This window comes from Pagrus major, chromosome 14 (genome assembly GCF_040436345.1).
Source record: "Pagrus major chromosome 14, Pma_NU_1.0".
NCBI lineage: Eukaryota > Metazoa > Chordata > Actinopteri > Spariformes > Sparidae > Pagrus > Pagrus major.
In genome coordinates, this window is record NC_133228.1 from 25,224,060 (window position 1) to 25,368,238 (window position 144,179).

Genomic DNA, 144,179 nt, shown 5'->3' on the forward strand with positions numbered 1-144,179 from the left:
AGATACAGAACTTCAGGACTGGACCGGCAGAAGTTCTACAAACTGACTCACAAGATTCAACCGTGACGTAAAAGGCAGAACTGTAAATGTGTTTTTGTTATTAAGGTAGAAGTAAGTAAAATGTCACCAGGATAACTTTTTAGCAGATATATTTTCTTGTCATGTTAATTAACTGACCTTCATGTCAGGAGACGGCAGGTGTTTCTGAGGAGGAACTGTGAAGGTTCAACATTTATGTAAAAGTGACACCGATGGACATTTTTAAAGGCGAGCTGGAGTCATCTGCAGCCGTGTTTGTGGAGACTAAACCTGGTGTTATTAAAGACACCTCGTGGACGTTCATGGCGACTAAAACAGGAAGCTTTGTTTTTTCCAAAACAGTGTTTCTAACTCAAACCAAACATTCTGTGAGAGAAGAAAATCATCTTTTGCTTTAAGTTAACTTTTATAAAGAAGCTACTTACTTTAGTCAGCCGGCAGCAGCACACACCTCCACACACTCCACTGAGTGTTACCTGTGTCCAGGTGCAGGTTGATTGGCAGTGGACCAAACCACTGTGAGGCATATGGAGGGGGGAGGGGCACCTTTAACTTAGGAACACATTGTTTTGTGTCTTTAATTTGCAATTTAATTAGAATATAATTTAAAACTGAACTGATATAGTTTATCAAGACTGATCTGTGTGTTTCACAGGAAGAGGACTCCCAGACCCCCCTGACCCCACGAAGGCTGGATTTGGCCCATCAGATGTTTCTATCTAAGAAGAAAATGTAAAAAAAATAACTTTAAAATAATAATATAAATCTTTGTTTACGCTGTTTTATTTCTTTATGAGCTATTTGCCCTTTAAAAATGCACAACCCTTAATTATTAATAACATACGTAATCTGCACTAGAGATGAAAATTATTAGCGATTTCTTTGTCTGACAGGCGGCTGTTGGTGATCTCTTCTCTCCTGCAGACTGTGATCACAGCAGACGAGCCTGATTTTATATCATCAGGAGGAGATGATGACTGAGCCTGACTTTATATCATCAGGAGGAGATGATGACTGAGCCTGACTTTATATCATCAGGAGGAGATGATGACTGAGCCTGACTTTATATCATCAGGAGGAGATGATGGCTGAGCCTGACTTTATATCATCAGGAGGAGATGATGGCTGAGCCTGACTTTATATCATCAGGAGGAGATGATGACTGAGCCTGACTTTATATCATCAGGAGGAGATGATGGCTGAGCCTGACTTTATATCATCAGGAGGAGATGATGGCTGAGCCTGACTTTATATCATCAGGAGGAGATGATGACTGAGTTCATATTTTTGGATAAACCTTTCAACAGAACCTCTGAGAAGTCGTGAACTACACACATAAAGTAACAAAATGAAACTACTCAAAGCACAAATATCTCACAAGTGTTATTAAGTCGAGCACTTGAGTAGATGCACTTCCTCTCACTGTTTGTGTCGCAGCTACATTAGCGCTGTGTGATGATGAATAGAGGTTGGAAGAGTAAACATGTTTATTTTGAACTGACATGAATGGAAACCAGAGAGAGCCTGACAGGAAGAAAACACATTAAATCCATCTGAAACACTCCAGAACGCTCTCAGGACGTGAAGTACTGCTGCTCTGGTGACAGCGTAGTATTACAGTGAGTATTAAAGTAGTATTATGTGACATGTCGTTCAGCCTGATGACGGAGGCAGCACAGTCGACTCTTTCCAAACAACACCAACCTCTCTGAGATAATTGTTGCTCTGCTGAGGCTGTGACCCAGTTCTCTCACTCAGAGCTTCTTTCTCCTCACCAACAAAATAAACACAAGTTTTTCCAGCGAGCGGTCTCGGCTCGGCTCTGGCTACCAGCCGAGCGCATAACTGAGCAATTCTGCAGCAGCCGGCACAAAGAAACAGCTATTGAACGAGCCGTATCTGAACAGAAATAAGGCGTCTGCAGCCCTATTCTGCCCCTGTGAATGGGAGAAAAACGTATTGTTCAGCTGGAAATTGTCATGCGGAGATAATGTGCTGACATAATAATGATTCACTGTGTTTTTGTGTGTCAGAAACATGCAGCGTAGCAGGGAGGAGGCAGCCGGTACTGAAGGATATCTCATGTTTGTGCACTCTTTGTTTCTTTGAAGGAGTTGTACAGAAGTCTCACATCAGGCAGCATGTGATTAGATTCATACAAGCTGCAAAGCAATAATTATCAGCTCGTTAGCCGGCCTGACGAGCTCCACAAGCTAACATTTAACAATTAGCTTTGGATATCTCTGTATCATTACCAACATGACGGGAAATATTCTGCTCACAAGCTCTTCAGCAACAAACGGGAGGAGGGGTTGGTTTGACACGGTTGTAAACATTTAAATGAACAAGATCATGAGAAGTGTTCATTTAATATAGAAATCAGTGCATGAGGAAGATCAAGCTGCTGCATGGACTATTTTATGGTAAACAGGTCAGTTTAGTTTGGGGTTCAAACAGTAACTCAACTCATCGACCCGGCAGGAATGCTGTTATGTTCAGTTACATTGGGCCTATGTTACCTTACATCAGGATTATGTTACCTTACATCAGAGCTACCTCAGGCCTACGTTACACTACATTATGCTCCGTTATGCTGTGTTACATTAGGCCCAGGTTACATTATGCTACACTATGCCCACTCTACGTTACATTATATTGGTCTTTCATTACGTTACATAACTCAATCTGAGCTTCTCTTTTTGGTCTGTAAGTGTATAGAAGTGTATGTGAGACTATCCATCAGCACGTTTCACAGTCTGATCTGAGCTGTGTGAGCAGTGTGTGTTCAGTGTAGTAAAGGATTGGAGTGAATGTTGTATATGTCACCTAAAAGATCGGCTAATGTCGGTTTTAATCAAAACAGCTGAATATGTGCTGTGAAATGAAATAATAAAGTTACTGTTCAGCAGGTACTCTGTTGTGTTACATGGTGTTAGTAGTATTATAATGACACGCTGACAGATATAATTCCCTCAGACTGCAACAAAACACCTCTTTTCTAATCCTGCGGTGACGCAGCTCTTTGGCAACCGCCGCTCACTTGTTCTAAGTTTGAGGATTTAAGAGGAATGAATTATTAATCAGTATAATTCAGTCATTCTCAGTCTGATTGTTCTAAACTCCCCTTAGTGTTTGCAAAGCCACTTCATATTAAACCAAACAGACAGTTTGTAATCAGGCAGCTTTAAAGAGTCTGACGGGCAAATTCATTTATCAGATGGATATTTCCCCAGGTGGAGGATCAGCTTCACAGGCTGTTATGAGCTGTGATCCAGAGCAGCGGGAGGAAGAACTCCCCAAAAACATCAGACAGCGAGCTGCTAATGCTGCATCCAGCAGTGAACATCAAAGCCTCGCATCATATAGCTGCTGCATCACAATCGCACAGGCCTGGAGAAAAGTACAGGCCGCTGTTCTTAAACACGTATTCATCCATTCATCCATTAACCTGGGTTTGTCTCTCCCGGGTCAGCAGATATCCCAGCATGCACCGAGACATTAGTGGCAACAAAGCAGCACAGAGGCCATTTTAACCTGCTGAGATGTCCACCTCTCCCTCCCGTCTGCTCTCACATGTTTATGGATGAGCTTCACTCATAACAAACAGAAAAACACTCAGAGCCCGAGGCCGAGACACCGTCTGTGGAGTATGAGTCAAAACTAGGTTGTTTTTTTGTGTAAAATCTCTCGCCTCAGAATGAAAATCAAACTTTTATAGCTGTGAGATGTTTGTATTTATTTATTTTAAACTTGGCAGAAGCTGTCGAACGTGTTCTGACTTCTGAAGCGACGCTTTCAAAGCAGCAGCAGATTTGTCCACAATGAAAGACGGAAAGACTACGAGGGCCAGATACAGAAGGAACAGAGGGAAAAGTCAAATTATGAGATGAAAATTCACACTCAACAGACAAAAAGTAAAATGTCTATTTAACAAGTCACAATTATGAAATAAAGTCAGAATTATTAGATACAAAAGTCATAAATATGAGATAAAAAGTTATAATTATGAGGCAGTCATAGTCAAAGCCCCAACCCAAATTTACATTATTTCAACTTTTCTATCTCAGAAGTCTTTCTTTCTTATAATTATGACCATGGGCTGTTTTTTTAAATCAAGGCTACATTTTTAATAAATGTGTCTTCTCTCTAACAGGCAGAAATAAGCCTCCATGTGTTTCTAAGGGAAATGACAAATGTTAAAAGTGATAGAAGCCGTGATGTCTGTCACAAATCACAAACATGACCTCTGACATGGTGTTTAAATACTTTGGCAAATGTGAAAGTCTCTCATGTGAAAAGTACTCGAGTAAAGCAAATTAAATGATGTTTAAGTGTGAAATATTGTTGCTGACAGAAGAATGAGTGTGAATTTAAACACATTGTGTGAAGACTTGTCCTCTGTCTCTCCCTGTAGTTCCTCTCTCAGCCACTAGGAGGCATCAGGCTGTTTCACACAGAGGAGAAACACCAGAGAATCTCAAGTTTGTGCTTAAAAACAGATTATTGTGATTTCTCTCACCTTTTTTTAATGGAAACAACATTTGGGATGATTATCAGCATCAGTTCTGCTTCCTTTTAATTTGTCACTGCACTAATTGCTGTCCACACAGCCAGTCAATTAATTCAACCTAATTATAGCTCCATTTGCAAAAGACTAATTGACACGTAGATCTGTCTGTTGAACGGGCAATTAGAGATGAGATGCATGAAATATTGCATGTATGAAATAAAATGATGGCAGGATCTTAACGATTTAATCAAATATAATAATTAATTGGAGGCAGGAATCTAAAAGCAGGTCGACAACGACGAGACGAGGTCGTTAAGAGAGGAGCTCGTTTTTATTCGCTTCAACTAAATACATTTTCCAACTGAACAGACCAAACTCCATTCAAAAAACAACACGTTTTATTTTTACTTGTATGAACTAGATTTTGCTTAAATTGTATAAATTAGTTTTTTTAATTAACTTGTAACTTAAAAAGCTGATGTGATAGAAATGAGTTGAAAAGATGAATAAATGATTAATTCATTCATTGATTCAATCAATCTTGTTCGTTTGAATAATTGAGTGAGATCATTAATCAATTAATTAATTACTGGAAGAATTAATGAATAAACTGAATGAATGAATAAACAGATTTACTGATTAATGAGCCAATAAGTGAATAAGAGAGGGAATTAATGACTTAATTAATTTCAAATAATGATTAATGTAACCATTCTCATTATGAGTGAATGAATGAATGAATTAGTGACTGACTGAATGAATGAGTGAACAAATTAATGAATGAATCAATTAGTGAATAAATAAATAAGTGAATGAGTGAATAGATGAGTGAATGAATGAATTAGTGAATGAATGAATTAATGAATTAGTGAAGGAGTGAGTGAATGAATGAATTCATGAGTGAGTGAATAAATGAGTGAGTGAGTGAGTGAGTGAGTGAATGAATGAGTAAGTGAGTGAATGAATGAATGAGCGAATTAATGAATTCACAAGTGAGTGAATGAGTGAATGAATGAGTGAATGAATGAGTGAATGAGTGAGTGAGTGAGTGAATGAATGAGTGAGTGAGTGAGTGAATGAGTGAATGAATGAATGAGTGAATGAATGAGTGAATGAGTGAGTGAGTGAATGAATGAATGAGTGAGTGAGTGAGTGAGTGAATGAGTGAGTGAGTGAGTGAGTGAATGAATGAGTAAGTGAGCGAATTAATGAATTCACAAGTGAGTGAATGAGTGAATGAGTGAGTGAGTGAGTGAGTGAGTGAGTGAGTGAGTGAGTGAAGATTCATTGAGGATCTATTGTAACCGTGTCACACTGAGCTCTGTGCAGAACTCCATTGTGTTTTGTGCTGTTTTTAGACTCGTCCCCTCTGCTCAGTTTAAGAGAACCTGCCCCGTGTGTCGTGTGTTGTGTGTCGTGTGTTGTGTGTTGTGTGTCGTGTGTTGTGTGTCGTGTGTTGTGTGTCGTGTGTTGTGTGTCATGTGTTGTGTGTTGTGTGTCGTGTGTTGTGTGCTGTGTGTTGTGTGTCGTGTGTTGTGTGTTGTGTGTCGTGTGTCGTGTGTCGTGTGTCGTGTGTTGTGTGTCGTGTGTGCGTTCCCTTGTCTCACCTCTTCCTCAGTCATCGCTGATGTTCAACATCCCTTCACGGCCGTTGATCAATAGCTTATCAGCTCTCTCGGGGGAGACGCCGGCTTTGATTCTGCTCACAGCTCTGAAGTTTGGTCCCACACAGACCGGCCCTGCTGAGCTCCGAGGGCCCGGCCCGGCTCGCTCTGAGCCCCGCCGGCTGCTCCAGGCTTCAGTGGACGCCTGCTGAGAGAGGGGCCCCCATACTGAGCTGAGGGGCCCTCCATCTTATCAACACACTGTAATTCACTCTGCACAGCAGGGAGGAGCTGCCTCTATTAAAGCAGCAGCCACTGACGGTACAAACACTCGACAGACATGGTGAAGAGAAACCTGCTCAGGAGCACAAAGATCTGTTGTCAGGGCAGGTCTGTTAACATCTACAGATACAGATTATTACATACAGCAACTATTCAATTCAAGAAAGCTAACCGGAGCAGTCAACAGTACAAAACCCAGACTGATTTGAAAAGATGTTACTTACACACTTTGAAATCTTCACTGCAGCTGCTCGGCTAAAAGTGTTAGCATGCACCCGACTGAAGTGGGTGTGAGTAACGTCTCCTCAGATCAGGTTGTGATCTCTTCTCTTCTGCAGACTTCTTTCACCATTTTTTAGCACGCTAACATTAGCTAATTAGCAGTAAACACAGAGTCCAGCTGATTCTGATGTGATGTCATCAGTTCTGCAGGTATTTGGTCGTAAACAAAAGTATTAGAAACAATAAAACGTTGAAGATTACCAAAGTTTTATATTCATCCTGAGGGGAACATTGTAAGAAATGAGTGTTGGATGAACCACAGATTTCCCTACAGAGACATGAAGCTAGTGTGGCAGAAAATAGAAGTACCGGGCGGATGAATACACGGCTGTTTGTCAGGAAATAGATCCAGCATGAACCTTTCTCTTACACCACAAACTGTGTTTTTCTACTTTTCTTGTGCACACAAACACTCAGCATGCATCATGTTAATCAGTGAGCTGTACACATGTTGTAGATGATTCAATATGTGGGGCTAATATTAGCTTTCAAGCTGTATTTAACATGCCGTTAGCTGCTAGCTGCTAGCGTGTGGGTACGGTGAACCTGCCGTTAGCTCACCGGCTAACAGAGTTTACTATTTTACCCGGTTAATTGTGAATTTGACTGAAATGTCATCACTCCGCCTGAGATGAAGAACAGATGCTTGTTAGCTGCTAAAGAAGAGCGGGGTAAAAACAATCTGTTTAAAAGTCAGAACACTAAGCTAAACACACCCTGACTCCAGAAAGCAAACAAGCGTATTTAGCCCAAAAAATTGTTGTTATTGTGTTTATTTCTCTTTTTGTATTTTGTTCAGAATGAACTCTGGTCACTCTGAACTCTTTCTAGCACGTCGATAACAATATCCAAGCTTCCATTTTTGGGCCTGACCATAAAAATGTTGAAACATGAGAAAACACAAAGCAGGATTTGAGCTCCCATCAGTCAGTGTGATGTGTGAGGCCTTAAAGGACCCCTGCGTCTCTCAGCTTCACATGTTGGCTGCCCTGTTCCTTCTACATTATACAGGTTTTCTCTTTTTTCCACTGCCAAGTCTTTCCATTTTCTCCTCGCCAGCTGGTCAAGGGTCTCCTGCTGCCGCTAGGGCCCACAGCTCACTTCCTACTTTCTCCAGCACCTGTTCCTATTTGGCAAAGCCGACCGGGATCCTGAAAGCTTGGAGACGAGCCATCTGCTGCCCAGCTCTGCACCATTTTACCCCCCGATCCCTCGAGTCTCTGCATGCATCCTGATTTCTCTTCTGTTTTTTCAGCTCTGCTGAAAGATGGAGGAAAAGCTGAAATGGATTGGCTGCTAAATCCCAAAATCACCATTCAGCTGAAGGGAGAGGCTGTGCAGGTTAAATCAAAGCAGGACGCACGTAGCAGCGCTCGTTTACCAAGTGCAGGCCGACTGACTGTGATATCTCACCCTGATGGACATGTGAGCTGATGTTTTGAAGCCTCTACGGTGGAGCGATAAGTTTGCGTCATGTCACCCTTTAAAGGAGCAGTCTGTAGTTTTGTTGAAGAAATGTTAATGAGCAGACAAAGATCCTCATTGGCTGATTTTATTTCTGCCTAAACAAATGAAATAATCAAACTCTCTTTGTTTTCATGACTGAATCAACAAACTGACCTTAAAGGACAACACAGTTTATACTGTTTTACTGTGTGTATATGTGGCGGACCCTGCCACCTTTCTAGCTCCAAACAGTGTTCTGGGACCTTGTTTTCCTCTGAGAACAGCTCGTTTATTCACTTGTGGAAAAACTAAGTAATTAAATAACGTGGTTTAAATACTCAAGTACTTTACTCGAGTATTTCCATTCTCTGCTACTTTATACTTCCACTCCACTACATTTTAGAGGCAAATATTGTACTTTTTACCCCACTTAATTTATTTGATTGGCTACTACTACTATTACTTTTATCAAAGTAATATTTTCACACCACATCTTTACTTTTACGCAAGCATTACTTTAACTTTCATTTTAACTGCACTGTTTAATTGTACAGTACACACAAGCAGTTTTCTGGCAATAAATGTAATTAAATATCAAAAGTGGAAGTAAAAGTAAATGATACATATATTTACATGTATGTATATATTGTATACTTTGGGTCGACTGATAATCCGAATCATAATTCTCCATTTTTTCATTTTTGGAATCAGTATTTATTTTATTTTTTTTAATTCAAATGCAGATAAAATATATTAATGTCAAAATATGTATGTTGGCTCTGATGCAGCATGTAATCTGCAAAGTAACTAGTAACTAAAGTTGTCAAATAACTGTAGTGGAGTGAAAAAAGACAACATTTGACTCCAGAATGTAGTAAAGTGGAAGTATAAAGTAGCAGAACATGGAAATACTTTTACACATTGAAAGTAGAAGTACCTCAAAATTGTACTTAAGTACAATACTTGAGTAAATGTACTTAGTTACATTCCATCACTGAGTACACATCCATCCATCTAGAAAAAAAAGGTCACTTGTATGAACTACAACTCCCATGGTTAAGAGGACTACTGCGCATGGGCAAAAAGGTGGGGCGCGCGAACCCATGCGGATATATCGCTATGTAAAATGGCGGCGTGAGAGAGGCTCGTTCAAAACACAGCGGTCTTACCTGTGAAGGAGCTTAGCTAACGTCTCTGAAACCATCTGCGCTGCGTGGAGCTGTGTGCGAATCATTCAGAGGAAGCGGCTGGAATTTACATTCCAGAAAAGGTACGACATGTTTTATTCGTTAAATCAGTCGGTGTGTGGCGCTAACGTTAGCTTTCAAGCTATATTTAACATGACGTTAGCCGCTAGCTGCTAACGTCTGGGCCCGGTGAACCTGCCGTTAGCTCCCCGGCTAACAGCCTGTGGATGGACGGTACATATGAATGGATATATTATCAGACGTTTCACTGCCTGAGTAATTAACCTTGTGAAATATTCTGCTCTTAATCGTTTATCCGACTGAAACGTTAATAATCACCCTGCCTGAGACGAAGAACGGATGCTCGTTAGCCGGTAAAGAGAAGCTAACTAAGTTAAGCTCGGTAACTGTTACCTAACTTAAACTGTACCGGACACATCTGTGTGTCTGTGGGGTTCACTGAGGGCTCAAACACCTGCAGCCGACACTTTAATATCCGGATCACCGCGTTAATGAGACGGATAAACGTTACACACCGGTATCAAACCCTCCAGAATATTCTAACAACACACAGACAGTGAAGGCAACTGATGTGTTCACAGGCACGATGTTACGATTATTTCAGTGACTGAGGTGATTACTGTGCAGTGCTTCAGTACACATCTATTGTTCAGGCTCACAGACCTTATTCTGTCTGATTTGTTTCTTTAATTATTTGTCTTTATCGTGTTTTGTTCCTAACCCGCCTCATTTCTTTTGTGATGTACATAACTTGGTTGTTGTTAAAAAATCGGTTCATGCTTTGCTCTTAAAATCCTCATTTCTTATCCACCAACTATTAAAAATTCAAAGATATTTTAGTTAACAAGCACTGAAGACTAATGAACCAACACATATTCACATTTGAGATGCTGAAACCTGATAATCTACATTTTAAACTCACAACATGACTTTATAATGCACTGATAATTAAAATCAGGGCCAGTCCCAATGTTAGGGAGTAAAACATTTCTGTCTTGATTTATCGACCAAATATACACGTTTTGCAATGATTCGTCATCTGTGAAGTGGAGAAATCATCCCAAGCATCGTTTCCTGCACTGTGCTCAGTCGGGCTTTAATTAAAATGGGTGCCAATTAATGTTCTGTCCCCTGATTAATGGACGACTATTGTCACAGTTAGTTCAACCAAAGAAGGCAGAGATTTAATTTTTATTTATTGAAGAAAAAATGTTGTTACTACAGCGTAAAAGTACAGAAGTATTTTCAGTACATCAAGTGAAGATACTGATCATTAAGGCTGAATACCTTCTCCTGTCAGTGTTATTATATATTATTGGATTTTTATTCTCATTACTGATGCTTAATCATTTCCATGTTGTATCTTACAATCTTAACCTGCAACATAACTAGTAATTTAAGCTGTTGAATAAATGTAGTAAGGTAAAAAGTACAATATTTTCCTCTGAGATGTAATGGAGTAAAAGTATGACATAGCAGAGTATATAAATACTGAAACATCCCGGCAAACAGAATTTGAATACTTTGCGTCACTGTTTTAATGCTCCTTTTACGACTTATTTCCTGAACATCTGGACGACCTGGTCCTAACTGCTGATGAACTATTTAGACGAGAAGTTGTCCTGATAACTGTCCGTCTGCTTTGTGTCACAGAGCAGGTGGGATGGCGAAGAGGATCGCTGATAAAGAGCTAACAGACAGGAACTGGGATCAGGAGGAGGAGGGAGAGGAGGTGAGTCACTGATTCACACAGAAATGAGACGAATAAAAACAGATGCAGCAGAAATATTCTTGTTCAGCTGCATCTGTATCCGGATTGTGGACAGTGACGATGTTTTAACCTGTAACATGTTGTCCTCCATCAGGCTGGGACGTTTTCAGTTGCGAGTGAAGATGTGTTGAAGAACAGGCCGATTAAAAAGGCCAAACGCAGAAATGTTGGAGGAGAGGTAAAACCACACATCAACGTATAATTCAACTTTCTTACTGATTTAACATCAACTTGTGAATGGAGGAAATACTTTCTTTAAACGTCTGATGAATTCACATCTGTGGATTCTGAGATGATTTTTAAATAAATGCAGCTGTAAACCCTCAGTGTTGTTCATTCTGTTTCAGGGGGAGGGCAGTGGATCCTTCAAAGGTTTTAAAGGCTTTTCTTTGAGCACGGCGGCAGCGAGCGGAGGCTCCACCCCAACAGCTTTTTCTGGATTCGGTAACGGCGGCGGCTTTAAAGGCCTCAGCAGTCTGACCAACGGAAACAGCATCGCTCCATCATTCGGAGGTTTCTCATCTCCTGCTGCAACTTCCCCCGCTGCACCTGGTGAGTGCACTGCTGTCGGCCTTCAGAGTGAACTGACTGATTACTGGCTGATATTTAATGTCTGAATGATCAGAGTTAGAGGTCTTCTGGCGTCCATTAGAAGTCATGAAGGGAGCAACAGGCAGAAACATCGTGCTGCGGTGTGACAGGTTCATGATGCTGAGTTGTGACAATAACAGAGCTGTCAGTAGTGGGTACGAGTTGATGCAGCGTGTCCCGCACTGTTGAAACTCGTCGGCTGCTTTTCGGTCGGTTGAACATGTTGAATCGGTGGCTGTGCTCCGATTGGCTGTTCTGCTAACGTATCAGTCCACGAGAAGAGAGAAAGTAGGGCTGCACGATATCATTGGCCGATACTGACGAGCGGTGCACGATATCCATCTGCCTGATAACGGGAAATTTTCATTTTTGATTATCAGCTTTATTAAATTATAGCCGATAAACGGAGCTGGTGAAAGAAAGCCAAACTGCTTTTGTTGACTGAACACGCGCCACATCTACACACAGTATGTGGTGGTATTCACCTTTAAAGTTGGTTTGTGAGCAGCCAATAAACACAGAGAAGAAGAAGACTGCTGTTGTCACGCTGGTACTTTGCAATATATGTTCTGATGTGTGATTGGAGAGGAAGGAAAAATCGTCATGAGTTGTGTTTGTAGTCAGCACCTATATTACGTCTGACAAACTGTGACACACCTGGGATTTGTTTTTACTACAGTGGTGTTGCACTCAGAAACTGTGGGGGGCGCCAAATCACACAAAATGACAATTTCTACACAATGTTGCTTTAAACTGTAAAATATCCTGCCTCCAAAATGTGTGTGTATTGGCTGATTTATCAATATCAGAATTTCTTAGCCCCTCATATTATTATTGGCATCTTCCACAAAAACCATACTGCGATTATTTTGACTAGGAAAGAAAAAACGATTCAATCCTGATGATTTGTTGGAGTTTTCTTACATCTAGAGAAGAAGATTTGAACTTCAGAACATTTTTACTTTATCATAAAGCAAACTGCAGCTTCTTGGATATTGCAGTTGGTCATGTTGTGATTTGATTATGTTTTAATAAACTGTGCAGCCCGAGTGATGAGTAAGGGATAATGTATAGTTCGGAGGTTGTTCTGGAGAAATAAACCCCGACGCGAAGGGGTTTATTTCTCCAGAACAACCGACTAACTATACATTATCCTGCTTATTACACGGCTTACGAGTTAAATAAATAATAATTACCCACAATGATTCAGCAGCGACAAGGATTGGTCGGTAAAGTTTTCACTTTCACTTTCACTCTCGAGGCCGGCCTGAGAGAGGAGCTGGACAGCGTGCTTCTTCTGCTGTGGTTGGTGTAACGCGTTGAGTCCAGCTGTCTTGCTTATGTTGCCAGGGCGGATCAGAGCGCCGTCCCTAGCAACGGTCTGTTATACTTGACGACGGTCATTATACAGAAATAACGGACCGTAGAACGCAGCGATGGACCAATCAGAGAGCAGCATTCGATAGAGCCGCGTAATAATACAGAAATAACACAAATTTTTGCCGCCATTTTACAGTTGAGGTTCCTCACCTCCTGGTCAGACATCAGACACTTAGTACAAAAGTATATCATACATATGAGACAGAGAATTAATCAATGAACAATAACAGATTGTAAAATATAACCTTTGATAGATTTAGTAATTTTTGTGAAGAAAATGAGAACGAGTGTCAGTTTTTTTTAAAGATGAACAAGTAAACTCTTTCTTTGCTCGTTGTTTTTGTCGCTGACTCTCGACATGTGCATGGACAGTATTGGTACCACATCAGTAATGTGGATCATGTGAACGTACAGTCTGTTGTCTGGTATCAGCTGTCAGTGTGCTCCTGCAGCAGAGCAGCAGTTTGGTTTGTGACCTGATTTCAGACCAGTTTAATTCTCCGACTTCATAAAGGCTCGTTCGCTCTGATGAAATCATGTTCAGTCCACATGTAATGGAGTAGAAAAGCAGCTCCATTGTGAGAGCTCCTGGTTTTGTAATGGAGTGTAATGGAGCTGTGTGTGTGTGTGTGTGTGTGTGTGTGTGTGTGTGTGTGTGTGTGTGTGTGTGTGTGTGTGTGTGTGTGTGTGTGTGTTTCATCATGTTGTCGTGTCGCTGCAGGGCAGGATGGGGGGGCAGCAGAGGGGGAGGGGGCTCTTCTCAGCCTCACCCAGCTGCTGTCACACTAACGTTTCTCCCTCCATCGTCTCAGGTCTGACATTCAACGGCCCCGCCTCCGCCAAGCCCAGCGCTGACATCATCGCCAAGCAGACCAATGGCTCCACCCCGAGCCTGACTCAAAGCTCGAGCTCCTGCAGCAGCGCCAGTGTGAGCAACAAGGAGTACAGCCGGCAGCTCACCGCCCTCAACTGCTCAGTGCGGGACTGGATCACCAAGCACGTGAACGACAACCCTCTGTGTGATCTCAACCCCATCTTCAGGGATTATGAGCGGCACCTGGCCAGCATCGAGCGGCAGTATGGAGCCGGGTCTGCTGACGGAGGCTCCGAGGAGAAGAAGCTGCCAGCCGCGGCCACCCCTCCTCCTCCTCCCGCCTCAGCTTCCTCCTCCGGCAGCCCGGCGGCTCCAGCTCCAGCCGCCGCTTTGTTCTCATTTGGCAAAAACACGACAGAAGACTCAGCCCGGGACAAAAGCGCCATCGGCGTCACGTTTAACTTCGGTCAGAAGGTGGACAGCTCCGTCCTCGGCTCCTTAGGGTCCAAAACGACTCCCCCCAGCTTCTCCTTCTCCTCCAGCGCCTCCTCCAGCCAGACCTCCCTGTTTGGAGCTCCTGGCTCTGCTGCACCGCTGTCCTTCAGCGGGACGAAGTCCGAGGATGCTCGACCGGCAGGTAACACCATCCGGAAATATCTTTATGTCCTTAAGTAGCGAAAGCTGAGAGGCTGTCTGTTGGTTTTTTCTCCAGGAAGTATAAAAAACTTAAATATTCTCCTCATCAATTAATCTGCTGGATACTTGATTAATTGATTTAAAGCTGCAAAAGAAAAAATTATCGGCAACAATTCTGATCATCGATTGTTTCAGCTCGTCAAATATGAAGATTTGTTGCTTATTTTTCTAACATGATAAATAAAAGATTTTTCTTTTATTTCTTTCGTCAGACGGAGGAAGAACATTAAGACGTCACTGAGTTCTGGAGAGTTGTGACGGCCGTTTTAACTACTTTATAAATCAAGAACTTTATTCTCAGATCATAAAAATAATCACTATTTGCAGCCAAATGTTTCGTCTCGAGCTGTAACGACTTTATTTTTCATGCAAAATGGCAGAAAACTGTTTTCCACCCTCAGTTTTTGTCATTTAAAGACACTTAAAGAAACTGGGATGGACATTTTACACAGAAAATAATCGTCAGATTAATTGATTATGAAAATAATTGTCAGTGCAGCCTGTGTTTAATCTATTAAATGTCAGAAAGACGTTCAAAATGTGCGACTCCAGAGTCCATTCTGACTCCTTTTTAAGTGTGTTCTGTTGGACCAAACAGGAAATCTTCACATAATTTTGTGTTGATGGACGAACTGATCTCACGTCAGTTTAGTAAGAAATTACAAACTGGGTTTTGTTCATCTTCTCTTTGCTCATAATAAATTCAGCAGAAGAGGACGTGATAATCTGTTTTAAGGATTGTTAGGAAGGCGTCTTTTAAAACAGCAAATAATATTGTTTTCCTTGTCGATTCATCCGTGGATTATTTTCTTGAATAATCTTTGGGTCTGTCAGTTGTCAGGAAGATGTTTAAAATGGCCGACACAACCGAACACCAGTCCAAGAAAATCAGTTCACAATCAGCTACTACTGATAATTGACTGTTCTGGCTAAAATCTCATGTTTTTTAAATGCACTCTGGTTGAACCAATGATGAGGTGAACTCTCCTGTAACAATCCTGCTTAAAATCCTTGAGATTTATGTGGAAAACAGTCAGTGACAGTTGATTTATAATTATAATGAAGAAAACTAGTAAATCTTCACTTTAAGAAGACTGATTGAGTTTATTTGTTTTAAAAATGGCTTAAATGATTATTTAATTGCTGCCCATCAACTACCACTGATAGTTGACTAATTGTTTCAGCTGTAGCTAAAATCTCGTGTTTTTTTTATTTAGTCCGGTTAAACAAATGACTTCTCTTCTTCTTTTCCATCGAGCAGAATCTGTGGTTGAACTCTTTACTTCTGTAACAATCCTGCTCAAAAATGCTTAAAATTTTGGTTGAATACAGTCGATTATAGTTGATTTATATTCAGTCACTTTAAACTCTTAAAACAATCTGTACTGTACGTTACATGTTCTGAACACAAAGGTATAAAACTTACAATCACAGAATAAAAACCAGTAAACCTTCACTGTTAGACGATGGGACTAATTGAGTTTTAGTTTAAAAGTGACTTAAATGATCATTAAACTATTGATAATTAATCGACAAACTGTTTCAGCTGTGGCTTAAATCTCGTGATTTTTAAATGCACTCTGGTTAAACAAATACTCTTCTTGTTTTCCAGCTGGATTAATTTGTGGTTAAGCTCTTTTCTCCTGAAGCACTGTGAGGCTTTTCATTAAATACAGTCAGTTACAGTTAATTATAGTCTGTTACATTAATTATGAGCTCAGATATTAAGTTTGCTGTCATATAAACCGAAGAAACACAGAAAATGGTCTTAAACACTGTTGGGTAACATCTCTTTTATTTGGCTTAATTGTTAATCTAGTAAGAAAAACACTAGTTACCTGAAAAAGGTGACTTATATTTCACTGATTAAGAGTTTGTAATTAGCCGACATGGATACAGTGATAAAGGAGGCTGATTAATCTGCAGATGACTTAAACAGACGCTTAATAATTTTCTGTAGGTGGACCAATCGTTTGAGCTTCACTCTTGACTTAATGACACGTGACTCCCGACTGTTTGCTCATCTTGTTTCTGTTGAAACGTGATTTTCTTTTTGTAGACGAGAACGGAGACGAAGACACGGAGGAGCCGCCCAAACCTGAGGTGAAGGAGGTGAAGGAGGACGACGCCTTCTACTCCAAGAAGTACGTCTCACAGATGATTAATTCAATGTCACATTGAAATAATCTTTTCTACTCAGTGATTTGTATTCAGAAAACTTGATGAATCTTTTTCACCTGCAGCCACGTTAAAACACAACAGGCTTATTATGTTTCAGTCAGTTCAAACAAAGTGATTTACTTCACTCAAATCAAATGATTTGAATGTTTTTTTTAAGGCCTGAAGGATAAAAAATGATCAGATTTCATGTTGAATAAATGAATTATTGGTTCTGTTCGATCGTCCCATGATCCCTCAGCTTTTGTCTTTTGAAGTTATATAAATACATATCTTTTGGATTATATCATAACGAGAGAGAATTATTCAACCACATGATAATCTACATGGATGTCTGTGTGATTCACCAGATTCCATTCAAATAACATCAGATTTAAGCCGTCAGACTGTATAGTGATCCAAACATCCCTCAACACTGAAGCTGGACTTTGTTCTGATATATAATCAGATCGGTTTCACAAGAATCGGAAGTTTGAAATGAAATTTTGCTTTGTAGAAAAACCTGAATGTGAACACGTCGTTGTTCAAACTGTAGCTGATTGTTTTTATCTGTGCTAACCTGACGTGTCTGTTTCTGTCAGGTGTAAACTTTTCTACAAGAAGGACTCTGAGTTCAAAGAGAAAGGAGTCGGAACGCTGCACCTCAAACAGACCGACGACGGGAAAACTCAGATGATCATTCGTGCCGACACAAACCTGGGTAAAAAACAAAAAGTGGTGCTAAATAAAACATTTATTCTCATTTTAGATGCAGTGAGGAGGAAACTACACGTATGAAAGGAGCTGAAGTTGTTTCAGTTTATGTGCTGATCTCACTGATAAACTGTGTATTTTATTCTGTAGTCAGATTATTTTTGATTCAGAAGACGCAGATTCACACTGAAACACAGAAAAGGAAAGAAAACTGTTGTTGCTCCACATTTTTCTTGTTCAGTACAAACCTGCAGGTGATGAATCATTTAAATACACATAAATATTCAACGGCCAAAATGTTCCAGTAAGATCTGAGGCAGCAGAGAGGAGCACACAGGCTGAGCTGTGGTCCAACAGCGCCACCTGCTGGTCCAACACAAGAACTGCTGCTTCCTGTAGCTCAGGGGACGTTTCTGTGGGACGACATATTGTCCCAGAAATAACTGCCATAAATGATATGATAAGACCATTTCATACCACTGATGATAATAATGCAAGTACAGCCGCTCAGTGGAGTTTTAAATCTTAATGGTTCATCTATCAGTCGATTGATTGGCAACTAAAAAAAATATCTTCATCTTAAACATGCTGATCTGCTGTTCAGCTGCTCACTGTGATAATAAACTAAATATCAGTCAGGACTTTTAGGCGTACAAATACAGACATGGAGAGGTTTTTGGTGATCTGTTCCTTTAAACTAACACTTGAAGCTCTAAATTCAGTTGATGCTTCAAAGTTGTGAAATTAAGATTTTTTTATTCATCGTTTTGACTTTTTTTTTTTAGACAGTCACTAAAGTATAACACATTTGACAGGTGATTGGCTAATGAGAGTAGCTGAAAGCTGTTAAATGTCGTCTTTCGTCCTCGTTAGGAAACATCCTGCTGAACATCATCGTGCAGACGTCCATGCCGTGCTCTCGGCTCGGGAAGAACAACGTGATGGTGTTGTGCGTCCCAAACCCGCCCGTCGATGACAAGAACCCCACCAGCCCCATCCCCCTCCTCATCCGAGTGAAGACCGCCGAGGATGCCGACGAGCTCCTCAAGACCCTGGAGGAGAAGAAGGCCTGAGGCCGGAGCTTTTAGCAGACTTCACCTGGTCATCCTCCGACAGATCGACCTCACCGCGCACTCACATGGAAAAAAACTCATCTGTACTTAAGTCATCCTGGTTAATCACGATTCCCTCACAATAAATTGGTCGTCATACTGTGAAATCTTTTTGTTAGTTTCTAATCACATCGTCGTCGCTGTTCGACTCGGCTACATTCCTCCCGGTTCGACGCTGCTGCTGCTGTTTTATTAGACAAAACGAACCATGTATCTTATCAGCCTCACTGTTAATTTTACTGTTTTAATTTGGTCGTCGAGTGACTGAAAGTGTGAATCCAGATGAATTATGACTGTGTGACATCCACGACCCTTACCACTCAGTCTTTTTGGGGAAACCTCCAAATAAAAGTCCAGTCGATTTGGTTTTACAAATTAAATACTTGCAGTAACAGTTAATTTTTTAAATGAACGTGTCGAGGATTTAGTGTGTCTGCTGAGTGTTTTTTTTGCTCTGGAAACTATTTATTGTGTCGGCAGGATTTGTACTCTCACTGATTGAACCTCGTGTGAATGTTTCCCCTGAAGAGCTTCTGTAAACGTGTGGAAGGGACGTGTGAGACAAACCAGTTTTATTTTCTGTAAACATGGACTCTGTTGTTTTCCAAGTGTCCTTTGTGTGGCCTTTGGTTCGGCCTTCGAGATGAGGCATGCTGTCATCGTCTGAGAACATTTGTAAAGACATTTATTGGAGAATAAAAGGAAACAAACCACCAGCCTGCTGCTCTTTTTAGTTCTTTTTCATTTGATTGTTGATTTCAGCTTCTCTAGGATTAAAGATTCAGCTCCTGGTGCTGCTGTAGGAACAAAATGTCCTTTCAGCTCACTGATGATGGTTAGAAATGATCCTCTGGGTAAAATATCCCAGTTTCATGTCCCACAATATTTTAATCTGTGCGAGGTTAATGGGATTTTTATTGGACTGTCCAGTTATTACTACATCACTGCAGCTCAGAATGCCCAACAGTGAGGTTTATAATTGGAAATATTCTTTAAAAAGACGGCAAACAGACTGAATATCAGTTTTCTAATCTTTTGTAGTCACGTCAGCGGTTTGATCCAGACTGAAATATCTCAACAACTCTCTGATGAACTGCCATAAAACTGTACAAACATTTTCCAGAGGACGACCTGTAATAACTGGTGATCCTCCATCAACATGTTAACGTGTTCAGGACCAAACACCTGCAAAACCAATGACATCACATCAGCCTCACTGTTCTGTCGGAGTAACCACAAAACTGTTTTTTCCAACTGGGAAACTTCACCTGAACGCACCGTCCAGTCAGAAATTGTGGCTACGTGAGTTGATGACGTGTTGAGAGACACGCGGACTAAAGGAAACGTGGGGTTGATGCTTAGAAACTCATCAGTCATCTATTGTATGTCAAGTTTTAGCGCACATGTACTCTGTAATATGCTGTTTCAGATTGTGACCCTTGTTGTCCACTTGGAGTGATAGAGAGCAATAAAACTGTTTGGCACCATTACAACCTGTGAAAGACGCTCAGTTGCGCATGAAGCCAACACAGCTCAGGTATAAAACACCCACCTGCCTCTGAAGTTCATCATTACAACTAGAGTCAAAGGGTTTCTTTTCACATCTGTACACAGGTATTATCCTGTTTTCTCTGATGTAAACGACAGATGCTCTTTGTGACTGTGAGGGGCTGAACATGTTTTTACAGATTGTTTCCACGCTGCTGCCTTTTGGCTTGTTTTTCAGAAATGCTTGAAAAAGATGCTGATACTGATACTTTACTCATTTTAACAAGTCCAACTTCTCCCCAGATGAGATGTTTGTAATAACGTAATTATTATTTGAGCAGGATATTACATTCACAACATGAAGTGGCCCCGTGTCACACTTTTAAAGTTAAACATTAAAATCATTTGACTTCCACTGAAAATTTAGATCTGGTCCAGAAATTAGCTTAAACAATTAAATGCCCCCCAAAGTCCCCAGATCCCTCTGACCAGCACCTGTGAGACCTGCTGGAGCCGGTCTGGTCCAGGGAGGCCCGTCCCGACACACAGGACCCAGAGGACCCGCTGTGGACCAGAGACATATATACAAGGATATCTGTATAGTATATATACATAATACATAATATATAATATATAATACATAATACACATTTGTATATTATGTCTATGCTGTAGCCGCCCTGGTGCCGGACACCAGAACCCCCTCAGAGGTCTGTGTGCGGCCCATGGAGCATGCGCACTGAAGACTTCCGCCGAACGAGCCGGCTAACATCCGGTTTAGCGCCCGGCTAACTTGAATGGTGATAAAGTAATTTAATCGTGCGGCTTTTCTAGACTTTACACGTGTTATTGGACCGGATGGCTCCGGTGCTGACAGTGGAGCGGGTCGGGTCTCAGAGGTTGCGACGCTCCCAAAAATGTATCCACCATTTTACAGACTCTTCTTTCAGCCCCGCTGGTGGCGGCCGCCGCCATCTTGGCCTCTCGCTCATGCCACAGTTAGCTGTAAGCTAGCAGCAAGAAACAGGCAACAACAGTGTTGTGTTCAGTTTAGCTCCGCAGCTAGCAGCTAGCCTAGCAGCTAACCTAGCAGCTAACCTAGCAGCTAGCCTAGCAGCTAGCACTCACCAGGCCTGCGTGTCCGCCCGCCGTCCTCTCCGCTCCATCTCTTCTCTCATGTCCGTGAAGTAAAGAACATTTCTGCTCCGGTCCGTTCAGTTACTCTACATCACAGTGGGCTTCAGCTCAGGCTGCTCATCACGGCAGAGAAGATAAATCCAGTTTTTATGTTTGAAAAGTTTAGAAACAAACTTTGTAGCTGCTCTTTAATCCAACAACACCGCCTCTGCCTGTGAGTCCAGTTAACCCACAGAAACACATTATTATGTTAAGTGTCTCACATCTGCATTAAATCCTCCAAAAGGCACCAGCACCATGAACACAGCCACAGATCCAGTCCAGTGGCAGGTGAAGGACAGCTCACAGCCACCTGTCACCCAACAGGCCACGCCCCCTGATTACCCTTAATGTGATGTAATTAAAAGTAATTTGAACCAGTGATTATATGAAAGTATGTTTAGAGACCAGAACTGTGAACGTTTGTTTCTGCTGTAAACACGTTTGGACTCGGACTCTTCTGGGGTTGACCCGCTTCTGGAGCCTCACGTGGCCACCAGAGGAACTGCAGGTTCTGAAGTTCCCTCACACAGCAGATACTCGGACCGATAGTTCCCTCACAGCAGATACTCGGACTGAAAGTTCCCTCTCGGACTGATGGTTCCCTCACGCAGCAGATACTCGGACTGATAGTTCCCTCACAGCAGATACTCGGACTGATGGTTCCCTCACAGCAGATACTCGGACTGATGGTTCCCTCACAGCAGATACTCGGACCGATGGTTCCCTCACGCAGCAGATACTCGGACTGATGGTTCCCTCACACAGCAGATACTCGGACCGATAGTTCCCTCACAGCAGATACTCGGACTGATGGTTCCCTCACACAGCAGATACTCGGACTGATAGTTCCCTCACACAGCAGATACTCGGACTGATAGTTCCCTCACACAGCAGATACTCGGACCGATACTTCCCTCACACAGCAGATACTCGGACCGATGGTTCCCTCACACAGCAGATACTCGGACTGAAAGTTCCCTCACAGCAGATACTCGGACTGATGGTTCCCTCACACAGCAGATACTCGGACTGAAGGTTCCCTCACGCAGCAGATACTCGGACTGATGGTTCCCTCACAGCAGATACTCGGACTGAATCCAGGTTATTTGAAGGCTGCTGATGCACAGATGGAAACAGAAACCTCACAGCTGCTCAAACATGTTGGAAAACAAACAAAAACAATCTTGCGCTGTAAAAATGTCACTTTTTACTCCACTGCATTTATTTTAAAGTTACTTTGTAGATTCAGACTATTAATACTTATAGATAAAAACTACCCAGCTGTATATCAAGACATTAAAATCAGCCCCGTGATGCATCAATAGTTATAATCCGGTAATATAAAACACATTATTCTATATAATGAGTTCTTGTACTCGGTTCAATAAACATGATGCAGAAATCAAGAAAAAAACCCACAAGTGTCAGTTTTTTCTGCTAATGTGTATTTCAATAAATAAATACAGGAAAACGTACACACAGTTTGGAGACTAAGCAACAGAAGTATGACTGAGAACATGCACATTTACTGTGTGTGTGTGTGTGTGTGTGTGTGTGTGTGTGTGTGTGTGTGTGTGTGTACAAAAGCCATGATGAGCGTTAAACTGATGTAAAAACACGTCAACGAAAAGTTTTTAACAAACAGGTTTCAAAAAGGTTCTAAAAGCGTTTTACAGTGCAAACTGTCGTTCTGCTCATATCAAACGTTTCTCGGTTAAAGCCGTCGTTTATATTGATCAGCGTGGATACATTCAGCTGGAGGAGCTATCAACTACGTCATCATCATCATCATCATCAACATCATCATCATCAACATCATCATCAACATCAACATCAACATCAACATCAACACTGAGGAGTCGACTCGTCCCTGTGGTAGAGCTCACAGAGAGAAACACTGGACTGACTTTGATCGATGGCTTCGTCTCTGACTGAAAATCAGTCACAGATAATAACTGATCAATAACAGCAGCTGACTGACTTCAGTGCCTGAACTGTGACGACCGTCAGATCAAACATGAACACGAGACAGAACCTGCGACTGCTTTCACTGTTTCTGGACACTTGAGATGAAGTAAAATAAAATAAAAAGGGAACGAATGAAACAATCAGAGTAAATGATAATAAATCAAATGATCAGCTGCAGCTCTCATGATGAGCTGAGCTTCAGTAGTTTTAATTCATTACAATGTCAAATGTTTTCACAATCATCTGCCTTTAATGACATTTTAGTGTTATAATAATTCACATTTCACTGAGAAGTGTTTTCATATTTATTAATATTAGTTTTCATCTGATTTCTGCCAGTTAAAGAAAAAAAGATGAAATATGTTCCCACAGTAAATCATAATTATAACTGTCCATGTGAATATCTTTCAGAAATGAGCAACACAATGTTTTGAAAGAAAGAAAGAAAGACAGGACAGACAGAAAGAAAGAAAAAGAAATTTGAAAAAGACGTGCGCAAAAGTCAGAATGTGTTTCAGAAAAAAAGAAGCAATGTTGATTAAAACAGTCAAAATGTTTTAAAAGTGTCCAAAAATAGTGAAGGATGCTCGTCACAAGTTCCCAGAGTAAGACGGATCGAGTGAAGACTTTATTTATTTATTTATTTATTTATTTAAGAATTTGTTTTTAAAAAAATGAAATTTTGTGAATAAAACAAGTCAAACTTTCGTGAGAACATCTCGTCAGTAACACTGAGATGATTTGATGAATCACTTCTGAACAAACAATTCAGAGTTTTTTCTCAAAACATCAGAATTCAGGTTCAGGTTGAGAAATGTTGAGTTGTTACTGTGAATGATTGAAGATCACGAACATTGATGATATATTTTCAGTTAATAACCAGATAATTCTGCATTAACTGAATTCCTACACGTCCTCGAGGACTCTGGGAGCTTGTGACGGACGTTTGTTGTAATTTTTGAGTTTTTCCAGATCAGATTTGAGTGTCGCAGCCTGAGTCGGCGTTTCTGCTCTCGTGAAGTCCGACGTCTCTGCAGACGAACGGCAGGTTGATCTTTGGACGCCTCGGCTGGTTGCTTGACAGTTTGTTCGGATGAACACGAGGAGAAAGAAGAGACATTAAAGTTGCGTGCAGTCAGATTTAAGGCTTCGGGAGCACAGAGGGAGAAAACATGAACACACATCTGTGTCTTCGCTCCACATGTGGATCCAATCAGGTGGCTTCGTTGTGTCACTTCCCGTTTTTATGTCGATTCTCAGTTTTCCCTTTAAAATCATCTTCACTGTCGTCACTTCAGTAGTTTTTCAAGTCACTTCCAGTTTGTGAGTCGCAGTTTTTAAACAAAAAGCCAGTAAAAAAGTCAAAGCTGGATTATTGTGATTTTTTGTGTCTTATTTTGTGTTAACGTGGTGAAAAGTGGACGAATCATCACAGGACAGCTGACGGAGAGGACGCAGGCGTCGCCTCGTCCGTCACCGCTCAGAAGAAAAACATCAGAAGTGAACAAACAAACTCAAAGTAAGAACGTCTGTTTGTTTGTGGAGGCAGAACTTCAGCACGTGTGATAAACATCTTTATAGGTCCGACACGTCGGATCTGATCCGACAGACCTGTGGAGAAACTCAACCGTCACAACTTCAAGATTCAAACTCTGATCCGACTACAGACGAACATTTCTGACATCGCGGTGAAAAATGAATCTGAAAATAATGAGCTGACTTTGTGATTTCTAACTGATTATTCTCAGAAACTCGTTTTAAAGGAAAGGTTCACATTATTTAGTCAATACTCAAAAGTATCAATTAGCAAATATTTGAAGATACCGTCACTTTTTTGGGATAATATCTCATATTTACTAAGTCGTTATTTTGAGGTAACATTTCTTTATTGTGAGATTCTGACACGTTTGTCAGTTTTTGATTCTAACCCATCTTGAAAAAGTCATTTTGAGGTAACATCTCATTATTTGAGACTAATTATTTTGAGAAATCATTTTCAGGTACTGAAACTCATTTCCATTAAGTTTCTCTTTATTTTCAGATGCTAACTTATTTTATAGAAATAATGATTTGATAATAATTTCAGATGTTTGTTTTCATCACATCGGCTGAAATATGCGTCTAAAAAGGAAACTGCTGATTTTAAAGCAGAGGACAGTTTGACTTCACTGTCTGCAGGTGAGTATCTGACAGACATGTTCAGCTCGTGTCTTTAGTCTCCAGTGTTCACGTCACACTTTGGACTGAATGAAGATTAAATCCAGTTTGTGGTGATTCTTCACGCAACATTTAGAAAACACTGACTTTAACCAACTCATCAGTTCAAACTAACGAACTGCTGGATGTGGTGAAATAAATGCTGCCTGTGGTTTCTAACATCGGTGGCACTCGAGCACTTTGGGACATTTGTCTGACAGAATAATGAACAAACTTAAAGTTATGATGAGGCTTTTTCCTATTTTTCACATTCCAGAGACTAAATGAGAATCTGGGAAAACATCTGTTCTGACCCGACCCGAACGCCGTGACCTCGACCGCCGTCTGCCGACACCACGGCCGGTCATAATGTTCTGCTTCCTCTCTTACAAAAACACTGTAAGTGTAATCCCTCATGTCCGAGTGAATATATTAATAAAAGAAAACAAAGTCCACGAGATCCACGCCGAGTGGATCAGAAACAGAAGGTGAAGCGGGCCCTTCGGTCCAGGCGTCTCAGTGAGTAAAGCAGCAGGATATTTACAAGAAAACACACATTCGTCACTTCCTCCTCCTTCCTGGTCAGAGTTCAGCCAATGCCTTTTGTTTTTCACATCGAGGTCATGTGATCCCGACGCCGGGCCCGTTTCCGTGGAGACGACCTCGGACGCAGCAGGAACTGAAAAGAAGAAGAGGCACTTCTCGAATGGCTGGTTGGTTTGCGGTCGTCTCCTCTGACTCGTCTGCAGGTGGAGCAGATGTTTGGACACCGGGGGGCGCTGCTGTTGTCTCAGTGGCCTGATGCAGGAGGCACTTGGTAGTGATGCTCTGAGGAGTCCTGCTCTGCTATGTCATCAGGATGGGCTTCTGCCTCACCTCCAGGATGTCTGAGAGAGGAGACGCACCAGAGATGTCAGTCGGCTGAAGAAGAGACGTTCATTTGAGACAGAACGTCACGATTTCAGATTCTAACTTCTTATTTTGAGATATTAAATCATTTTCAGAATTATGAGACGATAACTCAAAACTTTCTAACAATCGTTATATGATAATATTTTAAGGTTCTTTTTGTTTTCATCACATCGACTTCAGATAAAACAAACTAATGAGTCTGATCTTACTGTCATGGAGGAGAAACACAGATTAACTAGGGCCTGACATTAACCTGATGTGATGTCACTTCCTGCTCTGTATGAAATAAACTTCACTGGGACAAACAGACTCCATGTTTCTACTCAAAGACAGAAAGAAGTTCATGCAGAACATTTGCTGAATTAACAAGAAGGAACAAATAAGTCAGAATCAGTCAGAGACAGAGTTTCACACAGTTTATAAAGTGTCTCCAACTCAACAACTCACTAAACTGACACATTTGTTAAGGGAGTCTGGGGACAAAGAAGTCGCCTATACTGGTTACTGGTGACTGTTCACCGTCTCCTTTCATGACTGAGTAAATGATTAATTCGGTGTGTTCAAACAGCTGATGGATGTCGGCAGGTAACACACCTGTGGTGATGCGGTGCAGCGGCAGCGTGACGTAGGTCAGGTGTGAGTAGAGCAGGAAGTAATCTTCGGTCCGGTTGAGTTTGAGCCAGGAGCCGACCAGCGAGCGACCGGTCCCCGACAGCGAGCGAGAGCGGAGGTTTGTGGTGGTGTGAAGATCTGAAACATCAAAACGGGTTCATCATCTGACCATTAATGTCTGAACATGTGACACGTCTTTACAGAAGTCCTGCCAGAGCTCATTACAGCTACAACACAACAAACACTCAGACAGACACAATCCTGCATGGAACCAGTTTGTGATCCAGTCTGTACCTTCGTCTTCCTCCTCCCTGAAGAACTCCTCGCTGTCGTTGGCAGAGTGAGACTTCTTCATCTCCGCGATTCTGTTTCGGGGAACTTTGCGTCTCAGAGACGGAGAGAAGAAGGAGGGACGGTTCCTCTCTGGAGTCGGAGGCGTGCTGAAGGACGTCACCTGCAGGGAGACAACAACGACTGTTCTGATGTGCTGAAGGAGGAAGTGCTGAGAAAACTCTCCTCCTCCTTCAGCGACATCGACTCAACATGCATCATCACCAAGCCGAGAGCTTCTTCCATCACAGACGTTCGTCAGCATAGAACAACAGCAGCGCCCCAACAGGAAGACAGCAAGAACAATGGCGGATGTTATTCTTTGGTGTTTAATGGCACAGTTACAGCGCCCCCCGCTGGCCTGGCATGCACACGACAGCTCCTTTGTTTTTGCAGATCTGCGTGCAACAGGATCATTTTCATGTCGTTTGAACGTGGAAAAAAAAACTTTTGTACTTTTAGCGAAACTGCCGTCTTGTAAACGGGGTCTTAAAGTGATGAACTGTCAGAAAAGTCTCGAGGTAACTTTAAACGTCTTGTTTTGTCAGATAAATATCCAAAACTCAGAAATGTATTGATTTACTTTGGAATCTGAGCAGCTGAAACTTGTGAATTTGATTTAAATAATCAATAAGAAAAATAGTTGCTGTTTGATTTTCTGCCAGTCGACTAATCGATTCATTGACGAATCATCTCAGCAGCCACGGGCTCAGACAGCGTCTCCAGTTTTGTCTCCTGCTGGTTTCACGAGATTAAATCCACATCAGCTGATTCTCAGTTTTGGTGAATATGAATCTAAGATAAATAAAATAAAGTGTAATTTCATCCTGACCTCTGAGAATCCATCAGTCGACTGTGAGACACATCTGGAGGACAGACTCTTAAATGATGCATAATCTGGTCCAGCAGCATTTATTATTGATCCTGACCTGATTTCATGTCTTTGTGTGGAGGCTTCACAGTCGACTCGGAGCCGCTGAGCTGAAGGATTTTGGGTGTTTTCTCTTTTGTTTCGCAACAGCCGCAGACGAACAGGAGGAAGTGAAGCCAAACTCATCGTCAGTTCACTTGGTGACTTCGAAAACGCCTCAACTTGTAAGCAGACAAACGGGAAGTGCTGAGTTCCTGATCTGTGAATCTGCCAAACATCAGGCCGGACCAGGATCTGATGTTCTGTACTACGCAGCTGAGAGAGATGATTCGCTGATTTGTCGTTTTGCACATTGACAGTAAAGACTAATAAAAGTTTCCTCACCCTCTCGTGCATGGGTGACACCTGGTCCTCCTCGGTGCCGCAGGGGGAGGTGTCACCCGTCGGCACCCTGCTGACGGCCATCTCAGCGTGACCTTTGCCCTGCGGACCCTTCATCCTCACAAACTCCATGTTGTTGTACTTGTAGAAGCCAAAAGACATCCGCTGAGCCATCTTAGCAGCGACGCTCACCTGCAACACACACACAGACCGTCAGCATGAAGTCGAGACAGATAAAGAACAATCCAGCACAGTGTCTGTTAATATGTAATTAACCTAAACACATGTCGTATTAATCAGCACGATGATGAACGCAGAACGAGCTTTCAGACGAACTAACCCAAGAAACATCCGAGTCAAAATAACATTTCACATGTCGACAAATATCATTTATGTCACAACTCCTGTGTGACATTAGCCGTAGCTGCCATTTCAGCTTAATGACATAGACATACCGACATGCTAACGTTAGCATATTAGCATTACATGTTATTATACCTTATGAGTTAAAGTGATTCTTCCATGTTCGCATCGTAACATGCTTCTGTTAGCATTTTTGGATGCTAACAGTTTTACTTCTCGAGTTAACATACCAATGTTCAAAATGTTAGCATGATACAGCAGCATTAGCTTTAACAGTATCATGTCTAGATATTGAAGACAACATTTTTTCCCCTTTTGGTTTAAATGTATTAAACAATAATAAAGTTGAGTTCTTATAAACTTTGATAAAAGTAGTGTTCAGAGTCTTACGTCAGTTTAAACAGCAGCAGTGAATCACCCTGCTAATGCTAGCATGCTAACCCATGCACAGCTAAAATGTTTAACATGATATCATTTAGCACATTAGCTCGTTCAGTAATCCAGCATAATGAATTTGAGCATAAAACCTCATTCTTGACCTCAGGGACTGTAGATGGAGACACAAACAAAATGTATGATTTAGCATTAGCATTAGCAAGATGGCGAACATGGTAAATATTACACCTGCTAAACATCACTGTGTTATCATTAGCAGTATCGTGTTAGCATGCTGCTGTTAGCATTTAGCTCGAAGCACCGCTGTCCCTCGGCCTCTCACCCGGTTGTCGTAGACCTTCTTGAGGGCCTCGTAGCGGATCGAGCCCTGGAAGATGACGCCCTGGAAGGTTTTGCTCTTGTCGCTCGCTACCAGCTCCACACACACCATCTCCCCCTCGCCCACCGTCATGTCACTGAACACCTGCACAGATAATAATATGTTACTTTACCTGTGGAGACCTTCACTCTTTCACCCAGTAACCTGAAGTTCCCATCTGTAATCTCAGCCCTCTGGAGCGGCATCGTCTCAACACAGTGACTGTCGGCATTGACTTGTTTAGCTCCAAAAACCTGCTCATTGATTTCCTCCCAGGGGTGAAATCTCTGATCTGGTGTTTTTCCCTGCAGTCGACCAATAAAACAAGGTGTTAATGCAGGAGTTTGTTTTTAAATGGAGAGAAGAAGCATCAGGTCACACGTCATTAAACCAGCAGCATCTCCTCGTATCTGCTCATCAGCCAGGAACCATCAGCTGCTGTGGAGTCAGACTGCTCACAGTAAAAGCTTCATCACTGAGGGGAAACACCACTTCTAGTGTTTTTCACATTTAATCATTTGACCCGCAGGCCCTCACATTTACATTTCACCTCCCAATTTGGGCTCCTAAGTGTCCAGAACATGTCAGTGGTGGAAGAAACCAGCTGGCACTGGACGTCAGTTTAACATAAAAAAGATGTTGACGGATGTTCAGTTTAAGTTGGAAATGACAACCAAACATTAACGTCTTCAGCTTAACGTTGGCACCAGTCCTCACATTGAGTTTATGTAGTGAAGTAGTGAAGTGTGAGCACGAGCTTGCTGAAGGTGTAAATAACATCAGATCAGGTCGTGATGTCGTCTCTCCTGCAGACTGATCACAGCAGACGAGCTGCATGGAGACATCTGATGTTTCTTTGGTTGTTTTCTGTTTTGTGGACTACGAGACTCAACTTGTCCTTCAATGTATTTGCTATATTTTGTGTTAATCTGTAAAAAGTAGTACCTGAAGGCGTCAGATAAATGTAGTGGGGTAAAAAGTGCAGTTTCTCTCTACATGTGAGCTGTAGTCGCTGCATGTGTTCGACCTCCGACTGACTGATGTCAGAGTGACGGCTGTAACATGGCTCATGTAACGTTAAAGGAAGTGCTGAGACGACCGGGCTACAGTTACCTCCTCAAAGTTGTCGATCATGAAGAAGATGTTGGGGTAGCTCATCTTGGACTCCTCTCCTTTACTGTCCATGGCGTGTTTACTGGGAGACGCAAACACTTCCTGTGAAACACGGCAGACAGCAGGATGAGGATCCAGTGATGACTGAGGCCTGAGCCTGCTGAGACAGACGTGAGCGCAGCTGCAGCTCAGATCCTGATTCCTACCTGACACTTCTTCTTGTGGATGTGGATATCTCCTGCATCTGAGCGCGTGCAGACGGCACACGTCACCACGTAGTCCAGCTGGAAGACAGAAGAGGTTTCAGGTTATCGCTGGCATCAGTCGACCGACATCACAAACCTTTTTTTCTGCGAGTGTTTCCGACCTTTTGCAGGATGAGGTTCAGGTAGACGCTCTCCTCCCAGTCGATGTCTGGGTCACCGAGGCCAGGCAGCTTCTTGGAGTCTCTCCTGTAAACCTCCACCTCCACCTGAAACACAGCCGACACACCTCATCAGAACCAGCTACGGGTCAACCTCAGTTCAGGTGTGGAGCAACCAGGAGACTTTCTGTCACATCAGCGTGATGTCAGATGGAGCAGAGACACGAAGGACGAGCTGCTTTTTTACTTTGACAACATGAAGACGAAATGAAATATGCAGTGATCAGTGTGTCTGAGATGTTGTTCAGAGGGAAGCAACGGGTTTAAAAATAACATCTTGTTTAAATCACCTGTGATGACACAGCAAAACACTGTTCAGTCCCTCTGACCTCTGGAGCAACATGTTTCCTTTGATCATCTCTGACGTGACACTCAATTTTTATTGGGATCAATTCACTTGTGTCGGTCGGCGACATATTAACTGACTGGACACGATTTAGAAAAGACACTCAGTGTGTTGAGAGAAGGGCTGCAACTAACCACTACCAACGAATCCACTGATTGTTTAGTCCAGAAAATGTCCAGAAGCTGATCAAAATGCTCAGGACAACATCCCAGAGCCCAGAGAGACGTCCTCAAATTGCTGTTTTTGTCCAGCCAACAGTCCAAAACTCAAAGACAAGCAGCAAATCTGCACATTTAAGAAGCTGGAACCAGACGATGTTTGACGATTCATTTCCTTTCAGCTGACTTCGTCGCTGCAGCTTCACCTGGGACATGTTCACGCTCCACAATGTTCTGCACAACGTGCACGTCAACATACAAGCTTTAATAATGACGGGCAGGTTCTGATACAGACGCCTCACGTCAACCAAACTCCATTCAATTTTATCCATATTTAACAAATATTGTGCGCATGGATATTTAGTGCCAACGTTGTTTGTGTGTTCTTCTCTTTCATCACTTCTCTACTTTCACTTCACCGTCGTGTTTTACCGTCTGCGACGCGACCGAGGAAGTGAAACCGTCCACACGACAGCAGAAACGTCTCCGACATCGTCTCTCATCAAACTGAGCCTCCAGTTTTTTATTTGCACGACATCAGCAGGAAACTGATGTGTTCAACGAATCTGCTGCTTTTAAAAACAGACGTTTTAAAATGAGACGTTTTCTGGTCGATGTCGGTTTAAACAGATTCTTCTGTGAGGTTTTACTGCCGCGTGTTTCCTCCATGAGCAGGTATTTTACAATCGCCTTCACACACACACACACATTTACAGCGTCGCCATGGCAACCGCTCCTGCGCTCTACATGGTCTGTGAGTGATATGAATCCTGGCATGTGGAGACCTCGTATCTCCGTGCAGAGCCTTCGTCAGGTCTGGTTACAGGCAGATGTGGAGGAGACGGAGCTGAACGTTACTGCAGACGACCTCAACGTGTTTCAGTTCAGTGTTGATTAATGACTCATTTGTACTGAGACTCTGATGTAAAGATCCTCCAGACGTGTAATAAAACACATCGTGTAACGATATTCAGCAGTTTTTATTTCAGGGAATCCGTCATGACTCTTGATTCACACGAACGTCGAATCAATTCAGGTGAAATGTTTCATCTGAAGGGATTTAAACAGCCTTCAGTCGCCCCAAGTTTGGGCTTAACTGAAGATGAAATTATTGGATTATAGTCCTAGATCATCGCTCTTGTTTCAGTCCATCAGTGCTTTTAAAGTCGCTTCATTTGTCTTTGAGGTCAGTTTATAGTTTCACCTGAAAGAGCATTAAAGCTTTTAAAGAAAAGTCTGAATGACGAGTTGTCTGTTGTGTTGTTTGACCCGTTTGAGGGTTTTTATTGTCTTTGTATCACAATCTATAGTCATCGGTCCTCCTGGAGGAATCAAACCCACAACCTCCTGTAACTCTGCAACACTTTCACTGTTAATCTTCCAATTGTTTCATGATTAATTGATTTATTATTTAGTCTCTGACATGTGAAAGGAAACCGTCTTCAAATGACTCGTTTTGTTCAACCGACAGTCGAAAACCAAACAGATGTAAAATGAGAGAAAACAGAAAGTTTTTGGCATTTTTCTTCATAAACGACTCGACTGATTGGTCGATTAGGAAAATACTTTCAGATGAATTTTCTGTCTATGAACTGATCAGAGATCTTTGAGTGCTCGTCACCTTTTTGCCCTCGCTGTTGTCGGCGCTGACGTAGGCGAGTTTCCTGCGGACGTAGAACAACATGTCGTCCTGTCGAGGAGCCCACTTCTCCATGAAATACGTGGAGAACATCCAGGTCCAGAACACGATGCGGTCATCCTTAAAACAACCTGCAACAACACACACACACAAAGTAAACACACGACCGACGGCAGCGACTCTGAGAAACATCCTGACCTGAAACATGGATCAATAGTTTAACGTTGAACCGTCTCCTCCTCGTGTCTGAAATCCTTTGACAGAAAACTTTCCCACATAAATGTTTTGTTTTTTAACCAACACAGACATTAAAGACATACGAAGGGTTGGAGTTCAGTCAGAGGAGGGAGAAGACACAGACGATCCAAGAAAACATAAAAACTACAGTTCCCGTTGTCGTGTGAAGTCGTCGTGTGGTCGGACGGTTTTATTACGATTCACTCTTCTGTTGTTCTCTCCGGCTTTTGTTCAAACCTGCAGTCATTTATTTTTTACGGCCGATAAAACAGCAGATAAATTATTCACACTCTGCTGGATTATTACAGTCGCACGCTTTTATTTTGAAAAATGACCCGGCGCCATGAAAGCAGCCGAGCTGCGGTCGATGGTGTGCGTTTCAGATGTGGACCACCTGCCCTCCGTCACCTCGGGGGGCTCTGCACCTGCCTGCCGCCCGGCAACTGTTGCCAGGCAACCAGGCAGAGGATGACATGGCATTTAGTGAAACTTCCTGTTGGAGCAGCTGTTTCCCTCAGGCCCCGAAAACACAGTGACCTCCCTCTGACCCCGAGCCGACATTAATATTCACATTCATTAATCTTTTTATTCTTAAACGTGCTGATCCCGCTGCATGACCGCCTGCCCGCCTGTGATTGGTTCAGTGGTGAGGTGGAAGCTCCAATCAGCAACAAGCTGGACAGTTTTAATCTCCAATAACAACAACAACAACAATAATAATAACAATAATAACAATAATAAAAACAACTCAGTCTGGCTTTAATCATTGTCTTATGATTTTATGGCTGTAATGATTATACTCATTTTAATGTGTTTGTTTTTATCATAAGCCTTTATTCTTTTATAACATTATTTGATAGATTTTTATTTTGTTGTGCTTTATTCTTTTCTTTATATCTTTTATTATTTTAACCATTTATTTCATTGCAACTGGTGTCATTAGTCTCTAAACCGGTTTGTTCTCCAGTCGCTTGTTCAGCACTTTGATTCGTCTGAAAGATGTTATATAAATAAAGTTTGATTGATTGATTGAATAAGGACGTTGTGTGTGATGGATCCTGAAGAAAAGGTTCGTCCTGATAATTGATCCAGCAAATAGACATCAAATAAACTAACCGAGACAAACCTGAGACTTCCTGCAGATGTTTCATAATAAAAGCCTGAATTCTTGATGTCGGTGCTTTTGAGAGTTCAAATTAGGGATGTGACGATTCTTCAAATGTCCTGAGAAATAAAACTACAAACAGCAGGAATGATTTGATAAGAAACTACAGAAGAGAGAAATTAACTCCTCTAATCGGTCCAGAGTGAACCATCTTCACAAACACATCAATAAAGGATCTCTGAAGAACAAAATAAACCAGCACAGAGTTTCCTCTGGGACCAGTCAGCTGATCGTCTTCATCACACAGGAGAAGAGTCTGGAAGTGACGCTGCAGGCTAATGCTAAGCTAACTGCAGGCTAATGCTAAGCTAGCTGCAAGCTAACGCTAAGCTAACTGTGTGGTCTTTGAGGTGTTTGACGTGTGCAGGCAGGCGTGGATGGACAGATGAAAGTATTGGGGGAACTTTGAACCTGCTTTTGATTTTTATAACCAAAACTTTCATAAATAAAAAAGTTTATTTTGGCTGATTTTTGATTTATAATCGAATTCTTTAAACTGTTTTCTTTTGACACACTTTTGCCTCCTTATGCTTCTTTAACTGCACATAATCCTGTTTACCTTTAATCCTGAGCCGTCAGTGTTAAATACATTTTTAATACCGTGCGTTCGTCAGACTCGTCAGAACAAACTTCAGCCTCACGTCGGTCGCCTTCGTGAGGATTAGCTGCACCGCGTCGGGGTGGATTAACTTTATCGACAGCAGCTCAGTGTGACGACACACGATGAGCATGAAGAATGTAAAACGTCTCCGGATCATCAGAATTTATGTTTTGATTTACTTCGAGTCCATGACAGGATTCATTCAGGGAGATCAGACACAAAAACACTTGTTATTTAATTTCACAGGCTGGAATTGAATGAGGTTAATTAAATGTTGGACTTTGAGGATTAACCTCGTTTGCTTTGATCTCATCAGGCTTTAATTAATTTAAACACTTGAGCTGTGACAGAAGGTCATCTGCTGGAAACATTTCCCTCCAGGTTCAACTAAAGAAACGTTAAATACACAGCGACTACGTAAATGTGTTCCCATTGTTATTTAAGTGTGTAACTCCTGTATAAGCATGTACGGAAGCCTGTGGTGCCAAAATTAAAATGCAAACACGCAACTTAAAGTAGATTTATCTTCTACACACACGACACAGACATCAGTGAGAAGATCGATCATTTCTACTCTTAATGTCTTTCGTCCACAGGTGGCGCCAGAATCAACAACAAATAAAAGAGTTTGTTACTTTAATTAAAAGTTGAATTAAGTCATTCAGCTACTTTCTAATAAAAAGTTACATTTATTTAAGCAACAAGCTAAAATCAAAACATTATTCGATCCAAAATTAAATTTTCAAGTTCAGGTTGAATGTTGTCTAATTATTATTATTATTATTATTATTATTATTATTATTATGATGATGATGATGATGGAAGTGGTATTGCATGATGGGAATTGTAGTCAGAGATGGAATGTAACTAAGTACTGTACTTATATCAAACAATGTATACATACATGTAAATATATGTTTAATGTACTTTTACTTGCAGTTTTGATACTAAAGTACTTCATATCAGATACTTTAAGACTTTCACTCAAGTACTGTTGATCTGTGCGACTTTCATTTTACCAAAGTAATATTTTAACACCATTTTTCACAACAATGACTGTAACTTCATGACGGACCCTGACAGTGAGACAGAACCGATCAGAGGATGAACCCGTTTGATTTTCTGACCCCAGTCAAACCGGAGACTTCCCGTCAGACGAGCTCATCAATCAGCGGCGCGAACAACTCGTCAGGCTGCTGCAACACGACAGCTCCGTGTTCAGGCCGACAGCCAATCACAGCTCTGGTTGTAGAGAGGAAACGACCTCTGGCCTCCGTCCAGTCAGACTTGGCATGAACGATGCTCTTCTGGGACGGAGGTGAGACGGTGAACACGACCCGCTGGCCAACAGCACCAGAAGCTTCCAGAAACACTCCCGGCCAGAGGAGCTAAAGGTCCTCGCTCGGCTTTTTGTTTTCAGTATCTGAAGTCGTGACAATGAGCCAAACCTTAAAAACAGTCACATTAACGCAGCAGTAATATTATCATCAACAGATATTACAGTAAAACGCTGTATATTTCTCACTACACTCTCGTTTCTTTATGTTGCTGCTTGTTCTGTTTCTGAAAGTTTCATCTACGAGGTGTTAAAAGTTTAATTCTGTGTTCATGTTCATCCAGAGTGAAGCCGCTCTGCAGCCTCAGAGACGATCGTACAGTCCTGCTCTATTTATAGCTGCGTATCCCATTTTAAAAATACATCAACTGTGTTATGAAGCCCGGCGCACTATCACTCATCATCTGATGAAAGTGAGCTGAATCACCCAAAATCTATCGCTGCTGGCACTGTGGGGGAAATATCATGAGCGGGTTCGTCCTGTTGTATTTTTCATCACTTATATAATACTTGGTGGAGCTCGCTGATGCTCCGGCACAGCTCCAGTGACCTGGATGACAGGATGAACCGGAGGATGGGTGGACGGACTGGTGGAGGGAGGGATGAACTGAAGCTTCAGTGGCGACTGAGCCACCGAGGTTTAAAGGTTCAACTTCGACCACAGTTCAGTGTCTGTCGCTGTTACTAATATAAGACTTATTCTCACAAGGTTGGCGAAGATCGTTACCTAACAAGTTACTCCAAAACAATTAACCACCTCAAGAACATCTTAATGCTTCTTACTGACCACTGGAGTCACTTCAAGACTACGCAGAAACTTCACTGGTGGATAAAGTATTCAGGTCCTTTAATGCAGTCGAAAGTACAAAAACCACATTAAACATGTTATTCGAGTATCATCAGAAAATTGTACTCAAAGTAGCAACAGACCACTTGGACTTCCCACATGACCCCAAGAACCACCCTGAGGAGGCTCAGAGAGGCCTCCTGCAAACTCCTAAAGAACCTCCTAAATCATCACCAGACTGTTTCCTGCAGGACCACTAGAGCTACCTAAAGGAACCTAGAACCCTCTCAGTGGTCACTAGAACAACCAACGGACCTCTAAAGAACCCCCTGATCCCAAGAACTACCTTGCAGACCTGTAGATTGTCCTCAGTACCACAAGAACTACCTGAAGCAGTGGTGACATTTGCTTTTTTCTTGAGAAACATTTGACCCTTTCACCGCTTCACGACCCTGAACACAACTCCGAGGACTCGATCCAACAAAATACAAAACTACGTTCTAGTGGAACCGAGTTTTATGCCCTGAACCATGAAGAACCACATCTAGTTTTAACTGTTTGTTTATAGCTGGAATGACAGTTTCAGTTTTCAGCTCGTAAATATTTCTCTATTTTAAGAGGCCATGTGGTAAAAAGATTGGAGCCACTAACACTGAATGAAACGTCTCCTCTTCTGACTCTTCAGTCCCACAACCTGTTTACTCTGCAGCTTCTGAAACTGTGAAATCAACTTTCATCTCAGTTCCACAAACTTCGTTCACAGCAGATTTTATATTTTCTCAAAATCTGCAGAAGAGCCGTCGTCGGCTTGTGTCGTTTCAAAATGCACTTTTTTTAAATAAAGAGGAAAAAGAAGGTTCTGTTATGAACCATGTGACTTCTGTCTGTGTCACCGCCGTCATGTGTTCAGGTTGAACGAATGAATGAGTGAATGTGTCATGTGATGCTTCTGCTCAGGACGTGACTGAGGTGGTGGAACTGATGACAAACAGCAGGTCTGATGAGACGATTCATCTCCTGCAGGGTTTAACGTGGCGTCGACCTTCTGAAGTTACATTCTGACCCATCAAACTGGATTTTAATCCAATCAGAGGTTTGATCCACCTCAAAGGGATCAGATCAATTAATCACAGTAGTACACTTACATCTACATATTTATTTGTACGCACAGATCTGATGTTGTGAGTGTTCTGTATCCACACACACAGTATTTGTTAAATTTGGATTAAATTGAATGGAGTTTGGTTGACGTGAGACGCGTTTGTCTTTTCAGGCACTTTCATATTATTAAGTGTCTCGTCGTATATCAGAGCTGCCTGCTCATAACTGAGGCTCGTATGTTGACGTGTCCAATATGACATGATGACGTATTTTAGCAGCTAACTGAAGTTAGCATCGTCCTGTGTAATCTCTGTGACAAACACAAGTTTATGATACGGACACGTTTTGTTCAGCAAGATAATCTTCACAGATCAACACCGCTTTGGGATTTTTGAAGCGTAAATTAAAGTCGCTTGGTCAGATTGTTTGTTTGTTGGTTTGTTTGTTGGTTTTATGTCGTTGTACAAAACTGAAAATCAATTCAACAAACTGAGACTTTGAGACGAGGGGACTGAATGTGCAGAAATGCCAACTGATGTCTGGGTTTGAGGACGACAGACTGCACCTCTCTACAGAGCTGCAACCACCAATCAACTGAAAGAAAGTTAATCACCGACTGTTTCGATAACCGATCAAACATCACCTGCTTCCTGCTGCTCAGATGTGAGGTTTGCTGCTCTTCTTTGACAGTGAGTGAAGAGACTCTGGATTAGACGCTGCTGGTTGGACAGAAGCAGTTTGAAGACGTTTTATAGTATAAACGATGACTCGGCGACGACAGCAATCGTTGGTCGCAGGCTTATTTACAGACGCTTCATCAGCGTCACAGTCCAAACACACAAGTGTTATCTACAGGCAGCTACACAAACAGAGCACAATGTAAACAGATGGGAGACGTCCCACTGTGGTCTCCTTCTGTCTGCGATGTCCTGCAGTCACATACACAAACACAGCGAGCATATAGATTATACTCATACAGACACCGTGATACAGACACAGCTACGTGCTGGAGACTGTAAATGAAGACGCTTCACAAAGACACTGAATCAGACTTCAGCAGCTGCATTAAATATTCAGCAGGATTTGTAATAATTCGTCTGTCTGAGTGAGTCAGATGTTATTTCTGCTGTACAGTATCACAGGACTCGGTCACGTCACGGCGTACAGAGAGCAGATCCCAGCAGACGAGTGGAGCTGCTTTCACCGATCGATCAGAACAAGACGCTGTACGCTGATGTCAGAGTATTTATAGCAGGCAGCAGCGCTCGACTTCAGCGTGGAGGGACACGCTGGTGTGTTAGCAGGTAATTAAACCTGAATCACTGATGTTCATCTCTCTGGAGCTCAGGCAGAAGAAGGTTCAACAGGAGGCGGACGTTGCACCAGATATTCATGTTTCATGCTGAACATCCTTTAATAAAAGCTGAAGTCAGCGAACAGACGACAAACAGACGAGTACAAAGTGTCGATGACTAACAGGACCGATGAACCCAACCAGCAAAATGAGACTCAAGTTGTAATAAAACAGAGTGAATCTCTCGTGAAGACCTGAGTCACTGCGGCTGCCGTCTCCTGACTCACACCCAGCAGAGGACCATCAAGGACGAGGACCACAGGCCCCGAATAAAGAAACAGCTGCCAGACACAACAAAACAGCTGCGAGGCAACAAGATGGCCGCTCACCTGGAAGCAGGAACTCAACCTGCTTCACAGGAACACTTCAACACAACAAGTCCGGTCCAGTCCACCATCTCCTGCCCCGACGCTGACGGGCAGTCAGCTGACGTCTGACACTGAGGCTGAGATGGTGGAAATGTGTCGCGTGTCCTGGTCCACAGGCTCGGTACAGGAAGGTCATGTCATGTTCTCGTGTGACGTTTTTCTTTATTTCTTAATTTCTCAGGGAATAAATGAAGCATGCGTCTCTCAGGTGTTGTTAAGTGGCCGGTATCTCTGAGTGAGAGCGGTGTCATGTGGATCCTAATGAAAGTTCTGATCCAGCGGTTCTGAACGTGTTTTCTGAATATATCGGTTCAGGAGTGTTGGGCGCTGGTGGAGGTATACGCTCTACTGAGTGCCATTGTAGTTATATTCTGGTGAAATGTTTGGGGGCACGTGAACAGTTCAATCTGATCAGATTATTGATCAGAGTGATTGAATGTTGACGACGCTGCTGCAGTGTGGAGATAAACTGAAGCCTGTGAGCTGTGATGAAGTCACGGACCGAACAGAGCCGCATTGATTTCTCCTCCAGAACAAACGACCCACACACACACACACACACACACACACACACACACACACACACACACAGCTGAATGTTTGTTGATTGATGTTTTTGAGCTCCAGTTAAACAATGTTTGACTTTAAACTGCGTCTGAATTTGTTCACTTTTGTTCTGAATGATCCTGTTTATCAACTTTAACATTGAATGTTTAACTTCTTCTGATGGAGATGAAACAAAAACACATAATTACAATAAATTAAAAAACAAATATCAGTTCATGTCACATCAATTAATTAATTTATCGTAAGTATTACTTTTGTGCATTTAATGATATATTTACTTATTCACTGAGACTTTTATTCAGTTATTTCTGGCCGTTTTAATCCTCCAAAATATTATGAGACAATTATTGATTTGATGTAAATTGATTTGTTCATGTGCTTCTTTGGCTCTGATGCAGGATGTAATCTGTAACTGTAAAGTAACTAAAGTTGTCAGATAAATGTAAAAACTACAATGTTTGCCTCCGAACGTGTAAAGTAACAGCAAATGGAAATACTCAAGTAAAGTACAAGTACCTCAAAAAGTACATGTACTTAGTTACATTGCATCACTCAGATGTAATGGAGTAGAAATATTAAGTACCAGAACATGGAAATATTCAAGTAGAGTACAAATACCTTAAAATTGTACTTTAGTAAATTACTTGTGTTGATGTATTTAGTTACATTTCTCCTCTCAGATGTAGTCGAGTAGATTTAGAAAGGAGCAGAAAATGTAAATACTCAAGTACAAGAACCTCGACATTTTACTGAAGTACAGCACCTGAGTAAAAGTACTCAGTTACTTTCAGTACTCACACCTTCAGAGCAGCTGAGTAAAGTAACTGAGGAGTTGTGAGGCCTCAGCTTTCACCATCGTGCCGGGTTGATTAACCAACACGTTACTTTACCGGGACGACTATGACAGCGTTCAGACCGGAGCAGCGGACCCCGACACGGAGCTCGTGTCCGGGCCACGGTGCACGCGGGGCGGGCGGAGCAGCTCACCCAGTCCGCTGATCTCCTGGCGGATGTTCAGTCGGTTCCTCTCGTCGGCGATGGCCTTCAGCATCTGCTGCAGGGACCCGTCCGGCTCCCCGCCCTCCTCCTCCGCTGGCCCGACAGTCTGACACAACCCGGGGAAGGACGCCATCTCCGGGCCGGGACCATGACAGTCCGGGCGAACAGCTCCCGACGGCACCGGCTCACGGCGGCTCGCAGGCGGCTGAGAGCAGCAGCAGCAGCGGCGGGGGCCTGAAATGAATCCCGGATAGGAGCCTCGGTGCGCGGCTGCGGACCTGCCGGGGGCCGGGGGCCGGGACCGGGCTGCTCTGCTGTGGTACCCGGGGAGGGAGCAGGCAGGTCGGGCTGCTGAGGGAGACTGGGTCCTTCTGTTGTGCAGATCAGCTGGAAACACCCCTCACACTTCCTGTAACAACACGAGGCTCTTAAAGGGGCAGAGCACCCGACACACCGGTCACAGGTGTTACAGCCGATCCCGTCAGCCGGAGATTCAGTGACCGCAGCGGGTTTTACAATAATGACTGAATAAATAAACAGTTTACACTTAATCACAGCGAGTTAAACCGGAAACTCGTGTCTGATCTTTGACTGTGATTTATTTTATTTATACGTTTTATTTGTGTTGGTGTTTCATTTGATCGCCTTCATTTTATGTGTTTTATAAACGTTTCCTCAGTTTGGTTTATATGTTTGTTTCTAAAGTGCGGTGCAAATAAAGTCTGATTGATTGATTGATTGATTGATTGATTGATTGAGGAGTTCATGTATATAAGCTCGATTCTGCCGCACATCAGGCTTCAATTAATGATTATTGTCATTGTCGATTAATCTTATTTTCTCAATTAATCTATTAGTTGTTTGGTCAATAAAATGTCGAGAGTGAATCTGTGTTTTCTGTCCTCCGGTGCTCAGCGGCTCGTGAATCAAACGCACCCACGTCACATTAGCTGCCAGGCGGAAGGACGAGGACAGAGTCCCCGCCCGCCCGGTGGAGAGGGGGGAAAATGAACAAGTAAACTAATTAACAACCTGTTAGTTAATTAACATTTTAGCTCCTCGGTTTACGGACGATGTTTAAATTAGCAGCCGGCTGCAGAGGAAGCTAAGCTAACCGCTGTTAGCACTAGCTAACGTTAGCGGAGACTGAGTCCAACTCCTCTGCGGTTTAAGTTGTTTTATGTGACGGGATGATTGACGGAGGTTTGCTGGAGGGATGAACCGCCGAACCGGGCTGTACTGACCCGCTCAGGTGTTTTCATCGCGGCCTGATTAATGTTTAAATCCTCCGTCGGTTAAAAACAGGTGTTACACCGATTTCTGTGACGCTTCAAAATAAACAGACGTGACAGGTCGACAACTTCCTGGATTATCACCTCGTTTACCTGTTATAAAAACACCTGTAGCACTGAAGCACAGGTGGGAACACAGCGGAGGTTCTGCTCAGGTCACAGGATCTGATGGGAACCAGAACTCTGCGTGACACCACTGTTGCACCGCGTTAAACCCCGCCCGCCTACACGGGTCCTCGTCGCCGGTGATCCGGGCTGTTCAAACGAGCACACCCTTTGTTCGAAGACAAAAGATGACGTCATTGTCTCACGGGTTGTGCTGACCGTCTTGTTACCTTCACGTGTCGCTCGTAAAGCTCAGCTCTCATTGAATAAAGTGGCATTTAGGTGCTTTTTTGCATTTTAATGTTTAATAGCTGTTTTTGTTTTTGTTTCAAGTCTCACAACTAAAATATGAAATTCATATGTTCTGGTAAAAACAAAAAGGAAAAAGATGTTTTAAGGAAACAAACATTTAGTGTTTTACTTGTTTTTTTAATGTTTAAAAATTTTGACTTTTTAAGTCAGTCAAAACCTTAAAAGTAAAACAAAATGAGACAAAAAGCTGAATCATGACCTCAAAAGCCCATATTATTGTTATTTTATTTGGTATTATATAAGAATTGGGGTTTTAAGAACTTAAAAAAAAACAAAAAACAAAGCCTCACCCCTTATGTCGCTACTTTTGTCTAACTTTTTAAGTTATTTTAATTAATTTTTCACTTAGGGTGCAAATTGTGGGTAACTATTGTTGAGTTGTGACACAGCATCTTAAATTTAACCTGTTAATTTAAAAAGAAAACAAATGTTTACCAAATCAAAGCTAAGTTATAATGACCACATAAGTCAAACTGTGACTATTAAAGTCAAATTATAGGAAGTTAATTTTGTGATTTTAGTCTCATAATTTGTTATTGACTCAAAGGAAAGTTTGACAGAAAACCTCAGTTTAAAGGACCTGTGATTCTGCTTTGTCTCTCAAAAAAGACAAAACCTTATTTTTACTTAAAGACGAAATTTTGACTTAAATTCTGCAAAAAAATGACTTTTTAAGTCAAAACCTTCAAAGTAAAATAGAAAACAAAGCAAAATTATGACTTCAAAAGACAAAATTATCATTTTTACTTTTATTTAACGACTTGAGTCCCATTTCAGTGCTGACGGCGGCGAACAACATGTCAGATTATTCCACTGGTTCAAGTCTTTGACATCTTTGTCCGTCAGTCCAATGTTTTCATAATAACTGAATGTTAAGACAGTGAGACACGAGTTGGACTTGTTTTTGAGTCAAATTAATGAAAACACAAAATATGATAAAGGCTTGTTAACATTTCTTTTTGTCATCTCAAACGTTTCATCAATACAGAAAATAATTTGGGCCGCTGTAAAAGAAATGTTTCAGTTCTGACCTGTTTTTTTTCACAGTCCTGACTCTGACAGTCAGAATTCAGAGTTTAAAATCAGGATTTTGAGGAAAAAGTCAGAATTCAAATTGTATTTTTGTTTGTTTCCAGTGGTCCCAACTCTCGTCTGTGCAGGACACAGGATGTAAAGATGAGATAATGCAGGAAACATCTTTTCGTATCTCTTGTTCTTGAATCGTGTTTATTCCCAAATTTATTCCAAAAAGAGGATTTTGGCCTCAGTAAAAAAAAAAAAAACCCAAAATAAATTAAATAAAATACATAAAATTCAGTTCTGACTTGTTTTCTTTGATTCTGTGAAAAAAGTCAAAATTGTGAAGAAATAAAAAAAAAAGAGTCAGAACTCAATTTTATTTTTTTACAGTGGCCGTCCTTTGTGCTCAGTCAACCTGCTGCTGCACATCTGTCTGAAAACAATCCACCACCACCAACATCTTCCACAACAAACCAACACTGTTGTTCAGATGTTTTATTACTGCAGAAGAAGAACAATCATCAGATGAAACCTCGCCGGACGTCTGCGGGTCGTCCTCCCATCGGTCCAAACCTGCGCGAGTCGCTCAGAGGTCGTCTGTCGTGGTCTCGATGAGGGCCGATGGGGTCGTAGCGAGGTCGGGGGAAGAGGCCGTGCGGGAGGTTTGGTCTCTGGTCGTACTCCCCCCCGATGATACCGGGCAGCGGAGGGTGGAGGGGGGCGGGGTGGAAGATGTCCCGGGGGTGTCGGTGGAAAGGAGGGAGGGAATGATGACGAGCACGTCGGAGGTCACAACGGATCTTCTGAAACCTTTTGTAAAGCTGAGGACAGAAAACAAGTCAGAATATAATCTGAAGCTTTTATTCTGTTGATTTAATAATTATTAATTCATAAATAATTATAATCTGTAATCAATGACTAATTGAAACAGTCTGACATCATCAGATTTGTGTTGTCGTTCTTTTTGTTGCCTTTTGTTTGTGATGGACGTCATTTTGTATTTACACATCAGCACTACAGGATGATTCACTGCCCCCTGAAGGTAAAACCAGGAACTACATCTTCACAGAGACGTGTCATTATTGTTTTACAGCAACAGAACCAACAGAACCAACAGAACCAACAGAACAGCTGAAATAATACTTAGAATACTTCATACTTTCACTGTCCCACGGACCTCTTTAGATTGAATTTTGGTGCTTCTTCTATTTTTATTAATATCTTTCATAAAAAATCTGCATTTCTTTTCAGGAGCTTCCAGGTCATGTGACCCATTGATGTCTGTCCTGTGTGTGTGTGTGTGTGTGTGTGTGTGTGTGTGTGTGTGTGTGTGTGTGTGTGTGTGTGAGTGTGTGTTGCTCACCTCCTTCCAGTCTGTGTCTCTGGGTCTGCTGGGGTCTGAATCTGAAGCACAACACAGACCAGTTGATTCATTTATTATTCAGAAGACAAACTGGGAGATGCTTCTGTCTTTCTGTCCGCTCTGACTGTAACACGTCACCTCTACAGCGCCGACGGTCTCACCTGTGAAGTCTCGGCGGAACAGGTGTCTCCACAGCGTGGAGTCGGCCGTGGCCACGTTGAAGTGTCTGCAGACTGAAGACAGTCTCACCACTGAGCCGACGTCCAGCAGTCTGAGGACTCTGAGGAGGAGCTCCGGAGGAAGAGCGGCCAGACCGAACGCCACCGGCAGAGCCATGGCTGGAGACAGACGACAGCGACATCACTATGACCTCACTACTTTGTTTTTATTATTGATCATTCCTGTAATTGTCTGTATTCATTAGTGACGTCTGTCTTTCAGCCAGCAGCTGGTAGCTTCATGAAACGCTCCTCTGGCCTTTATTAAATGATTTGATCAAGTCAGACTGATGCTGGTCGCCAGGAGCCTGAACAAAGACACCATAATCCCATCAGACGTGTGTTGAGGTGAGTCTTTACCTGCTCTGGCTGCAGCGATCAGCGGGTATGCCAGCTGGTCTTTGAAGATTCGGGACAGTTTCTTCAGATCTTTGAACGCTGCAGCGGCGCCGTCTCCTGAACAACAACAGAGACGTGGCATCAGGCTCGTTATTCACAGAAGCTCTCGCGCTAGTGTCGCATCAACCAATCAGAGCTCTACCTGGCCACTTGTCGGTCACGTAGCTGGAGGGCTTCAGACACAGCTTGCGGACCGTCTCCACGGTTTGATTCACCTTCAGAACCGCTGCAGAGCGAAGAAGAGGACGAGCATCAAGAGAGAAGGTCTCACAGTGAAAACACTGAGTGGAGTTTAAAGAGCTGACTGAAAGTTTTAAGTAAAGAGTAACAGGACTGAAGTTACCTCTGAGGTGTGGCAGTGTTGAATAAAGCACCAACTCTCGTACTCGAGTAAAAGTGATATGGTGCTAAATGTTACTTTGGTAAAAGTGAAAGTCGCCCACATGAACGATACTCGAGTAAACGTCTTTAAGTATCTGATAGTAAATGTACTTAAGTATCAAAAGTACAAGAAAAAGTCAATTAAACATAAATGTACTATTATCAGATCTGATAATCAGCATTTTCAGATTATCAGATTCATGCAGCATGTAATCTGTGAAGTAACTAGTAACTAAAGTTATCAGATAAATGTAGTGGAGTAAAAAATACAATATTTGACTCAAGTAAAGTACAAGTACCTTAAAACTGCGCTGAAGTAAATGTATTCAGTTACATTTTGTCGCTGAGATGTAATGGAGTAGAAGTAGAAAGTAACAGAAATTTGAAATACTCAAGATAGTACTTCAAAAAAGCACTTAAAGTAGTACCAGCAATTGAGTACATGTACTTAGTTACATTCCATTACTGAGATGATGTGGAGAAGAAGAAGTGTAAAGTAACAGAAATTGGAAATACTCCAGTAAAGTTAAATGACTTTGTCTCATTTTAACTGTGTAACTGTGGTCGTGTTGGATCAGACGGCTGCTGGATCGTTAACGATGACGAACTCACCGTTAATGACGAGCACGGGGCCCATGCACACCGTCACCACCGTCACCAGGCTGTGGTCACACAGAGGGTGGGTGTACTGCAGCTTGTAGACTCCACCCACTGACCTCCACCCTGCAGGCATCTCACTGGTGTTCAGCTCACAGCCCGGCACAGACACACAACACACACACTGATTCATCCTTTAACTGCACGACTCCATTTTACAAAGTTACTCAGTGAGAGGCCTCCATGTTGTCTGCAGGCTCACCTGAGGGACGAAGCCGGTCTCCAGCATCAGACGGTTCCCGGCCACCACCACGGCTTCGCTGGGACTCGTCACTTGGGCGAAGTGGTAGAGGAGCTCCAGAGCGAGAGGAGCCTGACCCTCCTCTGCCTCGCTGCACAGCATCGGCTCCCAGCTGGAGACCGAAGGTTCACAGTGCAACATGTCGGGGGTCTCCTCAGACTCTGTGAGGGCTGCAGGGCTGCCACTGCCGCCGCTGGGCTGATTAACACAGAGACGTTCAAATACAACAAACCTGTCAGGATCCACCACACTGAACAACAACCGCTTCAATATGTGCCATCAGGGGTGTAGTTATATTTTCACTGACGGCTCTGCCTTTGTTGGTCTGCCACAGCTGGATGATGTTCAAACTCTTCTTTACAAAGACAGCATTTTACAACAACAGCTGGACTTGACTTGACACAGATTGGAGAGCTCAACAAAAAGCCTTCAGTGATTCAACAATAAACAACAAAAGAGAGAAATTCAGTTTGTTTCTCAAATCTGTCCAGAGTGAACCCTCTTCACAAACAAATCAATAAAAGATCTCTGAAAAAGACAATAAACCAACATGTCCGACGCTGTTAGAGTTTCCTCTTTATCACACAGGAGAAGAGTCTGGAAGTGAAGCTGCAGGATAATGCTAAGCTAGCCGCAGGATAATGCTAAGCTAGCTGCAGGCTAATGCTAAGCTAGCTGCAGGATAATGCTAAGCTAGCTGCAGGATAATGCTAAGCTAGCTGCAGGATAATGCTAAGCTAGCTGTGACATCTGTGAGAAGCTCTAATCCTGCTTTTGACTTCAATGACTGACATTTAAAGCTCATTGTGATCAATACCTACACTTGGCTTTAGTTTTAGCCTCAGTGGGCTCTCAGGCCTGATGTCACTTCATGCAGCTCTGTCACTTCAGCGATCGGTTTCTGTGACAGGGGGCAGTAATGACACACAGCCATGTTGTTGCCTCTGTTTGCTTCTCCACTGTGGTATCACTACTTTCACTACCCGAGTACTTCTTCCACGACTGCATGTCTTTACCAGACACTTCCCCTCACCTGGTTGGATGTCATGGCAGCAGTCTGTTGGTTCTGCTCCTCTCTCTGGTTCTCCGTGTGGTCGGCGCTGGCGGCTGCAGACTCAGGCAGGATGACACAGATCAGATCTCCGGAGACGATGCCGCAGGACGACAGAGTCTGACCGGCGTCTGACAGAAGCTCTGAGCCGTTCAGAGACAAACTGAACTCTGATTCTGCACTGAGAGAGAAACACAAGACACCGTTTAACATCAGGGAGATCAAATCTCCTGCCTGCACCGCAACATGTTGGGACATGTGGATGAAAAACTGTATCAGCGTTCTGACCTGAGTCCGTGAGAACACAAAACCTTCTCCTTGATGTGATCTATGAGCTCCTTCAAACTGGGATCTTCTCCCAGTAACTCCACTCTGCTGGTCTGCCGGTTGATCCGAACACGTAGCTTCATGCTGTACATGACAAATAAACGAACAGACTGAGGAACAATAATCAAACAGATCAAACAGCTCCTCCTCATATACTACAACTAAATACAGCACTGGTTTAACTACTAGCTACAGTATCCATCTTGTTTTTATTTGTATTTATACACATATAAAATCTGTCCACATACTTTTGGACACATTACCTCCTATAACATCTTCACTTGTTTGAGTTTTCTGTTTGATTTTTACAAACAAACATGACTGAATTGTATTTGGATGTCAAGCAGACCAGCACCAAACCTGACTGACAGATTCCACTAAAATTTGATGAAAAATGAATGGAGTTTGGTTTGGACAGGTACAGATTCCTAAAAGCGAGTATCTGTCAACTTTTGATGTGTTTTCTCGTGAACTATTGCTTTTACTTAATCTGCCGTTCAACATTTCTTAAGATTTTCTAAAATTATACGCAGCTATAATTATGATAAAAGTGAATGGAGTTTGGTGGAAGGATGTCTGTTTCTACAACATCTTTAAACGTGTGTGTATTTTTTAATGAACCGCTGCTGGTACATGTCAGGAGTGTCCACATACTTTTGTCCTTATATTATACCTGATACCATCATTCACCTGGACAGAATTTTGTTTGTCTTTTTATCACTATATCTTAAAAACGAGACCGAAGGTTTCACTAAAATGTGGTGAAAAGTTAATGGAGTTTGGTGGGAGGTGCCCTTTCTGAAACAGTCCATCTTTGAAGAGTTGTGTATTTTTATCAACGGAGATTAATCCACTATATTTATCGTATAATTGTCAATTAGTATGTACAACGTCATTAAACAAACCTGCTCTCTTTCTGGATTAAACTTAAAATGATAAAACTACAAATTTCCATCAAGAATCTCCATTTTTTTAAATTTTCTGATGAGTCATTAATGTTGTTTTGTTTGAGCTGAAACACCACAGTTTTTTAGTAGTTCAGCGCAAAATTCACTCAGATACGTTTATTTTTTTAACGTAAAAGTTTTAAATAAAACATCAACACAACATCAGCTCAGTTTTTCCAAATGCATGAAATAATGGAGTTCATGAATAAAACGCGGCTCGTTATTCGAGAAGAAAGTGAACGTTTCGTTTTCGTTTCGGCTCTGAACGTCGCTAACGGCTGATAAGTTGCTGCGCACTGAAGCTAACTAGCTAACTAACTAGCTAACTAACTAGCTAACTAACTAGCTAACTTCTGCTAACTCCGTCAGTTGGCGGACGTGTTTGAACAACGCTGAGAAACGGAGCCGCAGAGGATCACTTACATGAGCGGGTCCAGTTTTTACATCCAGCTGCTTTTGTTTCGTGTCTCTCATCCATCGCACTGATCAACACTGGACCGACACTGGACCGGGACCGGGACCGACGAGCAACGGCGCAGAGACACAGACTGCGTCCGGTTTCAATATTTTCAAAATAAAACTAGCGTTAGCTCGTTTGATAAGTGAAAAACATAATTTTGCTGTTTTAAAAATATCTCTGAACCTCATTTTATTAAGTTCCTGTTCTGTTGTGTTTGGAGTTTAATGAAAGCTTTTCTCAGGGAAATCAATGTATTTGATTGTTTGTTTGTTTATTTTATTTAAAGAAGGGACAGTGCACATTAATTAACATGAGCATCAGAGTCTGTCATGTAAATGTGCCAGATTCAGCCATACAGGTTAATTTCCATCTGCAGTCCCTGGCAGGTTAGTTTAGTTTAGTTTAGTTTAGTTTAGTTTAGTTTAGTTTAGTTTAGTTTAGTTTAGTTTAGTTTAGTTTAGTTCATTTCGAACATGTAAATAAAAAAAAGAGAAAAACATTATCAGACAAAATAAAAAGACATGCACCAGTCAAAGACAAATCAAGGACTGAAAGAAAAGCGATGATAGACAAGTTGCAGTTCAAAGTACTTTAATGACATAAAAAGGCAAATACGTAAAAGAAGTACTAGATGTTATGAAAATACACATTAGACTTTGAAAGAATATAATAAAGTAGACAAGGAAAGAAGGTCTCAGATTATGGTCCATGAGTCCATGTGTCAGCACATCTTATTTGTTGTTTATTTATGTCTCATTCTTCCTTGAAAATAAAGAAAACTCGTATCACTTATTTGCTCACTTGTTGGAAAGAGTTAGTTTCTATCTGTGTGGTTTAAAACAATTAAATCATCTGCATCACAAGTGAACCAGCTGCTGATCTGATGAAAGCCACCAGCTCCGGTTAAAAGGCCCAATAAGAACAAACGAGAAAGAAAATCATTAAAAAGTTTTTTCTCGAGATTCAAATTATTTTGTCTTGTTTTATTGTTCATCATTTTGTTTTAATGACGACAGTGTGAAGATTTTTAAAGAACGTGCTTTTGTCTTGAAGGCCAACTTCCGGCTCCACCTGCCATGCCTCCTTTATTTTCATGAAACCTAATTGACTACAACTACGGCAAGCGAGCAGTGTAACTGTTAGCTAACACTCCTACTCTCGACACAACATGGACGCGTAATGAGCTTTGTGTCCGCAGTTTCTCTCTGCTCTCCAGTTAAACAGTCACACAGGCGACATCTTGTTTCTCCTTGTTGAGATAAAAAACGTTCTGCGTCACGGCAAAATGTGCAACCGCGTTTTGCTGTCAAAACAGCTGCGGGCTTCCGTAGCGCTGTGACTGCTGGCACTTGGCACCAGACAGCCGGTGAAACGCAGCATTCAACTGTGAAATCAAACATTTTCGGATCACAACGATGAGTCGAAGTTATAACGATGAGCTGCAGTATCTGGACAAGATCGGCAGTAACTGCTGGAGGATTAAAAAGGGCTTTGTTCCCAACATGCAGGTGAGACTCTGGACACATTTCAGCTAGCTTGTTAGCTCCTGTAGCCGCAGTTAAACACAGTCAGTCGGCACATGTTGGCTACTTTTATAGACTTTAACCAGTTAGGAACTCCCCTCTGACAATAAGACAATTATAGATTAAAGGTTGTCACAAGAATCAACAAAGGATCCCCGGCATCAGCCACAAAGCAAAGTTAAAACTGCTGACGTAGTTATGTGACGTAATTATTCGCTATATAATATAAGCCGAATTAAAGTCCGGATCCTACTGATGTGGGAAAAATACAAATATATCAAACTGTAGTCTACGGTTTGTCCACAGAGGCATCCGAAATTACAATTAACTATTTTTCTAATTGAAGTCAGCCCGCTATAGAAGGTTTTGTAAAGGCTGGATGTTTATCATAGAGATTAAAACCATGATAGGTTTTTTAACATTTAACATAATCAAACATTTTTATTAGGATCCTGTTAAAGTTGTTATTGCAGGTATGAAAACAATAATATATACGTTAAATTAAAGATATGTTGTAATGCAAGTAAATGATACAACATCAACCACATCAGACAGGACAAAAAAGTGATATTACTGAAATCAGGACAAATATTAAAATGAAGCTCGATGTAGCACCAATAGTATAGATGAAAATGTAATATTGTAATCAGTCAGTAACGAGAGCTGACTGTTTCTTTTATGGCTGTATTAATCTGTAATTTGATAAAACACATGTTAGTTAAGAAATCTGAAACAGTAGAGCCACATGATCATTAAAACTCTTCTTTGTCTCGCAGGTTGAAGGAAACTTCTATGTGAATGAGCCACTGGAGAAACTGATGTTTGAGGAGCTTCGTAACGCCTGTCGTGGAGGAGGTCAGCAGCTGATCACCTCTTCAACCTCTGTAACCTGTTGAAATCATCTCCACAGGTGTTTACGGTGTTAATCTCTTGTATTTCAGGTGTGGGAGGATTCCTGCCGGCCATGAAACAAATCGGGAACGTGGCAGCGCTGCCAGGGATCGTACACGTGAGTATCATGATCACATGTTCTGTACAAACCCTCAGAGAGATTTGTTCGTGTAAACGTGTTGATCATCTGATCCCACAGAGGTCCATCGGGCTCCCGGACGTTCACTCTGGTTATGGATTTGCGATCGGGAACATGGCGGCCTTCGACATGAACGACCCAGATGCTGTGGTGTCTCCAGGTACGTTTCAGAGACAGTGAGCCCCTGGGCACTGACACGCAGAGGGTCCACCACCCCCACAAGACAGGACCACGACACCAAGACTGACACAGATGTTGTTTGTCGTCGTTGTATAAATATTCGATCATATTCTGTGTTTTTCACTCTGCAACTCTTTCTGGTCATTGTGCATCTCTCTGTTGTCATTTTCTGTCTCTGTAGTTGTTTTGTGTCTCTTTGTGGTCATTTTGCAAACATTTTTGTTCATTTAAGGTTTGTCTGTTGTTTAGCATCTTTTTGTGCTCATTTGATGCCCCTTTGTGTCGTTGTGTTACAGCTCTTTGTTGTAGCTTTGTGTCTTTGTCGTTTTGCTTCTCTTTGCCGCCATCTTGTGTTTATTTCAGTGAACTCTGCAGGTGTAGCACAGCGGTCCCTGAGCAGACTCATTCAGGAATCCATCCATGGTTTTCTGATATTGGTCTTAGAGGTGAATCATCTCTGAAGTGCTGTGTCACGTTTCACTTGTCCTGTAGGCGGCGTTGGTTTTGATATAAACTGCGGCGTCCGTCTGCTGAGGACGAACCTGGACGAGGGCGACGTTCAGCCGGTGAAGGAGCAGCTCGCCCAGTCGCTGTTCGACCACATCCCAGTGGGAGTCGGATCCAAGGGAGTCATCCCGATGGGAGCCAAGTAAGGACGGGTCCAAGGGACTGAGGGCAGAGCTCAACACAGTCCTTCTACACCTGTTCACCTGTGTTACCTGTGTGTGTGTGTGTGTGTGTGTGTGTGTGTGTGTGTGTGTGTGTGTGTGTGTGTGTGTGTGTGTGTTCAGGGACCTGGAGGAGGCTCTGGAGATGGGGGTGGACTGGTCCCTGAGGGAGGGTTACGCCTGGGCCGAAGACAAAGAGCACTGCGAGGAGTACGGCAGGATGCTGCAGGCCGACCCCAACAAAGTCTCATCCAAGGCCAAGAAGAGAGGCCTGCCGCAGGTATCCCAGCAGCCCCGGGGCTCACACCTTGATGTGCTTCTGTGGATGTTTGCTCGCTGTTAAACTCGGCCTTTAAAGCGACTTTGATATCGGCTAACGTGAAGCTAATTTGTGTGTGATACATTTACATTTGTGAGATATGTAAGTATACGGAGGGTCAGACGTCCTGACTTCCTGTGTGTGTCTGCGTGTTGAAGCTGGGGACTCTGGGAGCTGGAAACCACTACGCTGAGATCCAGGTGGTGGACGAGATCTACAACGACTACGCTGCCAAAAAGATGGGCATCGACCACAAAGGTCAGGTGTGTGTGATGATCCACAGCGGCAGCAGAGGCCTCGGACACCAGGTGGCCACAGGTAGGTGGTGCAGCTCGACACACGCCCGGATCACAGGTTTCCATTGACCCAGTCCTGCTTTTTTAGCTCAATTTTGACGACTTTGTCTGGATTCATGTTTGTTAAGCGCATCTTAAAGTGTCCTTACTAAATTCAGCTGTCATACTTCTCATTTTATTAATTTAACAAAGAAGAAAGCACCAGGAACCCAAAATACAAGAAAAATGGCACAGGCACCTCTAAAAGTGTACAAATCTACACTTTGAAACATTAAAATTGAACAGTTTAAGATCCAACACGATATTGTTTCACTATGTTTACTCTTAAATACACAGAAAAATGTCAGAAATAACTATGCAAAGTGATTTTTCTCACAAACAGACGCTCTGGTCGCCATGGAGAAGGCGATGAAAAGAGACAAGATCACGGTGAACGACCGTCAGCTGGCGTGCGCTCGCATCACGTCACAGGAAGGACAGGACTACCTGAAGGGGATGGCGGCCGCAGGAAACTACGCCTGGGTCAACCGCTCGTCCATGACCTTCCTCACCAGACAGGTAAACACACCTGGAGCCGAAGAGACGACCTGAGGCCGGATTCATCTCAGGAATCAGACCCAGCTGACCGGGAACGAGGAATATCTGGTCTGACTGTCAGGAAAGACAGACTGAACTGTTAAAAACAGGAATTTGTTGGAGAGGTTTTGATGAGTTTATTAAAAGGCACCATTTTGACTCGAGAAGTGATTGTTGAGGCTCAGCTGGTCTGATACACTGATAGAAACATAAGGTCTGATAGAGCACAGTGAATAATTTACATTCAGCAAAGAAGCAAACATAAGACTTGGTTTGTGTCTCTGTGTTGTTTTGTGTTGTTTTGTGTCTGATGTGTACATTCCTCCTGGGTCACTTACATTTCAAAATGGCCGCCATTTCAGCCATTATTTACCAGCGAACGTCGTCATCCAGGTTGATTTTGATCTTTCAGATGTTTCCATCAGAAATCCATTTTTTATCTACTGAACCTTCCACCACTCACTCACAACACTTTAATGTGAAAAATATGCATAAACACGACTTTGTTTTAGGAAAATGCTTTATCAGAAATGATGTTAGCTGTTAGCTGCTTAGCTGCAAGTGGCTGAACACTTGTGTTGTGCACGGCCCTTTTAAATGAACTCAGACCACTCTGTAAAACTACATCATGCCGACTGACTCTTTAAACTTTTATTCTTCAGGCCTTTTCTAAAGTGTTTGGCACCACGCCGGACGACCTCGACATGCACGTCATCTACGACGTTTCTCACAACATCGCCAAAGTAGAGGAGCACGTGGTGGACGGGAAGCAGAGGACGCTGCTGGTTCACCGCAAAGGATCCACCCGAGCTTTCCCCCCGCACCACCCCCTCATCCCTGTAGACTACCAGGTACAGACTCCATGTACAAACTACTGAATCAGGTTTTAAAAGTGCTGCTGGAGATCTGACTCAGCGTCCATCGATGTTTTGTCCTCTTGTTTCAGCTCACAGGTCAGCCGGTGTTGATCGGAGGGACGATGGGAACCTGCAGTTACGTCCTCACAGGGACCGATCAAGGCATGACGGAGACATTCGGCACCACCTGTCACGGAGCGGTACGAGTCTCTAGTTTTCTTACGTTTTAAAACAAGTTGCTGCAGGTTTTATCCAAGTGTATATATATTTTAGACAACCTTAAAACAAAAACTTAAAATAAAACTGAAACTCTGAGAAAAGATTAAACTAAAATGTGTATGATTACAATATATATATATGTGACTATTTATTGTCTGACTTCTCCACCTGTCCGTTGTTTCAGGGTCGCGCTCTGTCTCGAGCGAAGTCCCGCAGGAACCTGGACTTCCAGGACGTCCTGGACAAACTGGCCGACATGGGCATCGCCATCCGAGTGGCTTCACCCAAACTGGTCATGGAGGAGGTGAAATATCTTTGGTCATGTTTGAAATGTTGATGAAGGTTCTCAGTCATCCAGGTCATGGTCAAGTGCTGTATTGTAGGCAACTGGACGTTTCACCTCTCATCCAAGAGGCTTCTTCAGTTTGAACTAACTGGAGGGGAGTTGCAGGCTTTTAAACTCTGCGTGGGAGTTTCCTCACAGAGTCATCACTGTTCACACCTGGGCCCACCGAGCCCGACCAACCCACATGAAGGGTCAGCGACCCACAAGTGGCCCTAATGACTCTGAAACTCAGAGCTCACACGTGTCCTTAACGACTCTGTGAGGACACTCCCACACTATGTGAGGACACTCCTACACATAGTTTAAAAGCCTGCAACTCCTCCAGTTAGACGTGAAGAAGCACAAGAACTCAGAATCATGTTTGAAACGTTTCGATTCTAAATTTTCTTTTAATTAGTTTTATTTTTATTATTTGAATGTTCAGTTTGTTTAAGGTGCGACATTAAAGGAACGTTTTTTTGTCCTTTTTAAAGATTTTGAGATTAAATTTAATTTGTGTGTTCCATCAGAAGTAATTTACGTGGCACTAAACATCTCCCGGGCATGGATGTTGGGTCGACTCAGTGTGTTTTGTTGTTTTCTTTGTTTTAAGGCTCCTGAATCGTACAAGAACGTGACGGACGTCGTCAACACGTGTCACGACGCTGGAATCAGTAGGAAGGCGATCAAACTGAGACCAATCGCTGTGATCAAAGGCTGAAGCTGCACGACGCTTCGTTTAAAGACAATTTACACCAAACCGATGTCATGAAGTGAAAAAACACTGCGAGACTCTTCAAAAGAAAAACATCTTCTCCTTTCTTTGTTTTGGTTTTGGTATGATGTGGATTTATGTTGAAGCAACTGAGCTGAGAAAAAAATGAGATTGAAAGTTTCATTTCTGACCTTAAATTTTTTTTTGTTGTGTTCATGCCAAATCTGTGATCAAAATAAAGGTGGTCACTTAAAACTGAACTCTGTGTGAAATAATCGCTCTCCTCCAGTGGCAATACAAGTATTCAGATCCTTTCCTCAAGGAAAAGTAACACTACAACTCACTTAAAAGTTAAAGTCCTTGATTCAAAAGTACATAAGTAATTAACCGTTTAATTGTTAAGTTTTGGGTCTTTCAGACAGAACACGAGTTCTCCTGTGCTTGCTGCTGAGTTCAACCAGGCTGAACTCTGCTCACAAGCGCACGAGCGTCGACGTGCGGTGGCCGAGCCATTGGACACGATGGACGTCAGAACGGAGCGGTGCCGTTGTCTGGTTCTGTCTGAAAGGCCCCACCACATTTACATCAATGAGACTTGGTGTTAGAAAGGCCAGAAAATCAAACCGGTGCAGAGAAATATGATCCAGCACTGATGAGAAGATTCTTCAGCTGCAGACTTCTGACATCAACCTCCAAGATACAAAGTGAAAATGAGCAGCAGCTCTTCATCCTCCAACAGTGAGCAGGTGAAACACAGACAAGACTTTACACGAGTTCACAGCCGTCTGACCTCAACTGTTTCACTGACTGTACGTTTACAGGGCGGATGAACAATATTGGATCTCTGCTGATATTTCACAACTCATTTCAGTTGATTGTTGATGCTGGTAGATGAACATTTTCCCTCCTGACTGCAGAGAACATCAAGTCTCTCTCATAGTGACATTAACATATTATTTTGTTCTCTCCTGACGTGATGGAGCCCTGACAGACGCAGACACACAATGATTTTCAACATGTGCACATTCACTGGGAAAAACAAGAAAACTAGGCGTCATGTGCGTAATCACAGTGTCATCTTATCGCCCGTCATATTAGCAGAGATGTTTATGTTGGAGTGATGTCCTGTTTCATTTTAAAGCCTTTATGGGTCCATACCGACGACGTGCCGGTGTTCTGGTGCATCAATAACTTCCAGTTCTGTTGTCAGAACCAGAACCAACCTGCAGAGTCACTGTGTGTTCAGGATATCAGAGAATCAGAGACAGAAAGAAAACAGAGCAGTTCAGACTGCAGCACTGACAGTCGTCTCCACGTGTTGTGATTGGTCCGTCAGTCACTGCTGGATGAAGCTCTCCTCTCCACTCCACCTCCCAGTAACACGGCCCAGTCAGAGCCTCTCCACCCACCAGCTGATGGTGCTGCTTCAACCTCTCTGGATCATCAGGACACAGCTGATCCTCTCAACACCACCACCTTTCACCACCACCACTTCCACCTGATGAGAGAAGCAGAGAGAGCAGCAGACACATGAGTGTTGACAGAGACTCCCTCCATCAGCTGTCAGTCAGTGATATAAAGACCAGCAGGACTTCAGTCCTGTTCAGACCACAAGTGGAGCGGCTGTGTAGCGTAGCCAGCTTCCTTTCAGCTCATGTTAACGTGTTGGAGTGAAGCTCACAGGTTTACTCTGCAGGTTTCACTCAAGTACACAGTGAAATAAACTGCAGAGAGTCCCTGAACGCATCATCACTGCAGAAACACTTTGATGATGATTGACTGCTGTTAAAAACCAGAGTCTCAGTCACACCTGAATATTTCATCTGCTTTGAAACATTACAAATATGTAAATATGGAGTCTGCTGTAAAATGTGTGGAGCAAACAAAAGACAGATGGACGGATGAATATATGATGTTAAAGCTCCTACATGTTCACACACAGACTGACAGTCCAACATCAGCTGGTTACTGGACTTCAGCACAGCTTCTGCTCTGTACAAACACCACATGGTTACTAAATGTAATGATGGTTCTCTGAAATCAGAGCAGTGATTTGCAGGCTTCAGTCAGACTGATCTGTACGGTGGCCCTGAAGGTCCAAACACATCAACATCTCACATCACAGAAAAGGTGGGACAGCGTTCTTGTCTGTAATTGGACAGAACCCGAGTCCCTGTGGACAGTTTGATGTTTGTGAAATGTTGTTGTGTTTTGAGCTTCAGGGCCACCGTAGACCTGAGAGCTGTGACACAGATCAGCTGATCAGCTCTTTAGTGTTTTAGAGAGATCACGTTTGATGGATGAGGACGACTGTCTCTACACATCCTGTGATGCTGTCAGCTGTGATCCAGCTTTACTTCCTGTACACATGAACACAACAACAACAGTCGTCTTCACATCAACTCAACACGAGATCACAACGAGCTTCTGGCTCGTCTGATTGGCTGACTGCTCTCTCTCTGTCTTTCTGTCCAATCATGAAGCCTGTCACCGTTCTCCTCTCACAGCTTCACTGAGGAAAACAGGAAATACTGGATCTTTACTCTGATACTGACTGTGTTCAGTACAATACTGCTGAGACCAGCGTGGACTGACTCCAACCCTCTACTGACCTCAGAGTCTCCAGTCGACAGTGTGGACTGTCCCTCAGATCAAACAGCAGCTTCATGGTTGAATCCTGCAGGTTGTTTCCCCACAGGTCCAGATGTCTCAGGTGGGAGGGGTTGGACTTCAGAGCTGAGGCCAGAGAAGCACAGCTGATCTCTGACAAACTGCAGTTCCACAATCTGAATAAAGAATAAATGATGAAGATAAAAATCAATTTATGATCCAATCAGATGTGTTCAGGTTTAAATGTGCAGCTCAACATCACTGTGTCCTAATTAAGGGCGGTCCGATTGTTATCAGACGATATTGGTTCTGAATAGTTTGATGGGCGGTCTCTAAAAGGACCAATCAGAAGAGGCGATCAGATAAACACAGGAGACAGTTTGTCTTTAACACATGCAGCATGGAGAGAAGAGCCACAGTGCTCTCTGCAGTCTGCAGGTGGTCTTGACTTCTACACAGCAGAACAGTGGTTACAGACTTTATGACAGTTGTTACCCAGGCCTTCCCCAAGGCAGTGACTAGGGATGTAACGGTATGAAAATTTCACACCACGGTTATAGTGACCAAAATTATCACGGTTATCGGTATACCGCGGTATTTTTAAAATGTCTTCAAAATGTTGAAAAAACACTGATACACTGATAAATTGAAATAATTTCACCAAGATTTATATTTAAATAGATTTATTATATATTAAAAGGCTTAGGGTATAAGCGTCCTGTAATGTCTGCGTTACAGAGGTAGAATGAGATGTACTGGCAGTAGCACTCGATTGGCCAGCCGACCCTCTCTGTGAAAAAATGAATAGAAAATGTCATTATTAATTATTACTGTCATTGTTACTTAATACTAAGGGTGCAACCAACAGATCACAAAACTCACAATCTAGATCATATCACTTTTGAGCAACAGGTTGGATAATTTTTTAGATCAAAACAAAAAGGATTATTGTTCAATTAATTATGAACACTATTTTGGCTCTTATCTCTATCTAGACACTTGTTATATTCACCATTTTATATCATTCTTTATATATAGTCTATTCTACAAATAATCCACAAGTATTATATATTTCTGATATTACTTATATATATTGGCTGTCTGTCTCTGTCTGCTTGCTCGTCCGTTGTCTATGGACTCATTCAATCTGATTGGTCTAATGGCTGCTGAGCCACAGGTAGACGCTGCTCCGGTGAACGGAGCTGAGATGAAAGTCAGTCATCTCAGTCAGTTTGCATTCACTAACTCAGTCCACCCAGTACGTGTTTGTCTCAAATCCTCCTCACTGCAGCTCTGCATCAATATTTGGGGAATTATTAGGTCGACTTTAAAAAGTGAAATCTACAATTAATAAGCGGTTCAGATAACGTGCCAAATCACGGATCAACTTCGTTCAGTTATACCACTATCTGGTCAGTTTACATTAGTGACAACAGCAAATTAGACAGAGAAAACTCGACATACACACATCATTCACCTGAGCTTAAGGTTAATTTACTTTGCATTCGCTGAACAGTTGAGGGTGATAGTGAAAGTAAATTGGACGTGTTGCTGCCCCTCGCAACAACTTTCTTCTTGCAGCTCCTGCAGATAGGGCTGCCATCCTCGACCAGCTGTCACTGAGCATTATCATAATAACCAAAATACGCCAAGACTTCAGATTTGGTTCTCTTTGAAGGCGGAAAAATGCCTTGAGGGCCGCTACTATCACGTCCTCTCTCCGCCATGTCTTCTTCACTACATAACAAGCGCACGTTGCACGCTGCGCCTGCGTAGGGAGGCTTGGATAAAGTATCTCGCGAGTTTTCCACACCGTGGTTATCGACCACGGCGGTTACCATGGTAATTAAAACTTAAATGGTAACCTTCACCGTCGGGAATTTTACCGTGGTTTACCGTGACACCGGTAACCGTTACATCCCTAGCAGTGACCCTCTGATGTTTGACTGGACAATAAGTGTCATCCTAGCTGCTTCCTGTCATCATCCTCATCTGAACTCCTGACCTGTTCTGTCCCTGACAACTCCCCACAGCTCAGGTGAAGGGAATCTCCCCTCCTCTCACATCCTCACATCTTCTCTACCATACATTGATATTTGAGTCCAACACTGTTTCATTCCCACCAGTTAGAACAGTGTGTAACTAAAGTGGCCTGTAAACACGGACTAGTGAGTAGATGAGTCTCCGTGTTCGCTGTGAGGACGTTTAATGTCCCCGACAACCTCTGTAGTCTCATTTAGACACTTGTTAGCAACCGCTAACAGTTTTTAACACATGAAGAGCTTCATAATTAAACTGTGGACATTTAATGATGGATTTTATGTTGGAGAACAAAACGTGTAAATATGTTCAGCCTGTGGTGACCACACACCTTATTTCACACATTTACCTGAAGACACATTCAACTAACTCACAGACTGGTAACAGGATGTGCTAACATGCTAACATGCTAACAGGTTTCTGGTTCAGGACTACAGACTACACCTCTCTATAGGGAGGGGAAGCCCCGCCCCTTCAGGTGACCTCATGGACCTTATTTCAGTCAGAAAGTGTCTGTTTGTTGTAAATAAAGTCAAATCTCATGTAGTTTTGTGTTAAAGCGCTCAGTGAACTACTTGGTCTCACTCAACATACGTCACCAACAGCAACATGGCCGCCGCCTCAACACAGAAGAAGGTCTGGTCACACTGACAGCTGCAGTTATGTGAAAGGAGAGTTGGTCAGTTCTGTGAGCTGCTGATATTCAGGACGACTCTACAAGGTTTCAGTCAGCGTTAAACCAGACGTCACTTAACCACTGTCGGCTGTGTCGTCTTTATAATTACAGATTTTCACTCTTATATTTTATTAGTTTGACGACAAACTGAGACTTTCTGGAGAAAATGTTTCTTTTAAACTGACAAACATCATATGTGAGATTCATGACACAATTCAAACCAGAGCAGAAAATTATTTGTGTCATTTTTTCTGAAATCAGGTCCCAGGTGGTCGACCAGAGGGGGCGTGGCTTCACCTGTCTATTGTGGATCATCGTCATGGTGACATCATCCTGTCAACACAACATTCACCCACCTGTTCACATCAACACAGATTAATAACATGCTGCTGATCTCAGTCAGGTCTGGAGTCATAGTGTGTGTGTGTGTGTGTGTGTGTGTGTGTGTGTGTGTGTGTGTGTGTGTGTCTGTGTGTGTGTGTGTGTGTGTCTGTGTCTGTGTCTGTGTCTCTGTGTGTGTGTGTGTGTGTGTGTGTGTGTGTGTGTGTGAACTGAAGGAAATGTAAAACTTCTGTTCGAGATTTAAATTTAATATAAACAGAGAAAAAACACATGAACTGACCTCAGAGTCTCCAGTCGACAGTTTGGACTCTCCAGTCCAGCACACAGACGCTTCACTGCTGAATCCTTCAGGTTGTTGTTACTCAGGTCCAGATGTCTCAGGTGGGAGGGGTTGGACTTCAGAGCTGAGGCGACGACTTCACAGTGAGTCTCTGAGAGTCGACAGTTCGTCAGTCTGTGAATACAGATAATAAAACATTTAAATGTGATAAAATCTGACTCTTTACTATGAAAACAGACTCTAAACATTTTGCATCACAAAGCACATGAACATGAGCAGCTGCAGCTCAGCTGCTCAGTTGTTCAGCTGAGCTGCTCAGTCACTGATCACAAGGTTTGTAGTTTGAAACTTGAGCTCCTCCGCTCCACATGAGCCTCCAGACTTTGAGCTGCCTGAGGAGATCAGCTGGGCTCAATCAGTGGCCCATTTTAAATCCCCTCAAAACACACCTGTATAAAACGGCTTTTAACGGCTGATTCTGATGGTTTCATCTTTGTGTGATTTTGGTTCGACATATTTGTGTTTGTCCGTTTCCTTCATTCTGCTGTCTTTATATTTACATCTGTAATTGTCCCTGTAATACTTTTCTTGTGACTCTTTCATTGTTGTGCTGTTTTATTTGTGTCCAACAAACTGATGTTACTGCTTTTAAAGTGCCATATAAATAAACACAAACACATGTTGAAGTGTCCTTGAGGGAAATAATGAACCAGAAATGACAGTTTAGGACAAAAGTGTTGAAATAAGTGAGACGTGAACGTGTCAGATGTTAGTTTACAGGCTGCTGTGATTTATATTGGTTCAGCTTCATGTTCACATGATGATCAGTGAACTGTGAAGTCACTGTAGGTTGTAACTGCACTCGTATGTATTGACTCAGTTATGTGTTTGTGTGTATTGTCTCAGTCTTTGATGCATTTTATTCTGTCGCTCCATCTGCTTTTCATCTCCCATTTCATTCATTTAATGCCTCCCACTGCACAAACACAAGAATTACAACTAAACATTGTGTTATTATCATTTTAGGAGCTGAAGGTTTTGGAAACAAGACAACTTCATGTCATTTCTGCTCTGAGCTCGGTGACGATCATTGATTCAATCAGCAGGTTTAATACTTGTTTTGGTGAACGTGTATAGTGTCGAGCTTTTATATTATTCATGTGTGTAAAGTGTTGATCTTTAATACTGAAGGCTTCAGCTTCACCTCACTTTATAATGTTTAACACATCTGGACTTACTCAGCCTTTCTACAGTTCCTCACAGCTGGAATCAGTCTCCATCGTCCCTGTAGAGATGTGTTGTACTTCCACAGGTTCAACTCATCCAGAACCTCCTCTGACATCTGCAGCATGTAGGCCAGAGCTGAGCAGTGGATCTCAGAGAGGTTCTTCTCTGATCTGTTCTCTGACTTCAGGAACTGTTGGATCTCCTGATGGACTGAGTGGTCGTTCATCTCCGTCAGACAGTGGAAGATGTTGATGCTTCTGTCAGGAGAGATCTCATCACTGTTCATCTTCTTCAGGTTGTTGATGGCTCTCTGGATGATTTGTGGCCTGTTGTCTGTCTGACCCAGCAGACCTCCTAAGAGTCTCTGGTTGGACTTCAGAGAGAGGCCATGAAGGAAGCGAACAAACAGGTCCAGGTGGCCATTTTTACTGTTGAGGGATTTCTCCATGGTGCTCCTCAGGAAGAAATCCAGGGATGGGCAACACATCTCAGCGCCATCAACGCTTCCAACAAAAAACTTAGAAATCTTCTCAAGAAAAGACTTTCCCAGGAAGTCCTCCACCACCTTTGTGTTTCTGCTGGTGTGACAGTGGAACATGTAGACTGCAGCCAGAAACTCCTGAACGCTCAGATGAACAAAGCAGTAGACTGTTTTCTGGAAGATCACACTCTCTCTTCTGAAGATCTCTGTACAAACTCCTGAGTACACCGAGGCCTCTGTGACATTAAGACCACACCGCTCCAGGTCTTCTTGGTAGAACATGATGTTTCCTGTCTTCAGATGTTCAAACGCCAGCCTCCCCAGCTTCAGAAGAACTTCCCTGTCAGCCTCCGTCAGCTCCTGGGGACTCGTCTCACGTCCCTCATCGTACTTCTGCTTCTTCCTCTTTGTCTGAACCAGCAGGAAGTGTGAGTACATGTCAGTCAGGGTCTTGGGCAGCTCTCCTCTCTGGCCTATAGTCAACATGTGGTCCAGAACTGTAGCAGTGATCTAGCAGAAGACTGGGATCAGACACATGATGTGGAGGCTCCTGGAGGTCTTGATGTGTGAGATGACTCTGCTGGACAGATCTTCATCACTGAACCTCCTCCTGAAGTACTCCTCCTTCTGGGCGTCAGTGAAGCCTCGTACTTCTGTTACCCTGTCGACACATGAAGGAGGGATCTGATTGGCCGCTGCAGGTCGGGAAGTTATCCAGACGAGAGCCGAGGGAAGCAGCTTCCCCTCGATGAGGTTTGTCAGCAGGACGCTGACTGATGACTTCTGTGTGACATCAGACACGACCTCATGGTTCTTGAAGTCCAGTGAAAGTCTGCTTTCATCCAGGCCGTCAAAGATGAACAGAAGTTTACAGACAGCGAGCTTCTCTGCTGTCACCTTCTGTAATGTTGGATGGAAAACATGGAGCAGGCTGAGAAGACTGTACTGCTCATCTCTGATCAGGTTCAGCTCCCTGAACGACAGCAGAACCAGCAGACGGACATCTTGGTTTTCGGAGCCCTCTGCCCAGTCCAGAGTGAACTTCTGCACCGAGAAGGTTTTTCCAACTCCAGCGACGCCGTTGGTCAGAACCACTCTGATGCGTCTCTGTTGGTCAGGTGAGGCTTTAAAGATGTCGCAGCACCTGATTGGATCGTCATGGAGGGCCTCCATCTTGGAAACTGTCTCCAGCTGCCTCACCTCATGTTGGGTATTAACCTCTTCACTCTGTCCCTCTGTGATGTAGAGCTCAGTGTAGATCCTGTTGAGGAGGGTTCCACTTCCTGTTCCATCACTTCCTGTTCCATCACTTCCTGTTCCATCACTTCCTGTTCCATCACTTCCTTCAGTCACACGTTCACATCTCCTCCTCAGACTGATCTTATGTTCATCTAAAACCTCCTGAAGACCAACATCCACTGAAAAGAGACAAATGTTGGAGAAACGTTGACAATCTGTGGATTATTTTCATGATCAATAACAATCCATCAGTATCAGAATATATAAAGTTTGAGTCTCTTCAGGTCTTTTCATTGACTTTGTGTGTAATCGAGACAATCTAGTAATTTGTCCTGGTGTTTGTCTGAATGCCTCCTGAGTCTCTAAATAAATGTAATGACATGTAGAAGGTGAGATGTTTAAAGCAACATTATGTAACTTTGTGAGGTTAAAGTAGCAGCTTCAGAGTCGTGTTGATGGTCCAGTGTGTTGTAACAGGTGAACGGTGTCTCTGTCACTTGTAGGATCGCAGCCTTACATACGTGTGGACTTCAACACGTAACACTGTGATGATGTCAGGAGTTGTGTTTGTAGTCAGCACCTATATTACGTCTGACAAACTGTGACACACCTGGATTTGTTTTTACTACAGTGGTGTTGCACTCACAAACTGTGGGGGGCGCCACATCACACAACGTGACAATTTCTACATAATGTGGCTTTAACATGTTCAGATGTTCAGTCTGACTCGGTACAGTTTGTCTCTGACTGTCTGTCCACAGTCCAGCTGTTGTTCTGGGTCTTACCTCCACACTGGGGACAGGAGGAGTCTCCTGGTGAAGCAGACTGGTCCCAGTCTGAGGTGATGCAGCGTCTGCAGAACCGGTGTCCACAGCTGGTAGAGACCGGATCCTTCAGGACGTCCTGACACCGAACACAGCAGGTGGGCTGCTTCTTCACAGAGACATGACTCCTCTTCCTCTCTCTGTGGACACATTTCTTTATAACTACAGTGATTTGATGATTGTTGGTAAAAACATCCAGATTTGGTCGACGCTGCTGAGAAGCTCAGATGGTCACAGAGAAAAGTCAAAGTGTCGATACTTTTCAGCTTGAATTCAGCGTTTAGTCTGTCATGAAAATGATGTGTGAAGATTATCTCTCAGAACAAAACGTGTCAGTTTCATAAACTTGTGTTTGTCACAGACATTATTTTCTGCAATAATCCAAAGTCCAACTCAAACATCTCTCAGGCTTTTTGTGGAGGAGCCAGAGCGACGCTAACTTCAGGTCAGCCTACAAAAACACGTCATGGTGACACCGATCTATTTCATCCTGGTGAGATCTGTTAGTGTCCTCCAGGATCTGACTGAGTTCAGACATGTTAGTGTTCAGGAGACTTTCAAAGAGTTTCTGTTAGTGTGTCTTCAGTCCTGGAGCCTGATGTTACTCTACAGCAAAACATTACCAGCAAACACTCAATGAGTCCGTCTCAGTCCTCTTACTTTGTGTCTGATGGTCCAGGTTCAGTACTGAAGTCTGGAGGATCATCCTTGGACCGGTCACTCTTCATAGAGGGACAGATGGATCCTGGAGACTCTGCTCTCTGTCTGCTGGACTGAACTCTGCAAACATCAACATGTTTTTATTCACATCACATGAATCCTTCATCAATAAAGTGATTTAAGAAGCTCTACACACACAAACTGCTGCTGCTGTGGATAAAAAGGAGGTTTCAAAGTTTCTGTTTGTCCTCTTAGATCAGATTACAGATTTATAGCAGACACACAGAGGAACATGAGGCGGAACAAGTCTTCAATATGGACAGAAAAGACATTTTAGTGGAAATTTGAACACATGAACACAAAATCAACTAAACAAACATGTGATCATCACTGAAACATGAGTCATATAAATGAGTTAGTATCAGTCGTCTTACTTTGTGTCTGATGGTCCAGGTTCAGTACTGAAGTATATAGGTTCACCTTTGGACCAGTCACTCTTCATAGAGGGACAGATGGATCCTGGAGACTCTGCTCGGTCCTCTTCCTCCACACAAACACTCATCTTCAGGTCTGAGAGGTGAAACATGAACTGTGAGCTCAGAACACAAGAACCAGGAGAACAGAGAGGACGGGATCTTCATCAAACAAACTATATAACAACTATGGGACTCTGATCCATGTTAACTGTGTGAGTGACGTCTCTCTCTCTGATGTTTTTCTGATCTTCATATTTAGTTTATGCTTCTCAATGCTTAATGAAAGTGCTGCAGGAGAAGTGTTGTGTCATCACCAACACCTATAAAGTTTGATGTCTGAGACTGGAAAGGTGAAACTTCTTACGTGGGTAATATTAAACAAGTTAAACAGGTGATGGACAGAATCAAACAACTGCAGGCAAAAGTAGTTTTCTCACAGGAACCCGTGTGATGGCAGCAGATACAGTGAGGACACAGAGGAGGTGGCAGCGTCAGCTGTTCTCTAGTTGCTGTACTTCAGATGCAGGAGGGTCAATGATCCTGATTCATGAGTCCATTCATACACAGGTTGACCAAATCACTAAGGACCCAGCAGGTAGATTTATTATTGTTCAAGGATCTTAAATAATTAATAAATGTTCATGGTCCTGACGATGATCATCTTAATTTCTACAGTGATTAACTTCTGTTAATCTCTAACCTGTCAGGGCAAAACTTTATAGCAGCTGATATGAAACTCCAGTTGCACTTTGGACCCAGTGAAAGATGGTTCAACAGGCGCTGACAATACACAGGCCAAATCAAGACCACTGATCCAACAGTTCATCAAAGATTTAAATGTGCTGGATATTTGGAGACATCTTAATCCTGACATGTTGGAAGGATGTGAAGTGTCTGATGGATAAAATCCTGAATATCAACATCCCATCATCTGCAGAAACATGGATATTACACTTCTGTCCTGTAAACACGCCGCTGAAGAGTAAGAAATACACATTCATAGACACGTGTCTGTTACAAGCAAAGTGTCTTAATGCTTCACAGTGGAAGAACATAAAGCACCAAGTAAAGAGAAGTGGAAGAAAGAAATGGCAACAAACACGTCTGTGAAGAAGAAACTTACACTGTGAAGGTAAATACAGGAGGTCTGAGGACACCTGGAGTCCTTTCTGACCCTTTCTTCAACCTGGTGGAGACGAAGCACCGACAGCTGATTCACAGGTTCAGTCCAAACTAATATGATGTGACGATACACACACACACACACACACACACACACACACACACACACAGACGCACTCACACACACACACACACACTCACACACACACACACACACACACACACACACACACACACACACACACACAGACGCACTCACACACACACACTCTCATGCACGCACACACACACACACACACACACACACTCACACACACAGTATACAGTACCATAGAGCAGGTCAGGGTTCTGGTCTTCACCTCTGGGCTCCTCGTCTTTAGTTACAGTAGTGAGTCCGTGTGTGTCTGTGGACTGTAGAGGAAACACATGTTAGAATAAGCTCAACACTTTGATTCTTCTGTGGACACAAAGTCCTGAGAGGCTGAATAACACACATTCAAACTACTGTAACTAAAGACAAGGAGCCCAGAGGTGAAGACCAGAACTCTGACCTGCTTTATTATCACGACCCTTCAAGAAAGTCACCACGGTTGCAGATGGATTTGTTCTGATCCGTGAAAAAGTGACTAAATGTCCACTGCTCACTAAATAAAGGTGATTTACTTCTTACAGTTCGTTGGCTGTTGAATACAACAGAGAACCACTTTCTGTGTGATGAGTCATTTGTTAATCATCGACTAAAGAAATCAATCATTTCATTTACGATCACTGCAGCGAGGTCAACAACTGTCCGACCTGTTCACAGAGCACGAGTCATCATTTTATCATCATCAGCTACTTTACAGGTTACATGCTGCATCATAATCAAAGTACAACGTTTAGAAACTCACACTGGCAGACAACATGTTGACTAATGTGACAGACAACAATGCAATAAGAGGATTACTGATCAATTACTGATCAATGACATCAGTGAGCAGCTACCAGCGTTTACAGTGTGCGACAGTGACGACAAGAAGGAAAAGCAGGACGTTAAACTGGAGCACAGACGAGTCGGGACAGAGGAGTCGATGAACGCTCTCAAAAATCAATTATTGAACCAAAGCTGGGAAATATTATAGAAAGAAGAAAACCTTGACAAAGCACATGAAATATTCTTAAAGGCATTCAAACTGTTAATATTCTTTGAACACTCACCTGCTTCACACTTCAGTTCTCCTGCTCCGTCTTCTTCTGTCTGCTCTGCTCTGAAAATGGAGTCTGAACAGACTGAACACTTTCACTTTGAGCTGCCGTCTCAGGTGACACTGAGCTGCTCCTCCCCTCTGAGTTTACCTGTGTGTGTGTGTGTGTGTGAGTGTTGTTGCTGTTTGACTTACAGCAGACACACACTCGTCTTCCTGCACCTACAGCTCACTGAAGGACAAAAACAATTGAATCTTCCTCTGACAGACGGAAACTCTGAAAATCTACAGAAGAAATTGAACAAACAGGTTTTATTTACAGCAACATGTAGATATAAATGTTCACACTGAACATACAGATGTGTTCCTACCATACAGCATCGAGGCCTCTGACTGACTCACATTTAATATTGTTCAATGACTTCACAAGATCAAACTAAACCACACTAATTAAAATGACATCATGAACTCTATATTGATATGAAACGATCCTCTACAACAGCTGATCCTCTGTTGTCTCACTGCTCATAACTGAGCACCAGTGTTTGCTAATTTTAGATAATATTATCAGAAACTCTGTAGGAAACAATGTAAAGTTTCATAAACTAGCTACTTACATTAACCTTCAGCGTCTCCATTGCCCCGTGTGTGATGAACGTCTAGAAATGGTTGGTCCTCTGTAGAAGTGTCTGAAGTCCAGTGGTGGACAACACAACTCCCAGTGGGGAGAGGAGACACAGATCAACAGGGGAACAGACTTCGTCACAACACCGGAGCATCTCCATCCAGTGATCGTCCGTCTGTTCACTCTCGTTTTAGCTCGGTTTCTATCCCTCTCCCTCTTCACCTTCTTTGCCTCCTCCATCAGCGGCTTCTTTGTCTCCTGCAGTGCCGAGTTTCCACAGTTATTCACGTTGTTCCACCGTCACCTGGGGACAGTGACCGGGGAAAATGATGCCTCTTCCTGTTTTGGTTGTTTCCTTTGTGCATTCAAATTGTATTTTTCTGGGAAAATCCAGCCTGGAGTCTGAATATCACAGTGAAAGTGAGTTCATAGTGAACCAGTCTGTACGTGGATGCTGTCATTTTTCTACAGACATCACTGTGACGTCACTGTGACATCACTGTGACATCACTGTGACATCAGGTTGACTGCAGAATGTTAAATTAAATGTAATCACTTGACTCCTGCCTGTTTAAGCACAGTAACTGTCGACTACTCAGTGACGGTCCACTCCTGCTGAAATCAGAACAAGATTCTTCAGCTGCACAATGATGAGAAATATATTGTAATATTGATGATTTCAGGTAAGAAGGATTTATAAATGTCTCGACCCTCCACACGTGTTGTTTCAACCTCTTCAGGTGGTCGAAGTGTTTATTAGGGGGTTAGTGGAGAAGAGGCTCGTATTATTGTGTTGTGGCCAGCTGACAATAACCCACGTGTGACTGTAACGACAGACGTACCTTCTTGTTGATCACGTCGAGGGCGCTGGAGTCATCTTTGAACAGATGTGGGAGGAGTCACGTAGCCAGAATCGCTCGCACACCTTGTGTTGGACCGATGAATAAAAACACAAAAATGACGTGGCGACAAAAACAGCACCAGATTTACATTCATCAAAACACAATGACAGAGATTATGTCCAGAAAGTGTCGATGTCACTGCTTCTAATGTGACTGACAGGTGTTAATATTACCTGTGTGACTCCTCTGCATACATGGAGAAGACGTCTGGTCCAGCTGATCACTGCTGACATTCATCCAGGACCTTCATCACCTCTCGACCCGTTTCTGTCATGATGCTGCGATCCATGTCAACACACACACACACACACACACACACACACACACACACACACACACACACACAGTCCAGTTAAATCATTCATGAAGTTTATAGCAGACAGGCGGTCACCTTCAATATAATGCTGGCTAACATGTAAACTGCAGGTGAAACACTCAGACAGACTGAAGAACTGGAGTGAGTCCAGAATAAGACCTTTAAACTTCTCTCATTATGAGGATATGAGGATTAACGCTAACGTTAGCTGACAGCTGGCTGCTGTTAATAACACCACAGCTTTGATTTTTACATGTTGCAGCTTTACAATGATGTTACTGAGAGAGGGAACAAGACACGTTTCTGATTTAGAGGAAAACAAACATTCAACTCTCCTTTTTGACAGTTAACACAGCTAAAGCTAGCGTTAGCTGCTATCCGGCCGTTAGCACCGTCGCTAGCTAACGTTAGCTACCAGTGTAGAAACAGTGAAGCTACACAGAGGCTGTATTACCTGTAGTGTGTAAACTGCTCAGTTACCACGACAGTTTACTGTGGATTCAAACCACTCGAGCTGTTTTCCTGTTAAAGAGCAGTTAGCGGCAGGGACAGAGACAGTTAGCAGTTAGCAGTTAGCTTAGCTGCTTCAGAGGACAAAGAGCTGAACGTTGGTCCGACGGTTGGAATCTGAACGAGGTGCGTTTACGACCCTCGGAAATTACAGTGAACCTGGTTCGTACCAACAAGGATTCATTTAATCTAAAGCAAAGTTTATTAATGTAAACAAAGTTAAAGAGAGTTTAATCAACAGGGAGATGCTACCAATAAAGATATGAATAACATCAAGTAGTCAGGACCTGCTCAGTATACAGGAGGGAGGATGTTTCTTCTGTATTTCTTAATAAAATGTCTCTTTGTTTGCGAGTTATCTAAAAAAACTGTTTCAGGACTGTTGTTAAGTTTCTGCCGCTGAAAACACATTTCCTGCTGCTGCTGCTTCATAATAAAAGACCGTCAATGACAGAATGCCACAGGGCTTTTATTGTGAAGAGCGTAGAGGAAGTTGACCGTGTGTTTTATTTGTTAGCGCAGGTTCCTGGATCATCCAGCGGGAGGAGGAGTGTTTCCAGCCGCTCCTCTGACGCTGTCACAGCCACGGAGCAGCCCGCTGCTGCTCAACACCAGAGCTCTTTAGACCCGCACACCTGTATGGCGAGTGAATAGTGCCAAATCATGGATTACCAGAAGAAGGAGAAGGAGCAACCTCCCCTCCCGTCGCCGTCTGAACGTGTGGATTTTTGAATGGGAGTGGATGGGACAGCAGATGAGAGACCGGCGGCGACGTCACGGCGAGTGCACTGAAGGAACGTGTGACGGCGGCGACGTGACGGCGGCGTATGTTAGAATTACCAACAAATTTACGCCTGCTCTGGACGTCTGAACTAAGTACGTCGCCCCATATACGCCGTCGTCAGTAGCTGCATGTCTTCAGTTTGTTTACTCAGCAATGAAGACATTTTCCAAGACGAAAATTTTTCATTTAGGGCCTAAAATTGAAACAGTAAAGTTAATCAATAAAGCTAAGCATAATTGACCACAAGTAGTAGACCACTTACGGTACAGGCGACCTGGGTTCGAAACTAGGTCAGGGTTAGTCTCCTTACAATACTAGGCTACTTCTTTTTTTTTTTTTTTTTACATCCCACATCCATTATAAATGCTCTGTCTTTTTCATTAGGCCTGTGTTAATCTGAAAACCGTAGGATTGAATAAAATTATGTTGTTTTTAAGAAATCTTGTAAGACATTGTTTTACTGTTTAATTTTCATTGAATATAAGAAAGTAGGGATAAGTAGTCAACTAGTATAAAATAACATGACGCCGTGGACTGGTCTTCCTCCTGTCCTCTCCAATTTTTTCAGTCACCAGCCACCACTGTTCCCTATATACATATAGCCTATAGGGGTGTTTGTAGGGAAAAAACAAAACAATAAACTCAACTTAATGTCTGTGTGAAAGAAAATGAAAATAATTAAAAAATTTTAAAAACATAATTGGATATATATTTGAAGCAATTTGCACCTTGTGGCTGAACGTATAGACTCAATTCAATCAAAGACGGTAAGTATCTTTGGTTCAAATGACACTCAATTTTTTTCTCATTAACTTTATTGCTGACACTGAAACACAAACAATTCAACAAGCGCCATCAAGCGTTTAAAGATCGCAGTACATTAGAGTCACGACGGCGTAGGTGAGGCGACGTACTTATCAACACGTAGGTGAGGCGACGTACTTATCAACACGTAGGTGAGGCGACGTACTTATCAACACGTAGGTGAGGCGACGTACTTATCAACACGTAGGTGAGGCGTCAATTCCACACGACAGTCTCCTTTGGCTGGGTAACCGTGGCACTATTCACTCGCCATACCACGGTTACCCAGCCAAAGGAGACTGTCGTGTGGAATTGACGCCTCACCTACGTGTTGATAAGTACGTCGCCTCACCTACGCCGTCGTGACTCTAATGTACTGCGATCTTTAAACGCTTGATGGCGCTTGTTGAATTGTTTGTGTTTCAGTGTCAGCAATAAAGTTAATGAGAAAAAAATTGAGTGTCATTTGAACCAAAGATACTTACCGTCTTTGATTGAATTGAGTCTATACGTTCAGCCACAAGGTGCAAATTGCTTCAAATATATATCCAATTATGTTTTTAAAAAATTTAAATTATTTTCATTTTCTTTCACACAGACATTAAGTTGAGTTTATTGTTTTGTTTTTTCCCTACAAACACCCCTATAGGCTATATGTGTAACGGAGTAGATGTGTCCATATTAAATTATGGCAAAACAGTCGCAACACTGCCACCTACTGACATAGCGGGGGGCATGGGAACAACACAGAGGAGAGAGGATCTTGCTATGACTCCGATTGTCCCGACCGAGACTGACTCTAACCCATGCCGATGCTGTGTTGTCTGCTGCGTTGCAGGAGAATAAACCCCTTGTAATCCACCTGACTGTCGTCTGTCATGTATGAAGCCACGGTAGTGTGGAGCTGCATTAACAGAGAAAAGTGACCCGTATATAGGGAACAGTGGCGGCTGGTGACTGAAAAAATTGGAGAGGACAGGAGGAAGACCAGTCCACAGCGTCATGTTATTTTATACTAGTTGACTACTTATCCCTACTTTCTTATATTCAATGAAAATTAAACAGTAAAACAATGTCTTACAAGATTTCTTAAAAACAACATAATTTTATTCAATCCTACGGTTTTCAGATTAACACAGGCCTAATGAAAAAGACAGAGCATTTATAATGGATGTGGGATGTAAAAAAAAAAAAAAAAGAAGTAGCCTAGTATTGTAAGGAGACTAACCCTGACCTAGTTTCGAACCCAGGTCGCCTGTACCGTAAGTGGTCTACTACTTGTGGTCAATTATGCTTAGCTTTATTGATTAACTTTACTGTTTCAATTTTAGGCCCTAAATGAAAAATTTTCGTCTTGGAAAATGTCTTCATTGCTGAGTAAACAAACTGAAGACATGCAGCTACTGACGACGGCGTATATGGGGCGACGTACTTAGTTCAGACGTCCAGAGCAGGCGTAAATTTGTTGGTAATTCTAACATACGCCGCCGTCACGTCGCCGCCGTCACACGTGCCTTCAGTGCACTCGCCGTGACGTCGCCGCCGGTCTCTCATCTGCTGTCCCATCCACTCCCATTCAAAAATCCACACGTTCAGACGGCGACGGGAGGGGAGGTTGCTCCTTCTCCTTCTCCTGGTAATCCATGATTTGGCACTATTCACTCGCCATACACCTGGAGGCAGGTGGCCCTGTTGGAGATACACACGTGACGTCACGTGCCGAGCCGAGCCGAGCCGAGCCAGCACCTGTGGAAATGTGGTGTTAGTGAAGCAGCTGCATCTGTGTCAGTGTCCCGTGTGACAGTCGGTCCAGTGTTCGGTTCTGATCCAGAACTGACTGAACTGGTGTCTGGGTCAAAGTTCAGCAGCACCACAGAACTCAGGTGCTTCAGTCCGTCCTTCATTTTATTCCACGAACTTCATTAGTGAACATGCGCAGTAGAGTCCCCCCCCCCCCCCGCTGGCCCCGCCCACGAGTTCCCGCTCAGCCTCATTGACACGCCCTTGTGATGACGTCACACACATTTAGCTTATTGAAAGTTTTAAAACCATAATCATGGCGTCATAATCGACCTTGTTTACAGTTGAACCCAATTCATCCCTTCATCACTACTTTCATAACTCCCTGGTTTAAATTACTTTAAATTAAGGATAATTAGGGGGCGTGGCCTCTTTGAGTGACAGGTGGCTGTGAGCTGTGCTTCACCTGAACTTGATGTGTCGCTGTGTTTATGGTGCTGGTGTCTTTTGGAGGATTTAATGCAGATATGAGACACTTAACATAATAATGTGTGTTTCTGTGGTGTTAACACAAAATAACAAAAAACAAAATGTAACTTATTCATCAATAATTCAAGTTCCTGAAGCCACGCCCCTTCCGGTGGACCGCACGGGACCTTATTCTGTAAAAACTGTTCAGTAGTGAACGAGGAGAGAATAAATGTATTGATCCTGTTTGAATTGTGTCGTGAATCACACAGATGATGTTTGTCAGTTTGTTGTAATTAAAGTAAAACCTCATGTAGTTTTAACTGCAGTTCTGGTTCTGGTTCAGTTCTGTGAGCTGTTATGCACGATATATATCGGACGGATAAATTATCGGCCCAGTGATGGAAACTTTACGTTATCGGTTATCAGCAGTTAAAAACATTACAGCTGATAAAACAAGTATGCACCTTTACAGTTGTTTTGTGAGCAGCCAATAGAAACAGAGAAGAAGAACAAACTCGATGATGTCACGCTCGTAACATCGACCTGCTGCAGCTGTGTGGAGCCACACATGTCGTCATGGTGTGGACGTTTCTTTATGATGATGCTCTCTACGTCTGAGCCTCTCTTACACACATGAAAAAGCATTAAAATGTTGGTTTCTGTTATCAGTTATTTTATCGGTGTCAGCCATGAGAGTCAGGTCATAATCTGTTATCATATCGGCTGAAAATAATCCATAACGTGCATCCCTGGTTTAAGTTACAGGTTTTGGCGACGATCAACAAGACGACGTCACTAACGACACTGTTGGCTGTGTCGTCTTTATAATGACGTATTTTCACAGTCTGATGTTTCAATAGTTTGATGACAAACTGACAAACATCATCTGTGTGATTCATGACACAATTCAAACAGGATCAATACGTTACCTGTCTCTCTTCATCACGACAATAAGGTCCATGAAGGAAACCTGACTCCTGCGCTCTATGATTGTCTTCTCACAGTGTAAATTAAAATAGAAATCTCGTACTGAACCTTCTGACTTATAAAGACATCAGAAAAGAGATTCAATAAAAATGCAGTCCATATGTTCATGTGCTCTGGATCCTGTGGCCTCTGGGTCCAGGTCTCCGCCCGCCTCTCTCTGACTCTCTGGTTCTGATCGGGTTGGGTGGATTTGAAGGATTGTTGCTGTGCCGCTGCTTGAATCACAACATCAACACCGCTGACACCAGCGCTCGGCTCGCTCTGCTCCATGTCTCTCAGCTCGACGAGCCGCCGCCAAACCAAACTTGTCATGTTGTGAAGCCGCAGCGGTGGGAATTATTTTAATGGCTCGTGGAGCAGCCAAGTCCCTCTGGCCTCGTTCTGCAGCCTGGAGCTGTTGATCACCCCTAATTGAATTCTGGATGGAATTTATGATGAGAGGCGGCAATTTGTTGACACTTTTGCTCTATTGAGTGGAAAGTAGTAATTTTCTTTCCTGCTGTACGTGCAGAAGTTTAGAAAAGCAGTGACAGAAGCCTTGAGTTCGTTCTCAGCTGATGGGGATAATTTCCTGGTGGGCAGCTGATGTTGATCAGACGTTAATTGGACGAACTGAAGAGGTGATGAAAACCTGAAGAAATACAGCAGAGGAGGGAAACGTGGTGGTGGACGGGAGGCAGTTTAAACTTTACTGTAGCAGAGTTTGAGTCCATGCTTCATGTGTGTCCTGACATGACACCACAGAGGCCTTCAGCGACTCTTATAACTGCAGAATCATCACATTTTTAGTTTCCCTCACTAACAAAATGATCCAGTGATTATTCTGTTTATTACTAATAGTTAATAATAACAGATGACATTAGTAACTGAAGGAATCCTGCTGAGTGATGCTTTTCAGTCTGTTGGAAACATGTTTCAGTCCAGCTTTCAGTTTTTCTTCAGCTTCAGTGGAAACTTTCATGTGTCGAGCTGCTGGTTCTGACTCACCATGACTCAGCCTGATGAGACCAGACTGACTCCAGCGAGAGCTGAGCCTGAAGAGAGAGGCTGACTCCATGTTGAAGCTGAGAGAGTCTGCTGAGGGTTTGTCTCCTTTAGCCAGAGCTCACACAGTTTATAAAGTGTCTCCAACTCAACAACTCACTAAACTGACACATTTGTTAAGGGAGTCTGGGGACAAAGAAGTCGCCTATACTGGTTACTGTTTAGTGTATTTGTAAAATGTGACATGTTTAGATCAATAAAATGTTTATTCTTTCATAAATTGAGTGTAAATGGTGAAATCAGTGTAAACAGTGTGTTCAAACAGCTGCTAAATGTTGGCAGGTCAGACTTTAGCACTTTAGACACAGAAGCAGACAGGCTGGTGCAGCCATGCTGCCACAAACTGACACTTTTTACAAGGAAACACACAACTTACTGTTTTCATTTAATGCTGAATTTACAAGAAGGAGACAATGATTCAGAGTCTGTCAGAGACAGAGTTTCACTACGTTAGAAAGTTTGTTTTAACTCAACAACTCTTAAAATCACTACATTTGTTAAGGGAGTCTGGTGATGTTGTGGTTACTAGTTCAATGAAACAGTGTTATAATATATATAATAATACGATATCATCCAGGTTCCTGACGTTATTACCATTAATAGGACATTAAAGACACAGGAGGCAGAGAGGAGGATACTGTCAAATGTTTAATCCGTTCAGTACAGGGTGTTCATCTCAGTGCAAGTGCCATAAACAACAATATCGAGCCGTGTTTGGTTTATGTACATATCTGAACTTTGGCATTGAGAAGCAGAGCGGGCCGTGGAGGAAACAGAGTCAGTGAAGGCAGCAGGAGGGTCGAACACAAACGTGAGACAACAAACGGCTTCGATCAGAGCCGAAAACATCCGAATGAACAGCAGCAGAGAAACAAAAAACTGGACGTCTGAACAGAGCGAAAGGTCAAGAATCAGACTGGAAGATAACACAGAGTGACGACCGTTGTTTTTTTTCTTCATTTCAATCAACCACATGAACAAGTCAATGAACAAATTAATGGTATATATATTTATATTTATATATCTAAAGTGCAATATGGTACAAAAATATAGAAGGTCAGCAGCACCTCGATACATTTACAAAATAAATACACCATTCAGACAAAATAAATTACCGCAAAAAAATCTGACATAACTGGAATAAAAAAGAAAAAAAGCAAGGATTCACAAAGATTAAAATCTGTTGCCTCACAGAGCATCAAATAAGTTTTTTTTTATCATATTCTGCTATTTATTCTGCTATATTTAGAATATTTACAGACAATAAATATTTTCCAATTTCTTTCCAAACAGTCACTATTACAGGACACTGTAACGTGAGTATTTAGGAGTCCACTCCGACTGTCCGCAGGCTTCTGGAAGACAAACACACAGAGAGACAACACAGTCAGGTCACAGGTTTTATATTTCAGCACAATGTGAATGATTTTTTATTGCATATGACAACTTAAATTTAAGTTCAGGTAATTCTGCATAATATTTTCAGTTATGAATAATAATGTATTCTAACTTTGTTTGCAAAAGTTCAGTTTGTTTATTCGGTTTCTTCAGTCATGAAGACAAAGAGAGTTTGATTATTTAGTTTGTTTGTCACTCGCTCATTAATGTTCATCCCCAAATCTACAGACTGCTCCTTTAACACTCTTGGAGCACTGGCATCTCTGTCTGTACTGAAGTTAGCAGTTAGCAGCTAGTTAGCATGTCTGGAGTATGAATTCAGGAATGATGGGAAATCTGTCAACTGAGAAGTGCTGAGCTTAAATTTCAAGATGAATTGAACTTGTTCCCGAGGACCTGATCTGTTGGAAGATGAAGAAGCTTTGACTTCAGTAAAAAAAGGTTCATCTAAAGATTTCCTGTCTGAAGTCCTGAGTCTACTTTCAGTGTGTGAGCTGCAGACTCACCTGTGTCAGAGACTGACAGCGTTTTAAAGCAGCGCCCTCTGCAGGCCGAGCAGAGACCTCCACTCCAGGTGCAGTCCGCTGCCCGCCTCGTCCTCCGGCCTCCAGCCGAGCGAGCGCGCCCTCCTCTTCCTCTTCTCCCCCTCCCTCCTCTTCCCGGACCGTCCCTTCTTCTTCCTCTTGACTTTCTGCCCGCCGTCTTTGTACGTCTGGTTCTTGTTCTGCTCGGTGTCCTGCGGCAGGTTGGTGCCCTCCTCCTCCTCCAGCCTGAAGCTGATGGGCAGGTTCTTGGTTCCTCCGGGCGGTTTGGAGTGCAGGGTGCTGCCGGTGGTGCTCAGGTTGATGCCCAGTCCGACCCCTGGCAGCCCGACGCCGGCGCCGCTGCTGCTCCCCCCTCCGCTGGTGGTCTGGACCGGGAGGTCCCGGACCTCCGCCGTGTGGACCTCGTCCAACAGCTCCTGCAGCCACATGCGCCGCTTAAAGTCCTGCAGCGCGCGGCCTTTGTCGTGCATCAGCTGAGCGTGAGTCACTGACCGCTTTCTGCAAAAAGTCACACAAAATGTTTGTTTTAGGGATTTTTCTTTCACTTCACATTGTTCATACATTTACTTCCTGTTGGGAGAAGTGAGTAAAAATACTTCTTTACAATTTAAATGTTCTGTTTGTTCCTTGTGACAGAACTTTGCACCAAACATCATTCAATTTTTCAACAATTTTGAGATGTTGTGGCGTCGACATTTCTTTGAACAAACACGTCTGACACATGACATCATGTGACATCGACCTCCGGCTGACAGAGACAGAACAAGGAGAACATTGATTCAATAAGGTTTAAATATACGTCTTCACATAAAAATCTTGAATTCTGCTCATGACAGAACTTTACACCAAACTTCATTGACTTTTCAACGATTTTAGATGTTGTGGCTTCGACATTTCTTTGGACAGAAACTTCTGACAAATGAATGTGATGCATCAACCTTCTGTTGAGAGAGAAAGTGCTGCTTAAAAGTAGTTTTTTAATTAAATAAGAGTTTAAAAACACATTTAAAAGTAAATGTCTTTGCACCAAACTTCATCGACATTTTTAAAAATCTTTTTGAAACCCTGTGCCTCATAATAAACTGCTTTTTATTATGACATCAGCAACATGAATTTATTCAGAGTATTCACTCTGTTGGGATCTGGGACCTTCAGTTGACCAGCAGAGGGCAGCATCAGCACAAACAGACCAGCAGAGGGCAGCATCAGCAGTTTTGCAATAACTCCCCGCTGCATCCGATCAGTGGACTGACATGATTCATCGAACCGCAGGAGCTGAGTTTGTTCCCAGGGTCGTTAAAACTGATACCAAAGATCTCCACCCTGCACGAGGAGGTCCAGATGAGTTTCTCCTCTTTTTCTTTTCACGTTAAAGTTGCCAGATTTCCCTTCGATTGTTCATTCATACGATCTTTGGCCCTTCACTTCTCATTAGTCTGGATGTTAACGTGGAGCTCAGACTCGGAGGGAATCGATCTGGAAGCACAAATGCTCCAACATGAAAATAATTTGTGTGGCTGAACTTCAGATCAGAGGACAAACTCCTTCACGAGGTTTCTGAGAAGAGTTCAAGCATCAAATACTCATCTGCAAAATATATTTCAGTATTTACAGAATGAAAAATCTACACAAAGGGCAGCGATGGAATGTAACTAAGTACATTTACTTATTTATTTTGTTGAACTTCTCCTACGATGGATCAATAAAGGCACATATCTTATCTACTGTACAATTCTGCTTTACTTTAATCCTGCACTGCTACTTTATATTTCCACTACTTTTATTTGATTACTTTAGTTACAAGTTACTTTACAGATTACTGCTGCATCAGAGCCAAAGTAGCACATTATTTATTACATTAATTAATTTTATCAGGAATCAAATAGAATAAATAAATAACTGTATCAGAATGATTCTACCAGAATGAAAAATAAATAAATATTTCAATAAATGCACCAAACATAATACTTAAAATAAATATAGGCATTTAATTACTTCCTGTTTGTTTAACCATTTGTTTATTTGTAAATTAATTGATATATTCATTTATTTATTTTTGTATCTTATTTGTATTTCGCAAAATGCAAAGGAGACAAATGCAGAAATAAGTACAGGAATAAATGTAGATTTAAAAATGAATAACTAAAAACATAAACATAAAATATAATATAAGACTTTTACTCGAGTGCTTTTCATATGAGGGACTTTCACTTTTACCAGAGAAATATTTTAACTCAGGTGTAATCGTTCTTTGTGTATTTACAGTTGTGGCTGTAAAGTTGTTCACTCCAGAACCAAGGTGATTTTGACTGACAGCATTTGTTTTCTACGCAGTAACATCTGTATGAATTTGTTTGGTCGTGATAATCATCCAGTAAAAATCTGCAATCATAACTGAGATCCATATCACTTGTTTTCTAACAGTCAGCACAATAAAAAGCACTTTGTCACATCTGCAGATAAAACAAACAAACACACTCCGTGGCTGAGTCTTTCCACCAAACCTCATTGAAATATCTAAATATTTTGAGATGTGACACCGTCAGCACCACCTGCAGGTGAACGGTCAGGAAGTCTCACATGTGGAGTCTGCAGTTTATAAAGTACATGATAAGATAACAGGACAGCTGCTGTTTCGAGGGAGGGGATGAAAACTTGACAAGGCCCCAGCGAGATTTGAACTCGCGACCCCTGGTTTACAAGACCAGTGCTCTAACCCCTGAGCTATGGAGCCTGGTACTGACCGGGCCGCACCCACAACACGCTGCGCTGCTGCACAGGCGTCACTACAGAGCCGTCACGGATTAATACTGGAAAACAGCACAGGAGGTGAAAAATCTGCTCAGGTGGAAAAGCAGGACTGAGACAGATTCAAACTCACAACCTCGGCGTTTTAAAGCAGGACTGTGTCTCCGGGTCTGTGGCGCTGCAGCAAGAATCAGCCACATGGTGGTGCCGTCTGCACAGAAACCCAAACACAACACTCAGCACTTGGCTGAACTTTGCACCAGACTTCATTGAAATTTGTTGTGTTTTTGAGACGTCAGATGGACTTTTGATTAATGGATTAATGAACCTGCAGCACGAGCTCCGAGCTGCTTGGTGGCAGATTTCATGTGATTAAATTGAGTGTGATTAAAACAACACTCAGTCAAAAGTTTTAGGGCACGAAAGACGCAGCCGAGCGGCTCCATCAGCTCCATCAGCTCCATCAGCTCTGATCCGGTCCAGATGGGACCACCTGTTATCTTTCCTGATGCAGTCGGGCTTTGCTTTGCCGCGGTGTCGCGTTACTCAGACTCTGAACTCTCAGACAAACATGAGGCAGAGGGCACGGCTCGAAGCCTGGGAACCAGCGAGCGCCAACGCAGCCAAACACTTCAGGTGTCTGAGCACACAAACAGGCCGGCTGCAGTGGGAGATAGCGGCGGCTGATTGGAGCTCAGCTGTCAGGCTGCTTCCCATGATGCACCACTGAACTTCACACAAATCATTTACAGTTTGATTTGGATCCAGTCGTGGAGGTTTTGCAGCAACATCAAGACTAAAATCTGAAACCACACGGACCAAATGTGATGAAACCACATGGACAAATAAGAAAGGACGTTCTCCTCTGATTCAGCTCCCCCAGGGTCACCGTGTATTTTCCTGCTGAATAATAATAATATCCTGAACAAAACTCGCCTCCCAAACACAGAGGGAGCCCCTGAGAGCAGCCGGTGTTTATATGCATACAGATATTTCCTGTAAATCTCAGGTCTGAGGAGAAAAAGCCTGCGAGCACAGCGCCTGTGAAACTGATCCGGTCCTGTTTTTACCTTTAATAACGCTCACATCAAACAGCTTCCAGCCGAGGGGAGGAGGAGGAAAATGGCCCTGAAACATCCTGAGGTGGCAGCGCTCCAACGCTCCCCGTCCTACCTGAGCCTAATTGTTTCTCTCTGCAGGAGAGAACGGAAGAAGGAAAACCAGCCGTGTGACGGATCCTTACTGCCACGAGAAGACAGAAATATGAGACGAAAACCTAAATATTCCCTCGTAGAAAACTGAACTATGAGATTATGAGACGTGTTGACATTTAATCTCATAATTCTGATTTTTAATCTCAATCTTTTTTTGTCTTTAATCGGCAGAATTGTGCTTCCACAGCTGCCAGCGCTGCTCTGGCTCATCACATGTTTGTCGGTTGACCTCCTGAAGCTGCGGAGCCGCTGATTTGGACTCCCACCTCCTGTCAGGGTGGACTGGGACTGATGTCTGTTGGTCATTTGAACCACAGCTCGGTTGTGAACGATCACGAGACCTGACAAACTGGACAGGAAGGGGAGAGGGTCGACCTCTGGCACAAATATTTAACAATTCACCTTTTCAGGCGTCTAAAAATCACATCTCATGTGTTTGAGGCATCATCGCAACAGATGTTTGTATATTAGCTGATAAATCAACATCAGCATCGGCCCCAAAAACTGAGGACAAAATTAGGACAGTGTCATTCAGGCAGCGTCCTCGCAGAAGAAAAAATGTATAAATTACTCAAAGTTTCCAGATAGAAACGCTTTGGAATCAAAGTTGAGGCAGAGCCGGAGCTGACAGACGACCTCCATCATCAAAACTGTGAAAAATGTCCTTCAGGACATCTCAGAAGTCTAACTTTGTTTGTTTGGCCAGAATATGTAGTTTACTGTCATGTAAGAACAAGAAAATCTGCAAATCTTCACATCAAATCTACAAAATCTTCATCAGATTGATTTTTTAGGATGGACTAGTGGTTGCAGCTTTGTTTGTGTTGGGCTACTTTCAGGTGATTCCCAGAGTTTGGGAGGTCGAACATCATTTTCTGGTCTAAATTCAACTGAATCTAATTTAAGAGCCTGAAATCTGCGTCCTGTTTGTGACGGAGGCCACAGCAGCAGATGAAGGCGGGTCGGAGGTCACCGGCTTCCACCGCGCTGTCATTTTCAACCCCGCGCTTTTCATCGCAACCCGTGTTTTCCTTTCCTGTCCCGAAAATCCTATTAAGTTCATATCACACAACGGCTGCAGCTCCATTTCCCCTGACATAAGCAGAACAGGCCCCACACACACACACACACACACACACACACACACACACACACACAACCCGTTAAACCTGGACGACACACGGTTTGAATCACTTTAAAGACTCGACTCTCCAGAACTTCCAGCGCCGCCACCAAAATGCGTTTCAGATGTGAAGTCTCTCCCCTGAGAGGCCAGAAACTCTCCCTCAGACTGTTTACAGCAGCATCTCCACCGCTTCATTAAAACTCGTTCCATCTCAGAGATATCATCTCTGCATTTATTCTGTTTGGCATCAGACACCTCAGCAGGGGCAGCAGGTTTGGTTTGGTCCGCGGCCGAGCCGAACATCAGCATTATTCACTTCCCTCCGTTGCAAAGTGTTTGCGGAGGGACGGACGGCGACGGCAGAGGACGGAGAGTCTGAAAGCCTCGGGGGCCGCGGAGCCGCTGGGAGTTTATCACACGGAGACGGTTTCTGCTTTATGTAAACACACAGGTGGGCGAGGACTAACTAAACACTTTCAGCACGTTTCACATATGAACACATTTTCCAGCCTCTGCTCGCCCACCACGTCGGGGGGGGGAATGTGCAAATATGGGAAAAAAGATTATCTGGAGGTTTATTCCACTCCAGCTCCCCTCAGGTCTGGACTGAGCAGCACAGACTGAAGAGAAAAAAGGCTGAAAAGTGTCCAGAAATCAGACTTACATTCTGCTGCTCAGGGCATCAATGGGCCGTCCGTAGTGCGGCACCGGAGAGCAGAGGAGGAACAGAGCGAAGCACCAGCGCTGCAGAACCCTCCTGGAGCAGAACATCTTTCTGTGAACAAACAAACACATGAACATTTATCTTCACATGCGTCTCACAGCATCTGTCTCTAAACCTGCACACTCAAAGAGTTTCTCTGTGGCTTGTTGAAATGATTAACGCTGCTTCACATGAGATGAAACCAGTCGAGCGTGTTTCACAGAGTGGAGCCACAACAAAGCTGAAATTAAACACAGCAAAACAAAAGGAAGGAGGAGAAGAAGGAGAAGAAGAGTTACTGGGAAACTTACTTTCCCACAGCAGTGTCTGTCCCGCACGGAGAAAAGATAAAGAAAGAAAAATAAGTCACTTATGTCCTTTCTCAAACTTTCCAGTCAGACTTTCCAACACAAATCCAGGTGATGACACCTTGGGGAGCGGAAAGAAAAAATCCCCACAAGCCAAAAGACATCCAGGAGCTCGTCTTCGCTGCTCTAAGTTACGTTCCTCAGTTTACAAACTCCTCAAAGTGAAGAAGAAGAAGTCCGGCTGCGGCTCCAGCAGTCGTCCAGGTGTCCCGCGGTTAAAGGTGAGTGTCAGAGCGACGAGCTGAGGCTGCACTGCTGCTGCTGCGACTGCTGCAGGTCGATCTGATGGGAGCGTTTGCTGCATGCTGCCTGAGTGCCTGAGAAGGTCAGAGGCGAAGGGAAGGGGAGGACTTCTTAACAGAGAGGAGGGCCTCCATCGTGTCTCAGCCCACTGACTGTGGACGAGTCAGACAGGAAGGTGGCACTCGAGCAGCACAGAGAGTCAGCTGAGCCGCAGCTGCAGCTACGGAGGACGCTCAGTGCCAGAAAACACTGAGAATTCACTCATCGCCAAAAAGACTAAGACAACAAAACAAAAACAAATAGAAGAACAACACAAACACTGAGAGCGGTTCTGACCCACTGGAAGATCTACGAGGGCTCCTTAGTGCCACAAATCCTCTGTGTTCTCATGTAACAGCTGTGTTGAATCATTTCACATTTTTGTTCTCATTGTTTTTCTTTTAAAATGTTTTTGGCTGTTATATAAATCAGTTTGTGTATTAAAAGTCACAAACAAGCTAAAATTAGTAACACATTCATTTAAATGAGGAACTGGCTGTTAAATGAGCACCAGCCCCGACAGATGCAGTTATAATGTGAGCGCTGTGGGCAGCAACTCACTCTAACTAACGTGAAGGAGGAGAAAGATTACCAGATTACCAGATTACCAGATTACCAGATTACCAGCGCACAGCTCAGAGAGACATGGTCACTAAAATCAGTAAGGAAATGTAACTAAGTACATTTACTCAAGTACTGTACAATTATGACGTATTGTACTTGAGTATTTCGATTTTCTGTTGAGTTTAGAGGCAAATATTATACTTTTTACTCCACTACATTTATTTGATTACTTTAGTTACTAGTTACTTACAGATTACTGCTGCATCAGAGCCAGAATAGCACATTTTTAAATAAATGTATTTTATCTACAGTCGTCAGAACACAATATCTTGACTTTTCTTTCTCACAAATAATGAATTATTCTCTTTTCTTGTTTGAGTTCCCTGATTTAAATGCAACAAACTAAAACACTGAACTTGACTCTGACGTCCTGGACGTTCTCGCCGCAGTGAGACTGGGAGGTATTTCCTGTGTGAGTGATGCACACTGACAGCTGGTTGTAGTCTGCGTCACAGCAGTGACTCTGGGCCATCGCTGGCCTTTATCCGCCCACCGCCGACCTGAGCGGTCAGGTGGTCTGTTCAGGTGTAACGCTCGGCCTGCGGACAGGAAGCTGACGTCTGAGCGGAGGTGATGAGGTCTGGCAGGCTGAACTCTGACCTGTCACGACGCCGGGACGTTTTCAGACTATGAGAAGACTCAGGAACATTTCTACAAGCGTCGTCCTGTGAAACGTTCACACGACAGCTTCTAAATCTTCTGAAACAGTCAAGTCACTTCCAAAATGTAATGCATTACATTTAACTAGTTACTTAAAAAAAATATATGTTACTTTACAATACTACAGTCTGTGTAGAGGAATGTAATTACTTACAGTGTCGTTAACAGCACTAACTTAAGTTGTAGTAAAAAGTACAATATTTGCCTCAAAGTGTAGTCAGGTGGAAGTATAAAGTAGCAGAAAATGAAAATACTTCGTAAAGTACAAGTACCTCACAATGGAACGGAAGTACAGTACTTGAGTAAATGTACTTAGTTACATTCCATTACTGGTGGGTTTTTCTACATTGTTTAGGCAGCTGAGTGATTGACAGGACCCGGTTCTGGGACAGGAAGTGATTAGTTATCGTTCATGTTGAGGCTGAATGAAACCACAGAAGAAGAGTTCAGCAGAGTGAGAGGTTACATAAGAGCAGAGACGTGTTGGTGTCAGATCAGAGGAGGCTGCTGTGATCACATGTAATGATCTGTGTGCAGCAGCAGAGGGAAATGTGCTGGACATGATAACAGCTCATTAAACAGGGATGAGCGTGTCACTGCTGAGGTCAGAAGATGTGGATCATGAACGCTTCACCTCTTCTGATGTGCAGAAGGTGGAAAAATGTTTCTGCAGCGGTTGAAATAATCTGTGAGTGGACGACGGCAGATTAAAAGTGTGTATGTGGACCCATTGTGTTTCCAGCTAACGGAGGCAGTTACAGCTCATCTGCAGGATCGTTTTTCAGTGTGTTCAGACTCCTATAGATTAATAACTGAAGCACCGACAGAGCAAAACATTCAGCTTATATATATATAGCCTGTCTGTACTCCAAATGGTGCAGATGTTTTAGGATGAATTTATATACATTTCCAGGATTAAGATGAAGTTAAAGCTTCTGTATGCAGGATTTTAAAACGTGTGACTTTGGTGACTCCTACTGGTGGAATCAAAGACGACAGAAAACTGCACAGACTTCCTTCAGTAGGGTCCAATTTTGTTCTAAAAAAACGTAATCCTTCAGAATAATGTGAGAAATAATCCCAAGAAAACACTTTAAGAGAAAGAATCTGAGTTTCCTGAGTTAACCTCCACACATGGAGCCGTCAGTCCGTCCTGACGACACCGCGGGCAGCAGCGCCATTCCCTCCATCGCACTGACTGACACGTGTTGAAATATCAGCAATGTGTTCCAGCTGTCGCCTCCGACAATTAAAAACAGATCTCACACACACACACACACACACACACACACACACACACACACACACACACACACACACACACACACACACACACACTCTTATCTGTCAGGCAGAAATCTGTGTGGAAATCATTTGTGGGAAAAATGTTTACACAAGCATGTGGCACCAGCATGTCACAAGTGTGGAGATTTACGTGTTGTTGTATTTTTATCCCTGTTCTGTGTGAGGACCGGCTTCAACAACAACACACACGTGATTAATGTCGCTGACACTTTAGCCAGTGGACTTCTTTGTGATGTCGACTTCACACAAAGACTTTTTCTTTGCTCTCTCTGTTGAATGTTAAACAATGACTGATTGAGTTGTTTTAAACTGCACAAACACTCGGTGATCTCCATCCAAACCAGGGCGTACCTGAGTGTCGCTCAGCCCATCTAACAAACACACAAGTTATAATTATTTGTGTTTCCCACAACATCATTTAAACGTGTACCAACAACATTTGTGGTTTGTGTAACACTTAAACACCAAATGCTGCGATTAGGAGCGCTTAAAAACTAGTTAGTTACCAAAGAGAGAAGTCTAAACAGATCAGCACTCAGTATGACTGTAAACTTCACCAGAACAACTGACAAAGAGTTAAAAAGGCAAATAAACCAAGCTGGAAAACAAAAACAATGAGCTGAAAGACTGAAAGGTGGGGTAGAGCCAGTACCCAGCTATAACAAGTATCTGGGACGGACAATGTTCGAGTATCACCCAGAATGATGACGGAGCGTTAGCGCCTCTGTAAAGAAAGAGTTCTGACTTTGTTCCCTACAATTCTCAATTACAGTTTTCTCAGAATTCAGAGGAAGAAAGTCCATTTATTTTTGCAGGAGCTAATAATTCACTGGAGGCAGCGTCGTAGCTGCTGGAGGTCTGGGAGGTCATTCAATACGTCACCATCTATAATATTACCTTTTTCGCTGAGTTTTGTCCATATCCGTAAACTGAATACGGGTAAATATGGATGAATCGCAGTGAACGGACGGAGGGCGCCGTCTGTATCTGTGTAGAGAGATCGATCTAACGCTAAGCATCGTGCTCGACTGTGGTCTTTTGATTCGTCGGTGATTTGATGCAGAAGCAGCAGCTGCACACTGAAGGTCTCCGTATGAACATGAAAGGAAACAATGAAGACATTATTTGCTGAACATGGAGGCTGTCAACATGAAGCCTGGACGTGGTGATGCAACAAACCTCTTTTCATTCATTAGCATCATGAACAGAATCCATTGTTCCTTCCAGGTCACATTTTGATGGTGAATGATTGGTGCCAGGGAGAATCATGGGAGTAGTTTTCCCCCCAGTTTGTCTGCAAATTAGTCAAGTTCCTTCCAGTTTATGAGCTCCTCTGGTTGGAGTGGGTTCAGGAACACAGAGTCCGGGCAGATCTTTCGGGAACAAAAGGAGGAGTGTCGGGATCGGCGGTGGGGGCGACTACCTGTCGTCGTCCCTCCCACCTCCTCGGACGCCCACCTCGTGCCGCTCGCTCGGCTGGAAAGAAAGATCTCATGTGCTTCTTCTGTGAGAGCCGCTTTACCTGCATGTAAACAGGTACGAGAAAAAAAGTCTTTTCCTGGCAGCGGGCAGCTTGTGGGGTCCGAGCCAGGAAAGCTGTTTTAGATTCATAGAAAATTGCTGCGTCTTGGCAGAGCACGACGTGCACAAAACAAATGTCCGCTTTTAATCTTTGCGACCGCACCCCCCGCCTCTCCTGCCTCGGCTTTTAAAAACAATTCTCCTCACAAAGGCCCGTACTGTTAGTGCCCCCCCAGCCGTCCCGACTCCGTCCTGAGGCCCCCCCACCACTCTGATAGGACGTTAACCCCGTCAGGTCACAGCTTCCACCAGCCAATCACCTCTCAGTGTCAAGAAATAAGATGACAGACCTGCTGCTCAGTGCAACAACTCAGCCATCATCTCCTCCTGATGATATAAAGTCAGGCTCAGCCATCATCTCCTCCTGATGATATAAAGTCAGGCTCAGCCATCATCTCCTCCTGATGATATAAAGTCAGGCTCAGTCATCATCTCCTCCTGATGATATAAAGTCAGGCTCAGCCATCATCTCCTCCTGATGATATAAAGTCAGGCTCAGCCATCATCTCCTCCTGATGATATAAAGTCAGGTGAAGTCTCGTCGTCCACAGAACATTTCTGGAGCTTCACAGTAAAACAGAGTTGCAGCAGCTGGAGATGATTTGAACATCAGATGTCTCCGTGCAGCTCGTCTGCTGTGATCTCAGTCTGCAGGAGCCCTGATGTTATTTACAGCCTCTACAGGGGTCGAGGGTTAAATCATCTGCTCAAACTTGATTTTTTTTGACTGTCAGGAGCCTTAAACTCTAAATTGATGCCTCAAGGGTCCCTTAAAGGTGTAATCTGTGAAATATTGACTTTCTCAGAGTTCTCCTGACATTTTTTTTTACAGTCTGAGTTGAAGTGTGTTTTACGAGTTAATGAGGCGATGAAGCCCGTCTTAGTTCAGTCAGAGAGGGAAACTTGAACTCAGACTGTGGACGGTTGTATTTTTCTGTTTAGAAGGAAAATAGATGTCAAAATATTTCCTTTCTTCACATTTAGTGAGTTTATTTTGTTGACGTATTAGACTCAGTAGTGAACTGACTGCTTTTACATCTCCCAGCTGAAACTATGAGGCTGTCAGACTATCAGAGACGGGCCGGGCCGGGCCGGGCCGGGCCGGGCTGGGCCGGGCTAGCTGGTTAGCATGCTAACTTCAGTAGAACCCAGAACACAGACGTCTTTGACATCAGCACTGTTGTTTCTTCACCCTGTCATCTCTCATGAAGTAGAAGGATCATAAACTGAGTAAGTTTCCTTTTCTTTTCTGACATATAGAAATAATCCATGAACAAATACACACAGCGAGAGTCAGTGAGTTTAAGTTCATGCAGAAAATGCTGCTGTGTGTTAAAGGGTTAATCCCAATAAAAGTAGACTTTAAGGTTTGACTTTAAGGTTTGAAATGTCTGATCAGTTGAAGGTGTTTTGATGTAGAAGACGAAGTGTTGATGTTCCTCAGTGAATGAGAGCAGTGACCTCAGGCTGCAGTTTGTACAGCAGCTGTGAGACCGGCAGTAAATCACGGAGGAGTTCTCGGGGTGAGGAACGGAGGTCGGACGGCGAAATGATGGAAAAGTGCGAGCGGCGTCGGGGGGGCAGGGTGATGGATGATGATGATTGAGGGATGATGAAGGGAGCATGAGCGTCTCTCAGGGGTGGCCTTCCTCTCTCTCAGTTTAACCTCTGGCTCACCTTCGACCCTCCTCCTCTGCGGCCTCGCGGCGACAGATTTTAACGGAGGAATTCAGGAATGTACGTTTTTGGTTTTATTTGTTTTTCGGGATGGACAGAAACTCTGAGAAACTCCGTCTCCCCCCGCTTGTTTTACTCTCGTTCACATTATACAACACACGCCCACCACAGCAGCACATGCTCCGGCACCGCTGTGCGACCACAGACCGTCGCTCTCTGGATCTGTGCACGACGCCGAGCTGCAGCAGAACCCTGTGACCATCGCACATAATGAGAAAAGTGCAGCCCACACAAACAGTCTGGGTCGCTGCATCTGAGCGCCATGTATGTTGTAAGACAGAACACAAGGTGTGTATTAGGAAAACTATCAGTTAAAACAGTTTCCTGGTTTGATTGTCCCTCTTGCACTGGTGTTAATGTGTCGATTGCACGTTGCTTTTGTCACCGCTCTGTGAATCTGATTGGTTGCACGTCAGGAAATACAGTCCACCAACACTGGATTAGCTGCAAGATAACTCATAACCTCAGTTATCAAATAAATGTAGAGGAGCTGAAGTATAAAGTCACAGAAAAAGGAAAAAAGGAACTAAGAAGTACTTAGTTACATTCCATCACTGGTTACTATAAATTTTGACACAAAGGTTTTTAGTTTTTTCTCCTTGAGTACTAATAACATCAGTATCAGCCCTGAAATTACTACATGGATCCATTGTCTGACTGTACAATGAAAACTAAACAAAGGAAAATCTGTAAATGAAACTGTTATTTATCATATGCAAAATAATCGATAGTAAAAGTTATGATTTTCTGCTCTGATAACATTATTTGTGTTAAAACTGGTTTTAAACCTTTTTGCTTCCTCTGAAACTGTAAACTGATGCAACTTTACTATAAAGTTACAAATCTCATAACTTTCTGCAACTTTATAGTATAATAAAATTTTGCAGATGATAAATGAAACATTTTTCAGGGTGGAACCGGCCAGAACCTCTCTTTGGTTTTAAAATCCTGTTTTTGATTCGTCAAGGTTGGCGAGTGCGAGGAGAGAGCTGCAGGAGAGGAGGACAGAGCAGAAGCATCAGGTGAGACTGACGGCAGTTTACTGTTTATTGTTCACTTACAAAGTACTGAACGTTTAAAATACACAGCGGGTCACCGTCCTGTACGCTGTTATTTACTCTGAATCTAAAATACTGCATCTCAGAAATGGTTCGTGCCTCCTTATGCTCACACACTTCATTGAACTGTGTGGGAAACTTCAGTTGAAGCTAAATATCTGTTTTCACTGACGTGCCATCAAACCTCCCATCTGACGCAGCCAGCGAGTTATAAATAAGACATCATATGTCAGCAGAAGTCACGAAAATGGAACAGCAGCGCTCAGCAAAAGTCATCTTCATCCCTGAACCCTTTGGCAGATGAACGTTCTCTGCACGCTGCATGTTAGCGCAGCGTGAAGCTGCAGCGCCGAACAACCGGCAGCATTCAGAGAGAAGGGAAGGCGCCTGCAGTCTGACTCTGACTGAGCCTCTGGGCGACTTTTGCAGATGTCACCATATGGGTGTACATAATCTGTTGGTGTGTCACTCTTGGATCCCACCAAGGCAATCAACATCCCTGCGCTCAATTAGATCTGATTATGGTTAACGCTGAGCTGCCAGCAAACTGGATCAGAATATGGAGAGGACAGAAAGTGGTTCAGAGCAGTTCTGACTTGCTAAACAGTTGTCATTTAACACAGTCGTTATGGATTTAGGCTTGTGATTTAATTAGCATTAAAGGGAGACTGGAGATATTTAACACTGACTTCTATTGAAAGTGTTTAAGGCCAATTAAAACCCTAAGTGTTGCATTCGTTAGCAAAGACATGTTGAGAGTTCTCATTAGTGAGGGTGTGAAACCACAGCTATTTTTTACTTTGGCTTATAGAATGGTGGCTAACGAGCTAACGAGCTAACAAGCTAACAGAGATGTATAGGCAGGAAACACTGAAAATTCAAATGTAGACAAAATGAATTAAGGACATTAAGATTTACTGCAGCAAAGAGGTGATTAGTAGTTAACTCTGCAACAACAAGTTCACATAAAACTCAACACACACAACACAATGATGGAAACAACACACTGAAAATATGACAACACATTTACTGTTTGACTTTAAGAAATTAAGCTTTTCTTCAACAAAATAAAAGCATTTAATAGAAGCTAACACTGCAAAACAACAACTATGAAGCCAACGTTTTAATATTGGTTGGTATTGATCATTATTGATCAGTATTGATGAGCTGTCCTATTTTTTTTAATCAGTTTTAATGACCAGATGATTCTAACCAGCTTATCAAGGCACACAGGTTATAATTATGGTAACAACAATGAAAAAAACAAAATAACACAAATAAATAAAATACTGCCACACCGGCCTTTTTGTATTCAAACTAACCGTTCTGTCAGAACTCATTTTCTCGCTCTGCTGTTAATACTTTTTGTTTTTCTCACAGTTGGTTTGTGAAATAATCAGCCAGCGGTGGAGCTGAGACCACAGATTATGAGCTGTAGTTTCCCCGTTAAACTCACCGACCGCTGCAGCTGTCGCAGCTGCATCATGAAACATAAATCATTTGTACACGTGGATAATAAAGACAACAATAAATCAATAAGTTGTTTCGCAAATCTATGGTTACTATCCAGCCTGACCCTGGACATCAACATCAACTTACACACCAACACAAAGGAGAAAAAACTCCTATAACAACCAGAACCAGGTCCACTGGTCCTAGTAACCAGGACCTGACCTGGGTCCCTCGTCAGACCAGGTCCAGATTTTATTGTCTGTTACTGGAGATCAAGTTGAATCATCCTCGAGTCTTTACAAACGAGCTGTGACTGTTGTTGGACCCAGTCCGGATCAGGTCTCTCTTTTCTAGTTCATTAATGGTCGGTTTTCTATGTTTAGTCCAACATGTTGGACCCATGATGAACTCTAATCCACCAGTCCGAGGTCGGTATAACGTTGGACCCTTGAACGATCTCGCAATAGTGATGTTAAGCAAATGTAATTGTACCAAACCAGAGCTCCGCCTCTGCGTCGTCACAATAAATCAAGAGAGTTTTGCAGATCTACAGTTTCTATCACTGACCTCGATCCATCAACTACTTACAAACAAATACAAAACTCATATTCACACTTTGATGATGCAGTTTAGGCTCCATCATGAAAATAAATATTTGTTAGAATAACATTAAAAATCTATATATGAGAAGAAGTCCCAGTTTAGCAGAACTGGGTTTTACACAGTTTATTTTCACCCACCTGTATCACAGCTCTGACGGCTCCTGAATATCCAGAATCCACTGAAGACGTGTGAAAATAAACTTCCTCAGTCGTCTTGTCGCAGGTCGTTGCTCTGAGGAGAAGAAGCTCCTCTGGTTTCTGGAGTCTCTGCACTCTTTGCTCTGTTGTGAAGGTTGGTAAAGCTTTATAAACACAGGTTAAGCCCTCCTGCTGACATCACACGCTGGTCATCAGCATCATCACCGCCTCACGTTAGCAGAAGAATCCATGGAGCTGGATTGTAATTAGATGGATGAACTTACTCACTCTATCTGTTCCTGCCTCCCTCCCACATCCCCTCTCCTCCCCTCACCAGCACACCGCAGCTTCACTTCATAATTCAAAGTCTAAACTAATGACACATGTGAGCGCTCCTCTCTGTTTTACGTCCGTGACCGGTAGATTTGGTGTTTTTCACCAGTTGTGGTTTTGGTGGTTGCTTTGCTCTCACTTTGTGACAGATTGATCCTCCTCGCAGTATTTTTTACTCTCCTGCACGTCACTGAGGCGCAGCAATAAAACCTACACGTTAAATTCAACCTTAAAATGTTATTTCTTCACAGACCCAAACTTTACTTAGGCAGATTAATGTGTTCATCTAAAAGCTGCTTATGAAAACAGTGTTCACACAGAGCAGTCTGGCTCGTCTGTGTTTGTGTCTATCTCCTCTGTTTTTGTCTCACTTTAATTCTACTCTATTAAGTAATGACCCCCTGCTGCCAGACAGAGAAAAAAGGAAAAACCTCCTCAAAACATGGTAGTAGTGGTTTGGTTCGTCACGCCTACCCACGCCTGGGTAGCATCCCTCCTAATCTCCAACACGAAAGCACTGCGCTCTAGTTTCCAGTCGTGCCAGCTGGTCTGAGGTTCTCTATGTTTAGCGGAGGGTCGTGGTTTTGGGTCAAACACTCCTTCATGAGTGAGGACGGAGCTGAAGCCAGACGCTGCCTGTCTGCCTCTGCAGGCTGCCCGTGACGCCGAGCAGCTTCTGCTGAACATTACCACCAAATGTTCCTGGAAGAAGCTCCAAAAGCACCTGAGATAAACCATCTGAGGAACTTCAATAAAGATACTATATACTATAACTAACGTGTGGGATCTCTGGGAGGATTATAGCCACGCCTTAAATCCTGCAAATTAAAATGACAGTTACTGGAAATGTTGTTCAACCCGGCTACAGTAGCGTTAGCTTGTCCAGGCTGAGTTCACTTTAGCTTTATGTGGCTCAGTGAAGCAGCGAGCGGCTAAAAGCAAAGTGCACCAGTGTAAACAAGGTCATAGATGCACAGATTACTGTCCGATGGAAGTAATCAAGTAAATCTAAGGGACACGTTAGTGGAACTTCCAGGAAAAAAAGTGTAGTTTTAGTCGACCCAGCGACCTTTTAGTGACTAACATTCGTCTTTCTCTGCGTCTGACTGTTCGTCTTCCTCCTCATCATCAGTCTGGAACTTGAACCTCCACTGAGCCGACACTGAGTCACTGCGTCACCAATAAGCTTCTTTCTTTACGTTCAGCCCGGATTCCCGTCAGTATGGAAGACATGAGGAGACTCGTGTGGAAGTAAAGGATGAAGTTTTCCATCTCGTGCAGCTGTGACTCGTTTCCTCTTCATCGTCCAACCTGAAAGTCTCAGAGCAGCGACGGCGCCGCTGCGTCGATGTTTCGTCCAGTCTGAATGTACATTTGTTCTCAAGCATCATATGGTTTGTTTGAGCGTCAGAGTTAATGAACAAGAGTTAAAATGAACAGAAATGTTTTTAAGTCTGATGATAAAGAAAGGTCAATAAATGTGATAAAAATGTTACGAATAACAAAACGAATCGACAAGAAAAAGTCCACAATTAAGTTTAATTAAAAATATATATTTTCAGGTTTTAAGGTAAAAAAATATCTCGATAATAAAGTTAAAGATTGATAAAACTTTTTAAAATAATATCACACAGAAATCAACAAGACAAAGAAATTAAGTAAGCCAGAAATTTACTGGAATATTTTCAAATATATTTTGAGAAGAAAACAAACAAACAAACAAACAAATAAATAATAAATAAGCAGTTTCGAGATTAAAGATTTAAGTAAAAAAACAGATATTTGAACAGAACAAGGTAAAAAATTAACAGTATTTCTCTAATAAATATTTTAATCATAAAGTTATATATATTTCTGTTAAAAAAGATAACATGACATATCTTCAAGAAAAATCTTTGAGAATTATTGTGGAGATCTGTAATAATAAATAAAGTTTGAGTTTGTCAGGACGGTGAATAAACAATAAGTCTGATGATAATGTTTCCACATGGTAACTCATAAATATGAGACAGTCAATAATTATCTAATTTCAAATTTTCATCTCTTATTTGTGATTTTTTGTCTCATAATTTTGATTTTTAATCTCATGATTATGACAGAAACTTTATTGTCTCACCATCATTTTTTCATAATATTTTTCCCTCTTTGGCAGATTTACAGACGAAGCTGACGAGTTTCTACCAAACGGACAAATTCTGAAAGTGAGAGCAGGAAGTAGATTTTTCCTCCATGAGACTTCATGTAGGAAACTCTAACTTGGACGTGCGATCTAATCTCGGTGTGTTGTTCGGATTAACGAAGAGGATTCTTCTCTCAGTTGATTGGTTCATTTGTTACTCTGCCCAGTTTGAAGTCAGCTGAACGTTTCTGAACTGATCCTCTGACAAACATTCGACCCGTCGGCTCAGAGAGGTTTGTTCTTCAGTGCCTTTCAGTCGTAGCGTTTTGTTCCCTCGGTGTCTTTTACATTCTGCGCTCAAAGAAAACATTCCTTCATCCACAACCTCAGATTATGACTTTAATGTGAAAGTATTCCTCATGCTCTGCTGTAATCTGAAGGATTAGCTGGAAATCGTCACAACGAAGTCCTCGTGTTACTGTGTGTCTGATGAGATAACACAGTCCTGCTGTGTGTCACTGCTTTACCAAGAAAATATTATTTTTTTGTCTCGGAAAACATTCGTCATCAATGAACCCGGATTAAATTATTACTCCTAATTAAATGTCCGGCTGCTGTCTGACGCTGTTAATATCACAGACGAAGCTAAAGATAGAAGCTCATCAGAGAAAACATCACTAACGAGATAACGTGAAGAAGAATTATCATCAGAAATACGTTCTGCTCTGCCTCCGTGAGCTCAACATGCTTTTCATTCAGAGGCTTTGTTCTTTATGAACACTGTAAAATGTTTCCACGTGCGTAAGCTGGTGTTTACTGTGGAGATGTAAGGAGTCCCATACAGATACCACTGTCTTCTTCTAATTAATCTCTGTTTGAAGTTGCGTCGTTGTCGTCGCTCTGTGATAAATTCGTTAACTTCCAGACGCTGCAGATTATTTCTCATCTTTGGATGTGGAAACTGAAAGAGTGCAGATCCTCACACCTAATTAACTGAGCGGGATAAAAAACAAAGTGCTTTAAAGACACAAACGAGGAGAAACGAGACACTTTTATTAACACACGAACGTCACAATCTGGCTCCAGGTGGAAATGAAGAGAAGGAGACCACACAGACTTAAAACTGAGCTGCAAACAAATCAAAGAGCCCAGAGAGGTCGCAGACGAGGACACGAAATCCTGTCGCGTCAAACACAACATTTAATAAAGATACACAGACGAAGATCAGCAGATTCAACGGAAAACCTTCCTGTTCGTCTTCTAGCAGCTCAAGACAAAAACAGCCAGGCCTCATTTACACCTGTCCTTTACATGTACACATGTACAATATGTGATCGAACGAAACAAAACATGTTTGTCGAACGTTGTGTGGGCAGAGCCTCCAGCTCTGGAGGAGCGTCGGTGCAGATCCAGACCTCCTGGAGGAATAAACACCTTGAATCTCATCAGATTCTGCTCTGATCCGGGGACGTTCACCGACGGGAGGAGAGCTCAGAGATTAGTTTCTGAGCATCACAACCCCCAAGAAATGTGGCCGTCATGCACCACTGGGCAGCTTTCACAGGGACGAACAGGGCTCCGCCTCCAACGCTGTATCCAGGTCTCATATACGTCCATTGGTTGGATCTGCACTTGAAGTGGAGGACAGGTGATTCTGTGGTTGACTAGTAACAATAAAACACGGTGTAACAATGTGAAAGGAGTCTCTCAACACCTTCTGACTTCCTGTCTGTAGCTGTCAGCTCCAAGCACACTCACAGATATAATTTGGTCAGCTGAGGCGTCCAGGCGTCCTTTGACAGATCAACAGGCCGACTCCAGACGTCTTCTCTGAGAGTCACAGTAGATCTGCAGAAGACACATATTTTCCATCGCGCTCACAGAGTACCAGAGATTCTTCTTCCTGTAATCCCCGGCGTGACGGACGGTTACATAAAGCGTCTTTAAAGTCTTTTAGAGGCGAAGAATTTGAACACAATCTCTCATTTTCATCTCCTTGACAATAAAAACATGTTTATCCATAGAAGTGGTCGTGAGCGAGTGTGTGGCATTAGAGCGCTGCCTGCGCTGCTCTGCCTCTGCTGCCAGAATCCATTTTCCCCCCTGAGTCAGTGAGCATATATTACTGTCCTGATCCCCTCTGTCAGCCCTCATATGTTCCCCAATATGGTTTCACTTTGAAAGAATAATTTGATTCAGTTACATTTCATGCAGAGTATAGTAGAAAAATACCACAAGCTCTTCATCCTGCAGAATCACAACAGAGCTAAAGAACGTATCGAATGACATCTGACGTCCCTTCATCGTCCACCGACATCAAGATGACAACGAGTCTCTTTGATGATGCAGTCGTGATTCCCCCCTGCTGTCGGCTGGATGTGGGGTCCTTACGCTCCTCTGAATATGTAAATCAGAGGAGAAAGGAACCAGAAACTTGAGACGGAAAACAAACGCTTTCAGTCTGTTGGAGGTTTTCTGCTGACAGAACCATTCAGTTGTTTTCACAAATAAGTCCTGATATTAATAGTTTGATCATTTACTTTTAGTGACCAAAGCTGAACCAGATAACTCAATATATAAATACACTCGTGTAAGAATAGGCGAACTAGAAAAGTTTCCTTTCTGGAGAAATATGTGAGACTTGCTGAGTCAAATAACCGAGAAATTACAGGAGGGAAGAAGAATGAAGGAGGAAGAGAAGCCGGGTGTAAAAGTACCAAAACATCTTACTTAAAAGTAAAGATATGGTGACAGTGAGTCACCCACATGAACAGTACTCGAGTAAAAATCTTAAAGTATCTGATATGAAATGTACTTAAGGATCAAAAGTTAAAAGTTAAAAGTAGATTATACATAAATTTACACATAAATGTAGTATATAAACCTATGTACAGATTATACTGTATATTATGGGTCGACTGATTATCAGAATCAGTGGGTCGGTTGGTTGGTCGGTTGATTGGTGGGTCGGTATGTAATTTATGTTTTATGTTATAAAATATCAGTTTGTGAAATACTGACATTTGACAAATTTTAATTTTCCATTTTAAACTCTGAGTGCTGAGTGTCCTGTTGATTAAATGTGGTCTCTTTTTCATGAACTGCTGTGACACTGGGTTGGATTTACACATTATTTATCTCGTTTGTTTAATCTGGAAACAAATTGAGGAGTAAAACCACAGTTTGTTGTTTTAAGGGAGGTACGTGCTGAAATATTTCTTAATGAACAACAGTGTCTCCAGCACACAGCGCTTATATCTGAGTACTTCCACTGGTTGGGTTTTCATCTCCTTATCTACAGAAGAGGACGAGGCCACTGTTAAAAGTTCAGTCTTTTTTGTCGGTCTTTAATTCTGAGATTAAAGTCAGAATTCTGAGAAATAATTCAGAACTCAAATGGTTGTTTTTTTACGGTGGCTCTAATCCTTCTCAGTACCTCTCAACTTACTGTTGGAAAGAAGGAACATTTCCCAAAATGTTGCACTATTTCCTTAAAGGAGTTTATATTCTAAAATTGATTGTTTAAAACATCAATGATTTCCCACCAGAACGTGACCTTTTTCATCGCAGAATTTACATCTTCGTGTTGTAAAATATTTAAAGCAACTGTGATGAAACAGTTGGATAAATGTAATATAAAAAATCTCGATGTTTGAAGTTTCATTCCTTCACCCAGAGACTAAGCCCTGGCCACGGCCCCGGTGTTGGCAGATTTGTGAATTTGTTTCCAGAAAAAAGCTTTCTGAAACTTTGTCAACTCATCTCGTCTTTAATTCTTTTAAAAGCTCCTGCGGAGATACAGATCCTCAAGCTTCTGCAATATTTACTGTGCATGTGTGATGAGCTGTTTTCCTTGTGGCTGGTTTACAGCAGTTTCCATGTGCAAAGGTGTCCTCAGAGATTAAGCTCGCCCTCGAATCTGTAATTCCAGCCGCATTTCTTCCACTGCAGCGCAGGACACGCCAGGCAGAGGATGGCGCCAGCACAATCTGATTTTTCCAGTGAAAAATGAGGACGTAGGAAGGTGAACACCAAAACTCAGATATATATTCATGATGTCAGGATGTGAGGTGAATCTGCCGGTGTGAGAAGCAGCCAATAAAACACAAGTCGCTGCAGCGGAGACGCCTGCCTGGCTTCACTCGAACTGGCTTCAGTTAGCTTCAATTTCCAAGTTGACTTTCCGCCACACGAAGCAAATCAGACAGCTCACGCTACTATAAATAGCTCTATAAAATAGTGCAGCTAATAACAGAGTGCAGCAGACATGTTGATTTAAGTGTGTGTGGAGGAGGCGGATGGAGCGTGTCCACGGCCTCTCAGTTTCCATGTGTTGTGATCCGAACGCAGGTTCATTAATGGAATAAAGCAGGATTTAAAGATTTATTTGAATTCTTTAAGTGCATAAAAACAACAGCAGAATAAAGCGGAGATGCTTCAGAGACTGGAGGGTGTCTGCGGAAACATTTTTCACAAATTAGTCACTCAAATTAGTAATTAGTGAGAATTAAACTGAGCGATTTATTCACATGAATTCCTTGTTCTTCTCTCTTGTGAAGGACAGAAAACAAACCTTCACCGAGGGAAGAGTATAAATCTGAAGTAAACCCTCATGCAACTGTACAACTGCCAAAACAAAACTTCCCCTTCGGGACCATAAAATATATCTTATGTTATCTAATCATAAACTGGCAATAGGACGCTGCTTAGCTTTAACTTCTCGTTCTACAGCAAATCCTGAAGTCACAGTGATGTCACAGTGATGTCACAGTGATGTCACAGTGATGTCACAGTGATATAAAAAAAATTGGTTGGTTGGTTGGATGGTTGGTTGGTTGGTTGGTTGGTTGGTTGGTTGAAATCGTCCTCCGGACACGACGAGTATGTATCAAGACTTTTTACTTAAGTTTTCTATGCGACTCTGGGTGTTTACTCCTCCAGAAGGTTTGGCTCTGCACACGACTGTCAATGTTTTTAACTCTTGTGAATCGGCGAATAACAAAAATGTTTTTAAGCGTATTTTGATGATTATTGAGATAATGTTTTTACTCAGGATTATTTTGGCCAGAATTGTCATCACATTAACTTTTTGTGTTGTTCCATGTTTAGTTCTTAATAAAACTTCTGCCGGAGTTTTGACCCTTTCAGACAGAAACTTTCTCTTCTTCAAAACCACAACCCCAACATCTGCTAGATGTAAGGCGGCTAAAACAAATTCCCAGAGTAAAGATGAGAGGACATGTTGTTATCTGAAGCTCTGGACACCAGGAAACACATTTTCATGTTTTTGAGTTATCATTGCTTGAAAACATTTTGAGATGTTTTACTTCTGTGGAGCCGCTGTGGGTGGTAGAAACATTAAAATCAGTCTTTTTTTAATCCTAGTCTGGGCAAGGAAAGGCAATTTGTAGAAAATAGTTTTAGTCTGAAGTTTGACAAATGTGCTCTACAAATCAATATGTTCACCACATGTTTACTGATTCATAAATGGCCCATTAAGTGTGGTGGGATTGACTTTGCTGGCTTGTGATTGGTGGAAAGTCGTGTTCCCGTAAACCTGCGCTGCCACCTCATTAAGCCTCGTGAACGTCCACATTACAGCCCGTTAGCTTGTCTCACAGGCTGACCTCTTGTGATGTGGGGGGAGCTGAACAAGCTGTGTAAAACTGGGGGTAAGTCCCTCGGGGCCAGACGAGGCTGATTGGATAATGCTATAATAACACAGCAGACTGAGAGTCATGGTGGAGGAACACCGCAGTCAGACTGATCCGAGCCCAGCCACCGCCGTGGTTTTGTCTCTTCACAGCTCCAAACACACTCAGCTCGCCGCTCGCTGAGGAGTGACGCTCTGACGCAGGATTCCTCCCTCTCGGTGGATCTCCTCCAGTGTGTCACAGGCAACAGAGTCTGAAAATCAAACGTCAAACACATCCAGATTTAGAAACAGGGTGCTATTATTGGAGCTGCAGCAGAAGGTCGGACTTTATTTTCAGGGTTTCCAAACATTTAAAGGTTTGAAGTCATCGGTCACTAAATCTGGACAGATTTCTAAAGATACTCATGAACCCCAGAGGATGAATCACATCTGATGATCCCCGAGCTTCACGCTAAAGATGGTTGTCATTTTGTTTTGTTCAGTGTTGTAAAAAGTACTAACAGTCATACAGTATTTGGATTTAAAGTCAACTTACTTGAGTAAAAGTTTTAAAGTATCTGATGTTAAATGTATTAAGTATAAAAGTAAAAGTAAATTATACATATTTACATGTATACTGTATATTATGGGTCGACTGGATATCAGTCTGTTTTGGTTGGTTGGATGGTTGGTTGGTTGGTTGGTTGGCTGGTTGGTTGGTTGGTTGGTTGGTTGGTTGGTTGGCTGGTTGGATGGTTGTTTTTTTCTGGTCAACATTTGAATGTGTCCAATGTTCTCAAAGTAAGGTAAAGGAGCCAGTGCTTTACATTCTTGGTGTTACAACATCGTTGCAGTTAGGAAGCAGAAACATGAATCAAAATCAAACATAAGTACAGATGTGTTCCTCTGCGGTCTTGAATGTTTAAATGTGAACGAGAACCATCAGAATCTAATAGTTGGAGTCTGAATGTGTCGTGATGATGAAGCCCACAACATTTGTAAAAAGCTCTCAGTGACAAGGCCGACATTGTGAGAATGAGCTCATGCTTGTTGAGCGCCCAGACAAACAGCCCCCCGCTACGACTCATTTACTCGCCCACAAGTAACTCTTCAGATGATTTTATACGTAATGATCGATGAAAGGTCATAAATAGGCTGTTTCTGCAGCGGGGGTGAGTACTTACATTTGTGATTGACTGTGGCAGCTCACGGTACGCTGCAGACTATTGTGTATTGTTAGACTGAACACTCAGCACGCAGGTGTGTTACATAATGACTGGAGGTCTCTGGAGATATCACATGTGGATGGAAATGACAACATACTGTGGTACGTGTTCACACTGTTTTAATACATGTTCTTGTTTGAAAAAGTGAAGCCGTTCAGTCCTGGTATCAACATCTGTCCTGAGTGACCACCTGTGATCAGATGTCACTTCCTGCCCTATATGATAAATAAACCTGTCCATCACTAAGACAAACAGACTCCATGTTTTTACTCAAAGACAGAAAGAAGTTCATGTAGAACATTTGCTGAATTTACAAGAAGGAACAAATAATGAAGAATTAGTCAGAGACAGAGTTTCACACAGTGTTTTCAGTTTCCCCTCAATCAACAACTCTTAAAATCACAACATTTGTTAAGGGAGTCTGGTGATAGTGAGGTTACTAGTTCAGTGAAACAGACAGTGTGTTCATGAACATCTGCTGCTAACACTGGCAGGTTAACAGAGACCAGACATGTCATTTACATCACAGTGAAGCACCTGGAGACCAGACATCAGCGTGTCATTCATTGGGCCTGTTGTTGTAGCTTCTTCTTCTTCTTCTTCTTGGATTAAAAACTTCTATGATGAATAGTTAGTTAGTCAAATTGATGTACAAGGACATCAGAGCACATGTATGATTTGCTTCTGCGCCGAAAAAACGACAGAAGTTAAAAAGGAAGACGACTGCTGGTTGGTCAACATGGATGTCACCAGTGAAGAATTAAAAATAAAAATAACGAGGATGGAAATCCAACATTAGTTCTGAACTTTAGTGAGAAACACTGAATGTAAACAGACAAACTTTGTTTGTTTGTAGAAAACCTCCACAGGGGAGCTTTAACTTCCGATAAAGATCGCTCACAGACACATCCATAAATTGTCAGATGGGAATCATCGAGGACAGTCGCCCACACAGTCATCAGACAGCACCAAACAAAGCCAAGTCGTTCCCATGACAAGAAGAGATGTTGGTAGCTCTGTGTAATACAGTGCTCGATACACAGTGTAATGTTGGTCCGGTTGAGGTACTTGATGCTCTGTCCTCATGTTGCTGTTCAGCTGTTAACAGAAGCCACGAGGTGTTTGATCCATTCATGTCCTTTAAAATGAGATTGTAGCTGCTGTGTTCGGTGAAAAGACCAATTTAGGTCATTTTAAAACTCAATCAGAAACACAAGAAGACATTTGTAGGATTTATGAGCAGATTTTCACACGCTGGACTCGCAGATTACTGAGAAATGAAACACTCTCATGATGATTTTACTGTCAGCACAGAGGCGTTTATTATTTATTGACCTGCAGGGTTTTATTATCCCATCGTTGTGGATACTACAGGCTCAGCCAGTTTGGCCGCTTTTCACTTTTTAATGCAGAAATAATTGAAAACATTAAAAAAAAGAACTTTTCTGGGCGACTGTTAATGGATATAAATCTGCCCGACGCCCTCTGGTCTGTTTGGCATGACGGCGTGTGAGCTGTAAAACAGGACAGTAAATATGTCACAGAGGGAAGTACATGTTCGCAACGTTACGTCACAGTTTGAGCAACAATGGCACCAAATAGATTAAAGTAAAAGTAGATTATGATTGAAGCAAAACAAAACACAGTCAGGAAGTCACCCACAAGGCCAAGGGTCAAGGGAGAAATGATTTACCTACATGTGGTGTGCTGGTTGTTTGTTGGTTGGTTGGTTGGTTGGTTGGTTGGTTGGTTGGTTGGTTGGTTAGTTGGTTGGTTGGTTGGTTGGTTTGTTTGTAAGTTGGTTGGTTGGTTGGTTGGTTTGTTGGTTGGTTGGTTGGTTTGTTTGGTAAGTTGTTTGGTTGTTTGGTTGGTTGGTTGGTTTGTTGGTTGGTTGGTTGGTTGTTTGGTAAGTTGTTTGGTTGGTTGGTTGGTTGGTTGGTTTGTAAGTTTGTTGGTTGGTTGGTTGGTTGGTTGGTTTATAAGTTAGTTGGTTGGTTGGTTGGTTGTTTGGTAAGTTGTTTGGTTGGTGGGTAGGTTGATTGGTACAGTAAGATATTCTGCCTCTTGGGGTCAGACTTACCCAAGTTACGTGAGGCAAAATTATATGTGAGTAATGATAGCTTGTTGGCGTTAGCTAGCTTGGTAGCTTCCAGCCCGGTAGGCTTGTTGAACTAACTAGGCTCGCTTCAGCGCATCTTCTTGGTCCATTTTTGATAAGCCAGGAGTTAGGCTGAGTCAGGTACTGCCAAGCCGGCGACTGCAGTACGACCCTCTGTGAGAAACCTGTGGCTGACCCCGCCATGGCTCTGTCTATCTTTACAGTCAATGGGAAGATCAAACATTGATGTAACTTCACTTCCTACTAATTACTTATTTGCCCATTGATGCCTCATAATAATGTCTTCACACCACTCCTTGTACTTTGAGACGATGCATTGTCAATATATTAATATAAATTGATAACAGACACAAATTAATATTTACATTTGTTTTTGTGTCTAATAACTGTGTGTGTGTTGTTGATTGTTGAGAATGTAAGTGGTTAAAAATGTCCCTCAGTTCACTGACCTGACCTGCAGTCGGAAGTTTCCTGGAAATATATTAAAGAAACTACCAGCTGATTATTTACTGCTTGTTGTAAAATAGCAGAATATTGTTTTCATATAATTTTGAATAATTTTCAATAAATGTTGAGGTTATTATTTTGGTTTAATTTGGGGGTAATTTTGAAGATATTTCAGTTGTGTTCCTGGTAATTTACACCTACTTATGACATTTCTGGAGCTGTAAAATGAATTGTTTTGAGTATCAGTCAGGCTCGAGTCAAAAGTTGCATCAAATGGAAATACTCTAGTAAAGTACAAGTACCTCAAGATTGTACTTGAGTACAGTACTTAATTACTTTCCACCTCTGGTTTCTTGTCTGTCCCCTCCAGCTGTTGGACCTGAAGCTCAGCTGTTGCAGCTGTTGGTTCTGGTCCAGCTGTGGTCACATGGTTCAGCTCTGCTCTCGACCCTCCTCACGGTAGCCGGTGTTCGGCCCCCGGGGGCCCCGGTCTCCTCTCCGGGGAGCCTGGTGTCATCCAGCCGGCCCACACAGGCCCGACTCTCAGTGTTTGTGCTCCCAGCAGCCCCCACTGCTCCCTAAACCTCAGGCATCGCCACAAATGGCCGCGGCGGCTGCCAACAAACACAGAGCAGAAACTGTGAGTCTGCCTCTCAGTTTGGCCTCCGCTCGCTGTAAACACAGCCGGCTGTAACGCCGGCGGGGGCGGCACGCCGCTTGACGAAGGCGGGATTCCACATGCTGCTAAATAAATCCACCTTTTCTGTTTCTGAGGCAGCGGTGATGTCATCGAGCCGTCTGTGGAGCGGTGTCAGACCGTGGGCTCGGACGCTCCGATTGGCTGCTGATTGGCGTGGGCAGGCTGGTGGAGGCCACCGTGTCATCACAAAGCCCAGGGCAGCACGGGAACTCTGCATGTCGACCCAGTTCTTTACATCACAGCGGTCACCTCGTCTTCTTCTTCTCCTGCAGCCTCGTTTGGACATTTTTCTTCTTCTGTGTTTCTCATTTTGTTGAATTATTCTCAGTCTTGATCACATTAACTTCGCCTGTCTTCCTGAATGTCCCTGATGTCGCCGCAGTAACGGTGATCACAGCGTGCGGGGCCTTCATGGGTGAATCTGCACATGTGACAGGCGAGCTATTAAAAGCAGCAGTGGGCGTTGTGTTGTGGATAATGTCTGTGGTGTCGGTCTAAACCCGGAGAGCTTCACTTGTTATGATACCAAAGTAGAAAGGAATACAGTCCTGGCTCACGTCACAGGCCTCAGAGTAAGCCGGGGCTTACCAACACTGCCAGAGCGTCTGCCAGCAGCTCTGTGGTCTCACTGCAAACCTTCAGCCAAACACAGTTCAGACCGCTCAGTCAGACCTGCTCATACAGACGCTTCATGTGTTCACCGGTGGCTCAGTCGCTACAAACTCATCTTGTTCCTTAAGATCTCTTCAAACACGCTGAACTCTAGTTCAAGCTGTTGGAGAGAAGTTATCAAAAACCCCTGAAATATAAAGAAATGTGTGTAAATGGACGCTCAGAATTTCACCAAAGTCATTCAGTCCACATACAGACGATCAGTTGAGTTGGTGTCAGTGGACTGTGGTGCGTGAAGGTGCCTTCAGACTGTGAATCAACACTGATGCTGTCAGTTACTCACACTGAGAGAGACGAGTCTAAAGGAGCAGTTCACCCAAAAATCACCATCTCCTCCCAAAAATCACCATCTCCTCCCAAAAATCATCATCTCCTCCCTCCACGCTGATGAACATCAGGGGACGTTCCGTCGTCCACAAAAACATTTCTGGAGCTTCACAGTTGTTGATTATAGAGGGAAAGTCTGCTAGCCGCTAGGCTAATCTATACAATGTAAAATGCAATAGGCTAAAGCTAATAAAGGTGAGTCATTGTTCTTTGTCTCCTTGACTTTTAATATCGAGCCGTAATTTCACTGCACTTAATCACTAAATTATGTACAATTATTTGTGTTTTTTTGTTTTACGACCAAAAGCAGAAAAGAAAGTGAAGTGAGCTTCTGCAGACCAGATGGTTTTAATGTGGACGAGACGCTGATGGTTTTATTTACAGACCTCTGACCTGTTGCTTATCTCGTGGTGTCTGACCCTTTCTGTGCAGGCAGCAGCTTCTTTGTCAGGTATTTACAACAGACAAATTCGTCGGTGTCGGCTCAACTTGCTCTAAAACTTGCCACCACTCCAGTAGATTAGATAGACTGGACAACACATTTACATTTTATTTCTATATATTTGGTTGTTGTTCTGTTGTGATGTCTTCTGTCCTCTTGTATGTTGTGTTTGTACTTCTGTTAGAAGTTTCCCTTCGAGGGACAATAACAGTCTGAACTGAACTCATATTGATCACACGTCCCTGAATTTATCACAGCGAGGTAGACTTTGTGATATCAGTAATATCACATCGCTGTCCGAGGAATGGATGTAATATCGTGATGAGCGACCCGTCTGCAGTGTTAGCACGAGCTCGACTGCAGGTCGAGGGTGTAAATAACGTCTCCTCAGATCCGTTTGTGATCTCGGGGCTTCTGCACACTTGGTGTTGATGTTTTTTGGCCTCCAGCTGCTTCAGTTGTTTAGCAGAATGGTTCTCAAACCTTTCTTGCACCATCAGTGACTGATTTAAAAAACAAAAACCTGGTAACTGAAACACACTTCAGTGCTACACTGCTGCTAATTTCTCCCTGCAAAAATATCTACATATCTTTGTGTAACTGAAGGTTGAATCAGTCTAAACTACTGTTTAATGAAGACAAATGAAAACCCACGTTAATGAAGGAGCAGCAGGGAGAGGTTTCGCTGCTACTTCACGTCAGCATATTTTAACACCAGCAGAACCTCATTAAAGCAGAAGAGTCACACGTGATGTTAATTAGTTGTAGATCTGCCTGTAAAAGACAAATTGTACTTGATGCCCTTTTAAAAGTCGTCTGTGAGGTTTATCATAATGATTCAGCAGTTAGGACTCTAATCCTGTGAGTTTAACATGAAGTTTCAGTTTAAATTCCTCACATAGAAGTTTGTCAAACTGCCTGCGAGAGTCTCAGCAGCATCTGGACCCCCCAGACATCAGCGAAGGAGGGACTGCTGGGAAATCTGCCAGCTGGAGGCAACTTCAGCAGCTTCTCAGGAGGTCTGAGAGACTCTCAGCCAGAGGACTCAGAGACAGAAACAGACTGGAAGCAGCTCTGTCCTTAACTGTCCCGTCGTGTCTGACCTTAGCTGCGATCACAACAGCCTGGAAAAGGCAAACTTCTGCGATCAGTGGATTCACTCGGGGGAGAAGTTGGGCTAATCTTGTCCAACAAATTCAACTTTGGTGGAACTTGACAAGTTGTGTCTCGTTGTGTTCTCACATTATCCCGAATGTTTCCAACAATGTTCAACCCAGAGAAATCCACAAGTTTCCTCAAGGTAACGTTTCATCTGGTGGCCTGTTGCTATAACTTCCAGGAGAGTCAGAGAGTCAGAGGAGGTCGAGTCTTTTTTTCAACTCGTCAAACACTGAGGCTTTTGGATGGCGGCCGACCCGACCTACAAACTCAAATCGTCAGTATTTGCCGAGTTGGGGAAGCCAAAGCGTCATATAACTATCTGATAAATGAATAGATACAGAATAAATAGTAAGTAGAGAAAAGAAGAGGACCTACAATCGAGCCTTGAGGTACACCACCAGTGAGATGTAAATGATGAAATTTAGCGACCAAATTAAAGAAAAAAAGTCTGTCAGAGGATTTGAAATACTTATTCACATTTATTATTAAGAGACTGTGGTCGGATGTGATATGACTGCTCTGCACCACCACTCTAAAGACAAATATGTTATTCCAGTACAATCACTGAAAAAACACTTTAGGACTCATGAATGGAACATTTTTTGACGTGTCTTCTGTTTTCTTTAGATTAATAAAAGTTAATAAAAATATGTGTAGACATGTAAATAGAGAGAAGAAGAGGACCTGGAGTCGAGCATTGAGTTACACCACAAGTGAGTTTTGTAAGCAACCAAGTCAAACAAAAAATGTCTGTCAGACAGGATTTAAAGGACTTATCGAGGACATTTAGTGAGATGTTATTATAAACAGTTTTAATTACTTTTGAGTCCAGAAAATCCCTGAAATAAAGGACCGAGTTCAGCAGACGAACGCTGAAGAAGTGACATCTCGAGAAAAAACATGTTGGGACTAATAATGGAACATCTTGACGGGTGACCGCCCTCCACGTGTTCCTGTCACATGAAATGTAGTGGACGGATCGGGGTGGAACCCAGTTTGTCTGTTTTGAAAGAGGACACCTCCTGTCAGTGTGTGTGTGTGCGTGCGTGTGTGCGTGTGTGTGTGTGTGTGTGTGTGCGTGCTTTGAACACAGGGAGGAGTGTGTGATCAGTATCAGCAGTGACATCACTCCGTCTTGATGTTTGTGTTCAGACTGTTTACATCTCAGCTCGTCTCCAGACACACCGTCACTCTGGGTGTTCGGCTGTGTGTGATGATCCTGGGTGGTGTGTTTGTTATGTGTGTTTGGTCGGGGGGGAGGGGGGGGTCAGAGTGAGGAGACAGCAGTGTCTCCACCCGTCCTGAAGACGCCTCAGTGACATGACGTCATGTTTGACATGCTGGTTCCATGATGCAGCTCGTTGATCATCGTCCTGCAGCAGCTTTCAGAAACTCTGCACCGAGTTTCAACATGAAGTCGTCTCAGTAACTAACTAGTTTAAAACTAGCTGGTTGGTTGGTTGGTTGGTTGGTTGGTTGGTTGGTTGGTTGGTTTGTCAGCAGGATTGAACAAAAGCTACAGAACAGATTTCCACCAGACTTGGATGGAGGATGAGTGTCGGCCCAGAATAGACCTCTTTAACTTTGGTGTCGGCCCAGATAAATGGACGGATCCAGGAATCTTTTCTCATTTTCTTAAATATTGTGAGATGGGATCTTGATGGCTGGATCGACATGATGTTGGTGTGGTACATTTTAAAATACTTTTTAAAGACAAAGTATTGACGTTTAAGAACAAATCCACCAGGTTAATATAAATCTACATGACAATGTGTTTCTCCAGTACCGTCAGTAAATAAGTTCTGACGTCCGACTCGGCTGCTGTGGATTCTTCACATCTTTCTCTCTAAACTTTCATGTTGTGATTTGTTGTTTCTCAAATTAATTTTCACTGGAAGTCGTAAATATTTTACAGCGCTGAACGCCTTTAATGTCCAATCATAAAGCGGCGCCGCCTGCCGCCGCTGATAAAGACAGTAAAGAGTTTCCTCCGGAGTCTGTGAGGAGGAAATTAAACCTTCAGTATCTCCAGTGTGTAGTTGGTTTGGCTAATTAACCTCCCGTTTCCTCTTTTATCAGCTGATCTGAGCTCCAGCAGCAGCAGCAGCCTCGTCGCAGCAGAAACCACACAGTAAAATCACCAACAAGCAGAAAAAAGCTGTAAAATGTAATCAGCTGTTTATTTTCTGACAGCTGGACTTTTGGTTGAATTGAGTTTATAAAGGATGAATGAGTGTGCCGACTGTCGACACTCAGCAGTGAAGGGTAATATGAAAAACTACAAAGTGAATCATGTTTTGTCTTTTATGTTGGACAATATTCTCCACACCTGCAGTGGACAGAAATGTTGAGCAGGATGAACCAACAGAAAATATATTGATTAATAACCTTTTTCTGTTAAAATCACTGTCTGATCTCCAGGTGCTTCACTGTGATGTAAACGACATGTTGTTCCTCTGTTAGCAGCAGACGTCTGTGAACACACTGTCTGTTCAATTGAACCAGTAACCTCAACATCACCAGACTCCCTTAACAAATGTAGTGATTTTAGGAGTTGCTGAGTTAAAACAAACTTTATAAACTGTGTGAAACTCTGTCTCTGACTGATTCTGACTTATTTGTTCCTTCTTGTAAATTCAGCAAATGTTCTACATGAACTTCTTTCTGTCTTTGAGTAGAAACATGGAATCTGTTTGTCCCAGAGATGGACGGGTTTGTTTCATACAGAGCAGGAAGTGACATCAGAACCAGGTGTATGTTAACACCAGGTGTCCACCTGTGGGACTCGGATCACTCAGGACGGATGTTGATACCAAATGTGAACAGCCTCACTCTCTCTTGGCTCAAAAGTCAAGCCGTCCCACTGAGAGCTCCCCCTGCAGGCCTGGAGGACGTCTGTTGTGTTGGCTGTATGTGCCGTGTTTTTAGGTGCATGTGTTCTCAGTGTTTTGGCCCGTTGGACTGAGTTTCTCAGACATTAGATGTGATGCAACCAGAGCAGAGGAAGCATCGAGTTGATCCAGTCAGTCAGTATTTGGGTTTATACTGAATGGTCTCAGCAGCCAGTGCATACAGCTACAGTAGCCCCTGAGGGACAAACCCTGTTTAATGCTGTCACGTTTCCATCACTGGCAGTTAGTCTAAAATCTTTAATCGATAACTTTGCTCTGCGGTCAGGATCCAGGTGGGCTCGGCCACTTCTCACCTCGTCTCTCTGCAGTTCCCTTCGTGTTGTTTGTGCTCTGCTTTGGTCTGAACTCTTGTCTGCTGGATGGCAGGCATGTTGGGCTTGGCTCTGACGACGCTCAGATGGGTGTGGGTCCAAAAAACCAGAAAAGAAAAGGGGAAAGTTAAAGCGAATACTGACATTTAAAAAGATTGTTTGCAGGTTGACTGCAGGGAGGCCAGAACAGTCCCGACTGTCTGAGCAGGATCCTGCTTCACACGGCTTCAGTCACTTCATCAAAAACCGCCTCGCCTCAGCTCGGAGGTGATCATTAACAAAGCAGGACACTAAAAAAACAAACATTCAAAAGTGAAAATGTTTTGCACGTCATGAAATCAGAGCAAACTCTCCGCTGTGACCTCGTTCTTCTGAATGAGGCAGAGAACAGAAATGTTTCTTCTGTTCTGAGCTTTTTCTTTCTGCAGCGAACAACTTGGTCAAACGTCACGTCGTATTAAAACCGCCTTGATCCCGTCCTCCGCAATAATGCATACCAGAGTCCTGGAAACGTCTCAAGGCTGCCCCTCGCTCCTGGCAGCGAGCGCTAACGACACACACACACACATTCCTGAAAATGAGACTAATACACACTGCAGCCGCTCTGTCTAATGTTTAAATTGCTTATCTTTAAAGGAGAGCCACAAACCGCACGTTTTCCTGCTTTCGACACTTCACATCGTCAGTGAATGATGTTACTGTTGATCTGCAGCCAGTCGGCCGCTTCCTGTCTGCGAGGACGTCTCCACCGACTCTTCATCAGCTGCTCACAATCAGGATTATTATTCAGGTTCCAGTCGACTTTACTGTCGCTGCACAGAATACTGAGGCTTAACGGCACAACAAGAAGCAGCGGTGCAGAGGAATGTGCATTTATTAGTACAAGTACAAGTATTTCTCTATACAAGTACACTGATATATTATCAGTGAGTACGCATGTTAATAAAGCACCTTTATACCAGTTACAAGCTACAAGCTACACTATAAAAACAAAGAGAGGCTCAATGATGGAAACAAACTGAACTACAAACACTGAAAACAATAAAAATACTTTAATATTGTCTCAAAGTTATTTAATACAAACAAGAAACAAAAGTACTGTACTCAAGTACAATTCTGAGGTACTTGTACTTTACTTGAGTTTTTCCATTTTCTGCTACTCCATTACATCTCATTGATGGAATGTAACTAAGTAAGTACAAAGACTTAAGTATAAGCAGTATTGGTATTTCCTGCTACTTTATATTTCTTCTTCACTACATCACAGTGATGAGAAGTAACTTAGTGCATTTACACAAGTCGTGTACTTTTGAGGTACATGTACTTTACTGGAGTATTTCCATTTCCTGCTACTTTATACTTTATATCTCCATAATAGATTGTAACAAAGTACATCTACTCAGGTCGTGTACTTAATCAGAATTTTGAGGTACTCGTACTTTTCTTTGAGTATTTCTATTTTCTGCTACTTTGTACTTCTACTCCATTACACCTCAGTGATGAAATGTATCTAAGCACATTTACTCAAGTACTGTATTAAGGTATATTTTGGATGTACTTTTTCTCAGTGATGAAAAGTAAATTAGTACATTTACCCTAATTTGAGGTACATGTACTTTACTGGAGTATTTCCATTTTCTGCTACTTTATACTTCCACTCCACTATATTTTGGAGTAGAAATATTGTACTTTTATCTGTAACTTATAACTTTAGTTGCTAGTTACTAAATATCTAAAGTCTCTTCAGATCAGTTGGGATCTGGTCTCTCTCCTCTGCAGACGAGCTTTATGTTTTTACAATAATAAGAATGATAAATAAAACTACAATATGTAAAGTCCCGTCTCTTCTCTGACGTCCTGTATTTTATTCAGTTATCAGGTCAGTTGAATATTTAAAGCCGTCACATTTAAAACATATTTTAAGAATATCAGATAAAGTGCTGGAGCGGCTCTGAAACGATCCACTCAGAACGAGCCTCGTAGTGACGTGCAGACCGTAAACTCAGGTGACACTGTGACCTGTCGGCTCACCTGAGGAGCACGTTAACCAGACGTGATGTCACTGGATGTAAATGTGTCTGTTTGGGGGTGACAGGTGTGGAAACAGCCGGCTGACGTCCTGCAGTGACACACTTTACATTCCTCACATTGTGAAACATTTTGCCCTGAGATCAACCTGCAGGTTTCCAGTCAGGGTGGTGAAACTGTGTCACATGTTTCTGTCACTCCTTTGTGAGGTTTAGATAAAGATTTCCCAAATCATTCCAGTGGTCACAGCAGATTCTGTCAGGAGTCATGAACCGGAGAACAAAGACGGCAGGAAACAGAGTCGACTCCTGTTCATCACACACGGAGGCTTAAAATGCAGGTTAGTTTCACGTCTGCAGGAACGAACACTCTGACTCACTACAGTTTTTACATTAACAGTTTGTAACTAAAAAACTTGAGCTGGCAGAAATACTCTGAACGTGTACTGAGGAAAAAAGAAGTATTGTTGTATATGTTGTAGCTATAGAAGCTTTAACATGCTAACAAGCTCAGTAGCGTGTGTGTGATCAGTTATGAGCTAACACCGTTTACAGCGTGGATAATTAACAGTAGTGAATTTAATCTGAGACAATCAGTCAGCATGCTAACACGCTAAAAACTAAGATGGTGAACAAAGTAGGATAAACATTGTTCATGCAAAACCTCATTGTTAGCGATTTATTTGTGAGCATGTTAGCAGGCTGATGTTAGCATTTAGCTCAAAACACTTCAGTGTCTAAGTAAAGCCTTAACGATCACTTATAGGCACCACAGTTCATTAAAAACAGTTGGGAACATGAATGTCTGAACTAATGATGATCCATCCGATGGTTGTTGAGATATTTCAGTCTGGACCGAGCAGCGCTGTCCTCTGTGTGGAGGAGAAGTAAAACTGAACGTCTCCCAGTGAGAAACCTTCACCTGTTCACAGAAACACCTGTTAAACTGTTTGTTTTATCGGCTCAGTCACAGTTAAACCAGGAGCGTTTCCTAAAGTTGGCTGTTTATTGAAGGAACACCTTCAGTCAGGGTCTCACTGTGGTTCACACATGTAAAAAAACACCAAACTTTCTCTCCATTTCATGTTTTTTCCACCAAACAGAGACGAGGAGCTCGTCTCTCTGCTGCCAGGTGCACCTGAGCTTCAGCTAACTACATAATTGGATTGGCTGCAGCGTGTGATTGAATCCTGTTAACCTATTTCCTCTGCTCGCAGCAGGCAGCAGACTCCACCCTTCAAACCACTCAAACCATACTGAGATTCAAGGCTGAAAGTCCACACCGTCAGCCTCGCCGAGGATTATGGGTCATTATGAGCCGTTGGTCCCTCCGCTCTCCAAACAAACTCTTAATAAGATCAGGTTCTCAATACTTCCTGACTTCCTGTCTGTGGCCCTCAGCCCCCAGCCTGTTGATTACTACTGACACTGTACATCTAGAAAAAAAAACACCTTATAAATGTTTAGTTTCATGTTTTAAAAGTTAATCAGTCATTTCCTAAAACAGCTGACTCATCTGCATTTGGTTCTCCAGTTAGAATTGCTGCTAGCGCTGAGCTAACATTCAAGAAAACATTCACACTTGCCTCAGGTTACAAATGCTAGTTCTTAGCAAACGTGAGCTGAAGCTGTAGCTGTCAAGAGAACATTTATAGTTTATATATCCTAGCGCTAAGCTAATATTAGCATACATTGTAACCACCCAAGGAATGTTAACCCTGCCTCAACTTACTAAATGCTGGCTCTTAGCTAACGTTAGCTTAAGCTGTAGAGAGAACATTTACACTAATGTTAGCTCTTTGCTAATGTTAGCTAAATCTCTAACTGCCTAACTACATCTAAGATCTCGTGCAGGAAAAGTAGAAAGCCTCACTGAAACAGAAATACTCATTTGCAGTACCAGAACCTGTAACCTGTACTGGATCTCAGTTACTTCCCTCCTGTGTACATGTTTGTGGAGTACAGGTTTGTTTGCCTGCATGTCTGCTTGTATTTACTTGTGCACATGGACCCAGCTGAGTGTGGCAGGTGCTGTGGATTCCCGTCAGAGGTGGAGGAGAGCAGGGGGGTCTGAGTGGAGGCGAAAGCCGCTGTGGTTTGGGGTCTCACAGCTCGGACCACCGTCGGTTTGCTCTGCGGCGGCCGGTCGCTGTGAAGGCGCTCTGTCTCCGGCCACACACTCATCAGAGCTGACAGGTTAATGACGAGGTGGGCAGGTCCAGTGAAGAGTCCAGAGTCTCAGTGAGGGAACACACCACAACAGCACAGCCAACAACCCCACCAACACCACCAACACACCACCAACACACCACCAACACCACCAACACACCACAACAGCACAGCCAACAACCCCACCAACACCACCAACACACCACCAACACACCACCAACACCACCAACACACCACCAACACACCACCAACACACCACAACAGCACAGCCAACAACCCCACCAACACCACCAACACCACCAACACACCACCAACACCACCAACCCCACCAACACCACCAACACCACCAACACACCACCAACACCACCAACCCCACCAACACCACCAACACCACCAACACACCACCAACACCACCAACCCCACCAACACCACTAACACCACCAATACACCACCAACACCACCAACACCACCAACCCCACCAACCCCACCAACACCACCAACACCACCAACACACCACCAACACCACCCACACACCACCAACACACCACCAACACCACCAACACCACCAACAACACCACCGCCAACACCACCAACACCACCAACACCACCAACACCAGCACACTTGTCTGCGTGATTCTGGACTCTCGGTGTGTCTCTGCTGTTTACAGATCAGTGAGTGTTTTATCTCTGATTTGAGGAAAACGTATCAGCAGTTAATGTCCTCATGCATATAAAAGTGGTGGTTCTGAGTCTCACAGCTGCATGTCGGCCCGGTTGTGTGTGTTTTCCTGGTTAGTGTGTGAGGTCTGAAGTGGTGAGCGGGCAGCGTTGGCTGAAGCCCCGACTTGTTTATCCATCGCTGCTTCAGACAGAGACGGTTGTGTCTCGCTCTTCTCACGGCGGCCTGACTGGCCTCTCAGCCTGTCACTATGACTGATGGTCACTTTACAAATGGGGCATTTCCCCCACACAGTGGAGGCCCTCACCGACCCACCACACCTGCACGGTAACCATAAGGCTCAAGATGAACAAGTTCAAGACTCGAAGCTCGCAGCTCTGTAAGTGCTTCTGTCATTAATCTATAGAGTCTGAGCACACTTTCATGAGCCTGCAGATGAGCTGTAACTGCCTCTGTTAGCTAGAAAACACAATGGGTCCACATCATGTCGTCTGACATGGTCCAAGTTCAAATTTGATAACAACATCACTGAAAATTAACATTTAACACGTTTTTCTGAGGAAATATTCAGGCACCTGGTTAAAAAACAGGAGCTGAGGTGGAAAAAAAGACAAAACACATCAAACTACATCAACTTGCATTATTTCCAAGTTCAGGGCTTTAAACACTTAAAGCCCTTAAAGCCCTTATAGTATATAAACTATATATTACTGGATCTGACATCTCATTGGCTACATGATGCATCAATCATCTGGAGGCTGGCCTGTGATTGGCTCAGGAGAGAGGAGGAAGAAGAGGGAGTGGGTCACAGATAGAACAATGAGAATCTATATCAATCTATACTGAGGCGTTTACTTTTTGCTGCTGGTTTTGTGGTGGTGGTCTTGACTGCTGCTAACAAGAGACAAAAGATACAACGGTGTCCCACACGGCTCAATGTTTGGTCCTCTGCTGTTCACTTTACACATGATTAACATTTATTTTCCAACTCAGTTCTACTACATCAATTTGTTAAGGAACTTTTTAATGCTTAAAAATGCTTGAAGTTGGACAAGTTTGTGTATTGACAACAGAAAAGATGTGTGACCTGTAGTTGTGTGTGGCAACAAATCAGGATGAAGAGGTGAACTGCACAGTGATGCTGCCTTTCTTTGTTAAACACGAGGAGGCGACCGCCTTGTTTGAATTAAACTTTAGTTCACGTCCGACACCAGAGATGGTCTTTGAAAAGATGATACCTGAACCTCCATTTTCCTGTTGTCATCTCAATACGGCAACAATTTCTCCCCCAAGACAAACTTTATTGGTAGTTTCAGATCCTGTCTACACCATAATCACAAAAATACATGTCAAGTGTTGTTTTCAATCACATTTATGACTCTAATATAGAGAGGAATCCATATTAGCAGCCTGTGTGTGAGTCATGTTGCTGTTGTGGTGTTGTGGTTACAGGCGCAGGGCGAAGCTGTCGCCTCCATGGGCGGGTTTGGTCGCTCTCAGGAAACCGGCCAGGCTCAAAGTCATTTAAAGAAGTGTGTAAAACACTAAATGAGCTCTGGTTTAACAAACCGCTGCAGGCTGCTGATGGCTACTGGGAGGAAGACGAGGAGGAGGAGGAGGAGTTAAATCTCTCTGAACTCTCTCACCCCTTCAACACCTGGAGAACAAAACTTATCTCCACCTGATCAGGTTCAGAGACATGCTCACCTGACATGCTAACACTTAGCATGTTAATGCGCTAACATTCAAGCAACAAACTAAGAACCATTACATAAAAAATATTAACTTTATGTATTATTAATTATTAATTTATCTGTGTTTTCTTAAAATCCTTAAAAAAATGTACAGAGTTTGGTTGGTAGAGAGTGAAGCATTTCTAAGGTGAGAGCCAACGAAAACACAAAAACAGGAACAATAACAAAGAAAGAAGTTCATGCAGAACATTTGCTGAATTAACAAGAAGGAACAAATAAGTCAGAATCAGTCAGAGACAGAGTTTCACACAGTTTATAAAGTGTCTCCAACTCAACAACTCACTAAACTGACACATTTGTTAAGGGAGTCTGGGGACAAAGAAGTCGCCTATACTGGTTACTGTTTAGTGTATCTGTAAAATGTGACATGTTTAGATCAATAAAATGTTTCTTCTTTCATAAATTGAGTGTAAATGGTGAAATCAGTGTAAACAGTGTGTTCAAACAGCTGCTAAATGTTGGCAGGTCAGACTTTAGCACTTTAGACACAGAAGCAGACAGGCTGGTGCAGCCATGCTGCCACAAACTGACACTTTTTACAAGGAAACATACAACTTACTGTTTTCATTTAATGCTGAATTTACAAGAAGGAGACAATGATTCAGAATCTGTCAGAGACAGAGTTTCACTACGTTATAAAGTTTGTTTTAACTCAACAATACTTAAAATCACTACATTTGTTAAGGGAGTCTGGTGATGATGAGGTTACTAGTTCAATAGTTGGATCAGTCTCCTTCTTCTTCATGGTCTGGTCTTCTTGTGACACCTGTGATGGGACCACTCAGGATGATACCAGGTGTGAACAGGGTCTCTGTTACATCCTGGAATAAAACTCTTCCAGAATCTGGACTCTTGAAACAGGAACAGTTTATATAAAGTGTATAGTCCACCTGACTCATCAGATTATGGAGTCCTGTGTTTGTGTCTGTCAGCTCTCCGTCTCAGTAAACTGGAGCTCTGCTGACTTTCCTCCCTCTTCATTAAAATCTGGGCCACTCTCTGCAGCACATTTAGAAACTCCACCGCAGACCAGGCGACTGTGCGACTGTGGTTAGGCACCTTTAAGAAGAGGATGATAAATTGCTTTTTAATTGCTTGTAAACGTGTAACTGGGCTTGGCCGGCTGCCCTCGGTGCTGATTGCTCTTTGGAGTGGAGGAGCTGCTGCAGAGAGGTGGTGCTGGACGGATCCGAGGCCTGCATGGATACCACTCTGACTCGTCTGTTTGTCAGCGTATTATGGCAACTTAGCACGCTGCATTTCCACAACTCCCCTGCTCCTAATTATGTTAATCTGTGCCAAACATTTTACATTATTTCATAACACAACATGACTGCACATGAAAATCATGTTTTCTGAAACTTGAACTCCACCCAAAACATAGAAATGCCCCCAAAACTTGCCACATGCAATAAGATTCAGCACAGCCGGAGCTCCGTCTGATCTCTGCGAGCTCTTGGATATTTGCAACATGTGCCTGGATGTGCTGATGAATGATGTCATGAACTGGCTCAGAGATTCACCCAAAACAAACAGAACTCATTAAAACTGAAGTCGACACAAATGAACAATGGGGTGTGGAAATCAGTGTAAGGATGTGCGACATGTGTTGTGGAGGAAGGTGCTGCAGGGTGGAGGTCGGCTGTCCACAGGGACACACGGGCCGATTTGAACCCTGTAAGACCCAGATGAAGACCGTCTCAGGTCGAAGTTGACCAGGACAGCCTGCAAGACAGAGGGAAGGGCAGCACAACGTGGCTCTTAAAGGAACAGTTCACCCAGAAAGTCAGAGTCAAAGTTCTGACTCGGACTCGTCTCGTGGATGTTTTGACTCGTCTCGTCTCGTTAATAATTTGACTTTGACTCGTCTCGTCTCGTTGATGGATGTCTGTCGGCAGCCTCCAGTCAGCTAATAGGGCCACCTAGCTCCACGGCTAACAGAGCTACTTGCTAAAGGCAGTTGAAGTACAGTGAGCAGCAGTTAGCGGTCACGCTGCCTCCTGCAGTTTTGGAGCTACCTTCGACCTGTTTCCACTTCTTACAAACCCTCTGGTCAGCTGTGATGAGCTGGTTTGGGATGTGAAGGCTGGCGTTGATGAGCTCATGTGATCACTGGCGTAACACGCTCTGCAGGATCTTATCGCGCTGATTCTGATGTGAAAGCTAAATAAAGCAGTGAAAACGCTGCTGTGTGGTTGTGTGAGCAGCAGCAGCCTCAGCAGCCCTCACCCCCAGTGTTGGCCCTCTCTGGTATGTAAACAGAGCGTTAGTCAGCGGCCACAGTGATCCAAAGTTTCCAGAGCTGAATGGGGAGAGCCTTGCCACCAGGGGCGTCTGAGCAGATGACTAATAAAGGTGTCATTAAGCCTGTTGATTTTCACAGGCAGCAGCAGGTAGACCTTGGCAGGTTGTTGTTTATAGTCTGGGTCCGACGGGGGGAGGCGGGGAGGGGGATCACATCCTCAACTTTTCAAGAGGGCAGGCAGTGTCCGACCCTGAATCAAGGTGTCATTAAGTGTGTTGATTTTCACTGTAGCTTTTCCACTGTACAGCCGGCCGGCCGCTCGCTAGGTAGAGCCTGGCATGTGTCGGCCTCTCAACCTTTCAATAATTATGTTAGCTTTAAGTTCGGGGGAAAAAGTGACCGGTTGTTCCTGGATGTGGAGCGAAACATCTCCCTGAAGGGTGGACCCCTCCGAGGCTCGCGTCCCCGATTGGCCGCCGGCTGCCCAGATGAGGTGATTCAGCTCCGGTCTCCACTCGCCCTGATTAACTGACTTTTTATACAATTACTTTGGTAACAAGTGAGTGGAGGGTGTGGGCGGCCTGTGAGCACTGCTGATGGTTAAATGACATTAGCGATCAGCCGGAGCGTGAGGCCTGATTGGAGGAATGAACCGCGGCGACGGCCGCAGACGAGCTGACCGCAGCTGTCAGCAGCGACTCGAAGAAATGGAAACAGAGCGAGCAGTGAATTATAGAGTCAGTCATTGTTACAGAGGAACTTGTTGTAGTCACTTAATGAACTCTGCACAAATAAGTCATTTGTTATGTTTGGTAAGTATTATTGGACTGGATGGGTTTTAAATTATAGAGGCCTCACAGCTCTGACAGCAGCCCCTACAGGCCTGACGGGTCATTACACCTACAGACAAATGGGTTTGAACTCGTGACCACAACATCACCAGACTCCCTTAACAAATGTAGTGATTTTAAGAGTTGTTTCATGAGGAGCAACTTAACAAACTTTGTGAAACTCTGACAGATTCTGAATCATTGTCTCCTTCTTGTAAATTCAGCATTAAATGAAAACAGTAAGTTGTGTGTTTCCTTGTAAAAAGTGTCAGTTTGTGGCAGCATGGCTGCACCAGCCTGTCTGCTTCTGTGTCTAAAGTGCTAAAGTCTGACCTGCCAACATTTAGCAGCTGTTTGAACACACTGTTTACACTGATTTCACCATTTACACTCAATTTATGAAAGAAGAAACATTTTATTGATCTAAACATGTCACATTTTACAAATACACTGAACAGTAACCAGTATAGGCAACTTCTTTGTCCCCAGACTCCCTTAACAAATGTGTCGGTTTAGTGAGTTGTTGAGTTGGAGACACTTTATAAACTGTGTGAAACTCTGTCTCTGACTGATTCTGACTTATTTGTTCCTTCTTGTAAATTCAGCAAATGTTCTTCATGAACTTCTTTCTGCCTTTGAGTAGAAACATGGAGTCTGTTTGTCCCAGTGATGGACGGGTTTGTTTATCATATAGAGCGGGAAAGTGACGCATGTTAATATCAGGTGTGAACCTGTTTTCTAATGAGCTCCAACAGGTATCTCCTCATCACTGTGACTCTTGGACTGTGATGTTCTGGTCAGGAAGTGAAGAGCTCGGGGGACTGATCCTCTTCATGTTTTGTAGAAAGTTGCTGAGACAGCAGATCTTCAGGCTGCTCGTGGGGCAACAAGCATATTAATGAGCTTCAGTGTGCAGAACGAGGGAAATATGAATATCAATCAAAACTATCATGTGGTTGGTGTCACTGTGTCCTAACGGGCTGCGACATCTTGTTTCTGTTCTCATTCCTGTCTGCAGTTTGACTCCTCTTACTAAGATTTGTCTTTGGTGAATAAATCAATAAAGTTGTGATTGACTTCTTGGTTGCCACGACAGTGAATCAGAGAGAATCTGATCCCGAGACTTTGTCCTCGTTCTGCTTCATTCCTCGTTCTGTCGGGATTACAGCCGGTCGTTCCTCAGGATTACATTAATCTCTCGGCCCTCTGGCTGCTCACAGCTGTGACACTTTTACACTCTGAAAAGCCAAAAAAGCAGCGAGACAGCGAGCAAACAGCCGACTTCTTTAAGTGAAAGTCGAGTCCATTTTTCTCGTGTGGACCGAGGTTTGTGTGTGGACATTTATTTGACGTGTCACGTCATCGCCGGCTGTGCCAAGCAGCCTGGCCACCCCTGCAGCCGACTCCGGGGCCATGTTTGAACTCCGTGCCATACCTACACTGCTCTCATTCATTTGTGCAATAATTGCTGTGACCTTTGAGAGTTTTCCTTCTCGTGCTTCAATATATCGGCTCAGAATTGGTCAGATTTCAGGCTCTAATGAAGCAGAGTATCATGGCTGTCTCCCTGCAGCACACCTCATATTTTAGCTAATTTGTCTGCACTCTGTTCAGGCCCATTTGTGAGTTTGTGTTGAGAAAGTGTGATGTAATGGCTGAATAAAGTGGGAGTGATTCACCTGGATTTGTGAGCTTAAGAAAGTTGTGTTTTCTTAGCTGCAGGTTCCAGGAGTCGTAAATAGTGTCTGCAGAAGGACGGCGCTCAGTCCTGAAACAGGCCGTCGCTCATCGATGAAACGCTGACTGGACACGGATCCTGAATCCGGAGGTGATGGAGAGTCTGAAGGAAAGAGATCCAGTCCAGTTCATCAGCGAAGGAGCTGCTTCCTGTTTGACTGTGAAACCATTTGATCTTCTACATCAGCCACAAACTTTATCAGCTGAGAGATCAGCTGGAGATTTCACGACCGTCCTCGTCACTTCCCGAGCTCGAAAACATGGACCTGAATCAACACACAACACAACTAAACATTGTTTTTCAGGTAAAAAAGGGGTTTTGTGTTTAGTTCCTCTTTTAATAACCAGTCGGTTGTGTTGCCACAACTTTCCTGTCAGAAAAACGTAGTTTTGTCTCCATGAAAACAGTCTGGAGCTCGAAAATATGGACCTGAATCAACAAACAACACTATTAACACTGTTTTCAGTTAAAAAGAGTTTAGTTTAGTTGAGTTCCTCTTTAAATGATCCAGGATCGGTTCTTGTGATGAGAAACATGAAGGTCACCTCTCCTCCTCCACCAGTCTGAGACGATGCCAGTCCTCTCATCACGTTTTGGCCAATCAGGGGCCGACCTCTCAAAAAGAGACCTTTACACACTCCAACATCATGATTATGGAAAATAAACCCAAACCATTCTTCTAACCTTGTCCCTTCAGAAAGACTCCATTTTTCTCTCACTTATTCCAAACATGGCAGCCGGCCCGCGGCCCTCTCCTCTCGCCGGCGGCCGGGCCTTGGAGCTCGGAGGTGTCCTGCGGTTTGCCCAGTTGTGAGCTCACTTTTTATTTACTTACTCCCCCTTCAGCTTCTCCGACGGGACGTCTGGATATGAAGGCCAGGTGAGGAGGTTACCCCGACGGTCTGCTGTCTGAGAGCGGCTCAGTCGAGCCGTCGGAGTCCCAGTCAGACTTTAGGGAACGTGGCTGAGAGTGCGAGAGATTAACACTCCCACACCAGCATGTTAATGGTCTGCAGTCGTGGATCATAGAATTGCCACCAGCCATTACTGTAGTTATGGCGAATCCAGTCGGGATATAATGAGAGGCATTTGTTTGAGTCTAAAAGGAACAGTCTATTAAAAACAGAGCTCGTAAATACTCCCATGTCCACACCTCTTGAAAAACACAGGCCGAGTCTGACAGAAGATAATAAGCAGTAGTGGAGTCGGTTTTAATAACGTGACCTCCCTCGCCTGCCTCCGTTTTTTTTTTTCCACTCGCAGCCACAGAGACCTGCTGCTGGAGTCCAGGCTCACGGCTTCAGGTTGTAAAAGTCAGACAGCTCTTTAAAATGTGGAGGAGGAATGTTTGATGGGTCCAGAAGCGATAAAAGAAGAAGTCCTCATCATCCTGCCTGACCTCATATCTCCGTAGGAAAATGTACGAGACGCAGAGAGAGATGAAGTACATTTACTTTAACAGACGGCACTTCAGAGGGGACTCGTGTACTTTTTACTGCTTTTATCTGACAGCTCCGGCTCATAGTCATTTCATTCTTTAAAAATAATCCTGGTCCTCCGAACGAAGCGACAAAATACAGTCCCAGTCTCTTCTGGAGCTTTCGATCCGATAACATGATCTTCTTGCTCAGTCGTAGATGATTTTCCTCATCGACTTCTCGTCCATGTTGGCTTCAAAGGTTCAGAGTTGATTCTGGATCTTGTAAAAAAACATCTGCAGGAGAGAAGAGATCACAACCTGATCTGAGGAGACCAGATTTAAACCCTCGACGTGCAGTCGAGCTCGTGCACGCTAACTCTTTTATCTTAGCAGCTGCAGTGAAGATATCAGGGTGTAAATAACGTCTTCAGACCAGTTTGGGATCTCGGGGCTTCTGGAGACTTAGATTATAAAATAAAAATCATAATTTACTTGATCATGAAGTTGTTTCAATGAACGAACAACTGATACGTGAGAGCTCGTGTGAGCGTCATCAATTCATTCACACTAAATGTTCATCGTATCGTCTCCAGAGACCAGAGCGTAACTCATCAGACGCGGGAAGCGACACTGACCTCCTGCCGCTGTCTGAATGAATGCAAAGATCTGAAATGCTGCAGCGACACAAAGTCTCTGAACGCCGGATACTTGCAGAGACGACTGCGGCACTTGTGCTCACCGTGGGGCACATTTACAGTTTTCAGTCCGACAGTAAACTGCCTGCTGAGCTGAAAGCACTTGTGTCTTCATGTTCAGTAGCCGCTCTCTTGTTTATTGCTGAACGCGGCTGCTTTTTCACGGGCTTGTTAGACTGTGAGTTTATAATAAAATTCAAATTATGGTAAGGAAAATGTTTACAGAATGTAGCGGGGACTTCACAGCTCCTGACAGAGTCTATATTTATCCAGACTTCACCAAACATCTGGATGTGGTACAGCAGAGAGGCTGTAAACTTACAGTAGGTGCTACTGTACAGCTCCACTTATTAGCCCTTGTCTTGTTCCTGAGACTTGGATCGGATTACTCGACCGCACAGTAAAAAGAGAGAAGGAGCAGCCGAGCGTCTCCCTCTGGTCTGAAAATCCCCTGGCAGACGGCGGTCTGGTGGCGTCGACTTGAGCGCAGGACGGCGTTTAAGAACAACACAAACACCCTCAGCCCACAAGACAAGAGGCTTCGCTGATCATTTCTCCACCATGGAAGATCTTAGTCAGTTCAGAGGCCTCCTGGGACCTGAATCTGATATTTCAGAGAAAGGATGAATGTGACGATCATGTTAACTGGCCTGTGGCGGCGTTGATGTTTGGAAAATACCCAAATTTGAAAAGCTTTTGACCCTGGTGGGCTAATAACCCGGATTACCCTACTGATCCATCAGCACCTGTAGTCGCCAAGTGTGTGATTGTGTCTGTGCACTTATTAACACATTTCTACACATTACACATGTTTTATATACGAAGGATGTTCCAGTAAACAACTTCCCACTGAGCAGAAACAAACCCCAAAAAACATCTTTTCAACGTCTTTGATGAAGAAGTGAACGTTTTTAGACGTCTTTTCAACGTTCACGTGACGTCCACGTGACGTCCTTACAGGGATGTCACGCAGCGGTTTAGGGTTCAAATCCACCCTGTAGCTGGAAAATTTGGCCACAAGAAGTTCTTCAGACGTCTGTAACTGAAGTTGACATTATGTCTAATATTACACTGTAAACACTTAAATAACTTTACTTAATTTTATACATCTTTTCAACGTCCATGTGACGTCCTTACAGGGTTCAAAATTAAAGTTTTTACAGTGTAATTTTAGGCTAAACTACAGAGAGGATTCAAACCCTCAACCTCAGCAGCTGCATGAGGCGCGTTCTTTACCTGGAGAGCTGTTTATCAGCCTGATGACAGAAGATGTTCTGGTCATCGACCCTTCATCAGGTCGGCTGACATGAGGTTGGACAGCTCTCCAGGTAAAGGACGCGCCTCATGCAGCTGCTGAGGTTGAGGGTTTGAATCCTCTCTGTAGTTTTTGTTGAATGAAGTAAATTTTAACCACAAGAAGTTCTTCAGACGTCTGTGACTGAAGATGAAAAGAAGTCTAAAATGACACTGTAAAAGCTTTAATGTTGAACCCTGTAAGGACGTCACTTCAACCAACAGTGAACATCTAAGAAGTCGTCACTCAAACTTTCATCCGGCTCTCAACTGGACGTCTTTTCAACGTGGTCAAAGACGTTGAATTGACGTCTTTTGGACGTGTTTCTGCTCGGCTGGGTAGAAAACGGCCTTAAGAAAATAAATGAAACACTTGTCCCATCCTGATCTCCACCTGTAAACGAGGCCACAAACAAACCTTCCCGTCATGTCATCCTCTGGACATTCGCCGTCTCTCTGTCTCGACTGTTCAATCACTCCAGTCATAAAAAAACCCAGAAGAATCTGAATCCAGTTCAGATTTGAGACGCGGTGCCGCTGTGAGACTCATTTCTTCAGGCGTGTTGTAAATCTCCACTCATCTACTCAGAGTTTGTGAAGTGGTCGGCTGACTGCTGCTGGCTTTTATTTCAATAAAAAACATCTATAAACTGTAACATGTCAATGAAAAGTGGGAAATGAGAGTTGTGTGTGGCCTCGGTCTGTCGCTGCAGCGCTGTCGCCTCCTCTTTGAACATTTCTACAGACACTTCTCACCTCTCGACTCGGCGTGAGACGGAGATCCGGACAGAACGGGAGATAAGAGGGTCGGAGGGGTTAATGCTCAGGGCACGTGGGGGATAAAACATTAGCTGTGCTCTTCGGGAACAAGACTCATCGTTCCAGATGGAAGTTAATTTAAACCAAATTACAGGAGGTGGTTTGTAATAGACAACACATTCCCAGAACAAAGCTTAAAGCGGGCCGGGCCTTGGTTCTCTTACTGTTTGGACTCGGGAGAGTAAAACCTTCACACCCAACACAGCCCAACCCAACAGAAGTCAGCCTCCAGCCTCGTCCTCGCACACCCTGAGTTACCTCCAGGTCAGAGTCAAGCAGCTTCAAACACCAGCGTTCAACCACCAAGTGTCAGGAAGCTCCGTGTTTCCCTTCAGACTGAAGCCTGAGTCCAGAGCCCGTCTCTGCAGTTACATGATGGCTAACAGCACAGACCTAAACAAGCTAGCAGCTGTAGCTGTACACAATACAGCATCCTGGGTTTATCCTGGGTTTATCGCCGCCCGAGAGGTGTGATTGGTTTAAAGACATACGGACAAGCCTGAATGTTTTCCCCACAGACACAGACACAGACACAGACACCGCGCTGTGGACTGAAACTCCTTCATGTTCGAAGGTTTCCTCTCAAAAAAGAGTTTTCTTTTAAATTCTGAGTCAGAATTTTTTAATTTTTAAACCTAAGAAAGACAACACCGCGCTGTGGACTGAAACGACTGAAGTCCTTGAACGTCCTCGTTGACTTACTCACTGTTTTTTTCGAAAACGTCAGTAATTCTGACTTTTTCTGTCAAAATTTGTTTTTGTTTTTTTTCATCAAAAAATCAGAGCTTTCCGTCTTTTGTTTTCACTGACCTGATTCACTGACCTGATTCAGTTTTTTTTGTCATCACATCAGTTTATTTTTGGTTGATAATGAGTTTCCTCTCAGATGTTGGACCTTTCCATCCAGACTGTTCAGATGTTAGAACCAGTCTTTTGGTTTACACTGAGCAGATCCAGTCTTTGTTGTCAATACTTGGATTTATTTATCATGGTAAAAGATGAAGCGGCCCCGTGGAGACGTCCTCGCTGCTCGGTGGACTATCAGTGAGATTAAGCTGATGCTGTTTCCATCTGTGACGGAGCAATTTACAGATCCAGCTGTTGATTTTGACGTGTTTTATCTGCAGGTCTTCCCTGGAGAGAGAACGAGCCTCATTCTGTCATGAAAGCCGGCCTGTGCTCCTCCTGTTTAACTCCCTCTGACATGTTTAAAGTATCAACTCCTTTAACTTAACTCCCTTGTTCGTACCAATTGACTCGAGAGGAGAAGAAAATGCAATTTGGCCTCCGCCGCTCGCGTTTCTTTTTTCCCTTATTTGGGAGTCTCTATGGAAACGGAGCTTTGTTGACGGGGCGTGTTGACAGGCGGCCTCGCCGGCCAAATACACACAAATCCCCACAACTCCTCATGAAGGCAATGCATGCAGGGAAAATCCTGAAAAAGTCACTCGCACAGGAGAGAATAAGAGTCATTTCACCTCCGAACGCTTCAGACGGCTTCAGTTTGAGTCTGTGGAGGATTAAAGGGACATTACAACAACCATTATTATTATTATTATTATTATTATTATTGTTATTAATATTGTTCTTTTTACTTCACTTTAGAAGTAAAGATAAACGTTGGATACATTTTTCAAACTAAAACTTTACCTGAAGACTTTCTTCACTTCCTCTTCCTCCCTCCATTTCCTTTTCATCTTTCTTATCCTTCCTTCTTATATCCTTTATTTCCTGCCTTCTTTCATTTGTCCTTTCCTCCCTCCTCTCCTTGTTTCCTCCCTCCTCTCCTTGTTTCCTCCCTCCTCTCCTTGTTTCCTCCCTCCTCTCCTTGTTTCCTTCCTGCCTGTGAAGGATTTGAGGTGTTGATCTCCTGTCGATGAGTTTACTGTAAAGGTCCGTCTCCTTCCTCCCACCACTGATGGAGGATCTGTAATCTGTTGCAGGACTTTAGTTTCTGGTCCAGAGGATGTTCTGGCAGCAGGAGGTTCCTGTGTCGGGGGATGACGGAGGATAAATGCAGCGCACAGGAGGGTGGAGGTGTTTCCAGCAGCAGCAGCCCTGCAGCAGGGTGAAGTCCAGGTAAGAGTCGGACTCAGGTGTGTTTCTGTGTGACTGTCAGCGTCCTGCAGCCTGCAGCCTCGTCACAGAGCAGTTTGACTTCCACTCAGGAAATAATTAGTCTCATTTCCTTCTTTGTTGGCGGGCGTTATCTGCCAACATGGTAATGGAAGTTCTGTGTCAGTGTTTCTCCAGGAATGGATGCCTGAAGAAAAGAGCTTAGTGAGGATTTACTGATGCACTGTCCTCCTTTTTCCTCCTCGAGCTCGGCCGGATGAGACGCAGAGAACAAACACGATTACTGACGACCGCTCTGTTTCTATTTTACAATCCGGACCCGCTGAACGTTTACATTCAACAGCTCTACACGGCCAAAACTATGCGGACAGCTCACCATGACATATTTTTGTCGGCTGAAGTTCAGATACTCTGTGCAGATGAACTCCTTTTATGATTTTAAATGAAATGTGTAGCAGTAAAAAGCTAATGCTAGGCTACAGACAGACGACATCACGGTCACATGACTCAAACGTCTCCACCACTGAGCGTCTTACTGCACAATTACTATCCAGGTTTTCTATAAACTGATCAATGTGTAAAGTCAGAGTCAGAACAGTTAGTGACTGAAGTCGTAGGTGAGTCCTGCAAACATCCCGTGGTTTCACACTGACACAGGTCGAAACAGACTCAGACTGCGGTTACATTAGTCGTTTGCAGAAACGTAAACCGATTTCTCCTGGTGATGGAGCTGTCTGTTAGCCGCCGCCAGTTTTAAGACACGTAAACATTTAAAACTCAAACGTTGGTTATTTACTGACGGATTTTATGTTGTGGAACAAAACATAGAAATCTCTGAGAGCCACGTGTCCACGGAGCGTTTTTCAGCAGAAAGCGCTTAAAGTGTATGTTGTAGTTTTTATAAGTGTATTTAGTAGTTTTTATAAGTGTATTTAGTAGTTTGTATAAGTGTATTGTGTAGTTTTTATAAGTGTATTGTGTAGTTTGGATGTAGTGCATTAATACCTGGTTCCTGGTTCCAGACTGAACCGACTGATTTATGATAAGAGACAGGAGAGATTTACTCCACTGAACTCGTCTCGTAGTTCCTTAATTAGATCTTCAGCAGCACGTTCCAGCACTTTCCTCCTGTGTATTAATTTAACTGTCGTTATGTTTGGTCTCTCCAGAAAAACAATATGGATTCTTACTCAGACCGGCTGAGCGACTCGGTGTCGGTCGTCACTCAGAGAGAGTTCAGGTCGTTGTATTTAGAAGTCTGGTGGATGGACCTGCGTCAGCTTTGTGTTTCTAAGTGTCTGAAGACCTGCGGTGTTTCCTGGTTGGCAGCTTGTCTTCAGATGGGTCAGTGATGTTTGCAGAAAATGAAGTGAAGGTCGCGTCAGGGCCATTTTTCTCATAATGGCAATACCATGCTGCGTGCGGTGTGTAATAGATATGCAGGAGCAGTTACACACTTCCTTGTTGTGACTCTGTGGTTGTAAATTGTTTTAAAATGAAGGGCAGCAGAAGCACTGAAGGACCTTCTCAGGAGGGAAGAGGAGGAAGGAAGCTTGTTCAGTGTTTCTCCATATGTCCTCGGACACTGGAGAAGCCAAACACTGAGGAGTGGAGTCATTAAGTGAAGAGAGGAGGAGGAGGAGGAGGAGGAGGAGGAGGAGGAGGAGGAGGGGGGGGGAGGAGGAGGAGGAGGAGGACGAAGGCACTGATGGCTCAAACAGACTCGGTGTTTAGGAAAACCTGCTGCAGGTATTCAGCTTCCCTGGATTCAAACCAACCAGATTTTTATGAACATTCCTCTCTGGAATAATGACACTACACTCTGAGACTGGACCACAGAGGAGCTCACAGTTCTGTCACTCTGAAGACTTCTGGTTCTGTTCAGAACATCTCTGGGGTCCATAGTTTGGTACGTATGGACCCTCAGGAGGCCCAGTGCATGTGTGTAAAGCATCATTGTAAATGCAAGCCATTATTATTATTATTATTATTACTATTATAATTATTATTATTATTATTATTATTACTATTGTTATTCAATCATTATCACAAAGCTTGTGTTGCCTTCATCGGCCACATTATTCTTATGTAATTACAATCTTAAGCTAATCATCTATTACAAATTTAAATAAGATAATAATCTATAATATGTAAAACTTGAATAAAAACTCAGTCGGCCCTCGTCAGCACCAGCCTGTTGCAGATTAAGGTGGTTTCAGATCCACTTTATGAACCGATGACAACGAGCCGCCTGCAGGCGCCCCCTAGTGGCTGCGGGAGGTTGTTGTTCACGTGTAAAATAAAAATCGTAGCAGCTCGAGCTTTCGATGTGTTTGTAGCAGGAAGCTCAGACTTTGGTCTTTTGCCCGATACAGTCGTACTTGTGTGATGACGTCATCAGTATTTCTTGTGTTTTAGATTAGTGCGACTGTTAAAAGTTTTAAATGGGCCGTCAGTGGACGATGAACCATTTTGGATTGATGATTCATGCAGTTTCTTCCAAGTTTAGTTGCCCTTCAGAAGCTCTCCAAAGTAATCAGTAACTGCAGCGTCAGAGGAAACTACAGTATTTCCCACAAGAGAAACACTAATGGACCTGTGCTACACTCTCACTGTCGGTACGTCCAGTCTCTGGTCCTCCCTGCACCCTGCCGCCCCGACTCACGTTTGATTGTGACAGTGAAATACTCTGAAGAACAAAAGTCTCCACACGGTCATTTTTATAGCAGCGTTACTGTTTAAAATCAAAGCGCTGCCCACTCTGAGTCCCGTGGTGTCCGGAGACAATAGGCCATTTATTGATGAGAAAACCATAAACAAGGAGTCTGTCTGTAAAAATACTTTGGGCCTGGATCGCAGCAGCGAGCACTTTGAGTGACTCATGGAAATAGGCTGAGTATGGATGGGAAAAATAACACACAACAAAGGGAGTAATTCACAATAGAAAGAAGAGAAAAAAACGGGGAAAACGCACAACAGATGGAGGCTGTAATCAATACTGCAGCGGCTTCACATCTGCATCAGCCTGCGGGGAAGGGAAGCGTCTTTCCATCCCAGCGACCGTGAGGAAAACCAGAGAGGGTGATTCTCCTCTGGAGTCCGTTCATGGGAAAGATAAGATAATGATAAATACGTTAACGATGATGAATAAATACGACTAAGTAGATTTTCCTGCACAGTCCCAGAGGAGGGAAGAAGTAGGCCACCATCTTGTTTCAGCAGCGTCTAAACTACACGGACAGTAACGAGTTCAAACCGGTGAGCTCGACACATCGAGTGTCTGGAGATGTTTCTCATCACTGAGCCCGTTACAACCCGAGCCTGAAGGTTCTGCAAGTCAACGAGCAATAATACACCACAAAAATATTGAAACAAACTAAACTAAAAACTTATAAAATTCAGACATGTTATTACATTTAACAAGATCAAAACGAAGCTTATTGGTCAGAATGATTTCATGAAACATGAACAAATTATTTCTTCACACTCCAAAACTTATTTGAACTGTTTGTCTTCACAACTAGAAAATACACTGAGACCTTCCTGTTGTTACCAGAGAGACCATGTAAAGTTACACATACACAGTAAAATATGTACAGTACACGCTTCAGTTGCTGTACATGCAGTACTTGTACCACAACTGTACATGTATCAACACACAGATACTTCGCTGTCAGGTCATGTCGACTTCTTTGCTCCTACAACACATTTTCCTGAGTGTGTCCACAGAAAACGTCTATAAAAGACTTGACATTTTGAAACCCATGACACAGAGAGAGAACGGCCCACTGGGGACACATTTATTTGGAAAGTTTAGTCGGTGGCTCTCGACTGTTGATCTTCTGGTGTCAGATGTTAAACAGTAGAATATGTGGGTTCACACACTCTGCGGTCAAACACACCACATATTAGACTGTCGCTGCTCCCACGACACTGGATCACAGTCTGGGTGTCAGATGATGGTCCTGGGTGGAGGGTCGGGGGTTTTTTGGTGGTGGTTGGTGGGTGGATCTGTTGGGGATGGAGGAGCCTCGGAGCTCTGCCAGCTGATGAAAAAATCCCGTCTGCTTTAAGTTTTAGCAAGCATTTTCTCATAATTACATTGTCTCGCTATGCTGAGCTGGAGGGTTTGGGGGTTGGGGGAGTAATTGTGGAGGTGGGTGGGCATCTGTGCAGAGCCTGATACCATTAAAGTCTGCCTGAAACGGGGGATTGTCCTGCTAAAGTGCAGGATTTGGCTCCTCAGCTGTAAAAGTCACAGTTTCAGCGGACCTTTGGCAGTCCCTCTAAAGGTTTCAAGCAATCCAAAGCCACTTTTTCCTTTTTCTTTCTCAACAGAGACATGCTAAAAATAAAGAAGGGGCTTTTTAAAGAGTGTGGCTTTTAATGGCAGCATGTAAAAATCTGCTATGTGTTAACAGCTTCACTGAGGCAAACCAAAAGACATGCCTTAGCAGCCTCAAAACAAATTGGGATGGCAAATGACGAAGCAGGAGGCTTTGGATGGAGGAGGTCTTTCTCTCTTTCTTTCTCTCTTTCTTTCTTTCTCTCTTTCTCTCTTTCTTTCTTTCTTTCTTCTCTTCTGTGTTTGATCAGGAGGGTGACGCCCTGAGACTTACGCACAGAAAACACAACCGATCCCAAACACTGAAAAGACATAAAGATAAAGGATAAACCTTTACAAAGCTCCAGTGTACACACACACATATAAAAGAGACAAAGGTGTCGTCGCTGTACCAACAGTTCAGCTTTCATCGTGTTGTTTAACGCTCACAGTCACAGTTTCGTCCTGTGTTGAATCAGTCGTGTGACGTCGGTTCACTTTCATTTTAGTCACAATAGCAGCGTGACGCTGGAGACACTGGAGACGCTGGAGAGGGCAGAGTGGCTCGAACACCGTGAATCTGAAGCACATGTGAAGATAAACCACTTCACTTGAACCATTAGCGCCACCAACAGGTCAACATTTCCACTCGCCCAACAGCTCAGCTGAAGACAGAATTAGCCTAAACTAAAGCCTGAATCCCTGTTAGCTTTAGCACTTAATGCTAACATGTTAACATAAGCTGATCATGCTCATATTTTACTAAAAGTTATATTAATATGCGGCCTGTGCTAAATGTGTATGCATGCTAACTGTACATGGTGCTATGCTTATTGTTAGCATTTTAACATGTTTACATTAGTAGGTTACCGTTAGCCTAGCCTGGTGTGATAACAGTTTATAATATTTACATTTTACACGGATCACCTTAGATTCATCATGAATCCTCAAGGCGTAAACAAACGCTCGAAGCTGACGAGGGTTCGTGCAGGCGGAGGACGGCAGCTGTCGGTGGAGCGAGGCCTGAAGAAGATTCAGGTCGGCAGGCAGGAAAACAGCGTCGCCAGGCTCTGAGACAATCAGGGAAGGTGAGGCACATAAATGCGGATCAAAGCTCCACCATCTGGCTCTTTAACAGACATGTTGACATGTTTGGCAGCGTGGAGGTCTCTCCAATTATACCCCCTCTCATTTTCCCACCAGGTCTAATAGTTAAATGTGGACCGGTGGAGCTTAATGCTGCAGTTTAGGTCAGACGGTGAACTCATACAGGATGTCTGATGAAATAAATCACTGGATCTGTTTCTTATATTTAAAGCGCTGCAGCTCACAGAGGACGGAGGAGTCACTCGATATGTTGCATCAGATACCAGAGAACTGATTCAGTGTCGTCATCCTGGACAGGACGAAGTATTCAGATCCTGTAGTGAAGTACAAATACAACAAAAATACTCCGTCACACGTATAAGTACATTTAATTCATTTGAATGGGATTGTTGAGTTTGCCTGCAGCAGCCAGAGTCTGTCCTCACCTGACAGCAGGAAGGAAGAAACACTTCATTTGTTCCCTGAGAAGAGTTTTGTTGATGTTTACCTGACAACGATCCTGAGACCATTTCTGACAGGAAGTCGGGACGTCTCCAGCTGTCCAGGTCCCTGAATGAGACGTCAACGGATTTTCTAGCTGTGTTTGTGGCAAAACAACAACAACAACAAAAACCTGCTGTTTTTGACATGAGCGTGTTCGTGGTGACAAACCAGATGTTTTTAACTGGAACGCTGGATTTTTTTCCAAGTGGTGTTTGTGGCAGGTTAAACACACCTTTGATGGGAAGTCAGGACATCTTCAGCTGTTTGTGACATTGTTCATGAGACTCTGGGACAGTTTGTAGCAACAAAAAAGCATCTGGATATTTTCATCTGCAGCCGTGTTTGTTGGGAGAACACCTGATGTTTTTCATGAGAAAAACAAAGCAAAACATATTTTTGGCAGGAAGTCCAGCCGGGTTGCGGTGTCTCTTCTAACCCCGACCAGGTGGCCGTGTACCTAAACCCAACCAGAGCAGCAGCACTGTTGTGACAACATGACCCTGAAAACCTAAAGAAACAGTTTGCAGAAACATTGCCAACATGGGTTGTGGTGATTGTGTTGCTGTGGTGGTTGTGTAACGATGCAGACAGCAGCTCCCGTGACCCAAACGCTGCGTCTGTGTTTCCTCTGTTTAAACTGAGAGACCCCCCCTAGTGGCAGAACAGACAAAGTGTGAGTTTAATTTGACACTGTGTCTGTTTCATAAACGTTACAGTACCAGCGCAACACGATGCATAGAGGCTACATTCAGTGTGTATGTGCGTGAGGCCAGACTGGATAATCAGTGTCGGAGGTGTTTCTGAGTTCTCTGCAGGGAAATCTGGGTTGTTTTACCCCCATGAAGGCCTGATTGGTTCAAACCCTGAGGTCTGCTCTGTTGTGGTTTGAGCCTCTTCAAAGCTTCGCTCTGCGCTCAGCTCGCAGGAATGCACATTACTCGACTCCTGCAGAGCCGCTGCAGCCAGGTATCCCATCAGCCACCACATGGCTGCTGTCAGGCTCGGCTGGTGGGAAAGTGCAGCGGTGCCTCATGTGGGGATTTCGATGGAGGTCACAGAGGTGAACATGGTGGCACTTTCCTGTGTGGGTCTCTGTAGCTGCAGGGTTTCCTCTGACACTGACGCACGCTGTTTTATTTTAGTGTTCCTGTGAGCAGAAAGGAATATCGCGTTTATTTTTAATGTGCTCTGGTCTAAATATACAGCTGCCATTTCTTCCACTCTTTCCTCTGGGCTCAAACAATGCGTAAGAAATGTGAAAACATAAAAGCTTTGTTTGGTTTGTGGCCTGTGGAGCTGCACACGGCGTGCATCGTGTTATTTCCGGAGCTGGAATGCGTACCACTGGATATTCTGGATGTGTCATGCAGCGCAGGCCGCCCGCCGCCGCCGCCCACGCCTGCAGCGGGGATGCAGGCAGCGTCTCGTTTGATGTTGACAGCAGCCGTGATGCAACCGGGTGTGTTCCCTCCGGCCCACCAGCTGACGCATTTCACTGGGAAACTCCTTCCAAATTCCCAGAGCTCCCAGTGTGCAGGGCCGGGCCTGGACAGCTGCCACGACCGCGTGGGTCCCGACTTCTTCTGTGGTCGGCATGACAAGCCACAAATGTATGTTTGCAGTCAAAAGCATACAGTCTCATGTGTTCAGTCATAACGATGCACAGAGAAGAGACCGAGGCAGTTTTCTCTTTTCTAAAATCCAAATAAATAAAAAATATCATCAGAGGACGCCATCTTAAAACAGCTCATGTAAAGAGTGAACATGTTAACAAACAGTTCAGATGATGAAAACAAATACAAACAATCAGTGAAGTCATCGTTTGACTCATTATTACTCATTTAAGTCGTGTTGACATTATTATTATTTTACCAGACAACAATAATAAAAACATTTAAATGAGAACAAGTTGGGAACGGGACCAAATCATCAGGAGCTTCAGTCTGATAACTAATGTTTTGTATTAATTTTGACTTGTTAAGTCATAATCCATCTTAATCCTCCTGCTTTTAATGATGTTTATAAATTGTGCATAAATGAACCTGAGTGGAAAAAACATCTGGAAACATCGGCCGTGTGCAGCGACGATGAGGAGGCTTTAACCGTCCATCGAGTCTCTTCTTCTTCTGTGGTGGTTTAATGACTCACACTGGAGAATTAGCGCCACCTGCAGTTCGTCTCCGTCAGTCAACTGCTCATATTCACAGAACGGCGTCGTGGACGGAAACGTGCAAATATTTATATTTTCTTCTGCTGAGTATCTGAAAATAAATCTGTCTCATCGTTTCTTCATGAGTCAGATTTTTGAATTAGTACTTTATAATCTGTGAGATTTGTTTTTGTAAATATAAACAGAACCTGCGGGACACAGCTCACATCCACCGTGACATCGTTTTAATAATCTTATGCAACGTCACAACATTTATTTCATTAATGTTCTTGGATCGATGACGGGAGAGTCGGGCCGCTCCTCCAGCACATCCCAAAGATCCTCAGTGGGGTTCAGGTCTGGACTCTGAGCCCGATGAATCGTGATCAGCTGACCTGACCAACTGAATCAACCCCAGATCATAACACTGCCCCCGCAGGCTTGTACGTTAGGCACTAGGCATGATGATCACTTCATCCTCCTCTCTTCTCACCCTGATGCTCCCATCACTCTGAACAGGGTGAATCTGGACTCATCAGAACCACAGGACCTTTCTCCATCGCTCCAGAGTCCAATCTTGATGCTCCGGAGCAAACTGAAGCCTTTTCTCCAGCCGAGCCTCACTGATGAGTGGTTTTCTAAAGAATCCCCAGCTGTTTGGTCCCGATCGCTTCAGTTCTCTTCACATTGTGGAAATGTTCTTCTCTCACTGTTAAACACAGTCGTGAGTTCAATTCAAGATGTTTCTGCGACACATTTCCTCCTTGAAGATGAAGGTTCACCACGATCCCTCCAGGTTTTAATAATGGGTCGGACAGTTCTGAACCCAGTTTCAGTAGTTTCGGCGTCTCCTGAGATGTTTTCTTTGCTTGATGCAGGTCAATAATTGGACCCTTCTGAAACAGAGCGACATCTTTCCCACGACCGCAGGATTTGTCTTCTGACAGGTTGTTGAAGAGTCAGACGCTCCTCACTGCATCAGTTAGTTCAGTAACACATGAATCACTGCAGTAATGATCCAGTGGAAGGTTCTGACCTGTCTGCTTAGTTAAATCCAGGTGTACGTCACCTTTATTATCTCAGTACGTTCTGCTGAGTCTATTTTTATCACACGTAACTGTTTTGTTTACCTGCAGGAATGAGCTCCACAGCCGCGTCCTGACCTGAGGGGATGTGATTTCAATCGTACAGTAACTTCTCATAAAGTCAGCGTTCAGCGTCTAATATGCTCTAACTACACAGGAACGTCTTTAAACGGGGAATAATTGATGTTTGTGGGATGAATTTCCATGCAATAAGAAGACTGTACACTTTATGACACGGAGCAGCTCTGTGGTCTCGTATGTAACTCCATCCTGTGGGTTGTCATGTCATCATAGCTGTATTCTCAAGTGCTAAGTAGACACAACATTTTAGTGAAATGACTCCTCGTGGTCATAAAAGAAGTCGAGACGCTGCCGCGCCTCTTCTGAAGAACTAAATCAGGCACAAATTGCTTGTTTTGGGCAGAAGTGTCTCGTTAAAAACAGGAAAAAACAGCGACAACATGAACAACAAAGCTACAAGAATCATTTAGTTTCATTCAGACTCTTTTTATTTGTAATGAAACTGTTTTATCTGCAGCAGAAGTCTGAAGTCTTGTGGCGCCGAGAGGCTGAAAAGTCCGTTACAGCAGACAAAACACGAGGCGCTTCTTTTATTTCTGACCTCTGGAGTGCAGCCTGTCGGTCCAGGTGATCGACACACTTCACCTGTTCGGACCAGCACCGACCTGATCAGCAGAGTGTCGACAATGTATTTCAGCTGTGAACATGCTGTGATTATCCTCTGGTTAGGTTCAGCCACAAAAACGTTCAGTTAGGGTCAGAAAACATGAAGATTTGGCTTCAAACACCTGATCTGACGCCACAAACAGGACTGGAAAAATGTCCGGATGTCTCGTCAGAAATATTCAGCTGTGACTCCACTAACACAGTTGGAAAATGTCCCGACGTCGTGTTAAAATAATCTGGTTTTGTTGCCACTATCGTGACAAGAAAACGTCCTGACGTATTGTTTAGAATATTCTGCTACAGCTGGAAAACGTCCCAAAATATAAATGATAAAATCCGATGTTGTCGTCACTAATCTGGCTGGATGTTTTGGTCACTAACAGGCTGAACAACGTCCAGACATCTCATTAAAGATAATCCAACATGATATCTTAGTGAGTTAAACTCTCCCTGCAGTCAGTCGAGAGACGAGCGTCTTCAGTGTCGTTCTTCGCTCTTCTTTCATTGAAATAAGCTCTCCGGCTCTGACAGGCCCGACGCTCCAGCAGCTACGCTAACCTCTGGAGGAGCCATCGTTGTTTTCATCCCGTCTCTTCAAGCCGAAACCTTCAGGATGACGTCAGATAGGAGACGAGGCCCTCGGTGGTGACAGTGGACGCTTCATCACAGTTTCCAGTCATAAAAGGTCTCTGTCGCTGCAGAAACACTCCCGTTTGATTTTGAAGGGCTTGTTTTCTGTTTGACTGCAGAACAGAAGAATCAGAACAAGAGACGACTTGTTTGAGTTTTGTCAGACGGAGCCGCGATCGACTCACATCCAGCAGCTCCGCGTTGTTAATCTGGATGCTGCAGACTCACAATGTGAAGGTTATCTAAGCAGTGAAATAATGGAATGTGTAATTTAAGGATACGTCCTAATCCTTCGCCCTGGTGTCAGTGCCAGGGGAGCCTTTAAATCCCTTTCCTGGTATCAGAGCCACTGATTGATCCGCGGATCATCATTCATCATTCGGCTGCGCTCTGTGTTCCCGTTCCATATTCCAGCCGTGGCTCGCGGCCAAAAGCTTTTAGGCTTCGTTCTGTTTTAAAATATTCCAGACTCTGAAGGACTCAGACCTTCCAAGCGTGAATATCATGGGAACATTTCAGCGTTTCCAAAAGACCTCCACATCTGCTCGATGTCCGACTTCACAGATTGACCAAAGACAGAAGCAACATTAGAGGAATATCTGATTATTATTCCACCACCAAGCATTCAGCACAGAAACACTTTCAAATGTGTCTTTGTTCTGTGTTTACTTCAGCTTCAGACAGAGTTTTCTCCTCAGTGTCTGGAACAGCTCAGCTTTTAATCACCTCATTTACAAATACGGTTTTAAGTACATGAGATTTCTTCATCCTACAGTTTCAGATACATGTGGCAGAGTGTCTGTGGAGGCTGGACTGACATCCAGCCTGTTCAGACCAGGCGGTAACACGAGGCTCAGGTGATCCAATCAGAAGTGGACAGCACGACCACCGAGACGCATCACGAGCCAATCAGCATGTGGAGGTCGTCCACGTATCGTTTATCAAGAAGAAGAAGAAGAAGAAGACTGATTTCACCATTTACACCCAATTTATAAAAGAAGAAACATTTTATTGATCTAAACATGTCACATTTTACAAATACACTAAACAGTAACCAGTATAGGCGACTTCTTTGTCCCCAGACTCCCTTAACAAATGTGTCAGTTTAGTGAGTTGTTGAGTTGGAGACACTTTATAAACTGTGTGAAACTCTGTCTCTGACTGATTCTGACTTATTTGTTCCTTCTTGTAAATTCAGCAAATGTTCTACATGAACTTCTTTCTGTCTTTGAGTAGAAACATCAGCTGCTTCTGTTGATCTCTGACCAAACATCCGCTCGTCTCTGTCCTTCTTTGACATCAGTCTAATGTCATCAGCTTCTTCTCTGCGTCTGAGCTCCTTCC

General features: G+C 43.2%; 6 protein-coding genes and 1 non-coding gene across 8 annotated transcripts; 2 read left to right on the forward strand and 5 right to left on the reverse strand.

Moving 5' to 3' along the window:
* Positions 1-9,257: 9,257 nt before the first annotated feature.
* nup50 (nucleoporin 50) lies at positions 9,258-19,322 on the forward strand. 2 transcript variants are annotated; one of them, XM_073481068.1, is made up of 8 exons: positions 9,258-9,433; positions 11,025-11,103; positions 11,237-11,320; positions 11,490-11,694; positions 13,926-14,564; positions 16,683-16,767; positions 17,383-17,501; positions 18,368-19,322. In XM_073481068.1, exons 2-8 carry the CDS (start codon positions 11,035-11,037, stop codon positions 18,565-18,567), a joined length of 1,401 nt encoding a protein of 466 aa, XP_073337169.1. In that variant the 5' UTR covers positions 9,258-9,433; positions 11,025-11,034; the 3' UTR covers positions 18,568-19,322. The 2 variants fall into 2 exon arrangements, with proteins under 2 accessions (XP_073337169.1, XP_073337170.1); XM_073481069.1 differs by having other exon boundaries at positions 9,302-9,433; positions 11,030-11,103.
* A 3,375-nt stretch (positions 19,323-22,697) lies between these two features.
* On the reverse strand, positions 22,698-42,253 carry kiaa0930. The gene is made up of 10 exons (XM_073481073.1): positions 41,844-42,253; positions 33,323-33,471; positions 31,141-31,245; positions 30,980-31,057; positions 30,774-30,875; positions 29,625-29,765; positions 28,547-28,735; positions 27,256-27,415; positions 26,944-27,099; positions 22,698-26,324 (listed from the first exon to the last, which is right to left on the reverse strand). The coding sequence occupies exons 1-10, from the start codon at positions 41,986-41,988 to the stop codon at positions 26,284-26,286; spliced, it is 1,266 nt and encodes a 421-aa protein (XP_073337174.1). The 5' UTR covers positions 41,989-42,253; the 3' UTR covers positions 22,698-26,283.
* Positions 42,254-44,298: 2,045 nt separating this feature from the next.
* Positions 44,299-50,720, reverse strand: fbxo7 (F-box protein 7). The gene is made up of 10 exons (XM_073481067.1): positions 50,592-50,720; positions 49,183-49,305; positions 48,877-49,075; positions 47,805-48,041; positions 47,558-47,726; positions 46,707-46,790; positions 46,526-46,621; positions 46,109-46,285; positions 45,948-45,988; positions 44,299-45,405 (listed from the first exon to the last, which is right to left on the reverse strand). The coding sequence occupies exons 2-10, from the start codon at positions 49,302-49,304 to the stop codon at positions 45,106-45,108; spliced, it is 1,425 nt and encodes a 474-aa protein (XP_073337168.1). The 5' UTR covers position 49,305; positions 50,592-50,720; the 3' UTR covers positions 44,299-45,105.
* Positions 50,721-51,819: 1,099 nt separating this feature from the next.
* LOC141008621 (RNA-splicing ligase RtcB homolog) lies at positions 51,820-57,596 on the forward strand. Its single transcript, XM_073481064.1, has 12 exons — positions 51,820-52,136; positions 52,928-53,006; positions 53,093-53,160; positions 53,242-53,341; positions 53,854-54,010; positions 54,153-54,309; positions 54,507-54,666; positions 55,027-55,202; positions 55,883-56,071; positions 56,167-56,277; positions 56,481-56,600; positions 57,235-57,596. The coding sequence occupies exons 1-12, from the start codon at positions 52,044-52,046 to the stop codon at positions 57,340-57,342; spliced, it is 1,518 nt and encodes a 505-aa protein (XP_073337165.1). The 5' UTR covers positions 51,820-52,043; the 3' UTR covers positions 57,343-57,596.
* Positions 57,597-58,829: 1,233 nt separating this feature from the next.
* Positions 58,830-72,313, reverse strand: LOC141008183 (protein NLRC3-like). The gene is given in 10 exon segments (XM_073480431.1): positions 58,830-59,848; positions 59,949-60,122; positions 63,285-63,458; positions 64,523-66,410; positions 67,017-67,195; positions 67,716-67,835; positions 68,150-68,285; positions 70,511-70,560; positions 70,731-70,782; positions 72,256-72,313. Coding segments are annotated over 10 exon segments (2,856 nt in total). The 3' UTR covers positions 58,830-59,823.
* An 8,294-nt stretch (positions 72,314-80,607) lies between these two features.
* Positions 80,608-86,482, reverse strand: pthlha (parathyroid hormone-like hormone a). The gene is made up of 2 exons (XM_073480432.1): positions 86,376-86,482; positions 80,608-81,121 (listed from the first exon to the last, which is right to left on the reverse strand). The coding sequence occupies exons 1-2, from the start codon at positions 86,480-86,482 to the stop codon at positions 80,608-80,610; spliced, it is 621 nt and encodes a 206-aa protein (XP_073336533.1).
* trnat-ugu (transfer RNA threonine (anticodon UGU)) lies at positions 83,285-83,357 on the reverse strand. Its single transcript has one exon. It is a non-coding gene; the product is annotated as a tRNA-Thr (tRNA).
* Positions 86,483-144,179: the final 57,697 nt, after the last annotated feature.

Coding starts and splice junctions, on each gene's coding strand:
- nup50 (XM_073481068.1), top strand. CDS start 11,035: ATGGCGAAGAGGATCGCTGATAAAGAGCTAACAGACAGGAACTGGGAT. Junction 11,104..11,236: donor AGGAGGAGGAGGGAGAGGAG/GTGAGTCACTGA, acceptor GTCCTCCATCAG/GCTGGGACGTTTTCAGTTGC. Junction 11,321..11,489: donor GCAGAAATGTTGGAGGAGAG/GTAAAACCACAC, acceptor ATTCTGTTTCAG/GGGGAGGGCAGTGGATCCTT.
- kiaa0930 (XM_073481073.1), bottom strand. CDS start 41,988: ATGGCGTCCTTCCCCGGGTTGTGTCAGACTGTCGGGCCAGCGGAGGAG. Junction 27,416..28,546: donor TGTCACCCATGCACGAGAGG/GTGAGGAAACTT, acceptor GTCTCCCTGCAG/GTGACGTCCTTCAGCACGCC. Junction 26,325..26,943: donor GCTGCACCGCATCACCACAG/GTGTGTTACCTG, acceptor CTCCTCTCTCAG/ACATCCTGGAGGTGAGGCAG.
- fbxo7 (XM_073481067.1), bottom strand. CDS start 49,304: ATGAAGCTACGTGTTCGGATCAACCGGCAGACCAGCAGAGTGGAGTTA. Junction 45,989..46,108: donor GTTCCGCCGAGACTTCACAG/GTGAGACCGTCG, acceptor GTTGTGCTTCAG/ATTCAGACCCCAGCAGACCC. Junction 45,406..45,947: donor GAGACACAGACTGGAAGGAG/GTGAGCAACACA, acceptor TTCTGTCCTCAG/CTTTACAAAAGGTTTCAGAA.
- LOC141008621 (XM_073481064.1), top strand. CDS start 52,044: ATGAGTCGAAGTTATAACGATGAGCTGCAGTATCTGGACAAGATCGGC. Junction 53,007..53,092: donor TAACGCCTGTCGTGGAGGAG/GTCAGCAGCTGA, acceptor CTTGTATTTCAG/GTGTGGGAGGATTCCTGCCG. Junction 53,342..53,853: donor AGATGCTGTGGTGTCTCCAG/GTACGTTTCAGA, acceptor CTTGTCCTGTAG/GCGGCGTTGGTTTTGATATA.
- pthlha (XM_073480432.1), bottom strand. CDS start 86,482: ATGTTCTGCTCCAGGAGGGTTCTGCAGCGCTGGTGCTTCGCTCTGTTC. Junction 81,122..86,375: donor GATGCCCTGAGCAGCAGAAT/GTAAGTCTGATT, acceptor GACTTTTTGCAG/AAAGCGGTCAGTGACTCACG.